Below are 143956 nucleotides of genomic sequence, written 5' to 3' on the forward strand. Positions count from 1 at the left end.
TGCCATCAACCATCCAAATTAACACCTAGGTTATCCATCTGTAGCATAGAGGCAGCCCTCACATCCCGGTTTGTCAAAAGAGAATGCAAACAAGCTTGTGAAGCAAGCAGATTTTCCTTCTTGCCTTGATGGATGCATCATCATATGGCACCAATGCAACGCAATGCACCACCTAATTTTGGGTTGTAGAACAGTAACCATCAAGCCTAAAAATTCAAAAATTTTATAATAGCTTATCTGCAAAGAAATGGATAAAAGGAAATGTTCAAGCTGTAGATTTCAGGTACCTAGGAAACAGTCCATCTCTTAATATCAGAAGCATGCATGACCTTTCCGTTGCCAAGACAAATCATCAGGCACAATATAATCAAAACTACAGAGCATGTGTGGCAGAAAGTTACATAAGCTCATAAGCACTGCATTGGCAGAGGATCTAAAAAGAATGAGAACTATTTTTTTTAGACAAAAAAAAAAGACCCCAGCTTCCTGACATGTGCTTAACAATCTAAAACTAATCATAGAACGGTACCAAATGCTTGTTTATAACGATGGATAATTACAAACGTGATAAAGAACATATGTTCAAGTTCAATTTATTGACTTTCTTAATATGAAGTCAGAGCCACGTTACAAGAAAATATCTCCGCAGAAACTATATCTGGTCTTAATCGAAGAATGAATTACACTACCTCTTGAATTGAGATACTCACATCTGCTGTAACCAACCTACAGTTTTACAATAATATCAACTCAAACATCCTCACAAAATTTTTGGAGAAAAATAAGCACATATTGGTGCTCCTTTCATATCCCACAAATAAAGATGTATAGACTTCATAAGCGTTTTACAAGTGAAACAGCAAAAGTCACATTTGTGCAGCATAGCCAAGAGCAGGTTGTTTGCCATTTCCCGAGGGCTCCTCGCTATCAATAATATTTACCTGGTTACAACCCAGGATGGAATCACGCTCGAAGTTGACAGGCTCTTGTGCTATTTCACCCCCTCAATTATGGTTTGAGCATTTTCATGATCATATCTCATCCTCCTCTCAAAAACAAGAGGAAATCCCATTGAGTTTTACCTTCTCATCATTTCTCACCCACAGAATAAACTAAGATCAATAAATAAGTGAAACTATGACATTATCGCACTAGAGACGGTTCTGAATCAGTGACATTCTTTCCATTCAGAACATTCTCAGGCAATGAATTGCTGATGGGTATTGATGGACGGTCATCTCCACCTGCCTGTCTGGTATCCACAGCATCCCGCAGATGAATATAACTTTGGGAACCAGCAGTTTCAATTCCGGTATCATGTTCATCCAAATCACCATTTGCGTCTGTGGTGTGTGAAGCAGCAGGAGGTGACGGTTCCTTTTTACTGGCCCTGCCAGCAACACCACTGGCAATCTTACAACCATTCACATGTTGATCCAGCTTTTGCTTCTTTGTAAGCTCATGAACCTCCTCTTTTCCGTCAGCTGTAGCAGGTGACTTGCGTTTAGTCTCAGTAAAAGCCATGGGTTCATCACTTTCTGTTGAAGATTCAGACTTCCTTGGTGGTGGATTATAGTCATCATCATCGTCGTCATCTTCATAGTCAACAAGTCCACCAGAACCAGGCCTACAAAATGAAGAAAATGTCATGCATGCATCAAACAGAAGCTGCATTCATCTAAAAGAACAAGAAGGTTCCAGAGGAAACTGTCCACATTCTCCATGAGATCAAATTACTTAAACTGATAGGGTAGATGTCATGACGACCTGTTGGGATAGTTACATGTTAAATGGTAATTGATTACCATGGGTGTATTTTTATTGACCGTCATAACATGTCAAAAATATAAGTCACATGTCAAAAAAGGTCGTGTACCAACTTGAATTGCATACACGCTCAACAAAATGGATTGTTTTATGGCACAAATGCTCGATCTTTTTTTAACAAAAAAAAGCATTGGTAAGTACCCCAAAGATGAGTAGCTGACTTTGGTCCCATTAGGCAGACTTGTTCGTGAATTTTGGCTCCGTATGTTTGGTAACTGGGTGGCAGAGTCTTCTTCATCACTGCATACAAAGCCAAAGAATATTTTAAATTTCAATTTACCAAATAATCATTAAGTAATCACCTCTAAGGTTTTCTAACAAACCTGTCCTCGTTGAAGTATTCTTCTTCTTCTTTTTCAAGAGCCCGTTCATCGATCCTTTTTCTGGGGTCGACCATGGTAGCACCGTTCTTTGTGTCACAGTTCTCCATGGACTGTCAAGTAATCAATTGACAAAACTTCAACAAGTGCTACAATCCAAAATTACATATACAACAAATCCCAAGTACAATGTAAGCTGTAGATTAAAAGGGGTTTTTGCATATATACCCCGGTGAAAATGCCCAATTTGCATATTTACTCCTAGATCAACTTTTTCACATATATCCATCATCGCTCTCCGTTAGACAGCATCATTAAACTGCCACTAAAGTGTTATTTAATTTACAAAATGACATTTTGGACACGCATAAAACCGGCTCTAAAAATTAAAATTAACATATTGTTTAAAATCTGAATCAAATCCTTAAGTCAAACACAAACCTCTTAACCACCTAGAAAACATTTGACAATACATTAACATAATGATGGATTTTACTTATATTGATTGAATGAATTATTTCTACTAGCTGGTAACATTAGAATAGACAATTTTTCCTTTTGATACTTCATTTATTCTTTTGGATATTTTCTAACTTTATTTTTTTAAAAATATGTAAAATATAATAGTTAGTTCGGCTTGTTCTCCATATTTTTGTACATCATATATTAAATTTTCATAATTTTTTTAACAAAATTATATGATTTATCATTATTTTATATTTATTTTACTATTATTAGTCGGTGTAGAATGTAGATCCACGAGACAATTTATATTAATTATTTTATATTTATTTTACTATCATTATTTTATATTTATTGTAAAATATAATAGTTATTTTATAATTAATATGACAATTTATCAGTAGCTATGTATTATTCTTTTTTCTTGAAAACATAAATATACTTCATTTTATTCTTTTGATTATTTCAAAACTTTATTATGTAGGATAATTTAAATTGATATGTTTTAGTTATTTCGTGATAAAATTGATATCTTTAATTTTTGAAACTACTAAAAAATTTTGAAAGTATCTAGAAAACAAACTGGAAAATACTTATCTTTTATTTTTCAGTCAAAGAATATGCATAGCCATTAGACCTGTTCATAGGCCAGGCTGGGTCGGGCTTTACCAAAAGGTCAACATAAGTTACAAAGGCCCGAGCCCCGATCCGAGCCGGCTTTATTGCCAACAACCTACAGCATGTCCATTATCCAATTAAGTTCACATATTACCAATAATTATCAATTAAGTTTATAAATACATTGGACATAAACAAACAACACAAGAAAATAAAAAAATAAAAAAATCGAGCCATAATGGTCTCAAGTCGGGCTTCAATCCCCAAGCCCAAGCCTAGCCCCTTTATTAAATGGGTTTATTTTCAGGCTCGGCCAGGCCGGCGAGGCCTCGAATCTTGGCCCAAACCTGCCCAATAGGCTTCAACCTTGAGCGGGTCGGCCGACCCATGAATAGGTCTAATAGTTACTGATAACTTTTTAGTTTAATTATTACTTTTAGATTAGATGGATCTATTTTCCATACTACTTGTTATAGAAGAATAAATATATAACAATCATAACCATGTAATCTTTTCGAAAAAATTACATGAAAAGTTAATATATGATGAAAATTTAGTATATGATGTAGAAAATATGGAAAACTAATAGAAGTAGTTAATACCATTTACCTGTTTTAAATTGCAAAGTTTTGAAAATATCCAAAAGAATAAAATGAAGTATGTATTTTTATCAATTTTAAAAAAAAATGGACTATTCAAATGTTATAAGCTAGTCCTAATAAATTTAATCAGCATAAGTAAAATGAATCATCATGTTAAACCATAACCAAACTGTTTTACTTGATGGTTAGTGGTTCAATTCAGCACTTAAACAGTGTTTTAATTTAAATTTTTAGAGCAGATTCTAAAGGGTACAAATGTCATTTCACAAATTTAACAATACTTCAGAAGCAGTTAACAATGTTGTCTAATAGAGAGTAATGGCAAGGATAAATGTGCAAAGAGAACTCGACCTAGGGGTAAATATTTAAGTTGAACTTTGCAGGAATAGATATGCAATTGGACATATTTGCAGGGGTACATATGCAAAAACCCTTTTAAAGCTCTAAAATCAAGGGTCATTTTGACTTATACAAATAACGTATATTGTGCTAGTTCAAATCCTCAACAGAAAATAATGTATAAAATTATATAGAAATAAAAATTTTACCTGCTCATATTTTAGTTTAAAGGCCTGAATAGACCCTAAATGCTCAAACATCTGTAGCTGGTTCCAGAAGGAATCAACTATATATATGATTAGACTTTTCAGATTCTCCTGCATAAATTCAGGACAGCTGAGACATCAAATGCGAACAAAATCTTTATATGCAATAGAAGAGAATTGAAAATTGAGTACCTTACGGATGTACTCCAGAAGTTCTAGAACACCTGAATGCAGCATGTTATAGCGATTACCGTTCTCAATAAAAGCATCAATGACTGGTTTCAAAAGATTGTTTTTCACAACATTGCGAAGAAGATGCTCATCCTGGAAATCAGAACCAGTTCCAGTGTTATTTTCCTCCAACAGTAAACAGAGGTAAACACCACCATCCATAGATTACTTTTACAAATAGATTGCATATAAAAATAACAAAATAAGCACCATATAGAACAACGTACATGTACATTGCATTTAATAAATTATCAGTATAAATAACATACAAGCAGAGAATACAAGCTAAAAGCAAATCTATGAAATCAGATAACAGATCACAAGTCCTAAAGTTTGAAACAATGAATGATAGTGATCACTGCAAGAGATTCATCATGTTATTAACTATATATGTAACAAAAGTAACAAAGCTGGACTTGAAGTCGCTGAAAGCTGATTTGCTGTTCATTGCGTGGTAGCCAGAATCTTCTATATTGGGTAATGCACCCGCTTCAGAATCTTCCTGCAATCTTGAACCACACCCACTACCTTAGTGCTCCCTTACCATAACTGTTTCTACAATATCCGCCTCCCCGCAACTTGCACCAGCTCCCTATTCTGTCAACCGAGGTTCATAATCTTTAAAATAATGCCTAAGGCCTACCAGACAAATTATCTACAACCACATAAACAAGATTCACCACCTGCATGGGTTAGCTCAGTAAACCCTTTCTGACCATTCTCTATTATTACCACCTCGAACACTCGATCCTTTCTTTTTTTCAATTGCACTTGCATATCATGCAGAAAATACCTCTTCATTTCTATATATTTAAAATTTCTTCTAAATTTGGTGTTGATAAGAAAGGCAAGAAAGACTCGTGAATAAAATCTACAAAGAAAGTTGAGTACTATAGGTGACATAGATGGCATCTACCATATTGATGAAGGTCAAGCCATGGACTAGCGATATCTCTCCAATCTTATCCAACGATTTGAGAGGTGGCTGCAGCATGTAGGCGATCAAGGAGCAGCATGGTGCATATGCGGTTATCAATTTTTTAACTATTTAAAATAAATATAACATTGAGAACAATATCAATCATAATAGTAGCAACATATTTTTGAATCGGCAATAATAATAATATTAATAACAATAACAACTAACACTTGGTACCAAGGTCCGCCGTACCAGTACTGGTCGGTGTACCGGTGGCCGGCCAGCCGGACCGGCACGGTACCGGTCCGGTCCGTACCGGTGGTTTCAAAAACCACAGCGCGAGGCGCTGTGGTTCTAAAAAAAAATCGTACCGGTGCGAACCGGTACCGGCCGGTTCGGCTAAAAAACCGAAAAATACCGGTTTTTTAGTGGTTCCGGTACCGGTCAAGGACCGGACCGGTACGGACCGGTACGTCATTCCATGCTTGGTACTCATTAATACCCCTATCAGGCCATCCTGAAACATACATCAAACCTAGCCATTAACTCTAACCTGCTTTATTTTCATGGGCCTATAAAAGAGTGGGTTGCAAGGTCCGCAATCTCGGTACCGAGTACCGTATCGGTACCTTATCGGTTCGATACGGTATGATACGAGGTACTCTTGTACAGAAATAGCTTACTAATTATTTTTTTTCAATTTTTATCTCGGTATACCTTGATACAGGTTGGTACGCCTTGTACGGACTGATATGCACCTCGGTGCAGGATGGTATACCTCGACACGAGCGGTACGGAGGTTGTACGGACTCAATGTCAAGTTTGATGCCGGTTTCCTCCCAGTACGATACGCCCCCTACCAAGCAGTCCGAGGCAGTACGGCAAACCATGGTGGGTTGTATATGTGGCTCTAGATTGCACAGCAAGCTCACATATGAAGCCGTACAATACAAAATAAGCCGTATATGTAGCCAAACAAGGCTAGGTGGACCACCTTTTCATTCCATATGCCATATGACAGCCTATAGTAACTGCAATTAGGCAATGTAGTGCGGTCAATGGACTGCATACGCATATGCAGCAGTATGCAGCACATTTTAAAACACTAATGTTATCTGAAGTTCTATCTGAATGTCTTTCAAGAACAAAGATTGAGCATTTATGACGAGACTGAAGGATAATTTATCTTGACATGGGACCAAATCATGGATCACCGTGCCACCTTGTAAGTGAGCTTCCACGTATTACTTATCAGGACATTTAAAAGGGAGACCCCTACTAGAGGTTCCAAGTTGTTAATTCCGTTTTTGGCTTCAGTACCTAAACAAAATTGAAAAATCTGTCCACTTGATAATTAAGACTTATTGGTCAGCTTGTTGGATCAAGGAACGATCCATCAAAGTCTAAATTTTACATGCAGCTTTATTTAGATCTCATGTCAACTGTCTAAATTAAAGTCTAAATATTAGGTCAATTCAACTTAGGCAAGGGGCTTATCGCAATCTCGGAGACTAGTCAGCCAATTTTTGTACCCTTTAAGTGCATGCAACCAAATAGAAACCCTTCAAAGTTCCCATGGATTTGCAAAGCTTCTAGATGATATTGGAAGAAGGCAATGTTTTATATGGAGAACAGCATTTTCTTTTAAGGTGAAAACAATGAACCCAAAAAAATCAAAAGATATGCCAATGAGAAGATAACTAAAGAAATATATCACGTCTAAACTTTTGCTTTACTACAATAGTTATACTCATGTCTGGGACCAGTACGTTAATTATGCCTACGTCTAGAATTTTCTTTTTTTTTGGGTATTGATGAATTGTTTTCATTGTAAAGCTTCTTTATGCTTAAGTGATTTGACAAAAAAAAATCAAAATCAATTAGAAAAAGAATATTTCTGCTATAGTTAGATATTACTAAGAAACACTACTCGTGATGTTAAAGTTCAAGAAATCTCGCTTGGCATGGAACGACACATCAAACCTTGTGCCTCAACACTCAATTTGGGGAAACAAAGAATCATTATTTTATAAAGGTTAAAAAGTCAATTTTTAGAAGGCACATTTCAAATTTACATTGGGAACAGTAATTGCTTGTATGTCATCTGATCAGTAGTATGAATGTGGTAAGTTCCTGTTTTGGGATGTTAAATGGAGCTTCACATTATAAAATTTATGGATGCATATCTTTTCTGCATGTTCCTGGGTCACAGTCACAGCAGTTGACATCCATGGTTTGCGGCTGGTTCAGGAACCACGTAGGCACATGCATTATGTCGGACATATGCAATTGATAATTTTCAAATATTAAAAATTGAAAGACATAAAAATACAATGATAACAATAATGCAGTAGCAAAATTAATAAGAAATAACACTAACAATTAGTACTTAGCATTCAATACCTAATAGCAACAACATTACAACAAGACCTGCATCAACCTTACTGGCAACCTGCATCCAGAAACCAACCGAATAAACCCGCACCACTCACATAAGCTCGTACAAAGGGTGGGCAGCATATGCAGCAGCATAATGCTAAGTGTGTCGCATATACAACAGCATAACATCAAGCAACCCACATATGTCACTGCATACTGCCAAGCAGGCAGCATATTCACCTCGCATGCAGTAAGTGCATATAGGGAATAAGGTGCCATCAAGTGATCCCATCAGCATATGCAGCTTCATAGCACTTTTTAGAAATACTAAATTACTAATCAAGTTATTCAATGTATTCTGGACTACTCAATAACCTAGAAAATGGCATTTATTAATCAATCTAGGTTCAAAAGACATCATAGCTAATTCTGCATTACATACGCTAAATAAGTGGTTACTTTTACAGTAAGTAATTGATGCGATTTCTTACAACCTACTATTTTCGCTTTTTGGTATATGAGGCTTGTACATGACTCCAACCCTATTGGGCTTTAAAGAAGGGTCATCCAACACTGCATCAGCACTAAAGGTCAAGTAGCCAGTATGAGTAGGTCCAACAGGCCATCTGCCCATCCCATGAACTGATAAATTTAACCAACCTAGTAGGTCAATGTAATTGCCCTATCTTGGCAAGTCTACGAGTGACACCAGGGCATTAATATTGCCCCAAGTGCTCCATCCTGAGCTGTATGAGGTCCTGTACCTAAAGACATACATCTTTAAATGCAATCATCCATAAGTTCTGGCGCAGAGAATTTGTACGGGCCATTTTACTGAATCTTATGCTTAAAAAAGAGCCATGAGAGCTCATTTGGATGGTAAACAGATATTCTTTCAAAGTTTGAAAGAATATTACCTTAATATTCTTTCAAACATTAATAGCTGGGTTCCCTGATTACCTTGAACCATTTGTTCGACATAGACTAATTTTCCGACCCCAACTTTCTCATATCACTTGGTCTACAAACCAGAGAACAATCAGCCAAGTGCATGAAAAAGATCTCTTTTGGAGTCAAATCTCTCCACCACCCCCTAGGAGTCTTGAAGATGATGAAATAATAAATTAGCAAGCCAGGAACCACAACTTTGGCTAACAACCCAACAGTATAAAAAGACACATCAAATCCAACAATAAACTGTGAACCAGTACTTAGACTCTGGAAAACTAGGCAAGCAATTGCAACCATTTTTGTTTAACAATCAAGAATCACTCTTTCTTTTACTTCCTACAACTTCACCAAAGCCCAAATATCCACAGACTTTTATATACTTGTTGTAGATAGAAGTTCAACTACATGATGGACAACTTTCAGATTACTAAGATGCTTAGGAACATGGGCTTGCAAGATAATAATCAACATGTCAAATGTGGCTCAAACTTCTGAAGGAACAATTGGCACCCAAAAAAAAACAACTTGAATAAGTTAACCAATATTCAGAGTCTCCTCATTAAACCCTATTGCTGGAGAGAGAAGAGAGATGCAATTTTCCTATGCACACAAGAATTGAGAATTTCCCGAGTAACAATTCTGGAGACACAGAAAATACAGGGTGGGAAAACAGACATCTAAATATTTTCAACATAAAGTTTCAATACACCTCATCATGAGTAATATCCAGGCATTCCTATATTATTTCAGGCCCTACCTCTTTTCTCTTTTGATGTCTCTTCTATTGATCTCAAGCTGTTGAGATCACTATAGACTACAATTATATCTTTCATAACCTTTTCATACCTCATCCACATCTTTCCATCTTTTTCTCACGCTAACATTTACCATTCTTTTAGCATGACTCTATTTCATTTAAATGGATTTTTTCGATATTAAAATTCCACCACCGAGATTACTTCAGTTTGTTCACGTACGAGTTATGTAATGCTAAACAAAAGTAACATATATCATACTAAGATTTTCAGTACATGATCTAAAATTTCTTATAACTTTAGATCCAGAAATTAACATTTGGGATAGTGCAATGGAACATTTGTGAACTAGTAGAATAACAGAAAATTAGGAAGGTTTGTTTTCCCATGCAGCATGCAAATGTGTTGAGGGAAGAAACATATTATCCACATTTATCATTTGAGAGTTGCAGTTCCCCTATTGGCTGACAAATTAAACCACTCACATTACGGGAGATTATAGTGCGCATAAAGCGAACAGCTGCCACCACCAGATACTTTTCTCTTCTGCGTGTCAGAAACAAGACCTTCTCCATGGCATTATTCATAAGAAAGCTGCACCTATGAAGGTAGAAAAGCAAGCACGTTTACACCATTAAAAAAAATAACCAACATATCAATTGAGGATCAGCATCGAACTCACTTTATCCTGTAGAGATCATGAATTACACAGAAGCAAAGCAGCTCACAGATGTTTGATAAGATTTCAGGCTTGATTGCAGCATGTGTCTCAACCCTTGAACCAAAGCCAGATGATTTAATCATTGTTCGAGAACAGCCTTTTGGAGGACAAGAGGATGCTATAACATCTATCAATTGGTTCAGATGTTTTTCATAGAAAATCTCTATAATTGTGTCCCTCTGCAACAAGTAGAATAACCATTTGATAACCAGTAAGGTAAATTTAAAAGAAAAAGGATTAAAAAAATGCAGCATATTAAAAAGAAAAAGACAGAAAAAATCCTTACAAGCCAATTTCACTGGTAAGATTTTTCCAACAATTCAGACCAGAAAAAAATACCAATTACAAATGAACATTTAATGTTGTTACCTGCATCAATAAACCTGAATATGTGGCAGATAATAAATCCAAAGCACGAAATCTCCATATTTTTCAGTTCATGCAAAGCAGTATATACAAGTCATAAAGCACATTATAAAACAGGAAAAAGTAAAAAAGGAGAAGGTAGCTGAATCATGGAATTTTCCTTCTTCCCTAAGCAACTTTGTGTTTGATGACCTGATACCTATGTGACAGGGTAAGGCATTGCATTGGTAAATATTGGCAATGATTTCAATACCAATCTAGTCCAAGTTCTAAAAGGTACTCATTTAACACAACACAGAAATTAATAAAAAGAAGGAAATAGAAAAATAAGATAAACAAGATTGAAAATAAAACCCTCATGTGTTAAAAGGATTAAAAATGTCTGAATGTATAATCATGTATGCAAGCATTGAAATACCCTAGCAAATTGAGACTGTCATGGGCTCACTACAAACTCAGAAAGATGGGGAGTAGGACTCTGATCTGTTTTAGAAGGTCAAAAGCAGGTCTCCTAGCGGTACTATCTCAAACACATTTGGCGCTTGCATGATAGAGACAGTCTCTCTTAAAATCAAGCATATCTCAAACAGGTAACCAACTTTTAACTAGCCAATTCATTTACTTGTCAATCACTCGCAATTGGTGCCTGTTGGATGACAACATTGATTGGTAAAAGAAGATTTAGATGGAACAACAAAAAACCACTGAGCAACCCTCATAATGCAGAAATGGCCATCATAATTCGCTGACACCTAAACAAAAGCATGAAAGGGATCTAACTTTGCTGAATTGGAGCTTGAAGTTTAAGAACCTGACTATTAAAGCAAATTTCTAGTGTTGGAAGGGTACATTATGTAAGTATTAGGTTTTAGTATCTCATAGTTGAGATGTCATAATGGGCCAAGAGGAAGGACAGTGATGATGCTAAAATTAACTTAAAAGCAGCTATCATTCCAGAGCATAGAGACCAGTTCAAGCTATTGGCTTCAAGAATCTAGGAATTAGGATGGTTTCACAAGGGCATAATCAAAAGGAAAGCGCAAAATCTAGGCTTGTTCAATAAGGATGCTAACAACAATATGAAGCAAATAAGTAGATGAAACCATTGTAACTAATGGTGAGCATAAGAGCCTTCACTTGGGATTAAAGAATTCTATGTATTAAAGACACAAAATAGTTATGACGAAAAATAGAAGAAAACTTAAGAGACTTCATAATAAATCCTAACCATGGAGAATATTACAAATTTATAGGCTACAAATGCACCCCTTATGTAACAAAAAGACATAAACCATGACCCCAAGTGTATATTTGGTTTAGTAAAAAATGGATATGCAAGTGTCCTGTAATCCCTGCACAGATAGACATGTAAACAAATTTGAAACTCAGTGCAACTGACGCTAGAGCTTTCTGAACTCCAATTGTAAGGAAGAAAAGATGTCTAGGCACACACTTTCTCCCTAAAAATAGGAGTCCTATTCTCACAAAAAAACTAAAAGGAATTACAAGAAAACCAGTATTAATTGCATGATGAATTATGAAGTCATGCGACTATTTAACATATCCCAGTATTAATTGAAAGTCACGTAATTTGCCTACTCAAAAACTGGCATCCAACATCAATCAGAAATTACAAGAAAACCACCTAACATTTAACTCAGGTGCTCGAAGTGGCAGACAGCACCAATTACCCTCCACAACTGGACAGCCAGAAGACAAACCTTTCCATGATCAGATGGTCGGTACATCAACTCAGCAGCTCCATTAGCCATATAAGGTAAACCCTCAATTTCACAGAGCATCGAGGTCTATACTTGTCCATGGTTCCTTTGACCAGCCAATTCAAGTGATATTGAATCAATAATTAATTGACGAGCCTTCAAGCCAATCTTCTAAGCCTTATCCAATAAGTGATTGCAGCCAAGCGTATGAGCACTAAATAGGTCAGAACCAAAAGAAATTGAATCTTGGCCCAAAACTGGTTTCATTCTAGCACAAATTATCAATTTGGGCAGCAAGGAGGGAATAAATGGGCCTGGCATAGAAAAATAGGATAACTAATCATTGGATTATTAGACGGGGGCCTCACATTTTTTTCTTTTCCGTTCGCTTTCCAATAATAGTTTAACAGTCTCTGTCGAAGTGTGATCACTCAAACTTAGGTGCATTTTTTATATACCTTCATGAGGAAAACAATAGATAGGGAGAGAAAAATCAAATGATCTTTATTACTTCTGATCCTTGACTATGAGTTCAGATGGCACTATGGTTATGCACAGCATACTGCCACTGCACTTTCAATTTAGATATTAAAAACATAAAGAACATGTCAATGAGTTTCCATGTGTTTGTTTGAGTTTGATTATAAGGATCATATTTGAAAACTGTTGCTATACAAGGCTAACATATCACCATCTTGAATGACACGATAACCATAATCAATAAGCTCTTCCACGAATACTCAGACTAAGTCCTGAAAAGCCAGTACCACCATTCATTTTCCTATTCAAAGCAAGGTCCTTCATCACAGATAGCATCTCAATACTCCCAATTCTAATGTGTACAGCAGACACATATGCACTTCTTATCACCCAATGTCCCTATGCTCCAATCAACATCATCTAGTGTTTCAGATATTGTTTATGAGAGCCAAGATACGAAAACAGAAAATTATATATATATATATATATATATAAGCATATTTTCCAAAAAGTCAAAATTAATCAATCTGAATTTCCCATTAAGTGCTGGAGTTGACCAACAAAGATGCAGGTATTTATATTTATAGACATAAATAATAAACAAACAGCTGTCCAAGCATGTTGCGATAAAACAAATCCATGATGGGTATTATATAAGATATAAAATAAAGAAATTTTTATTAAGTTAAGAGTACCTGTGATCCAGACATGGTGTATGAGTCCATCAATATGCGAATGATCTCAAGGAACTGACAATGCATGTCCTCCCCAAAGTCTGTAATCATACCCTTAACCTAAAAAAGGAACGATCCATAAAATACTTTTACAATAGAAGATGCTAAAGAAAGATTAATGGCTCCAGATATAAACACTGAAATTCGCAATAAACTGATTAATTTATTTTAGAGATAAGCATCTATATTACATGGGAGAGACAAGTAGTTGTAAATAGCTAAACTCAATTGTGTTATTAGGTAAAATTGAATCCATCATATCAAGGTTTTAAATCCCATGGGGCAGGGCAATCTCGATTTGCCCATGGAATGGGGCACGCTGCCATCCAGCCGTGTCCCAACACTTGGGACAGAGGATGTCCTAAGACGTGCTAATTGAGATGTTGAGGCAATGGCGGGACGGTCCTGTCCCAACACTCGGGACAGTACGCCATCCCGATGTCCCGAGGAACATCCCACCAAGATTTGAGACCATGATCAAATGTGCACTGCTAGTTCAATGTGTAATAAACTACCAATTTTTTTTTAGACATCATGGTGCACACACTTGCTATGAAGTCCTTGACTATATATAATTTAAAGAATATCAGTTAAAAGTTCAAGAGAAATATTAAAATGCAGCCCATCAGTTTACATCATAACCCGCATATGCTCTACGATTTACCTACGATTATGAATAAGTTATGCAAGGTTGCCGGATCGAAGTAAGAACAATTAACAAAAATCATAGATATACCATTACATATAAGTCAGCCATGGAAACCATTTACTTGGGGAACTGACCAACAAGAAGGTTGCGAGGAAAATTACAAAAGTTTATTAACTTGGTCATATGATTGAGCATTGGATGTATGCTGAAGTTAACGGCACCAGAACAGCTATTTTGAGGGCACCAGATGATGCATAAGAATGAAAAAGAATTACAGGAACCCGTACCAAACCATACTGTGCCATTCCAGTCACCAGCCAAGGCAAAGGGCATGGAGATAGAAGATGTCATGTCACGGGAGATAAAACTAAGAAGGCAATAAATTCATCTGTTCATTCTTTTCAAAACAACTTGGGATGGTCTTATCCTGCTGCATATACAGGGGAACAGCAACTCAAATCCTAAGAAACCAAAACTTCATCCAAAATGTTGATTTAATTAAACCAATCACAACCCTTAAACCAAACTAATAACTATTGATGTCAAATTATAGAATATACATCCTTAATCCTCATATAGCATTTCTGTTATCATAACTTGGTCTATACAAGTCTTGTCAGTGCACTACATTCGAAAGATATTCTTCATGAAGGCAACATGCTATAAAGCTGAAACATGCATTCAGGTCTTAAGTTCTAGCCATAAAACTAGTAAGCTACAGCTAGATCTGATGCTGCTAAAGTATGCCTAAACCTAAGACTCATCTAACCATAAACTAAATAATTATGCATTAAAAACCAAAAACCACTATTAACCCTACCCCATTGTCAGCCATAACCTTAGACTTTTGTCGTGCTAATTCTATATGATCTTTAAATATATGAGAAAAAAGTCCTGCTGAAATAAGCCACAGTAGACCCTTGATTTTAGTAGATCTTTCAACATTACTTCCATTATAACAAAATCAAGCCCAAGATCCGATCTTCCAAATCAGTTACATACAAAGATTCCAACTTTCATAGTGGAACACAAATTTCAAAATTAAATTTTCTAAACCCAACTAACCCTTAAAGATCATTGTCCCAATATCCTCCAGCACCAATTTGTACATCAAGGCATCATATATTTTATAGATACCAGCAGCTCTATAACTTGCACCGCAAAGATATTTGGATGTCCTCAGGAATATTAGACTGCAGCTAACTTATGACTAGGATGTGTCATAACTATGTCATGTTTCATGCATCTTCAAGATCCCACTTTTCAACCTTCGATGCTTCTTATAACATTTAAGAGCACCAAGTCCTTTGGTGTAAAAGATACTGCTAAAGCCTAAGAGCACACAATAAATTACGCATATAAGCTAAAGATCTAATAAGGTATCTGGTGATGTAACAGGAAGAAATCAGCAAATGAACATTTGAATGATGGAACTGGAGCACAAAAACATTTTAAGAAAATGGAGCTTTGGATGCACAAAGAGACACCTCTGAATAATATCAAAATGCCATTGTCTTAGCAGACACGTTTGTGCATTTTAATGACCAGGTCATCTGGTACCAGCATATGAAAGGGTTGGACTGTGCATATAATTTACATGCCACATAAAAAAAAAAGTTGGTAATACAAGGTGAAGATAAGCATATATGAAAAAACATGACATGATTAAAGGCAGCAAGTATACTACAGAGTATGGAGAATATACTAGTTAACAAAGAAGCATTATAGTTTATCCCAGACAAGACAAATTTAAGCTTGATTACCAAAAGCCCAAGAAGGGAATCTCCTCCTTGTTGAATGACATATGACCTGAGAATATTAGGATCTTGGTTTAGGAATAGAATGAGAATATCTGCCCTGCATTAGGAACAAATACTTACATTAGCCAACAAAATGTGTGAAAAAAAAAGAGATATAACTGACGAAAAAGAATTGAAAAACAAAAAACTTTTTGTATGTAATGAACACAACTACACAAGGAATACCAATTACCCGGCAGATACAAGCTTCTTATCCTGGCTCTGCAACACGTCAGTTATGATGTCAAATATGCCTTCACCAGCAAGATCCCTGCAAGTAATAAATATTGTCAAACTGCAAATAGTAATTTAACATACAAAATCATTGCAAACTATTCAGAAGTTCTTCATGATAGATCATCACTTAAATGCACCAGCAGATAAGTAAAAAGATGCAAGTGATATTTCTTAGACTCCATCTGTGAGGACCCGTGCGGGCATGTGTTTAGTCCCACATCGGTTATTCGCTGGGTAGATCTTGGGTACTTATACAGAATCAAGGAACCCAAATAATACCTTCCGGCGAGCCATTTTGGGTGAGATCCTAGGTTGTTACTAATGGTATCAGAGCGGACCCGGCCCATAACCTATGTGGACTAGGAGACACTGCAGCATGGATCCATTGGGGTTAACCACAGGCCGATCGTGGTATTTGTGATTAGATTTGAATAGATTTAAACCCTTAGCCTGACAAGGACATTAGAGCTTAAACGGGGGAAGTATGTGAGGATCCGTGCGGGCGTGTGTTTGGTCCCACATCGGTTATTCGCTGGGTAGATCTTGGGTACTTATACAGAATCAAGGAACCTAAATAATACCTTCCGGCTAGCCATTTTGGGTGTTTTCACGCCCCCGGCCCGAGATCGCAAGCAGCTGAATTATTTTAGTTACATATTTGAGATATTTGGTTAAAATGCCTTGCATGCTCGTGGGGAGAGTTTCCTACAGGTGTGCGGCGGTTGGCGCGGACCTCCGGTTCGCGATCTCGGGCCGGGGGCGTGACACCATCCATGACATATACCACATATTGCATCAATCTGATGCAACCCTAGGGTTAGTTCTGCATGCAAAAGGGCCCAAAGAACTTTACAAAAGAACATTAAAGTTTCCAACAAATTTCTGGGTGCTGTCTAGGAATTTCAGCAAACAACAGAATCTAATAGAAGTGCTAGAACGATGAGATTAAGGTTTCTACGCTACCGTAGCAGAATAGGTAGAAAAATTAGGATTTACTTACTGTCCTGAAATTCCAGCACACGACAAGAGCAGAAAATTGGGCACGAAAACAAAGAAGAAAATCAAGTGCTTAGTTAAGCTGAAACAGCACATATGTAGTTTGATTCCAGCACAAAAAAGAAAATAAAATCAGAAGCAAGATAGTTAGTAAAATAGAGACTATAAAGCGAAGAAAAAAGATGGTGTAATGGGAAAAGAGTGAAGACAACACCAGGAAGCCCAAAGAAGAAGAAACCCTTCTTTATTTCCAATTTGGACAAAGCTCCACTAAAATCTACCACAGGAGACTTAAATAAAAGAACACCCTAAAACTAATTTTGTAATCTCAAATCTTCCCTTATTAATAGCCAGACACACTAGAAAGAATAAGAAAGGGAGGGAGGTGTCCCTCTTTGGATGTGCGGATGCTGGAGTGATAGGAGAGTCCATGTGCCGTTCTCTCTTTTCTTGTTTCTTTCAGTAGTTGGCCCATCATATGTGTTCCATGACTCGAAGAAGAAGGAGGATGGGGCATCTTACATTAAGTTGTGTCAAGTCTAAGCCCATCTAACCACTAGTTAGACATTGAGATCTTTTACTCTGAGATATCAACACTCAAGTTCCACTAAACTGGAACAAAAAACATAAATAAAAAAGAAAATACAGCAGATTAACAGATTAAACTAAATCTAGGCTTGATGTAGGCGACTGGCAGTCCTTAAGTGCATCACAAGCTCACGATAGAACTCCCCATGCCTGCAGAAGAAAAGCAAAGAGGGTGGCACCTCCTATATTTCGGTTCAGAAAGGAAGCAACACAGTTCATGATATCCCCAAAATAATAACAGTAGCAGTAGTGGTAGCTATAATAATTTATGAGTGGAAATATATTTGGTTGGATCCTAGTTACCATAATTTTATGATTCAAGTGAGATTTCCTAGTGATATAGTTAACTAAATTTGTTAAAGAAGCTTCAAAAATAAAAAAATAAAAAAATAAAAAAAACCTTTGAAGTTTTTTTTAGAGCCCATATGAAGTTTTGTTAGAGCCCGAACTTTGTTAGCAATCCTCATTTATCAAACATAACAAGTTTGACACTGCCTCAAGTATCCCAACCTTTGTAAGTCACAGAAAGAGGATGAAGAAAAAGAAAGACTTATCTGGCATCTTTTCCCAGCATCACAATGTGATAAAATGCCTCTAACATAACTGCTTTTGTTTAAGTACAGTCTCAAATAACCTTCTTTTAAAAGTTTAAAGAGCACCAGAATTGTGTCTCATTTTGTAGGAAAAGTGAATTTTTTCCAACTAGTAGGCTTTTTTTCAGACCTGACAGCACTTCTTCTGAAACAGATGGTGAGATCACCGATCTTGCTTGCTAAACTCCAAAACAGACTTTCCAACAGAGACTCCAAAACAGATAGTTGTAACCTTAAATCCCTAAAGCTCACCGGTTCTATATTACATCTCATGGGTTAGGTTATTTTGGTCATAATATCTGATTACATACTAATAAATAGAAAAGTGTTTCCTCTGGTAGTCCCGCTGCGGCCTCTGACAGTCCGTCCCGTCTCATCTTTCTTTGGCTATACTTGTAGCCAGCCATGTTAGCTCCACAAAAATGAAACCTTTTTTCGATTTATGACTAAAAAGGCACTCATCAGTCGCCCCCTTTCCTATTCAGCTTTGCTTGCCGCCTATTAAGAGAATAGGCCCCGGTTCAAGCGGCCCGCCTTTCATCATCTATACCAGCTGCCACGCACGACCCCATAGGAACGATTTCTGCGCCCTAAGAAGCAGAACGCGCCATCACCTACAGCCCTTTCCTCTGCCGGGGACTTCCACGAAATGAAAACGGGCGGCATCGTCGTATGCTCGACATTAGTTGCCCTGGTGTATATCCCGGAGTACTCCTATGGCCGATCTGTCACCCATACATTCTGGGCTTGGCCCCGTCCCGTGTGGAGAATGCGCCTGCATCTCACTTACCTAGTAGCCAACTAATATGAATAGCATTATATCATATTTTTTAATATCATAATATATTAAACCATCCCAAAAGAGCATTGTATGCTAGGCCTGTAACAAGGTCCTCTTTCTGGTATTTGCTAAATAACCAAGTTTTCAGGATATAAAGAAGAAAGGGAATCAAAATTATGACATACCGAAATAGCCGCAATTGCTGTACCATCTGCAAACTCTTACTCAAAGAGCAAAATTCATGCAAAAATAGTACCTGTTGAAGGATCAAGAACGTACATCAGTCAGTCCATATAGAAAGGGGCATAAATAATAATCGAAGCTACAAATTTCAAAATTCAGCAAGGCTACAATGTCCTGAATAATGAATGCACGAAAACCCTTACATGCTAAAAATATAACTTGTGGACCAACTATCATACATACACTACATATTTGTACTTGGAATTTTGCTTGCACACACATTCCTGAGCTTGGCATACAAAAAGAAGTGGATTTCACTGCTTAGGTTACTTCCAGATCTCGAGACAGCATTGAAACTTTTCCCAATTTATTGTGCTATACTTAAAAAGGACTTAAGACATGCACAGAACATACTGCAAAGAACCTGCTGTGCATTTGTTTCACATGTTTTTGTGTGTGTATTGATTGTAAGAGTTATGCTTTACTTCTTGCAGTTATCTGCAGTTCATACTTTGATGTTTGGAACTTTTGGAATCAACTCACAAACACATGAAATTAGTCATTAAAATTATACAGACAAGATCGATGTAAATACAAATTTGTTGTATGGTCTTTCTTAATACAAAATACTGCAATTGGGAGCTGTTGCAATATTAGACTGAAGATTATCATGATATGAATAAATAAAATTAACTTACTCCATCAGCAAGGGGAAAATGTATACATGGTCCTCATGCCACAAAATAAACTCTGTTACTCTATAAACCTTATCGCTATCCAAATATCAACTGTCATAATAGATGAAGGTAAGGTTTTAAATCCCGTGGGACGGGGCCGTCCCGGTTTGCCCACGAAACAGAATGTGCTGCCGTCCCGCCCTGTCCCAACACTTGGGATAGAGGATGTCCCAAGACGTGCCGATCGGGATGCTAGGACAATAGCAGGACGATCCTATTTCAACACTTAGGACGGCTCCCCGTCCCAATGTACCAAGGGACGTCCCACAATTTTGAGACCATGCATCAAGGGCAACAAATCAAAATAAAAGCCCAAAATGAGAAACCATTAGAATTGTGATAGATATGCAGAGCATGGACACAGAATATATTGTTACCAATTCCCTTTTTGATTCTGCAGAAGTTGATGTGGACCTCATCCTTGCAAATAGCTCTTGAATAAAAGAAGCATCATCTTTCAACAAAGATATAACCTACAGCGCAATCATATGTAGTATGTTATAGAATAGGCATGATAGAATCACCAAAATTTAAAACAACTGAAAGGTCAAAGTTGAGATCCTCACAGCAGCATTGTTTGCATGAATGATCGAATTAAAACTTGCTATTGTAGCCTCATCCAATACCCTTGGTAAAATAACATCCTAAAGATGTTCCAGCAGCAATAAGAATCCATACAAGAGCAAATTCAAGTAAATGATGAACACTTGGGCAAATATTTTCAGACCTTCACATAACCAACTCTGTAGGTTTGGTGTATCTTTGACAATACCGTGGAATCTTTAATAGGGATAGCCTGCAAGAAAATTAAAATTTTGAAATTTAGTAAAATAGATGAAATGGTCAGTTGCATCTCCCAGCTGATTTACCTCTTTAAAAACCACATGCTCTTTGAGAAAAGCACGATGCTGCACCACCTGAGGGACATCAGGATCATCTGTACAAAAAGGCAACATAACATTAAGTGGATTTTTTTTAATCATTTAGTTTAGTTAATCAAAAAGAAAAAAGGAAATGCTGAAGATAATGGAATCACGATATAATAATGACATACGATAAGACATGATACTGAAAACACCTATCAGTTGGCAAACTGTTCTAAATAAGAGAAACTACTCCAACCATTACACTGCTTAACATTAACCCCGGGCTCAAGACGACACTCGGCAAAAAAACATATAATCTGCAACCCACGTCTGAGTAATAAATTAAGAAGAGATGAGAGAACAAGACATATATGCCTACTAAAATTGGAGACACGGTTCAAGAAGATTCGGGCCATGTTATAGCCCTATACGTAAAACACAATTATTTGACGAAAATTAAAATCTAACCCCGTCAGTAAATGATCTGACAAACTCTCCAGCTACAGCCACGAAGGATAAGCAGAATAATACATCAAAGCAATGTCGAGAGCAATTACATGTTTGTAAAATTCTACCTAAATAGTGTAACAATTAAGGTATCAATGGATCCAAGAGAACGACTCGTTAAAGCAACTAAAGTATTCCACACCAGACATAGACTAATAAATTATTACATCCAAATCTTTCACATTTGCATAATTCAAATATCTCTCATAAAGTTATCAAAACACCTTTTTAAAAAAAATCATGCAGGATGTATTAGGGTTTCCAATTTCATGTTAGAAAACTAGAATAATATTATGATTATTATTTATTTATTTATTTGATATAAGGTGGCACCTAAAACATTAAAAAATAAACAAATAAGTAAAATATAAATAAAGCAAAGAGTATATCAGACTATTTGGTGATGTTTCTGTTTATTTTAAAAGCTATTCTCAAAAGAAGTTCAATAAGAGTTCCTCGAAAAGAAATACTTCTAGCATGGTTAGCTGAACCGTGTCAAACCAGCTGAGTCGGGGCATACCAAACCGAACCGGTCGACTACCAGCACAGTTCAATATCTTTGGTTAGGTTTTATTAAAGCCTTGCTTTGTCACGTGCATTCGGTATCTTCTTGGCTTCGCCCCTCCCCCACCGTCAAAACCCTAAAGTATCCATCACCGATGACAACGACGATGCCACCGATGAGGTACCCCAGCTTGACAACGACTCTATCGCCTCCCTCTCCCCCCCCCCCAACAACAATGGCGGCCTCCCCACTCTTTCTATCGGTCTCTCTCCTACGCTCCCTCCCTCTCCCTCTCTCTCTCCTTCTCCCTCTCTCCCTCCCTCTCCGACTCTCCCTGTTTCTGTAAGCCCTAGAACGGCATACCACGCTGAACTAGTCACTGACCAATACACCCTTCGATTCCAATTCAGCAAACCTTGACATTTAATTTATTGAGGGCTTTGCTATAACATATAACAAAACTTATTTTTTATTGGGTCCTTTTCCCTATACTTCCACAGGTAACTGCAGCACATAGAATGGCATCACAATGGTCATAGATTTTAGATCATAGATATTTCTAAAATCAACTTCTCACGCAAATTTTGCTTTGGCCAATCATTCCAATTAACTGCCATTGTATGTATGGACTCAGATTCACAACATAACCCCACTAATACATGAGAAAAAGAAAACAGAGAAAGGGGCAATGTAACAAGTGACCAATGCATAGGTTTGTGATCCTTGACTAGATTTAGAAAAGTTGAAACACATGAACAAATTAAGGTTATCAGCATGCATGGATAGGATGATTCAGCCCCAGCTCTATTTCAAAAAAGAAAAAAAAAAAACTGTACCAAAACGAAAATAAAAGATAGACCAAACGTGCAAGAAAGGCTGGCATTTAATGCCAAATCACAAATGACATCAAGTGCTATTAGAGTTAGTTAAAAAGCAGCATGCAAAAAGCATGAAGCATCAAAAAAGCATTACAGCTGCAGACCATCAATAAAATATCTAAGTATCTAATACTGATAAAAGGAAGTAGCAATAACAAGTAACATGACATTAAATGTGCCTACATTCAAGAGAACCAATAATGTCAAAGATAAGTTCATCCCCAAAAATTCTATCAAAGATCTGTGTGTTGTTTAATAGAACTGCAAAAACAAAAAGAAAAAAAAAATCATGTCAGTGACGTTAGCAAGGAATTAGATATTGAACATAAAAAAGCACATGATGACAAGCACTTACTGATCCCTTTGACCAATCTGAAAATCATGTGGAGACCATCCATATTTTCCAAGTCTTCACACATTCTAAAAAGATCCATTAGCTTTGGGAAAAATTCTTGCTGCACCCACACACACACACAAAATGTTAGTAATAGTTGGAGGCACAACGAACTAGTATGATTGTGTGATGCCTTTTTTTTTCTCTTCCTTATTTCCTTTTTTTCTGTGAATGTTGCATTCCCTATGTTTTTGTGAGAGATGAGTGTATCTTATGTTGGTGTTTCCTTGGAAACCATACTCTACTTCAGAATGTAACTGTATCTCATATAAAGTTACTTGACTAGCTCAGAAAAGTTCCTAGTTACAGGAGAGTTTGTTGTAAAGATGTTAGTATCAATTATTTCTTACTATCAACTCTACATACCACTGATTTTTTGACAACTTTTTGGAAGTCCGGTGTTGGTAAACTTTGTTATATTTCCTTTCCTTCTCCGCCACAAAACTGCCACACCAACCCCAAAACCCCTCCATGAAATTTCAGGTAAAACCCCCCTTTGACTCCAGTGTCCAAGGCCACAGAAGCCAGATGGCACTTACCGGCCCTTTCTCTTTTCATTGTCTTCTTTTCTCCCTCCTAATGTTAACCACTTTTCACTTTATTCTGCTGCTTTTTACTTCTGAATGAAACATTATCAACAGTCTGATAAGCTAAATAATGGACACTTACACAATCAACAGTGGTCCACCACCGGCATAGTAAGTCTAAACAGTGTGACCTTTAAGTTTCTCTTATGATAAATTCTTGAGGTTGCCTAGCTTGGGAAACAATATTTAACCAAGATATGTAAGTTACTCAACTTGCATAGGCCCAACATCCTGGAGTGGATAATTTGGATGAGCTATGTGAAGTTCATATACACTACCATGCAAAGGACCAGACCCTAATTGATGGAGCAGGAATCATGATAACATGGTATACCAAAAGACACTATGCAGAAGAAAAGTGGAGGCAACAAGAAGCATTATTTACATTGAGCATCTTTATTGCAGACTCACAACTACATCTGATAATTAATATGCACTGAGAGAATGTGCATGATAAAAAGTATCATGGCCAGAAAAAAATATAAACAGTGTACAACTGCCTAGTTAATGTATGCCTTCAAGTGCTCAACTAGATTAAAATAATTTCCTAAGACAGTTATAAGGGCATGCATGCTCTCTTAAAATTACAATGGAACAATCCTGCTTTGCTCCGTCCATTATGGCGTTGTATCTCCTTTTCAAGCGATAAAAACCTTTCTATGACATATCTTAACTAAAGGAACTAGCTTTGTACATGCAGCAATTGAAATAAAACCATTTATATCTGAAACATATCAGGTGCAAAAGAAGATCCAAGGAAGGAACATATTCCTAATGAACAATAATTAATTTTCCGACTGACAATTGCAGAATTTCTAACTAGGCAACTGAATCAACAAATGTCAACAAGATGCTCACATCTTGCAATATTAATTCTGCTACTCGCATCTGATCCGTCATGCCACATTCCAACACTGTCTGCATGTTAGAAACAACCAACTTAGCACCATTAGGGTTCCAATGATAAACAAGAAAAACCAGGAAAGTTTTCATTCCAAATAATATTAATAACCAATTGGAAAATTTAATGCATTAACTTGAAGAGCTCAACAAAATATATGATCACCAATTTTTGAATTTCCACATTTGCATGAACAGGAAGATACAATAAAAGAAACACCTATAAAGCAACAAGAGAACATATAAGTAATAGGGATATAGAAATAGCAAGCACCCATTTAGTTGTTTCAACTAGCCCCTGTTTGAAGGACTGTAAAAAATACCGGTAACTATAACATGGTCCAATCAATTAGCTAATGAACAGGTTTGTATCCAGAAAATCAAGGCCCAACATTTGGGCTCAGGTTAAGTCCAGCATATCACACTAAATTTTACTTTGTTACCTCTTTGAACTTCAGAAGAACCCAAATGGAAATTCAAAAGACCAAACATATATACGCAACAAAGACAAAGGTGAACAGAAGGTCAAGGATTTTGGTAGAAATGACTGAAGAAAAGATGGAGAAAAGAAGTCAGATGATATGAAGAAGATAGGATCCGAAGAAACTTTCCACTTTTAAGGACTTGACGTTAGTCAATTTTAAAGCTGCAGAGCTAAATACCGATTTAAAAAAACTGATCTTTAATAACAACACATTATGTGCATAATGTTGTCATGGCACTGATTCAAAGTTGCTCGAGGAGAGGTGCTTTTGTCACATTCTTGGACCAAAAGACAATATTGCTTTAAGATAATGTCCTTTAGCCATGTGATCAGAAATGTAGATTAGATTGCATAAGAAAGATGACCTTATAGGCAATTCAGATATGAACCAAAAGGTTCGTGAATTAAGTTTGACATGGGTCAAAACTTCATAGATTTTAAATACTAAAATTACCCACCAAAAAACATAATCCTAAATAGGCTCTTTTTATATCAATATAATTTTTGTTCAATTGACACGTGGAATAACATAGCTCAGTTAGGCTTGTTTATGTTTGATAAATTGATGATTTTGAACCTTGTATCATTGTCTTGTTTACTCTAGAATGTGTGTATGTGCACTAGTAGATACCGTGACTGACTGTTACACAGTAGCATTTGATTATCCAGATGAAAGGCATTACCATAGTTCCATTACACCTTTACCCAAGTATTATATGAATTAAGATACTTAAATTGTGGCTACTATGAATTTTTAAACAAAAAACAACAACAACTTCAAGTCCTGTACAGTACAATGAAGCCATATTTACATAAAACAACCTTTGACCCAAGACTCAAACAAAACAGAAGAAGAAAAATCACAGTGCAATTTTTTTCGAAGGAATTGCATAGGATGCATGGATTTCGTATCTGAATTAATTAAGGAGCAAAACTTAAGCAGTAACAGAATATACCAGCTGACTGAAAAATAATAACGGCGATAGTGCATATATGCCAAACTACAAAAGAATATAGAGCAGAGTATTATGAAGTAGCATAATCGAAAATGAAAATCATTATTTTCATGCATATCATTCTAACCTTTAACATTAAAGGGAGTGTTGATAATTCAACAGACGGGAGCTCTCTTAATTCACTGTTAACAGCACGAAATGTTTCATCTGCAAATATAACCAAAATGATGATCTATAATGCAACTGTACAGTCAATGTCCACTCTATAAATAACTATAAGAGGTGTTTAAACAAGGATAAGGCGGCAAAATCTACTAATCGAAATAAAAAAATTAAACAGAAATCAGATAGAAAGCAAACTATTTAGTGAAATGCTCTAAGCTGCATTGTGCAAGATATAAACAACAGGGGATCACAATATACTAAGTTCTGCTATTGGAAATTTAAGCACGTGGTGATAAACTAGAAATTTAGGCATGAACTCAGGTAATTAACCAGTTTGGAACTACTTGAAGCAGCCAAAATATTACTATCAGAAAGCAGCAATGAGACATCAACCGTCCATACCTCACACCAAGAAAGAACAAAAAAATGTAAAAATCAAGCTATATCCAGCTATATCAGGTTCACATACTTCTTAAAACATGATTTTGATGGATGTCAAACCAAACACAAGCAAGGAAATACTAAATAGGGCTGATGCTAAAAATAATGAACTTAACTTCATTAATCTTAAAACAAGTAAGCATCCGTTCTAGAATAACACAGAAAGCAGCTTTAGATTATTATTTGACATAGTCAAAGACTAGGATGGATTTATTTTTTTTTATTTGAAAATTTTACAAACGAAAGTGTGAATAAGACTTTTAATGATAGTTCATAGATTAAACAACATTACCATATTACTAAAAGTAGAACTCAAATATTCTGAACAATGAAATTTATCAATTTTTCTTAGTTATTAGTCTAGAATTACCTTATTTCCATAACGCAATAGCTATTCATAAATAGAGAACCATGTAAAATGAATTTTATGAAATGGCTGCTTGAAAGTCTAACAGATTCTATACAGTAACTTGCTCAGCTATTGCATAAGCTAAGCAGTATTTGGGCAGCTGCATAACAGCACAACAACCAAAACATATAAACCTCCCTAACACTTTAGAAGCACATAAGGAACTGCTTAATCACAGTAGCAGATACTTGTAGATTAAGCAGCCTGCAGGTCTAGCTTTCCAACTTTATGCTTTTTGGTGATGCTTCAACTGCTTCTGTTTCATGATATAAATATATAAATATATAAATATATATATATATATATATATATATATATATCATGTCATAGCCTTAAGTTGGGCAAAAATCAACCATCAATTTTTCCTCATACGAATAGTCAAGGTCATATCACATGTCATATAGATTGTTCTAGTATGCAGTAATGCAGACTCCAAACATAAAAGCTTAAAATTTTGATTTGGTCTTTGATAGGAACCACTGCTGAGATAGATAACATAATAGCCCCAAATCCATGGAGGATGGCAGGTTCTTTAACCTTAAATTATGCACCGGGGATGATATTCCAGATGATTTCTTTGCACTTTATAGAAATTGAGCTCGGTTATTTTGCAAATTCATTTGTGGCTTTAGGATAACATTGGCTATCTATACATGAAATTACCTTCAAATTTCAATACGAGCATGGATGATCAATATGATGCTCCTAAACCGGATTTCAGAGTATAGGAATATTCCCCCTGAGGGGGACGAGGCCAGAGGCCGAAGGGGGGTAAGAATATCCTATAAAAGATGGGAAGGGGAGGGGGTTCGGGGGAGGGGTCTCTGGAAGGCTTTCTCGGGGAGAAAGCTGGTTGGGGAACTGCTAAACGACCTAAAAGAGGAGATTGACTCTAACCTTTCAAAGTCCTATCTCATCTAGTTGATAGTTGAAGGTACGTGCGATGGTACCATGGACATAAACGAGGTCGAGCATATCTTTAATGATCTCAAACTAAAGCATGGCAAACTTCAGAAAGAGGTCATTACATGGTAGCCTTCATGCAAGATGACCTGGCAGGGGGGGCTTTCTGATAACACCGTGCACCAGACCTAAGCCCGGATTGCACGGCTTGCTTTCGGATGCTTTTTCTGGGCCCGCTCCCTCGACCCGCGCCCGGCTTATCTCATAGAAAGATTGCCCCAAACGACAGTCCCAGATTCGCTAGTAAAATTCCCAACCAGTGTTAGCTCACCTCTTTTCTTATAGCCAGGAAAAGGAATTGCTTACGGCTAGATGTTTCTCTTAATCATAGCAGCTTTGTGTTTTTAGACTGATGTCCAATTAATTGTGTAGTACTGGTTACGGCTAGATGTTTCTCTTAATCATAGCAGCTTTGTGTTTTTAGACTGATGTCCAATTAATTGTGTAGTACTGGTCAGTATGTAAAAATTTCACACTGCGCATTTTGTGCCAGTGCCTCACCAGCATGCAACACTAGCATGGTACTTGCTGTGTGCCAGTGGTTAGTTTGCAACTGTGCTAATGCATGCCAAACACCAGCACAGCATGGCATGGTACATAGAGCAAGGCTCTCGTTCCACTGGCACGACATAATCATGTTATGAATCAAATGCTTCACATCCTTTAAAAAAAATGTTTTACATGTCTCAGGAAAACATGCCATGTAGTCTGTCTAATTCAAGTTCCACATGGTTATCCTCACCTCCTAGCATGGTCTACGGTACCGCCCATATCGTACCGTACCAAAAGAAAACAGATACGAAACTTACATTCAAGTAGGTACAAGCCCCGTATGGCTCGTACCGTGGCATACCGCCCCGTACTGACCTATACCAAGGCATACCAAGATGTGTATCAGTCTGTACCGAGGCGTACCGAGTTAAAAATTGAGAAAAATGTTAGAGAACTATTTCGGTATAGAGGCGTATCGTACCATACCGAACTGATAAGGTAGCGAAACGATACCCGGTACCTAAAGTGCAGACCTTACCTCCTAGAGATTTTATTTGTGCTAGCTTTATCCATCAGTGCAAAACAAAAGTGACAAACTATATGTAATATTACAACTTGACTTCCTCGTGCACCTATCATACTTAAAGGTCATCATCTCTTATTGTCATTGGCAACAAACCTTCATCGTTGTCAACGTACGTACTTATTTTTCCTATTAGAAGTTAGAATAAATCTTCTAACACTTGCTCGAATAGAGAATTAATGCAAGAGCAGTTGCAGGGTTATGTTTAAAGATGCAAAAAAGATTATCAACAATCATCATTGGATTAGCAATCAACTTACCTTTAAAATTGTTATAGAAGCCTAAATGGGCAGCAACTAATGGGATTGAGTTTGAATACAAGAGCAAAGAAGATGACTTCTCCTATAAGACCTAAGTGATGGTGATGCCCAAGGCAAAGAAAATTGTACAGAAAAAATGATATTAAACATGATAAAGCAATGAAAAATCCACTTTGTTATGCAGCGGTCCCTCGTTCTTGAGCAAGTTTGGGAATCTGTCTTAAAGGATGCCCATTTTAAAATTTCTATAAAACTGAAAAAGAATAACACACATGGGTTGAAGGCTGGCAAGATCTAGTTTAGTGACCAAAAAAATGTGGCTGAAGGATTCCTCAGAACCATCATGTTGTACTATGAAATAGATGTAAAAACACAGAAATTTTCCACTACAAACGATCATCTTATTGCTAGAAAGATAAGCACTCACGCACCCCTGGTCAATTGTCAGATTTTGTAATTAATCTGTTTCCATATGCTTATGCTTTTTCCTGTCTTCAATTGATAATCCAATGTCATTTCAAAATTGGCTTCCAAGTGACCTAGAAGATAAAAATATTCCTCTTTCTAATAAAACATCAAAAGACTTGTTACATTTCCAATTGGAGTACACAGTTGACTTTGGTGTTTAGGCAGTTATATGCAGTAGTTTAACACCTGACACAACAAGAGGCTATTCTCAACTTAGCTCCATTCATACCGAGTAACCAATTGTCTTAGTTTATGTTGCCAACAGTCTTATTCCCTCAATGCTACTAGGACAGCTAACTGGCAAATTACTAATGGCAAATATAATTTGGGACGCAAAACTTACTAGTGCAAAAAATTTATCTTCAATGATCAAATTTTTTATATTTCTCGATATACTCTATTTTTGCAAGGATTAAGTTGTTCTCATTTCTAAATGATTTTTCCCATCTGTGATACATATTATGTAGTTCAAACAACAATCGTCTTACAGCACAAAAATACAAGCAATATTGGAAGACCAACTACAGGGGTAAAAGTTACCATTTGATTGCAAAGCACTAGTAGCTTTTAGCGATTCCATTGCTGGACGAGGGCCGATCTCGAGATCTTTAAAAGAAATAAGTCATACAACAAAGAGCATGATAACAGATAAAAGAACTTATGAAACAAATACTTACTTCCTAGACTACTAAAATGCAAGTTTCTTCGTACGCCACATATATGGTCCCTATAACATTCCGCAAAAATATGTGTTAATGAATTTACAGCATATAAAGCAAATGGCAAGCCCAGAACCGACTAACAAAGAAGACACTTGAGAGGGAATTAAACCATATATAGGAGCATCCCATAGCCTCTTGAAAGCTCAGTGCCAATTCGGTGGCTGGTTCTGGTTCCCTCCATGAGATGATTGTGTCTAAAAAAATATGAAATATATGTAAGCCACCAATTACCACATTCTACAAAGTTTATAAAAAAAGAAAAGCTGGTCAGCTTGGAAAATGCAAGGCAAAAGGTTTCTGCACCTTCTTGTCTTCTGTAGATGTCATCTGAGGAGATGCGGTGCACAAGTAACGTCTCATTATCCTCTTCATCAATCACAATCAAACCAAGATCTTCCGACCTCTGCAAATCATACAATCAACATAAAATAAGGAGTTATGGGATAGGTTTTAAAAAAAAAAAAGTAACTTCCATTGGCTAAAACCCTGCAATAAAAATTCCAAAATCATCATGAAAACAAAGCTATATACTATTAGAGTTGGTTTCCTGACGAAGACCTGATCCTATACAAGAGATTCATTTGGTAAGGAGATGTGCTTTTTTCTTCTGTTCTTATAATGTTTATAACATACTAGCATATGGTGATACTTAAAGATCCACAAGAAATTGTAAACCCTCAACTGATTGCTTCAGGCATTAATAAGGGAACCAAGGGTGGGTTTGCTATGTTGTTCCTAAAACTGATGTAGCGAGTAACTGTTTTCACAATTGTTATTGGCATGCGATGCGGAATGCTGGGATCCACTAACTAAATAGAGAAGCCAAGTCAGAAAGAATGCTCCGAGAGCATATCCAGTGCTGGTGATATAACAAAAGAATTTTGATAAAATTATTCTAGCAGCTACTAATATATAAAGTAAAATTATTTCTTGCAAAATGGTTTTTTTTTTAGGAGAGAGAATTCCCTGGAGTCTAATCAATTCCTAGGACATGATGGACACAATAATATAAACAATGTATTTACCACATCCCTTGAGGACCAATATGATATATAGTTACAGTAAAAGGACTAAAATGCCAAAGGTAAAGTAGTCAAATATATCGATTAACCTTAAATACAAAATATTAATCTTAAATAGTTTCAGTATTATTTTCTTAGATCACTTACAATTTAATCAATTTCCTTAATAAGAGTTTACCAGACCTATATCATAGGAATTCCAATACTAGCCTACCTTCACATTTTCATAAACCTACAGAGCACATTAACTTATTTCAAACCTCTGTCACCATGTTGCTGGATAATTTAACCCAAATGAAAGCCACACATTACGTTTCCGGCAACAAGGCAGGCCTGGCAAAGCCTTCAGACCAGCAGGCAGCTAGCTCCAGCTTGGGTTAGCACTAACAAGGTTGCTTTTATGCTTTTGATAAAGAAGGGGGGTTTCTTTACGCTTAGTATGTGCAACCCCACAGCTCTTCCCCCAAGGTTTGCCACTATTAGCAGAGCAGGACATCAGGACATCATCCCCATCGATTCTCTCTCTCTCTCTCTCAAAACCCCACCCTGAATGGTTTTTTTTTTTTTTGTGTGTGTGTGTGTGTGTGTGTGTGTGTGTGTTTGGGGGGATGGGCGAACCTGGCGACGGCTCTCATGCAATCAGAAGTACACAAGCTTAGAATCAGGCATCAAGTATTAGGATGATGGATCGTCTTCCTAGATGTTCAAATTAACATGCAAGGCGAAAACCCTAAACCTAAGTCTTACTTGTCACTACAAAAATTATTTATTCATGCATAACTGATCCACAGAAACATATTTGTTGCATTCCAACAGACTCGATGTTTTCGACAAGGATTAGGCTGCCCTGCCGTACAGCACTTACCTTGCTGACAAGCTAAGGGCAAGTTAGAAGAGTATGTACCCTTTATCATGTGTATTAGACTATCAGTTACACCAACGGACCAACCCATGCCGACACTTGCCACTTTGGCATGCACCTGCACAGACCAATTTGGCCCAACACATTTACATGTTATTATGAGCATAGGCACCTGAATGACATCATAATGTGCCAGCCCCTGACCAGTTAGAGTGCGAAAGACAGTATTTCAACCCTCAGATTTAATTACAACTCCAAAATAGGTTTATACAATAATTAGTCTTCGTATTTGCCAAGAAATTTATAAATAATTCCATTCTCGAAATTAGCAATCAAGATGCCTAAACAAAGAATACATATGCATAAATAGCAATAGAAAATTCATAGTACAATCAAGTAATTCAAGTGAGAACAAAAAGGACAAATATGAAGGGTATTCGTACCGCAGAAAAGCCTAATGCATCAAAAAATACTGCAAAAAAATAGAGAAGAAAAAGAAGTAGGGAAGCATCAGGGAGTTTCAAGTTCTAAGAACCAGCCAAGTCCGACAGATTCCAAATCCACCATAGTCTGCTATCTCATGAAAAACAGTGACCTTGGTCAAAGATAACATAAAGTCGAACCCATTATTTAATTCTTTTCTTTTAGTCATCCTAGCTTGTAAAAAAACTAAGTAATTCCCTGATGTGTGTAATACAAGGGAAGTCCATTTATAGTAACCATGTGGCAGCACTTTTGAGATCTAATCATCCTAAAGACCAAATCATAAACCGATCATTCTCCTTTAGGTCTTGATCAAATACAAAGTACGATATGCACATGATTCGGCCAAAGCATAATAGCCATATAAACAGCTGGATCATACTAGGTCATGTATATTTTTCTCTCGTTTTTGTCCTATTTTATGCTGACAACTCCATGCTTAAAAGAATGGTTCCTTTAACACTAAAAACTAGTATGTATTTGCTGGTGACAAATTTATCAAGTTAAATTCATTGATTAAAACTTCAAACTCCTTACTCCTCTACCTTGAAACATAAAAATCTGAGTCTTCGCTGTTTAACTTCTCAAGCATATACCATAGTTATTCTTTCATTATCTCATCATCAATGGTTCAACTTTTAAATAATTCCAAATTTAAAAAAAAAAAATCCAGCAAAAACAGAGTTTTGTGGTCCTTAAAGGGATACCACAAAGACTAGTTCAAACCTAGGATCCATTTTCTATGACTGTAACCCTACACCTCCAATAAGAGTGACTACTAAAATCTTTCCTAAACTCCAGCTCTCATACAATTCAATGTTGCTTCATCAATCCATGTCAAACCCCCATTCAACATTAGATCTACTTTTTTTTTCAACTACCCAACAAATAGCAAATCAAAATGTCATTGAAAAATAAAGAGTTAATTTTTCATGAACAAACTACAAGAAATAACTAAAATAAAAATCAGAAGATAACTACAAATGAAAAAAATGGAAAAGGCAGGGTGTAGAAGGGTTAAACCTCCAAATAATCAACAGAAACATGCCCAGTTCCCTGGTCATCCCATTTGCCATCATCATTCAAGCGATAAACTTTGACACGCTGAAATATTTTTTCCACTAATCAGTTAATAATGTCAAATATTCCAGAAGTTGCAATGCAGATATGTCACAGCAGTAAAATGAACAAACGGGCCAAAATGTCGTTAAATATGTCAAAAAAAAAAAATCCATGGAACCATACAATTGAATTAATTAAAAAACCACCAACCATTGAATGTAAATGAAGCAAATGACAAAATAAACCATGGAGTATAATGATATATTCATATCGATAACATAAAGTTATTTAGCCGTAAACATTCCAGTTGAAACTATGGAATGTGTATTAGCATTAGACAACGAATTAGTTGTCAAAAACTATAATGCAGATCAGCAGCATGATAATAATAAATGAGGTGTATATGGACAATGAACAAGAACAAAGTCAGTTTAAGAACTTTTTTTACACATGAGGTTGCAAAAGTAAAGAGAGAAAGAAAAAAAGAGCTTCAATATCTGAAAAATGAACATATACATAGAATTACCAACCCACCCCCCAACCCAAAAGAAGAACAAGAGCTAGCAAAGAGATAGAACTAACAAACCTAAATACACATATTAAACCACAATCATAAAATTTTAAGAAGAAGAAAACAAACATGTTAGTTACGAAAACTCTTATTAAGCATTCAAGAGGGGTGATCAAATCAAATTATGAGTCATGAGTCCCGCATACAGGACAACGGAATGAAAGCTCACTGGTTACCAGCTGCATGTATTTCGACGATAACAGTACCAAGGTTTAAGCGATAAATGCAGAAACGAGCTTCCTTTTGCACATAGGAATATGTAAAATTCCACAATGAAGATCCTTACTTGACTTAATGCAAAATGGAGAATAGAACCATCCTGTTCACCCATACTCAGTCTAACCTTCTTTCTCAAGGAACAAGAAGGGCCTCAGCAATGCAGAAGCATTCTACTGTTGACAAGGTTTGAATGTCTTGTTGCCATGGCGATGTAACTTTTCATCCATTACTTGAAGCAAATGAAACAAGGAAAGATTCGTGCTTTTTCTCACCATTTAACAGATGAACAGACATGTTTTGATTGGCTCGCGCCTTCAAAATCAGCTTTACTTATATTAATTAATCCTCTCAAAGGCTATATTCTAGCAAATTCATTCATCAAGGCTCCAAGGTCCGCCGTACCGGTGGCCGTCCGGTCCGGTACGTACCGGCCCGGTCCAGTACGTACCGGCCGATACCGGTGGTTTCAAAAACCACAACGTGAGGCACTGTGGTTCTATAAAAAAAAATCGTACCGATGCGAACCGGGTTCGCACCGGTACGAGGCCGGTACGGGCTCCGTACCGGCCGGTACGGGCTAAAAAACGGGAAAATACCGGTTTTTTAGTGGTTCCAGTACCGGTCTAGGACCGGACCGGTACGTACCGGCCCGTACCGGCCGGTACGGCATTCCATGCATCAAGCATTAAAATTCATGCTTTCCTGTTGCTGGCATAACATCACCAAAATGCTAGCAAAACCACTTTTTTTCCCTCCAAATCCACTATAAAGAGATTCATATCTCAAAAGAGACCATGATCCACGTTCACAATGTGTGCACTTGTATATAATTGAAAAGAAGATAATTCCCCATTGTGGTGTCCACATTCTCCCAAGTTCAAATCCCATAGCTTTTTTGACCTCATGTGCCAATGTAATGCTTATAGCCTAAGCACCACATTTCAAGCCTTCTATAAACTAATTGCATATTCAAATCCGATCCTAAGTAGCTTTGTACAAGTTGTAACAATGTTCAGCCCATTGTAAGTGAATGTACGAACACACCAATCACAAGGAAGGTTCTAGGTCCCACACTATGTAATCATATGAATTTTAGTGTGGATTAAAAACAATCCAACTTTGATGATGTTGACAATGACTTGAAACGACGTTGCTCTGGCAATGAAACAAGACTTAAAAGAGATGTCTATCTTTGCCTTGACAAACATTCCATGTAATTACCAAATGAAAATAGTTCTTTTTTTGTTGGGGAAGGGTGGTTTACATACGAAAACAAATGAAGAATCCTTTTGTTAATTAAAGCATCTTACTGAGCTTCAAATAAACATGAAGAAGATGTGTAAGTAATTAAGCAGTTCCTATGCATTTCGAGCAATATGAAAAACCATTTGATGGTCTTCTATCTCGTGAAAATGACCTTTGATAGAAAGGCACCCTAAAACCCTTGTTTGTTGTCAAAATTTCATAGAGGAGGTTGTCACCCTCTCCATCAATGTATTTGCTGTTTAAAATAACTTTTTTATTGTTCTCCATAGTCAAACATGTTTTATACGCCAAAAAAAGAAAAAGAAAAAAGTCAAGCTACAGACTACAGTCTGGAACATCCAGAAGTTGTCACTGATCAGCCACAAGCTTAAAACATCAGAAAATTAATATTCTTGAATGTGGGATTAAAAAATTAATAGGCCATTCTCGCAAGCTTCTAAAACACCAATTAGATTGAAAGTTCAACCGTTCAGGGATGTGCAAATGTTTCTTTCCTTCTACCCTTGATGCAAAAAAAGGGTTTGATTGGGGATATCTGCCCATAGAATCTTAGAATTGTTCAGCTGTATCATTCACCTGCTCGAACTTCTCTGTTTCCTTTCACACCAAAATAATATGCAATCTAGGTGCTTATAGGTGGCTCCATATAGGCCAGTTTGCTTTAAGAAATGGGACTTTAAGAAACGGGACTTGTGAACCCATGTGCCTAAAATGCTCTAGGCTAACTCATGCCCCTCTTAAATAATTGGGACCCGCACATGGTCAATCACTTCAATTCCTCTTTTAACAAAGATTCTTCTCCTCTTTTAACATTCAAAACTTGTCAACTCAAATAGTTTCTCATGATCCATAAAATGACCAAATCTCATTTACGCGGAATACTAACACTTACCCATTGCAAATAACAACCAAAATAATAGAAAATTCTTCTAACCGACTTTAAGTGTCCCCCTATATCTTGAACTCTTGATGAGAAAAGGCAGAACTCTGGTGTTGCGTTTCACCGCAAGCATAAAAGTGAATCAGTAGTCTTATGCATTATAAACCAGCCAATTAGCTATAAGTCCAACGACGCAAAAATAAGCCAAGCTACTCATCCTTTGTGAATATAAAGCAAAATAAACCCAAACAACTTAAAGTCTTCTCTAGGCAAGCCATACTGATTTTTCACCCTAAGAGAAATGTTGTGTTACTTTGGCACTCGTGTCTGGCTCCAAAAATCAGTGTCAGATACGTATCAGACACTTTGCTCCATATAAAAATCTACAGCTACAACTTTCAAAGATTGGCAGAAAGTTGAATTGTTCCAATAATGAGTTGACCCTACCTTTCATGTTAGAATTAAATATTCATTCATTTTAGTGATTGGCCAAGGATATAGGTATTGAAATAACTTGAAAAATATTATTTTTCTTATATACTTTTACAAGTATAAATAAGAAGCATGTACATTGAAAGACTTTAACAAACAATTTCTCTTTAATGTTCATTTATAATGTTTAAACAAACGATATCAAAGGTATAGATATATATAATCTAGCTAAAACTGTAATTTATCCTACGTATCCCGATATCTCCTTTCCCTCTTACAGAGTCAAACACTTGGATACATGTCCAAATCTGATTCTCGTATTTTTGTCCATGCAAACTAGATCAATGCCCATAACTCCACATTGAGTTCGTGTTTGTGCCTCTTTGGAAGGATGGCATTGTTGCAAGGAAATAACAAAAAAATAGTAATTTTTTGAGACACATAGTTCATGTCCAACTCTTCTTAGATTCTCTCTGTCAGACCACCTTGAGTTTTTACACTCCTTCAAAATTGTTTCCTGCCACTCCCTTCAAGATGGCTATGCAAAAGATTATTATAATACAGTTGTTCCCACATTTGTTTTGAGCTGTAAAAAATAAATAAATAAAAACACTACAGAATCCCCATAATTGTACCGTTAACATTCAACTATAAAAAGAAAGGAATAATAAGAGCAAAGACCAAGAACGCGATAAGACATCAGTATGAATAATGTGCTATGAATTTTTTCCACTTTACAGTTTTTCTAGAGTTTAATTGCATGATAATGAGTAAGGTTGCAACTTGCAATATTAACTATAAATACTATGTTGATATATGGTTACCGTATTTGACCTTGAAAAATAATGATCTCCCACTGCATACTGCAAAGGTGAAGCATCAAAATGTAACTTGTTTTAGTTCAGCATTACCCTGATAACTTGTCTATACGAGGTTTAAGGTGTCAAAAATCTATCACTATCTACAACACCTACTTTCAGCATTCAAAAATTCACGACTATGCAAGAAAAATGCATATTTATCCTTTTCTTCCATTATTTGACTAAATGTACATGTGTTCCAGAAAAGTTATTAAGCAGTCAATGCACCTTTCACAAGACCCTCTGAGTGACACATACACCATACTTAAAGTTAACCTATTAATCGTCACCCATGAGACTTATAAATGTGTTCTAAAATGACTCAACTCTAGGTTGAAAACATTTACATATTCTTCCTGCAGATAATATATTCTTTTCAAGTGTCTGTGTGCTGATAGAAAGACATTCACCTTCCATGCTCTGAAGCAGTTGCAATCTAACTTGTAATCTTAACATAACTGACAATCAAATCATTTTTATATAACTGACTCAAGCTTTCCGTTTCTCCTAATGTTATAGAATAAAGGAGGAGGAGAGAGATGTGAAAAGTATTAATCTACTTCCCTTCACGTCGATGCACACATATTTTTAATCCCAACTTGTTCCCAAGTATTGCTTTGCAAATTAATACAAGGAGGCCTGAATATCATCATTGCCACAATTATATTTTAAATGCTCCATGGGCAACATTATGACTGTGCTTCGTAATGCCTTTACTGTTCAGTTTTTCACTTAGCTCGACCAGTATACTGGACTAATAAACTTACTACAACTCTCTTTCCAAATCCCAATTAAAGGGCACCAATACAATCACGATTTCATCAAGCACAGTCACTTCCAACAACAAAAAATACTGTCAGAAACACAGGCAAGGCCCAAACACAAAAGCACAGTCACTCATGCCATACTGTCAGAAAAAAAGAACCCTAATTGGAACCAAAAATAATAATAAAAATAATACTCATATAGAACTCTCAATGTAGCAACAAAAATACTCACTTTCCACAACAGAATCCAAGCAATTAGTGTGTTCAACTAAAGAAGTTAATATACTCAATTAAGACGCAACAACAACTTCAACTGTTAATTCACACAAAGCTACCCATACAGACTAGCAGTCACAAGTGATTCTCCGAAAAAAATATTCAAAGAACGAGCCAAGAAAACAAATTAAGAGTTCTGGAAATTTTGCTAATATTGGAGAGCTAAGAATAAGCCAAGCTCGTAGCTCGTGAAGAGGACAAAATTAGCACAATAAGCAAAGTAAAGCAAAACGACGGGAGAAAAAAAATAGGGGAGGAGAAAAGAAACCCTTTCCGAAGAATCCTTCCGCGGATTCAATCGAAGAAACCACCAAGTACGAAACTAGGGCACCAAAAGGAGCCGAGAATTCAAGAAGAGGGAACGAAGTACGAAAAACCCCAGGAGCCACTGACCTGCAAGGAGTTCGGCGAATTAGAGACCTTCCCGTGCGCGGCCATCGGCGGACTCCGGCCGACGGAGCTTCCCGGACGGCAATTCGAGAGCGAAATCGACGAATTCGTGGCAAGAGGCGAGGTTTGGGGGGAGGGGGGGAGGATTCTTGGAGCAGAAGGCGCAGAAAAAAGGCGGGGTTTAGGTGGAGAATTAGAAAACCCTGACCGCCATTAACGTCGCAGCGAAGCCCTCCCTTTCCCCTTTCCCTCTTTTTCTCGCTCTCTATTATGTCCACCGCAGGACCGCAGCCCGAACCCCTCCACGACTCCGGTGTAAATATACGACGGGAGGAGGGCAGTTTCGAGTGCCCGGGGACTTTGGGACAATTACGGGATTGACCTTGGCCGTGGGAAGAGTCCATAGCTGGTCTTCTTCTCCAATCTCCACGTGTATGACACGTATAAATTGCAATTGATTGAGTCTATATGTGGCCCCGTGGGAACCACACGTGGGAAGTTAATGGGAGACCAATAATTAAATATATTGATGATTTTTATTTGCTTTCTTACATATATATTAAGATTCTTGTGTTTGGGAAATTAAATTCATTTTCTGAGCATATTTTTCATGGGCTTTTAAGTTTGTATTGTTGCTGTAAAAGATGACACCTTTTTGGAGTTTGAAAATGAGCTTTTTTGTATTGTGTGGCTTGCACTGGATTATAAAATAATAGAAAGCTTGACATTCTAGCAAGTTAATTTTGATGGGCTTGTCATGAACAATGGATAGGAATTAGCATTAGTTGTTTGTAGTGGATATGATTTTATTGTGCTCATGTTTTCTCTTTTGTAATTCATTAGTTGTGGGACAAACTCAATTAGAGAGATTGAGGAATTCCAAAGGGACAGAATGACGAGATAGCAAAATACATCGAGTCTATAGAAAGTTAGAAAGATAAAAGAAAAAAAGCACACGTTTTTTGTTTTTCTTCTATTCTATAAAATAAAAGCAGCACCTAAGTGAAAAAAAAGAAAAATTATAACCAAGTTTGTAAGGCAGACTGCAAGTTGATTTTCTTCTATCTTTATATGAATAGTAACGATGTTATGCACACGTTTGAATTAGCAAACTTTTGTGCAAGAATGAAGACGAGGTTTGGTCTTCATATAGTGTTTTTTTCCAATTTGTTCATACTATCAACTATATATATATATATATATATATATATATATATATATATATATATATATATATATATATATATATATATATATATATATATATATATATATTTATATATATATTGAGATCTTTCATGAAAAATATATGGACTATTTGTCATGCAACCAACACATACATATGTCTTACCATTCCCTAATAATATTAGTTTTTTTCAGAAAATAAAACTACATTAGGCATTCGCTGATGAAAAGTCTATATCTACAACATTTAAAAAAAAAAAAAAGCATGGTTGCATCTTTCTAAAAAGAAACGTGTGCAATATTCATACTCCAAGTACTTACATTACTTCAGACGTATGCTATCTTGGGACACTTATAAATCTATGGAACATAAGAAACTAAGACTAACAACGTGCTTTCCTCTTGATTTTCCATTTCTTCTTGACTTTCTATTTTACAACTTTTCTTTTTTAAACTTTTCTTCTCCACTTCTTTTTGGATGTGGGTTCTTTATTAAACATGATCGAGAAGTGCAATCTTATATTACCTTTGTGTTGGTATTGTATCATGAGGATAGGATTTCTAAGAATCTTTTCGCAGCTATGAGAGAGGAAATCACAATCTCTAAGAAAGCTTTATGGAAATATCTTACTCAACTATATTGGCAGGTGGCTTCTTATATTTGTTTATAAACCATATTTTATACACCATCGGCAGGTGGCATCATCATAAATATATACCCAATATAAAATAAATGCACCTAGGCCCATAGAATAACATGTATAGTTTTCATCGAATATTATAACAAATAGCAGCACGATGAGCTCGTCAAATTCATGATCATACATTCCTCTCGCATTGATGTTTGGAGCTTTTTTTCATGCAGATCTTCTTGAGTGATGTGAACATTAGATCGCTGCCGTCTCAAAGTCAAAGACATGTTTGAGACCAGTTTATAAGAAGGAAAAGGACAACATGCAGCGAGAGGATTGTAAGTGGTTATGAGTGGCAACATAAGGGTGAGAGGATCGCAGATCAATGACCACAGTGTTTTGGAAGGATAGAACTATTCATATTTATAAGAGAATTGGATGGATCAATGGGACGTAAAGGTAAAGTTCCACGAAGGAGTGTTGCTATCTTTCTTCCTCTTCATGTGAAAGGGATAGCGCATCATTCTAGAGAGAGACTCGATCATGATGATAGATTAGATACGAGAGGAGGGGTGGAGGGGGATGCGAGCCCTCTACTTCATGATATCCGGTAGATATTGGGAGTATGCTGCACCTTTCAGATTGTGCATGTCTATCGGGAGGCAAACTAAACTGCTTATCGGATGTCTACCTATGTGGCTCAGCACTTTAGAGAGGTCTTTTGGACTCATCAGAGGGTCCCTTCTGTTAGATTCTTGCTCTTAATTCGGTTGGCTGCATTAACACTAGAGTAGGGTGAGCAACCGTTGTATCAAAAAAAAGGAGAGGGGGGGGATATTGGTATGCCTGCAAAAAAGATTCATAAGATGTATTTCTAAAAAATCTATTGCTTCGACTATTTTTTCGCAATATGATTCAAGAAAATGAGCTAATGAAACATACTACATGCACAACCACCCTACTTTTGATTTTCTTGGAGAGCCTTTTTTTTTTTCCTCCTTTTGAATTATATATTAAAATGTTTACGTAACACGAATGAGTATCTATTGCAGGCCAACTTCTAACCAATGTTGCATTCCTGAAGTTGAACAATTTCCTGGAGTCTAACGTACGGTGATACAAGAGATGACACGACCACTTATAGGAATGGAACATATTCAAATTTTAGTATGGTCGATAGTAATCAAGATGATGACAGCAAAAATAGGAGTTCAAAGGATTGGTTGAGAGTCTGGTTGACCTGGTTTTCTTATAGTTTGACAAAAGCCCATTAATGTTTTGTGAAACGTGTCAAACCTGCTAGCCAAATAAGAAGGTTCTTTTTTGGTCTTTTTTTTCCTATTAAACAACAAAAAATTTGTATGCCTAATCTTTCAAATAGTAGTAAAAATGATATTAGAGTTCATAGTTTCGGTTGGCTGGTGGGGTATGAACTCAAAACATTGGTGCAGCCATCGAACCATGCTTGGAGATTTTAGATTTAAAAGTATATATAATTTTGTTTCCACTATGTACTTGAAGCTTATGATTTTAAAAGTTGAGATTCTTAGGGAATGTTTGGTTATTAACATGATAGTTATTAAAGTGAGAGAGAGTCTAGAGAGAGAAATTTTTGAAGATAAGAGGCTGATAAAAATATGAGTTTGAAAATTCCACTTAAAGAAGAAAGGTTGAAAAATATAACTTCTTGTATTTTGTATGAATTTGCAAATACGCCCTATTTCAATCCTACATTCTTCCTGTTATTGCAGTGTGGCCTACCCTCCTTTCAATTGGAGTCAGAGCTTGCAGGCGGTGTCGACTCGTCCGCTGACATGGACGTAGTTCACAAAAGGTGCCTACTTATCAGCTGACGTGGAGATAATTAAACGATGTAGATCTGTCATCACCATCACAATCATGAACAAATCCTAACCTTAAACCCATCTCCTCCACCAACCATGTCCCATAATACGGTCATATTGTAGCCTTTGAGGAAACAATCATCTCCAACCCTACCTCCAAATTGTAACTTTCATCAACTAGAAGATTCCAAGCCCTTTCTTCATCTCCCCGGCAGAAATAAAGGTTTTAATCAATATTTTGAATGCCTCCATCATAAAAATCCCATTTTTCCCCATCTCCTCCAACAATATCACCATAGTCTCAAACTGCCTCATCTTCCCCAAAATGTTCAACATCTTGTTGTAGGTGCTAGAGTCGTGTGCGAATCCTGACTTCCTGCCAGTCCATCGGAAGAACCCGCTCACCGGCTTGTGGGAGAAAGAAATAGAATGTGATGGCTAAAATCCAACTTGATTAGTTGGTTTTTCTTTAAGTTTGTATTGAATATATATATATATATATATATATATATATATATATATATATATATATAATATACAAGAGTAATTATAGGAGAAAAATTGAGAGAAAATTACAACAACAATTCAAATTCAAGAAAAATAAAAAAAAATAGTGCAAAAATTACAACAATAGTTTGAATTCAAAAATTGAATTTGAATAGAGAGAAATTAAGGTATGTTATTAGTGGGCATGCTAGAACCTCTCAAAAGACATATATCGCAAGAGAAGGGCCGAGATCGACACCACACTTGTCCAACACCGCCTCCATGTTAAAAAAAAGGTCCTCGATCATTTCGCTAACCCTCTCCACCTCCTTCAAATCTACTGGCTTCGTGCCCTTCTTCACAAAATCCAGACCACATGATTTCAAATTCTCACCAGAATCCATGCCAAATTTGGAGGTGGCGGCGAAGGTAGAGAAGGATCTAGGATTTTGGTGTGGCACTATAGAAGTCATGGCTACTAGAAACATAGAAGGGAGAGGCAAAGCTTGATGCCAAGGACGATGGCACCAATGATGATTAGGAGGATGAGGTGGGGGTAGGAGAGGACCACAAGAAAGGCACACCAACTCTCCTCCTCCTCCTCCCATTATGGCTTCTCTCGGGGGCAGCAAAAGAGCAAAAGAGGAGGTGGTGGAAGTAGTGGGGTTGGGGGTTTCTCAGGAATAGAGCTATTTGGTTGCCATTGATAGGAGGAGAAGTGAAGGAGGATAGGGGTAGCGGCAACCGAGAGGAAAGTGGTGGCGGCAACGGTGCCTAGGGGTTTGACAATGAGAGATGTGTGGTCATATTAGGGAGAAGGGTCGGGGGTTAGAGTTAAGGGATGGGATAGGATTAGGGTTAAAGTTTGAGGATAGATTTTGTTTGTAAGGGTTATGGTGATAATAGTCACCTAATTATCTATCCATCACCTAATTACCTCAACATCATCTAATCACTTCCACGTCAGGTGACAAGTAGACATTTTCGACGAATTATATCTACATCAGCTACCGACAAGTAGACACAATTGGAGAGCTTTGACCTTAATTAGGAGGAGAGTGTGCCACACTGCAACAATGTGAGAAACACAAAATTGATATCGATATATACGGAATAGTTGCAAATTCATACAAAATGCATGAGGTTAATTTTTTTAACCAAGAAGAAATTATAAATTGTATTTTTTAAAGAAAATAAAATATTATGATTTCTTAGTGCATCCAAATGCATTTCAAAGGAGATATCACCTCCATTATTTCCAATTTTTTGTCCTGGTAGAAGAGGGAAGAAAGGACTTTCCAAAAAGCATTAGTCCCTCGTTAGATATGAAAGGTCAAAGTCAAATTAGTTAAGCAGCTTCGTTGTGCGAAGGCATAGATGCATAACTTGGGATGAAGATGGCAGGCTGATAAGTGCTTAATAATTTATAATTTAGTTATCTTTCCATAGCACTTATCAATGTTTTTAAACTGATAAATACATATTTTACCATGAAATTGAATAAACATTGAAATAAATTTAAATTATGGTAAGAGGTAAATAATTCTTTTCTTAAACCAGATTCTGAACTTGTCTCTCTCTTGATTGCAATCTTTCATGAAAACTACAGAAAAACATATAAGGAGATTGTGTTGACCCGGCTAAGGTTATAATTAAATGGGCTTTGGTCTTGATTAGATTAAAAGTTATAATTGTATGAAAAAATATTTGATTAACCCTTTTATTAAGTCACGGTCCTGCTTTTAGCCTTGTTGAGTCCGGTCTGAAGCAGTTTAACAAAAATTAAACGACATTGGGCTCGAGAGTAAGTTCAAGCAAATCAACGATCATGACCCACCTCAAACCCAAAGTCAATTTCCAACCAATTCATTATCTGCCTTCATATAAAATTTATAAATTTAAAACAAGAAAAATAATCATGAATATAATAAAATTAATAAAAATCAGTGGATTTACTGTTCATATGAACAGTGTCCCGTGAAAACACTGTTCATATGAACAGTGTTAAAAAAAATTATTATATAAAACTAAGTTCACTGTTTATCTGCTTCCCCCCCTCCCCCGCATGGCATCTCGGCCGTCCACCTTCCTCCCGTCGATTCTACGGCTTCCTCCGCGTCTCAGCCGAGATCCAGCATCACCGCGTCAGCTCCGTGCCAGCCGCAATCACCGCGTGCCATCCGCCGCCCGTTCCACCTCCCAGCAGTCAGAAATCAGCCGAGCTTCACCCGGATTCGTTCCAAGAAGAGATCCCATCGATTCCCAGCTCCGATCCCTGTGATTCAGCCTTCACCGCGATCCCAGCCGACTGCATTCAACGAGCCGGTAACCCAGCTCCTTCCGAATCGGCACCGTTTCGAGCTCCATCCCCATCTTCGCCCGAGATCATTCCCAGCAGCCGGTAACCCAGCGCGGCATTCATCTCTAGCTCCGTCCCCGTCTTCTCCGAGATTCAAACATTCCGCATTAGCCTCCCAGCGATCCTGCGGCGCCCTTCATCCGGAGCCTCCTCCTTCCGTTTCTAGCCATCAACGAACGCGAGATTCAGCCATTCCCACGGATTCACGCCCTTCTCCAGCGATCCCGCATGCAACAATCAAGCCTCCGCGAGATCATTCCCAGCATCACGCCCCCCTCCTCTCTCAGTGGATCCATCAAGGGGGAGAATGGGTATAAAGAGGGTGGCCATCGGCTTTGAGAGGGGAGGTCGGTGGAGAAGAAAACAGGGGAGACCCCCTGTTTCGGTGAAAAGAAGAATCCAGCCGAGAGAGAAGAAGAGAAAAAAAAAGAAATAAAAAAAAGAGAAAGGAGGGGGAGAGAGAGAGTATTTTGGATATTTTGGGAATAGCCTTTCATTTGAAGATGGCAAAGGATTTCTTCAGCCAACCAATGGAGATGACGAGTACCATGAGCAGCTAAGCCTCGGTTTAGGGGTTTGATGAAGCCGTGGATGAGTATTTATGTTGCATTTCTTTGATTTTTAGCATTGTAAGACAGTTGCATATTTAATGAAATTCTGATCTTGAAATGTCTTGTTTAATTTGTGTAAGATGTTTATCTTGTAGAAAGCCTCTGCATGAATTAATATAGTTTATCGAAATCGAATCCAATACCTGTGGTTTGGAGGAGACTGTTATGCAACTACCAGATTTATCTTTGAGAAATTAATCATCAGATGAATCATGCTAAGTAGGACAGACCATGCCTATCCTTAGAGAAGATGGTTTGTACCAGGCCTAGATGACTCATACTGTGGGTTAGATTTCAACTTTTTGTATGATTGTCCTAACTTGTAGTTAAGAGCAATCAGATCATACACACATCTAAATCATTGAAAGCATCATATTTACGAATCTATCGGTGGATTCTAACCCTAAACATCTCTTCCCATAAAATACTCCTACTATTGCATTCATCTTACTTTTAGCTCTTATTAATCGATAACTCAAAAGTCTTTTTACTCTAGCTTATGCCCTTTGAATTAATTTAGTTAAATCAAGTTAGCAAATTCTCCTTCTTAATTTACTTTTAAAAGAAAAATAACTTATTCTTCAATCCCTGTGGATCGACACCCGTAATCACTATCCTACAGGATACGTGCTATTGCGTGGTTTATTTTTGAAATTGAAAGAACCGATCACAGGCTTGTGGACTAATTTTTCCATTATTCAGGAAGAAGGACTAGCTTACTATTTTTTTGCCTACGTGGCCCACAACTGGCCTGTAGTGCACCCATATCGGGAATTCCGTCGAACATGTGCTGGCTGGGTGATATGGCCGAACCTAGGGCTGGACCGCCGGTGTCGCCGGGGCCGGGGAAGGTTGGAGGTCCGAGGAGCAATGGCCCGAGGATTCCGGCTAAGCGCCCGATGTGGGCAGAGGTGGCGAAAGGAGCCCCGAGGCAACCGGCGTGGATCAGCTATCGTATTTCTCCCCAGGAGCTGGAGGTGCTGCGGGAGAGGTTCTTGGAGGTGGTTGAGGTTCCATAGGAGGAGCTGGAGGAGATGCGGTCGGAGTGGCGGAGCTCCACAGTTCTAGTGCAGAGTCTGGGGAGGAGTGTCCCAGTGGATTGGGTGGCAAAGGAGGTCCGACGGGCCGGAAAACTGGACTACAACATTGGAAGCTTCACGTTGGTGGACGGCGTCATCGCCATCAGATTCGCCAACAAATCCGACCGAGAGTCTGCAATGGGGAATGGCCTTTGGATGGTGGCAGGTCAGCTGCTCGCCATGGAGAGGTGGCGCCCCAACTTCATCCCGGGGATCGAGGGTGTCGGGTGGGTGGTAGTCTGGCTTCAGTTACTCGGGTTGCCGCTGGACTATTGGAAGAAGAAGACGATCTTTAGGATCGCGGCGTGGGCCGGCAATCCCCTGGCGCTGAACGAATGCACGGGCGTAGGTATGGTTTTGCGAGGGTGAAGGTGGAGATAAATGCGTCCGCTCCGCTCAAGCCGAAACGATGGTGATGGGGAGACCTACCAGTCCTATGTCCCAAATGTGGGCGGATAGGTCACTCAGCGACAGCATGCGAGTCTTCTTCTCCAGTGGTGGTGGGAGTGGATCCGGTGGTGGAGACGCTTGGATCTGAGGAGGGTGCCAAGGGGAAGTCTGGTGCGGATGTCCCAGAACGAGTGGAGAGGGATGGTATGCGATCCGGGGAGGAAGGCGTCTACGAACCATGGCTAGTGACAAACCGGATCGGGCCATTCTCCATGGCTCCCCAGAAGAAGGAGGTGCCGGGCAGCAGTGCGAGGAAGAAGCCGGCTCCCCTCCGAGTCCCAGTTCGAGTCCGACGGGAGACAAACCAGCAACGTCGGCCTCTCCAGTCAACCTTGAAGGCTGGCAGAAACCATCCAAGGTGGCTCACCGGAGAATGTCGGAGAAGGATGTTGTGGTGGCGAGTGTGGGCATGACGACAGGGGGACCGAGCCAACTCGACTTGGGATCCGAGTTGCGCGCTGAGTCAAGGGTAGGGTCGGACTCGAGTCGGGCTGCGCCCTATCTGGGCCGGAGAGAGGTGAGGCCCAGTTCCAGTGGTGGGCCTCGCCTGGGCGGGCCGGGCCTGAGCCCGTTGAAGCGGTCCAGGAGCCTACCGAGGAATCTGATGGGGGTGGGCTCGCTCGTGGGCCCATCGGTGTCGAACGGGGGGAAGACTCCCTTCTCTGCGAAGGGCGGTTGGCTGGTGGTCCGTCGGAGGAGCAAGAGCTCGCCACCACCCCTCGCGTCGGTGCAAGGACGACCTCCTTGGGCAGAGCAACCGATCTTGCGGGGCGGCGATGCTTCTCGGCACGGGGACGCGGTACCCTACAGACGTCGGCTGACCCGAGCATTCTTGCTGGCGGCAGATCTGTCGGAGCGAGACTCGACGGCGACGCTCGGGCCTTGTCCGGGGGAGGCGGCGGCGCGACAGGCTGATGGGGATGGCGGAATCGATTGTGGCCGGGAGAAGGAGGTAAGTTCTTCATCTGACTATGCCTTCGTGTCTCATCCGTGCCAAATGGCATGGGTGAACATTTCTAGCTCCGATTTTGTGCCAAACTAGGGGAAGGTAAAACAGAGGGAGTTGGTGGATTTGGTGGATGGAAAGAACTCGACTGACAGTGAGAGGAAGCAGGGAGAGTCTGTGGCTTGTGGCACGGGCTCTATGAGCACTATGTGCCATATGGCACAAGGGAATAGTGGAGGGCAGCATCTTCAAATTCTTCTCCAAATGATGGCTTCAGCAAAGGGAGTGAACATGGAACCTCAAGGAGATAAAGAGGGTATGGAAGTGTACACAGGTGGTAACAACAGCTCAAAAGATGCAGGTTGTGCGGCTTCATTGGGTGATTTATGAAGATCATCTTGTGGAATTGCCGTGGTGCGGGGAAACCCTCCTTTGCCTCGGCTTTTCGTAGGTTGGTGCAGCAGCACAACCTGGATATTTATGTACTATTTGAGACCCGGCTTTCTGGAGGTAGTTTACAAAAGGCCAGAAGGGCGATTCCAAGATCATGGGGGTTCTATACTATAAAATCTCAAGGTTTGTCAGGAGGCATTATTGTTATTTGGGGACAGGGTCGGTGTAGATTGGACTGTTTCAATGTTTGCAATCAGAAGGTGATTTTGATGATTTCAGAGGGAGATCGTAGTCCTTGGGTTTTGTTAGCAATGTATGCTAGCACTGATTACAGAGTGAGGAGGACATTGTGGGAGGAGGCTTCTCAGATGATTAGTCAAAGCTATCCTATGTTGGTGGCAGGAGATTTCAATTGCATTGTTGATCCTCAGGAAAAGATGGGGGGGAAACCTTTCTCCTACAAAAGGAAGATTAAGAAGTTTTAGGACTTTCTTACATCCAATGGTCTGATTGATTTGGGCTTCTCGGGCCCTAGGTTTTAATGGTGCAACAATCAGCAGGGGCGGGCATGTGTGTGGGAGAGACTAGACAGAGCATATGCTACAGCTGGGTTGGTCTAGAGCTTTCCTGATCATCATGTCAGACATTTGCCGAGGATTGCATCAGACCATAATCCATTGTTGGTGAGTACTGAGGCACATATCTCAGTTCGATCCCCTTTCAGGTTTGAAAAGTTTTGGTTGTGCTACCCACGGTCCTGGAAAATGGTGCGGGAGGCATGGAGTACCCTGATTTGGGGTGATGCTATGTATCAGGTGTCCCGAAGGTTGGAGTTGACTAGGAGGCGGCTGCGAAGGTGGAATTGTGAGGAGGTGGGAAACATTTTCAGGAGAACAGAGGAGGAGGAGGAGGCCATTAACAGATTACAGTCTCAGGAGGCACAGAGGGGAGGGTTATCGGAAGAGGAGATGGGGGAGCTCAGATCGCACTTGGCCTTACATGATTTCTTCCTTAGGCAGTAGGATACATTATGGAGATAGAAGTCCAGAGTCCAGTGGATCTTGGAGGGAGATCGAAACACTAGATTTTTTCATCAAGCGACGGTGATCAGGAGGCATCAAAACAGGATCAAAGCCATTAGGAGTGAGGATGGGCAGATGTCGGATGATCCTGACATGATTCGGAGGATTGTGGAGAGCTTCTTGAGAGCGAGGTGGACGGAGCAGTTAGGTGAGGGGCATCGAGTAGAGATGTCGATGCCTACTGTGAGGGTGTTAGAGGAGGAGATTAGGGCGACAATGCGGTCCCTTGTGGAGGACAAGGCACCAGGGCTAGATGGTTTTCCACCGTTGTTCTTTCGAAAGTACTAGATGATAGTGGGACAAGATGTGACGGCGGCCATACAGCAGTTCTTTACTACATCTGTGATGTCATCGGACTGACAGAGGACCTTCATTATCCTGATACCGAAGAGGCAGGATGCTACTGAGCCGGGTCACTTCCGACCGATCAGCCTGTGCACCACTTTGTACAAGGCAACGGCGAAGATTCTTGCCATCAGGTTGAGGGATTTACTTCCGAGGTTGATCAGTTCGGAGCTGGGTGCTTTCATAGGTGGTTGGAGCATCTCCGAGAATGTACTGATAGCACAGGAGTTCATGTTCGATATGGGGAGGGCCCCAATGAGGAGGAGCTTGATGGGGGTCGAGCTTGATATGGGAGGGTCTATGACAGGATGCGGTGGAACTTTGTGCATCAATCTCTGCAGGTGTTTGGTTTTCCGGAGACATGAAGGATTATGGGTTGTGTCAGGGCTCCTTCTTTTGCCATCCTCGTGAATGGCACACCTTCCCTTTTTTGTGTCGTCAGGAGGATTGCAGCAAGGATGCCCGCTTTCCCCCCTTTTGTTTATTATCTGTGCGGATGCTTTATCCAGATCCTTGCATCAAGCTGTGCTCACTCAGGAGTTGGAGGCTTACAGGCCAATAGTGGGTTCTCCCTCGATCTCTCATCTGCTTTTTGCGGATGATTGTTTGCTATTAGCCCGGTCGGCTCGGCAGGATGCCCGGGTGCTTGGTAGGGTTCTATGGGACTACTGTGCTATATCGGGTCAACGGGTTAACTTATCGAAATCTGCAGTTTGCTTTAGCCCGTCGACCAGACAGGAGGAGAAGAACTCTATCATGGAGATTTTGGGGGTGGCCGAGTAGAATGGCACGATGAGGTACTTGGGGGTCTCGCTTTCTGGTCGGCGACTGCGCGGCAGAGATTGTACTTTTCTGGAGGCCAGCATCAAGCAGAGGGTGGAGGGTTGGCAGAGGCACTCACAATCTATGATGGGGAGGATCACTTTAGTTTGGTCAGTCCTTTCTTCGATCCCTACCTATCTACTTTCCACTTCCTTCATCCCAGTGGTGGTTCTGAGGACCATTGAGCAGCTTCTCAGAAGTTTCATCTGGGAGAGGCAAGGTGGTAGAGATGGTATTCATCTACTGGCATGGAAATTGGTGTGTCAGCTGACCAGATATAGAAGTTTAGGAGTGCAGTCCTTACTGGAGAGGCGGGAGGCTTTAACGACGCGCCATGTTGCTAGATTTGTTATGAAGTCTGACAGCATGTGGTCATCATTATTGAGGGCTAATTATGGAGTTTGATACCCGGAGCAAGAACAGCCCGCCACCACTCTCCGGTGTAGAGGGAGATATGTGCCAGAGCGGAGGTGGTACTGCCGGAGATCAGATGGGTTGTTGGTGATGGACGCTCGATCGATGTACTAGAGGATTGCTGGGTGACCACGCAGTCGATCAGCCGTCTGTCGACTATGGTGGATTCGGGATGCTTAGCGGGCTGTAGGGTCAGCGACCTGATGATCCCAGATGAGGGTAGGTGGAGGATGGGGTTGATCCGAGAGGTGTTTGGGGAACAGCTGGCAGAGATGCTCCTGACTCTCCCGATGCCCACCAGAGGGAAGTCTGACAGGCTGATCTGGGTGCCATCGGGACGGTCGTAGGTGCGAGCTAGGGATCTCCTGGCTCTTTTCAATGGGGAGCCAGTCAGCTAGATTGAGGGAAGGTGGATTTGGAGGATGCGAATTCATCCGCGGGTGGCACTCTTCATCTGAAAGGTGGCCTGGGGCTGCCTACCTACCAGGAGTGTGCTAGCCAGGCGAGGTGTGCGGATCCCTCAGTATTGCGAGATGTGTTCAGGCACTGTGGATACCATTGAGCATGTCCTGGTGCTGTGTCCCAAGGCTAGGGAGATATGGAGGAGGTCACCTGCCCCCCTTCCTTGTTCAGTGGAGTCGGCACAGGATTTGTTACATCTGCTGAGAGTATCCGTGCGGAGTCCCAGGTTTGCCCAGGCGGGGATACTTAGAGCATATCTGGCCTACCACATTTGGTTGGACCGAAATGCGTGATTGTTTGAGGGCAGGAGGTTCTCGGCGAGGATGGTGGTGGATAGAGCTGTGCTTCAGGTTGGGGAGGTTTTCTTCGGTCTCCACGTGTGTTCTCTTGGGATGGCCAGGGACATATGGGGTACTCGTTGTGCTGTTTCAGCGCTTAGATTTGTCGTTGCTTTTTGGATACCCCCATCCCCTAGTCATCTCAAGGTGAGCTTTGATGGTAGCGTGGTGTTGGATGGGAGGTCTGAAGGGGTTGGATTTGTCATCAGGGATCACCTTGGGCGTCTGATTGCAGCGGGTGGCCGATGTACGCCAGAGCTCACAGTAGTGGGGGCTGAGCTGCGGGCAGCTTGGAAGGGCGTATCCTATGCGAGGCGGATGCTTAGTGCCAAGCGTGTGCACCTCGAGGGGGATTCATCTATAGTTATCGATTGGATTCGGGATGCGGACAGGTATAGTGATGGTCATCCTCTTATTCGTGAGACCCGCAGGCTGGCTTTGGAGATGGACGATTTTGAGGTAGTACATGTTTCTGAGAGGCGAACAGAGCAGCAGACTGGGTCGCTTCTTATGTTGCACGGCATTCAGGGGAGATCTGCTGGACTTCCACTGTAGAGCTCCCGCTTCCGCTGTATTTTTTGCTTTCTTCTGATCTGGCATGATGTACTCACTTTAGAATTATATGAAATTACTATTTTTACCAAAACAATAAATAAATAAAGCCTCAAAGAAGAATACTTATTTCTAGTCGCACACAGGAGAGTGAGAGAGAGATAGAGTCAGAGAGAGTGAGAGAGGAGGGGAAATGGGGAAAAAAGAAAAGAAAGAAAGAATAGGGATAGAGAGAGTGAGAGAGAAGGGGAAATGGGGGAAAAATGAAAAGAAAGAATGCTTTCAGGAAACATAGAAGTTATTCCACTTATATCCTGGCTTTATCCCATGTCAAATGTAATACACCCATTTTGTTTTCGATAGAAGAAATTAAACATGGCTTCTTCTGCATTTTTAACAGCAGGACCAGACCAATTTAATAAGGACAAAAATAGGCTACTTCGTAATTCTAATGCTAGTAAAAAGAAGATCCATATATTTTGTATTTAAGCAACAGTAGGGGAGGCGGCACCAATGTTGGTGGTAGGTTTTGCAGCAGTATGGTGAATGCGTGGTGGTATGATGGAGATGGTGGTGGTGGCAATGGCCGCACACCAATGGTGATAGTGACAAAGACATCAAGAGCATGATAGAGATGATGGTGACAATAGTGCTATGGTAGAGGAAGTGACAATAGAGGCACCAGCAATGAAGTGAAAGTGGTGGCGGTAACAATGATAGTAGAGCTGATAATGAACGAATTTGAGTTTGAAAAATATCAAATTTTAAATAGACCCAATCCAAAATTTGGCTAAAAATGAATATGGTTTAGGCCCAAGGCCTGGCCCACGACTAGCTCTAAGCAATGGTGACAACAGTGGTGGTAATGGTAGAGGCAGTGCTGATGCTGGTGGTAAAAAAAATATGGGTTTTTTATTTTTGAAAAATATTGAAAGCAAAAAATTTTTAGTTATTTTTTTAGAATTAATGAAAGTAATTTTCAAAAACAAAAAATATTTTTATTCTTAAAAATAAAAAAAATAAAAATACAAGTGATACTGAACATGCATGTCAAAATTTCAAAATTTAGAAAAATAATAAAATCCTATTTTTATTTTTAAAATAAAAAAGTGGAAGTGATGCTAAATGATACATAACACCTATGATGGTTTCATCTAAAATTTCATACGAGTCGGCATAGACTAAAACATTTTGGATTGGTTTTAGATTATACGTAACCTTGATGGCCTGACATATCTAATTTATTTTAATCTATTTAACCGAAAATGGCAATCATAAACTAGAACATAGCCGGTAGGCACGGACTTAAGCATTCTCAAAATTTGGCCTAACCATAGTGCATATAAAAAAGAGCATGGACAAATAACAACTTGGAGTAACATTAACATCATAAATTGCAATAAATAATGTGTTCAATATATTAGGTTAGTTAGCAGATCAAGATCCTTCTAGAACTTTAAACGAGGCAAACAATTAAACAAAAACTACTGAGGCTAGAGATCCAATGGATTAAATATAGCGAGTGGGACAAGGTGGGCTCCACATGTGGGAATTGACTCATGTTTTTTAGTAATTAATAATTGATCACCAACATTTGCGATTGTTTTGGCATTGGTGTAAGTTTGGATGGGAAACAAACAAGGCAAGAGACTTATTAATGTGGAATAAATGCTGAATAATGACATCATTTGTATTAAAATATTTCATTTTTGTTTTATTTTAACATAATTTTTTAAAATCATATCAAATAGTAAATTGCTTGTCATAGAAAGTGCTGAACAACATCCTTTGCTCCGAAATATCTGGACAATAGTAAGGCTGGAGGGCCTTCAAGATCAAGCACGTATTCTGTAAAGCTAATGAGGCTGTGGACTGGGTGGCTGCTTATGTAGCCAGTCACTCCGGTAGTACTATGTGGGCTGGAGATGAAAAATTGCCCCTGGTATTCCGAGATATTTTGTTTTTCGATTTTATTGAATGTATCCATACTCGTCAGATATAATCCACCCGTCTTAGCAATATATATATATATATATATTTCTAGTAAATTGAACGTGCAATTCAAGCGCAGTATACACCGTTCATATTTACTTAATATATTTACTGATATTTTTTTCATTAACCAAAATATCTTATCAAATAATTGAATAATATTATGATGTTATTTTAAATATTAATCTTATTAGAAAGTACAAAAAAATGAAGTTTTTGATTTTTTATTTTAAATATTAGAAATTTTCGGTATGCTTTGAGATGATATTTCACCGGTCGCGAGATAAAAGACCCATTTGGTGTTCTCTCTGCCGGCCTGCTTAGCGACAGAGCCACCTTCTTTGCTTTGGGGTCAGTGAGGAGGACAGGACAATCCCCCACTCCGGCGGTTTCTTTCTTTACAACTGGATTATACCCGGCCCGGTCCTATTTCAAAGCAAAGAAGGGAAATCTTCGTAAAGGCAGCTCCCCAGAGTATACCCGACGAGGGTGTTCTTCCAACTTTTTTCGTTCTCCACGAGCACGAAGAGAAGCAAAGTTTACCGTATCAGTTCGGTACTAGTATCCGCTTTAAAAGAAGTACCGGTATTTGATACGTCGAAAAGATTCTGCACGTACCGTGCTGATACAATGCTAGCATAGCGCTGATATAGATTTCAGTACCGAGACAACGAGCTTTTTTAAAAAAATATTTTTAATTATTTTTACTAAAAATCAAATATTCTTCTAGTTTACATGTAGTAGGAGATATTTTAATTGATAAAATGCCTATAATTCACAGCATACAAAAAAATGGATGAGGTATACTCAAACTTGGAAAGGTTTCATATTTTTTCATATATGGTATATTATATTGAATTTATAAATCAGAATTAATTAATAACGGACCTTCAAAACACATGAAAAAATTTATAACTTGATAACGTACTATATATAGAAAACCTATATCAAGTACTCTACAAATCATATAAAGTCTTAATTCCCATATAACCAAGCAAGATATCAATATACATGGTTGTCATTTGGGTTTTTAGCAGTAAATGAGTGAAAACCATGCCACAATTTATGGTTAAAACATTGGATAAATAATTAATTGAGGCTTTCTACCCATGAATTTTTCTTCTTGTTGCATCTTAATTTATTTCATGTCTTAAGCACTCAAAAACTCCGCGATAGAAACATTAGTCATCACTCCTAAAAGATTGTATTTAGCTAAATAAAGGAGAAAAATATTTACATATTAGTCTTATAAGCAAGGTATATCAACCCTTTAGAATGATAAAATTGGTTCCTTTTGCTTTTAAAAGTACCATAGATTGTGCATTTGTTTTCATATTCAATACAAGCTGTTGCAAAATGTCACAATAAATTTTGACTCAAATGGTCAGAGTCAAGAAGTTTATTTATTTATTTTTTTGACTCAAATTCGCAGTCCCAATAGGTCCAACCTAGGCACCCTTCCGGCCTCTCCGGACTCCGGAGCCCAACCGTTAGTGGCACCGTAGTAAATTCAACCAAAGACAGGGTCCAATATGTTCCCCCTCGATCTCCGCTAGAAGGGTGGTTCTATATACACCCCCCCATTGCCAAGGACAACCCCCCCCCCCCCCCCAAAAACCAAAAATAAAATACCCAAACTAACCTTTAGTGTAATTACCATATTGCCCTTGAAATTTTCTCAGTACACCCCTCCTTCCTCCTCCTCCGTTTCGTTTTGAAAAGAAAAAAAAAAAACACCCCTCAAACCCCCCTTAAACCCCTCGATCCATTTACATCGTTTAGGCGATCTTTGAAGGAGATTTAAGCCCCATTCGAAGCATGGACAAGCAACTAGTGATTTGGGACGAAGAATCGGCCGCAAAGGTACGTGTTCCACCTTGTTTCGAATTTTTTTTTTCACGGTTCGTGCTCCGTTCGGCACTGGATCGCCGAACAAAAGGCTTCTGTTCGGCTGAACAGTGCCGAACAGAAGCCTTCTGTTCGGCAACCCTCAACCGAACTCTTCTGTTCGGCTGCACAGTGCCGAACAGAAGGCTTCTGTCCGGCACTGTGCAGCCGAACAGAAGGGTTCTGTCCGGCTCTGTGCAGCCGAACAGAATGCCGGCGACGAGAGGGAGAAGGGGGAACGGGGGGTTTTGGGCGTTGGCGAGGTGCTTTGGGAGACGGAGGGGGTTTGGCCGCCGGCGAGGTGCTTGAGGCGAGGTTTTTTGGGCGGAAGGGAGAAGCCGGCGGGTGTTTTGGAGGGGAAGAGCGGGGTGGGGGGGGTTTGGGGGATGTAGAGAGCAATTTAGGTGAGGGGGTGGGGAGGGTGGGGGGTAATTTAGGAATTTTTAATTTTTTAGGGGTGTCCTTAGCAAATGGGGGGTGTAAAGAGTATTTAATTTTTTTTTAATTTTTGGGGGGTGTCCTGAGCAATAGGGGGGGTGTATATAGAACCACCCCCGCTAGAACTGCTCTAAAAAACCCAAAAAAACGTTGCAAGCATGGAAAGCTTTCCTTTTTTTTTTTTTAAGTCCCTCCTCCGGGCAAGACACGTCATTTGAACCACGTGTCTTCATTCCATTGGATATAAATTACACCGCGGGTATTAATTGGTAAACCGGTTTTAGCTATATCGGCTAACTGCGTCTCCGGTCACCTCAGAGCAAGCAAAGGCGAACCCTCTGTAGGACACCGCTGAGGTCAGTCTTTGATAATTTGATTAAATGCCGGCAAGCATATGGCGGTAAGGTTACTCGTACGTGATCGTATCCAGTTTCTTTGGTTATATATTTTATATTTTCGGGTTCGCTCATCGCAGCAGCGGCGGTATAGGGGCTCTATATTCAGCAATGGCGATTCGACGGACTCCGCCACCGGCCGCCGTGATCGCGGTGGCGCTGCTCGCCCTTGCTTCGATAGCTGCCGCCGAGGTCTACTTCGAGGAGACATTTGAATGTACGGCGCCAGTACCGCTGCAATATCCCTTCCGAACTTCTCTTGCTTGCTTCCTCTGCTTGATCTCGAGTTCATTTCGATCTGTTCGAGGAGTTCTGTTTTCTCGATTCGATCTACTATTTCTCGATCTTATACGCTTGATCTGGAGGGTTTAATTTTCTCTGTCTATATGATCTTTTTAGTTCTGAATCCGGTCTTTGTTTTCGTTAAAGAAATGCGAATGTGGTTAGATTTTGGTGATTTTTGATCCGTCTTACTTCGATCTTTATTCAATATAGTTGGGAATTTATAGCGTTTTTTTGACTATTTTACTTGTGGTCTTGTAAAAATTGATACGGCCTATAGGGTTCAGTTCAAAATTATATTTTGATGCGGTTATTGTCTTATTCATAAATTGGCTTGGGTTAGGGTTTATGGTTTATCCTGCAGTGCACTGGAATGTTGGCCGTTCCAATCTCTGCCTTCTAATCTCTCAGTAGTTAATCGTTTGGAGTTCTGGAACTAGATGCTAATTGCTCACCACATTTTTAATGGTATCATGCATTTCTTTTTTATTTTCTGAATTATCGTTTAATGGTGCTGGAATTTTGCAGATATTATTCGTGCTTGATTATATTTTGTCTTGTAGCGACTTCAGCTCCAATATGATGAAAGCTGACGGGTTTCTTCTTGTTTTTGATCATGGACCCCATTTTGTTGACCGGGTGTATTAGTAACTTTAGAGAGTCAAACCTTGCTATTATCTCCTTTTCCATTTACGGAGTATTAATTCTTGGATTTGACTTGTGATTTGATGGGTCCAGCATGATGTATTTGTATACCATTTCCAGATTGCGACTGAGAATCCGATCTTGTGCTCTTGTAACTGATGTGATATTCTATGTTTTTTCGATGAATTTATCATTTTCTTTTCTTTTTTGATGGCAATTGAAGATGGATGGGAGAACCGGTGGGTTAAATCGGATTGGAAGAAGGATGAGAACATGGCGGGTGACTGGAACTACACCTCTGGGAAGTGGAATGGTGATCCTGATGATAAAGGTAAGACTTTGTTTCATCATGACAAAGTTATTAATTTACTTTCTTACAGAACAAACTTCATAAGAATGCTCTAAAATGTAGTTCCCATAGCCAAGTCATTGTTTTCCTTTTTGTATTATTTCTTTTAGGCATCCAGACTGCTGAAGACTACAAGTTCTATGCTATTTCGGCGGAGTTCCCTGAGTTCAGCAGCAAAAATAAGGCATTGGTTTTGCAATTTTCTGTCAAACATGAGCAAAAAATTGAGTGTGGGGGTGGATATGTGAAGCTACTCAGCGGTCAAGTTGATCAGAAGAATTTCAGCGGGGAGACCCCATACAGGTAATTCATACATGTGTACCTGATGCTATGTTTGACATGGTACTTTCTAATATCTCAACTCTCCTTATTGTGCACTCTAATTTCTCAAAATCTGTGTAAATTTCAGCATCATGTTTGGGCCAGATATCTGTGGGTACACAACCAAAAAGGTTCATGCTATTCTTTCGCGCAATGGGACGAACCACTTAATTAAGAAGGATGTACCATGTGAGACGGATCAGCTAACTCATGTCTACACTCTGATCATCCGTCCGGATGCTACATACACCATCCTTATTGACAACGAGGAGAAGCAATCTGGGAGTATATACAGTGATTGGAATATTCTTCCGCCAAAGAAAATAAGGGATCCTAATGCGACGAAGGTAAACAATTTCCATTTGTTGCTTAAGCTGAGTATCATATGAGCACAATTTTGTTACAAAGAACGTGCTGACAAGAGTGTTTATGCAAATCTGAAGCCAGAAGATTGGGATGACAAGGAGTACATTCCTGACCCTGAGGATAAGAAACCGGAGGTACATTCTGTACCCCCTTATAATCTTTCATCATATAATTCACAATTGGGAAGGTTTTGCACTTTCTGTTGCTGCTCTCTTTTCTCTTGATGTTTTGGGTGGGGTGGGGGGTGGGGGGCTACTACACGAGGTTCCGATGATTGTGGGGTTTGGGGAGAGTCCAATGTACGTAGCCTCACCCTCAAGTGCAAAGAGGCTGCTTCCGTATTTTGAACCCATGACACCGGGTTAAAATGGAGCAATCTTGCCTTGTGCCAAGGCCCACCCCCTCTTTCTTTTGCTGTTGGTTATCAGCTGTAAATCAAATCAATTTTCATAGTTTCCATCCTTTTGGCAATGAATTGTTGTTAAATTACCTGCACCACCCTATTCCCTGTCTTGGATATTAAATAATTATCTGTGAGCAAGTATACTGGCATATTTTAATGCCATTTAGTACTCTTTTCCAATGTTCTTTAACTGTTTATGTCTTTTCCCATCACCCAAATTATTTTAAGATTAAGTAAAGCTCTTATTCCACCCATCCTATTGCATTATTGGTTATGTGGGTACTGAACAGTTAGGATATTTTCCAATGGCAATGTTGAAAAATTGAAATGGCTTTTGGCAGTGCTTATCACCACACTGGCTAAATTTGCTAATCCTTATCAGCATTCCTTGATCATTTTTATCTCAAGAAAATCTTTTTGGTGAAACTAGACTAATTTCTTTCTATGGTTGGTGAAGGGGTATGATGACATTCCCAAGGAAATTCCCGATCCTGATGCAAAAAAGGTAATTGATTTGAACCTTTTAAGTAAAGTTAGAAATCGCATTTTTGATGATGTGAAGGACATATATAAAATAGATTTTTTGTGTTTTCACAGCCAGAAGACTGGAATGATGAAGAAGATGGTGAATGGACCGCCCCAACCATCCCAAATCCTGAATACAAGGGACCCTGGATGCCAAAGGTCGAAAAACATATTCATAACAAGTTCGCTTCCAAGTAGGAGGCAAAATTCTGATTACTTATTCTTGTGCATTGCAGAAAATTAAGAACCCTAATTACAAGGGAAAGTGGAAGGCTCCAATGATTGACAACCCTGGTAGTCTTCATCTTCTATCAGTGTTTCAGAATCTGTTCTTTTTAAGTTTGATCCTTTATCATGCAGATGAATTATAACCTTCCACTTCATTGCAGATTTCAAGGATGATCCGGATATCTATGCTTACTCCAACTTAAGGTACATTGGCATTGAGTTGTGGCAGGTGTGTGTCTACCCTCCCAATCTGTATATATGGATATCGTTTCACTTATTTCAAGAAATTGATATGATATCATTTATTTGCCAGGTGAAAGCGGGGTCTTTGTTTGACAACATTCTGATTTGCGATGACCCTGAGTATGCAAAGAAGTTTGCTGAAGAAACATGGGGCAAGCATAAGGATGTAAGTGTCTTTAATATTATTGTCATTGGCACCTTCAGAAAAAGATAGATTGCTAAATTCATTTTGTGGCATTATATATTGCAGGCTGAGAAAGCCGCATTTGATGAGGCTGAGAAAAAGAGGGAAGAGGAGGTAAGTTTGTAACTAATTCTTGACCTTGACAGTTTCTTTCTTGGCTTGGTATGCATAGTTAGCTCTGCACATCTTGGCATTGAATTGTATGAGTGCAGAAGTAGGATGATTTTTAATGTGGACATTTCTTGTTTTATTAGATTATCTCCATTTAAGTGTTGAGCTAATTTGCCGATGATTGCCATCATAAAATGTTTGGTCACTTTTGGCAGTTTCTATAGTTAATAATTTTGCCATGGTTTCCATATGATAGGTATCGTAGATTTGAAGATCCTTTTTCCTTCCAATATTGAGTCAATTGTGAAGAAGTGTTAATTCTAATTATTTCTTGAATGTTCTTATTGGGGGTTGTGCGGCTGTTTGATGTCATAGGATATTATAGTTAATTCCTCCAAAGAAACTTGCATGGCTATTAATGCCAAGTTCATTGTCTAGCGTGTTATGTTGATGCCTGATTTTCTTATCTGATCTGTCTGATTTGTAATCAAAAATTTGCCATCTTTTTGGATAGAAATTGAACTTTTTCGGACAACAGGTTTTGGTCCACTAGTCGACATGTCTCCCCTCGGCATATGCGCTGTGGAGAGGTTCCAGGTTTGGACCAGGATGATGCTATTTTTACCATATTTATCAAAATAACAACTAAGATATGCCGTTTTTATCTTCCGTGAAGCTTTAAGTTATAGATCATAGCCAGTCCTACCTTCGTTTTTCAATACATTTGACATGAAAATTGACAAGCTCATCAATGAGCTAATACAATCTGTTCGCCTCTATTATTAATGGGGAGAAGTTGGGATACGTGAATTGCATTCCTTTGTAGCCAAAAGGAATAATATTGACTAACTGTTTGCTCTTGCTTCTGTTGACAGGAAAACAAGGATCTTGATTCGGATATAGATGTAAGCTCCTAGCTAATTCTCTGATGTTGTATTGCTTGGTTATTTTCGTGGATTTCTCTAAGATTGCACTCTGACACTTGTGTGATAGGATGATGAGGAAGTGGATGACTCTGAAACTGAGGCAGATGCGGATGCTGACTCAGACAGCGACACGAAGTCTGAATCAGATGTGAAAGAGGATAAAGAACAACCACAGGAGGATAAAGAGAAGCCACATGAGGAGAACGAAAAGCCACATGTACTGTTTCTTTTCTCCCTTTGTTGCTTCCATATTTTATCTGGATTATCGTGAGTCCAGCTGATGAACTCACATCTTATTGCATTTTTGCTTGAATTTCTTTCCTATGTTTTCTAATTCCAGGACGAGCTTTAGAGAGATGGATGACGAGCTGTGCTGTCATTTTTTGTTGCGGTTCGGAATTACAGGCAATTTGGGTGGTTTGGTTAACCGAGTTTAGTTTGTCTTAGGGATCCTCTTCACCTGGAGAATATAACCGTTGGACCATGTAACCTGGAACATAAATGATCTGCTTTCTTGTTGCGCATGAAATTATAAGAAAGGTTTATTTTCTGAAGTGGCGTTCTGTTGGCTGGGTGCAAATTACATGTTTTAATCTTCCTGTCTTCCTCCTCAATCTTAGGTTCAGTTGCATGCTTTCTTTCTTTTCTTCTTTTCCTCAAAAAAGTTCTAAATGTTTTTGTTTGCCTTTGATTTGGTACCTACAATTCGTTCAGTCTCGTTATATGTCTTTTGCTAACGTAAGAAAACTGGGCGAGGTTTTAAATATCTCCAAAGTAGTTGGCATCGTTGCAGTTGTTTACTGCCTGATGCTGGACAAGCATCTCGCGCCAGCTATCCAAGTCTTTAAACTTGGATACATGGATATCCATGTCAATACAAGGCATTAGCATCCATATTTCCACGCAAGGCGCAAGTCAGCTCCAAAAGTCTCTAGATTGGTGTACATTGTTAAAGATGACGCCTAAACCAGAGCCTCGCCTCTATTATTTTGGATGATATGAATCACCTTTATGGAATTCTAGCCCATTAACTTCTCTGGGAGGGTTACACCGTATAGCCAGATCTGGTTGAATTCAGGTCTCGGCTGTATGCATATTGGGTCTAATTGCTGTCACGTATAATTTAAAATCAAAATTCGCCGTCTCAGTACTGGATCTCATACTGACGCCATACTAATTTAATGTCGGTATGGTATGCGCATTCGGTACACCATTTATACCGAATATCGATATTGAATGGGTACAGTATTGATTTGAATTAGTACAGTAAACTATGCTTAAAATTTTAAAATTTGTAAATTCTTCTCCTCATCGTGGTTGACGTATGTCGGTAGGGTCAGTACAGGCTCGGTTAGCTGAACTGAGCCTAACTAAAACCAAACCAAACCCGCCCTCAAAACTAAAACCTAACTAAACCACTGTCTATTCCTCGGCCATGGCATTCTCGATTTTGGTCAGATTGTACAACCTGTGGTAGGTTACCTGCACCTCTCCTTCTGAAAGGTCTCCTTCAAAAACATACTACCAATTGCCGCTCCGCCCAATACCGATCCGGATAATTCCACATGACAAAGCGTTATTGGCTGATTTCCATTTATATCCAACATTTCAAACAAATTCCTCCATGTGCATGGTAGGAACCCTTTCAGCCTCTCCCTCCGCTTGAGTGGCTCCACTTTTTCTTTCCTAAATTTTCATATTAAGATAGATGACCATCCATTTCCATGGGAACTGGAACCTCCACATGGCTCAACGTATGATGGATGACTATCTATTTCTTAGAAATATACTGCAATGCCCAGGTCTGTTAAGCCTAAAACCGAACTGAGCCAGATCTATTTGACCGGCCAGAAGTATGTTTTCGGGTCAACACACAACCGTCGTTGGATTCCTCTTCAATATCCTCTGTAGCCGTCGACTGTGTCAACGTTGTTGCTGTCGTTGGAAGCCAGGTAAGCACCGGCAACTTCTGATTAATGTCCTTTTCCATCTTCTGTGGTCCTCGAAAGTCTTGATTCTGACCAATAATCGCTGGATTTCCGAGAAGAACCGGATGCCCTATTTTTTATGGAAACTGACGCTTCTTCCTTTCTCCGACCGTCGACGTCGCTGCCCCTTGATGCCGGACTCTTGATTGACTCCCCCGGCCTCCCACCAACCTTTTCCGGTCAAGCAATGGCCACCGATGAGCAGCCAACAACCAAATACAATGAAGACTCTAATTCTCCTATTTTTGTTGGTTTTGGCATTGCCGGACGCCAGTCACCGCCGGCCGTCTGTTGGCTGGCCATGGGTCCTTGACCCCAGGCACCACCTGCAGCCATCCCATTTTTTCCCTCTTCTTTGGTTAGAGAGAGAGAAGCTTCTTCTTCTCCCCTCTTCTTTTATCTCTCTTCCCTATACTTTCTCTCTCTTATTTTCTCTCTATAAAGTTTCTCTTTCTTGATTCATAGCCAGACATGTTGATTGATCGACGTTGACTTGTGGGCCCCTGATTGAACCCGAAATGAGATTTTCTTTTTTCTCTATCCTTTCTCTCTCTATAAAGTTTCTCTCTTTACTGGACTTTCTCTCTCTACTCTCTCTAGGATAGTTAGATCCAATAGGAACTCTTCACATTGATTTTGGTGTATGACTTTGATCCATAGTCGTCGGACGACATGTCAGCCCCCACCTCAGTTCTTGCCAACACTGTTAGATTTGATCACTTCCGATCTTTGTTGTATCATATGTACCCTAGTCTGAGCATGATTCGATGAATTTCATTTTGATTGGACCGACCCGGATATTAGGCACTACTGGTTGGTCAATTCTGTGAGGATGTTGGAATTTAGGATTTTTATTTTAATTATGCTAAATGTTGATGAAAAATATAATTTCGGAATATTAGGCCTTGAGCAGAATTTTTGGGATTGATTGGATCTATTAGTTGGATCGCATTTGTAAGGTAGGTAATAATCTGCCTTTTCTAAATTTTTTTATTTATATAATATAATTTTTACATCAAATAAATTGTTAATGGATTTATATGTAATTCATGAATTTTACGAGATGATGATTTGAATGAAAAAATAGATATTTAATTGGAGTAATACTTTTTGGATTATTGTTATATTTATTGTTCTTGCATCGTATAAGCAGATTTTGATGAGATTATGATACATCTATTAATTTACAAAAAGAACGTTGATGTGTATCAGATTTGAAACTCTCAGTCTAACTATATTCTGGACCCTGCCAATTGGGGGTTATGCATTGGCAATTCTGGCCCCACCATAGGATAAAGTGTATTTTGGCCCACTCTGCAGGATATAAGTATAGTATTCTGGCCCACTAAATAGAATATAAGTGCAGTATTCTGGCCCACTCTACAGTTTATAAGTACGGTATTCTAGCCCACTCCGCAAGGTATAAGTGCGGTTCTATTTCTAGCCTAACTACAGAGTATAAGTGTGGTCATAGTTAAAGGTTGTTGAGTTGAATGTAATTTGTTTTAAATTAGATTTATCATTGTGTACGTGGATATTTGAAAGATATGGATTTCAATTAATTTGTATTTTGAAACAGAATTGATTGTCTTTATACTGATTCATTATAATTTGTATTTATATTTTATGTTATTATATTAATTATTTAGTTAAGGTATTCATTACTTACTGGATTGTCTAGCTCATTATTTTTTACTATTTTTGCAGATCCGAAGAATTAGCTTGACTCGGGGTTTTACAATATGGAAGAGTGACTAGAAGAAATATGACGAAGTTATCTTAAATTAAAGTTTATTTAAATTGATATATTATCTTAGATTAATGTTAGAATTGTGAGATATTGTAAATTGAGTTAGTTAATGAAATATAGATTACATATTATTTGTTTAAATTGTTTCGTTGCATATTGATGATATCGCATTGAGATGTCTTGCATGCTCGTGAGAAGAGCTCTCTATGAGTGTGCTGCAGTTGCCGCGATCCATGGTTCGTGATCTCAGATCGGGGGCATGACATATACTCTTCAAATGTCCTTGTAAGAAATTGTTTAATTTCATAAAGATAATTCTCTAAAGTGGTCTACATTATCACATTTTATTTTAGCCATTTAAGAAATTCCTATTAGGCTATTAAAGATTTGGTAAATATTTTTTTATGGAGTTAATATGGATTTAAGTATATATTTAATTCTGTACATAAACATTTCATATTTCTTGATGGATGGAATATGTAAGGATTATTCTAGAAAATGAAGAGTCCCTAGTCTTGCCTATATATACAAGGGCCTGTGTATTTCTATTGTACATCCCAATCCAAAAAAAGGCAAAAGACTAGAATTTCCTCTCTTAGTCAAAAAGCTTTTTTTTTTTAACTACCTTGTCTTCTTGTGGGTAGATTTGAAATCAATCAGACATCATAGTAGGAGGTAAATAAATCGTTTCCGCTATTTCTATGGATTTATATATATATTGTATGGCTATCATTTCTTTCATGTGGTATCAGAGCCTATCCTCTATATGTCTTTGTTTGACGTTAACAAAAGTTATGAAAATTTCAAATATGTTCATAGTTTCTATAGATTTTTCAATTGCTTGTTTGTTTGTGAAAGGTTACATATATTAAAGATCTACGTTGGTAGAATACTCGTTGAATCTGTAGAATACCCATTGTCATCCTTGTTTTGTTTCTTATTAAAACTTCATTGTTGTATTTAAAAAAAAAGAGAGAAGGGGCGTCTACCTGGGACTTGAATCCAGGAATCGGCTTTTAGGTGCACAATAGCTTATGTCTATCGAGATGACCACTTAGCCACATCAATTATTTTTATACTTCATGTCTGTTCATTTTTTTTTTGAACGTTAAAGTTTAGATACCATGAAGTAGTGATTTTTTCAGATTTCTTTTGGATTAACCACAACATCCTAATTAAATTTGAAAATCACATCTAGTTGAACTTCATAAGGATTTGGCATCTATGTTGTAATTGAATCATAAATTTTAATAATTTTACCCCACATTGAAATGGTTAAATTTTGTGAATTAATTAGAATAGAAAAAGAAATTAACAATAAAGTTGTCCTCTTGTCAAGAGGTGTGGATAATTTTTATTTGTTAGTACTTGTCCTATTACTAAAGTAAAGTAAATTCATGCTTGTTACAACCTTTGCCTACAGGTACGTTAAAATTTACTTTGATTTGTATCATAGCACTAAAGTTTTATTTTTGGTTATTACAGTTGGTTCAAATCATTTCTTGAAAGTGCTGAATATATTCCAATGCTTGATGGTCACAATTTTTCTGATTGGAAAGATGCTGTTGAATTTATCTTAAGGTACAAAAACATTAATCTTGCGCTTCGTAAGGACGAACCACCCATTCCCATGGATAAAGATACGCAAGAAGTCATTGAAAAATACCATAAGTAGGAGCGAAGTAATTGCTTGGGACTACTACTAATAAAGTCTTGAGTTAGTAAGAGTATTAGAGGTGCTATCAGTGATTGTACTACACTCAAAGCTTTTATAAAGGCTGTTGAAGAATAATTTATTCGTTCAGATAAAGCTCTAGCTAGTACCCTGATGAAGAAATTCATAGCTAAAGTTTTTGATAGTTCTAAGGGCGTGCATGAGCACATCATGGAAATGAGAGACTTAGCTGCACAACTTAAGTCTTTAAAGATAAAGATATCTGAGCCATTCTTGGTTCACTTCATCTTGAACTCCTTACCATTTGAGTATGGACCGTTCAAGATCTCTTATAACACACATAAGAAAGGCTGGTCTATAAATGAACTATTAGCCATATGTGTTCAGGAAGAGGAAAGGATGTAGCATGATCAATCGAAAAGTGCTCATATGGTTGTTCATGATAAAGAAAAAGCCAAGAAAAGCAGGAATGGCCTGCATACAAAGAGGGAGCATAAAGCACCACCAAAATTTGATGGCAATGAAGTAAGCTGCTTCTTTTGTAAGAAAAGGGGTCATGTGAAGAAAGACTGCCAAAAGTATCTCAAATAGCTCGAAAAGAGAGGTAATCTTATATCTCTTATGTGTCGTGAATCTTTTTTTACTGATGCTCCTAAGAAGTCCTGGTGGGTTGACTCCGGTTCTTCAATCCACATTGTGAATACTATGCAGGGATTTCACAATAGAAGGAAGCCAACAACAAGTGAACAATGGCTCTACTCAAGAAATAAAGTATGTTCACGAGTTGTGGCAGTTAGGACTTTTAGGATAATTCTTCAGTCGGGATATGCTTTAGATTTATTTAATATCTTTTATATTGCAGATTTTAGTAGGAATTTAGTTTCTATTTCTAGATTGGTTGTAAAAGGATATGATTTTCTTTTTGAAAATGAAATGACACTTTTCAAAAATAAAATTCCTATTGGTTCTGGTACTATGGTTGATAATTTATTCAAAATTGATTTAGATCCTGATTTTGAGCAGAATTATTTGTCTATGCATGCAGTTGGTAATAAAAGAAACCTTATAGATGAAAATTCCTCTCAGTTATGGCATAAGAGATTGGGATACATCTCTATGGAGAGGATAAAGAGATTAGTGAAAGAAGGAGTCTTGCAGACACTCGATTTTACTAACTTCGAAGGTTATGTGGATTGCATAAAAGGAAAGCAGACTAACAAATCATCTAAAGGTTCCAGAAGGAGCTCAAAATTTTTGAGATTGTGCAAATAGATATCAGTGGACCTTTTTTTACTTCTTATTTGAATGGTCAGAGGTATTTTATCTCATTCATTAATTACTATTCAAGATACATGTATTTCTATCTTCTGAATGAAAAGGCTGAAGCACTAGATGCTTTCATGACCTATAAGCCAGAAGTAGAGAATCAAAGTGAAAAAAATCAAGATCGTAAGATCTGATAGAGATGGGGAGTACTATGGTAGGTACACAGAAAAGGGACAAATGATGGGTCAATTTGCAAAGTTTCTTGAAGGTGAAGGCATAATTGCCCAATACACTATGCCTGGTACGCCACAACAAAATGGTATTGCAAAAAGAAGGAATCAGATGCTTATGGATATAGTAAGGAGAATAATTAGTAATTCTAGTCTGCCTTTGTCCTTCTGGAGTGATGCTTTGTAAACCGCAGTGTACATGCTAAACAAGGTCCCATTTAAGGCTGTGTCCAAGATACCTTTTGAACTATAAAAGGGATAGAAACCTAGTTTAAGTCATGTACATGCATGGGGTTGTCCAATTGAAGTGAGGATTTACAATCCTCATATAAAGAAATTAGATTCAAGGACAACTAGTGGTTTTTTTATTGGCTATCTAGTAAACTCCAAAGGATACAGATTTTATTGTCCCTCTCATAGCCCTAGAATTGTTGAATCAATGAATGCAAGGTTTCTTGAGGATGTTGAACCTAGTGAGAGTGTTTATCGTCACAGGATTGAATTTGAGGAAACATAAGAACAAGTTGTACTATCTCCTATTGGAGAGCCTTTGGTTGCAATGAGGGAAAATGGATCTAATGATCATGAGGTACAACCCAATTTAGTACAACTTGTTCATTAAGAAGGGGTTCAACCTGATATAAATCAGTCATTACAGTCCGAGCCAACCGAGTCATCTCAAAGTGGTGAAGATGTGGCTTTAGGAAGGTCCTCAAGAATAAAGAAACCTGCTACTCTTGATGATTACATAGTATACCTCATAGATTCTGATTTTGATGTCGAACCTAAAAAAGATCCAATTACGTTTTCACAAGCCATGAATGGAGAACACTCCACTCTCTAGTTAGATGCCATGAAGGATGAGTTATAATCTATGGCTAGTAATAAAGTATGGGATCTTGTCGAATTACCTAAATGGGCAGTGGCAATTGGTTGCAAATAGGTGTATAAAACCAAAAGAGATACTTCAGGTAATGTCGAGCGATTTAAGGCCAGGCTTATGGCTAAGGATTTTACTCAAAAAGAAGGCATCGATTATCACGAAACTTTCTCTCCAGTTTCAAAAAAAAATTCTTCAAGGATAATCATGGCTGTAGTAGCTCATTTCGATCTAGAGCTACATTAAATGGATATGCAAACGACTTTTCTAAATGGGGATCTTGAAGAGGAGGTGTACATGAAGCAACCTGAGGATTTTGATGATGACAGTTGGAAGGTTTGCAAGTTGAAGAAGTCTATATATAGATTAAAACAGACATCCTGGCAATGGTATTTAAAGTTTCATGAGGTTATTTCTTCATATGGTTTTGTTGAGAACCTTGTTGATCAGTGTATATACCTTAAGGACAGTGGGAGTAAATTCATTTTCTTAATTCTATATGTAGATGATATTCTTCTTGCAAGCAATGATTTGGGTCTACTACATGAGACAAAATAGTTTCTTTTCCAAAACTTTGAAATGAAGGATTTGGATGAAGCCTCTTATGTCATTGGCTTAGAGATTCTTAGAGATAGAAAACAAAGAGTTTTGGGACTGTCTTAGAAGGCCTACATTAAAAAGGTTTTGGAGAGATTTGGCATGCAAGTTTGTAAACCTTCTGTAGCACCCATTATTACAAAAGATAAATTTACTAAGGATCAATCTCCTCAAAATGCATTGGAACAGGAATGGATAAAAAATATCCCTTATGCATCCGTGGTTGGCAGTTTAATGCATGCTCAGGTTTGCATTAGACCCGACCTATGTCTGACAGTTGGATTATTGGGGCGCTATCAAAGCAATCCAGATTTCCAACATTAGATAGTTGCAAAAAAATAATGCGGTATTTGCAAGGAACTAAGGACTACAAATCAACATTCAGACATACTCACCAGTTGGAAGTAGTTGGTTATTTGAATTCTGATTTTGCCAGTTGTAGAGATACTTGAAAGTCTATTTTTGGGTATATATTTCTTCTTACTGGAGGAGTTATATCCTGCAAAAGCATTAAGCAAACTATTATTGTTACGTCTATTATAGAGGCAGAATTTATTGCGTGATATGAGACAACCACACGGGCATTATGGTTAAAGAATTTCATAACTGGTCTCAAGGTTGTCGATACTATAGGGAGACCAATAAAGATTCTCTATGATAACATTGCTGCTGTGTTCTTCTCCAAGAATAATAAAACTGGTAGCAAGAGTAAGCATATCGACATCACGTATCTCAATATAAGAGAGAACATCAAGCGATTGGTGATTATTGAGCACACCAATACAAACTTGATGATTGCAGATCCCATGACAAAAGGATTACTGGTAAATCAATTTAAGGGTCATGTGGATAGTATGGGCCTATGTAGTTAATTTTCTCTCTTGCTGTATTTGTATCTTTTGATTTGCAGAGAATGATAATGAATTCAATTTCAGTATTGCACAATAAAGTAGTAAATTCATTTAATCCATTGGGGTGATCAACTAGGACCCAAATGACAATTGTTAGTCATTTATAAAGTTTTACCCGTAAAGAATTTATTTGAGAGATAAAGTGCATAATGACACATGGAAGGGAAGACTCATAATATTAGAGCATTACTGCTATGGTTCATGTATAATATTTCTTAAGTAAGCAGGAGTATCCACAATTTAAAGGAATATAAAATTATTTGGCCATATTCAGGTTGCCATTTCTTTTATAGGTTTTAATGTGCTATGTAGACCAAGTGGGAGAATGTAAGAAATTATTTAATTTTATAAAGATAATTTCTCTAAAGTGGTCTACATTATCACATTTTATTTTAACCATTTAAGAAATTCTTATTAGGCTATTAAAGATTTGGTAAATATTCTTTTATGGAGTTAATGTGGATTTAAGTATATATTTAATTATGTACAGAAATGTTTCATTTTTCTGGATGGATGGAATATGTAAGGATTATTCTAGAAAGTGAAAGGTCCCTAGTCTTGCCTATATATACAAAGGCTTGTGTATTTCTATTATACATCTCAATCCAAAAAAGGCAAAAGACTAGAATTCCCTCTCTTAGTCAAAAAGCTTTTTCTTTCACTATGTTCTTTTCTTGTGGGCATATTTGAAATCACTCAGACATCATAGTAGAAGGTAAATAAATCATTTCGGTTGTTTCTATAGATTTATATATATATTGTATGGCTATCATTTTTTTCAATCCTAACATATGGCGAGCATTCTATTTGAATCTATTTCTCCAGGTTTGTCCTAGCCATATTGATTCCATTTCTCTAACATATAACTCGTTCACTCAAATTGATTTTTTGTCTATTATTTATTTTTCCTTTTAGCCTAGTGAAAATTAACATAAGGACAGGATGGAATTTGGATCACTGCTAGTTGGCACCTTTATCATCTTTTATATTGAAAAATAAATGCTTCTACGGAAATCCAATGCATGCATATATATATATATATATACACACACACACATATATACACACACACATGCACAGATACTTATATATATAACCTTATTAACTCAGCAAGTTGCCACCTTTATCATTTTTCATATTGAAAAATAAAAGCTTTTATAGAAATGCATAAATATGAATATACCTACTCATAAATACTCATATAAATATGTATATACCTACTCATATAAATATGTATATACATATACATATACATATATATATACACCATATATATACCATATATATGTATATATATACGTGCCTATACAAACTCATTGTGTATGGAATACAAGTATGCCATTCTATGTAAAGCTACAGGATATTATCAAGTTTGTAAATTGCTCTTTTCACCTAAACTCCACCTTATAAAAGAGACATTGAAAATGAAATAAATAGCAAAAAAATTGAAACACCAATAAACTTTAGTAAGTTATGATCTTGGACCAAGAATGAAGTTTTTTTTTAAAAAACAATTTGTAGATAATAATATTCTCTCTTTTGTCTTATATGAGAAAGAAAGGGAGTACTTTACCTCTTTCTTTCCCTGAAATAAAAAATCCAAATGCTTTCTCAAAAAGATTGGATGACCTGGTCATGTACGTAGATGAGCAGAATCCAGCGTGTTATGATTGTACTAATGCACCATGCGTAAGGGGTATCTCTCTTCTCCCCCTACAATAAAAGATTCGACTGCTTACTTTCCTCGAAAAGATCAAATTGCTTGGTCACATTCATGGATTAGTAGAATCTAACATGCTAGTATCGGACTTACCCATTTCATGTGAGAAATCCATGTATAGCTACAACGCTCATATTATGCAAGATTTCCTTTGTGTCCATATAACTCGGCAAGTATACCCCCCTCCTTATTTGTATATTCCTCTTGGGACTCGTTTGATCCATAAAAAAAAATATAGTTAACAGAAAAAACAAAAAAATATTTTTTATTTGCTTAGAGTTTTTAAATGAGAAAAATAAAAAATTGCATTTCTATGAAAATAAGATCCTTATATTTTATGAAAAAAAAATCTATGAAGGATACAGAAAAGCTAATTTTCCATAGATTGAAAATTGGAATCTTTTTTTCCTTCAAAAATACCCCTTAAGCCATCAAAATTTATGGGTAAATTTTTTTCTTTGTTAAGAGTATAATAGGCATTCATACAACTTTTCTAAAAAAATAGATGCTCAATTAAATATAAGCTACTCTGCAATATGTCGCTTTTTTATGATCAACCAAATATACCAAAACTATTTTTAGGCATCATATTTTTAGAAATTATCTTTCTAAAAAAACATATTTTAGTAAAAATTTCGCGGATCAAATGGCTCCTTGTTTCTCTATTTTCTATTTAAAATGCAAGAAGTAAACTAACCCTCTTCTCTTGGACCTATTTTTTAAGACACACATCTACTGTGCAGCAAACCAAACTATGTTCTGTGTGACAAATCATGGAGCTACAGGAGATAAATCTGCCTCGAAGACTACTATACATTACGCCAAAAGCTTGTATCTTTTGGATGCTGGTGCTTTTAGCCGTCTTTCATATTAGAATAATGTAAAAAAAAAAAAAAAAAATTGTAAACACAAATATCATCTAGCCTAGCCTCATGGTGTTCGCATACAACCTTCTATACGCATATCCACATATAAAATTTCCAGTTCAAAAAGCACAATAACCAAGGGACCAGTCACGCATTCTCCTCCACTTCGAATCCTCCGCCTCTGCAACGGACTCCTCGAGGCTCCCTTCCAAATCCCTTCCTCAATATTTCTCTCCTCTCTCTCCCTTCCTCCCAAGACCCTAATCCCCACCTCCTCCGCCTCCCCCCCCTTCCCCCCCAAGAAAAAAATCCCTCCCCACAATCTCTAATTTCCTCGATGCAGGCCTCCCTCTCCCTCTCCCTCTCCCTCCCCCCGGCCGCCCCGAGATCTGATCCGGCCCCCACCGTCTTCCGCCCCTCCGCCCTCCGCTTCTGCGGCCTCCGCCGGGAGGCCCTGGGCCTCCGCCCTCTTCGCCCGGCCGGCTCCACCTGGGTCTTTCCATCTCCCGCTCGGACTCCCTCCAGGAAGACGGTGGCCGCAGTGTCGGGGAATGGAAGCCCGTCTAAGGGGTTTGACTACGATCTCGTCATCATTGGGGCTGGGGTTGGTGGTCATGGAGCTGCGCTTCATGCTGTCGAGAAGGTAATTACTTTGTCCCGGATCTTATGTTGTTAAAGTCGCAAGCTTTCGTAGATTTTGTTTTAGTAGTTTAGTTTGATTAGAACTGGAATTGCAGTCCCCGTGTTGCTGATCTTGATGATTTCCGGGGATTTAGAAGCATAAGACCGTTCAGAGATAGGATTTCTCATTTTAGAGTTGATTGGTGTGATAAAGATGAACACTTTTTTGCATTTCTTAAACGAAAGATATCTTTTTGCTGTGAAAGAGCACTTGACTATGCTAATATTTGATTATTTTTTCTTACAAGTGTTTGTTATACCTTTAAGAAATGATATTGCCTGGTGGAACATTCATGCTGAATTAATGTGGTTATAATCGTGACTGTATCTTTATACACTTTTTTAATAGGGTTCTAGTGTATATTTTTAGCACATTTACTATGAATGGAGCAGTGCACTTCCTATGGAATATCTGTTTTTAGTACTTCCACATAGAATTTGGAGCATATGATATTTTGGCACTGAGAGCCTTGATGATGTTGGCTATTCTCTCAAGTTCACAATGTATGGCAGTACACTAATGTTTCTTCAAGGGTCAATTTTGTTATATTTATAGTTTCTCTGCGACCGAAGCTTTATGTGACAGCAATTCCTGTCATTTTTCTTCATTATGAAGGGAAGTCAACCATTATTAACTTATCGGTATCCAGTTCAGCAACTGGCCTGGAGTGCCATTTATAAGGATGCTACAAACCTGGAAGTTAAATCTTTCCATTTATTCTAAAAGTAGTTAGTTGGACACCCAATTGTAGTTATTAAGATCCTCCAAACACCAGCACCTTAGAGCAACATGTCTTTTCTTTCTATAAACAGCCACTCATTTTCGTCACTGATGTGATGTTAAGTCCTCCTGTAGCCAAATTTCTACTATCCCTTTGAAAGCAAATGATGAAACCACAATTTTAGGACCATAACTAAATGCTTGTTGCGAAAAATAAATGAGCAGAGAATGTGACAGCAAGCTGTGTTTTACGAACTGCAAACCTCTCGGAGACATCTTTTTTTTTTCCCCACCTTTCTCGCCTAAGAAAAATTAGAATACAGGACAAGCGTCCATTTTGTTGCCTTGATTGAATTCCATATAGAGCTTCAATATTTTATTGATAATATAAATTGAATGTGCTTCTAATTTTTTTTTTTTTTTTAAATGATCTTCGATAACTGCTAACGGTGTTTAACATCCTCCTGACTTTAACCTATGCTTCTAGACCTGTATTAATGAATTTTCTTTTCAGAATAAAAGCACTTTGAAGAATGTAAAGGCTAGAACTTCCCATGGAAACATTGCATCAGTGATAACTATAAGCCTAGATATATTTGGCATGGGCTTTATTGCATGGCATGGATATGAGAGTTTATGGAAGCATGAAATTTCGAAGAACAGACATGAGCCATGACCACAAAGGGGTTATATACTGATAGCTATACGCAGATATTCTGTTTTAGAAGAAATATTATACGTGAAACATAACTTCATCAAATCATTTCAAGTGAGTGATTGAAAGAAGCAAGCACCTCAGATGGAAGCGCATCCAAGTCAACATTATATCTGTCACCACCCTATAATACTGCTGGCACTGGTCTGTTTGGCAAACTTATATTTTCCCCTCAAGTTTGAAAGAGAACATATGTACACCTTTTTAACTATCAGTATCATATCTCAATCTAATATGGTTATGTTTTCTAGCTTTCTATTTGCACTTCTCATGCAACTAAGTATGTGTTAATTAGCCCAACTAATAAGCATCCCATTGTTACCACCGTAGCTTAAAAGCATCAAACTTGTCGTGGGTGATTATTCATGTTGTTTTAAGTATCATGCTGCATAAATTGTCTTTACATTCTCTTTTTTTTTTTTGTAAAAGTTGACTGCTTCAATTGGTCCTCCACAATTATTCTTCTCAAGGCCAATGCTTGTTATGCAGGGTCTGAAGACTGCCATCATTGAGGGGGATATTGTTGGTGGAACTTGTGTAAATAGAGGTTGTGTTCCATCTAAAGCTCTTCTTGCTGTGAGTGGCCGGATGCGTGAGCTCCAAAATGAGCATCACTTGAAAGCACTGGGTTTACAGGTAGGGGAACTATTTTGCTCATTCCTAGTATTGTGCACCAAACAAGTCACAATTAGATTATGCATAGCATTACTCTTGTCATATTTTTGTTAAAACCAAGGTGATACATAGCTTCAATTTCAAACTCAGTTTGCTCCTGTACTGAATGACTTAGAAGGTTTGTTTTTACAGTATGAACTTCCTGAGTTTGACCGAGCAGTTGTTTTATCAGGGGTCATTCGCTTGATTATTCATATGTCATACATTAACCTACTTGATCCGTTGAACTTTGTATTTGTCGAACCTGCTTTTGGTGAAGAGATATAGAAGACTTGTGAAGTCAAAAACATGCCTATCAAATACATTCATTTGCTATCTTATAATCATGTTTTAGTTACAGATCTGCGCCATGGCTTGCTATGCGAACATTCTAATAAGAAGACATAGTTTGCATCCGGTGTTTTTAACTGCAAGTTAATTGAAAATGGCAAAAGCCATGCAAACCATTTTATCAGTGGTTTTCATCCAAGGGGTGAAGGCCAAATATCTTTGTAGAAAGTGCTTCATAATGTAGCCTGCTTGTTATCATTAGCCCTCCTACATCAGAATGTTTGACCTGGTCACGCTTCTTCAAACCAGCATTGTTACTCTACATGTCTATGATCTTCAGCTGCATGAGATATTTATTTATGCTAATTTTGCTTTGCTTTTTTATCTATCTTATACTCTAACACTAATCCCTTCTTGTTCTGAATGATAGGTATCATCTCCTGGTTACGACAGACAAGGTGTTGCTGACCATGCAAATAATCTTGCTTCCAAAATTCGCAATAATCTGACAAATTCATTGAAGGCTCTGGGCGTAGACATACTAACTGGTGTTGGCACAATTGCGGTATGTCATACATGTTGCCCCAAGCATTGTCTGCTCTAATGTATGAACTATGCTAGAAACGGAAAATTTGTTGCCAAGTCATTTAGGTGTTAGTTGTAAAATGTCTTTGTGGTCATGTAACATCTGCAAACAGGGAAACTGCCTGAGAAACGTATTTTCTTTTAGAATTATTCTTTTGGAAACAGAGAATTGATTTTTCTATGTTCCATTAAATAACAGCAGCAGCCCAATGTATGCATTTAGCATGTGCACTAACATATCAGATTCCAGATAATGCAGGAGTCTCTAATGTATATACACTCACAAAATCCTAAATGCTTTGATCTACACTTACAAAGTATACATAATGACTCTGTGTAGTCCATGTAATATAGTTGTACGGTATATAAAATACTTTTAAAGGAATATTAGCCTTTTTTCATTAAGTTCTCTCATCTTATCAAGGACAACTACAGAAGGTGTTCCTGTACCCAACAACAATATTATAAATATACTACTACTGTAATAGATTTGGTGTTTGCTCTCTCTCTCCTTTTACTCCTAATTTTTGTTCGCTTGCATTTCTGAAGCTTGAGGTTATTCATGTCTCTTTGTTGAGTAGCATATATCCTGTATGGAGCTTATGAATTTTGGTGCTTATGGAGATTGAATATATCGCAGGGTACACAAAAAGTGAAATATGGTAAAGTTGGATTTCCTGACACAGAAATCACAGCCAAGGACATAATAATTGCAACTGGGTCTGTTCCTTTTGTTCCTAATGGCATTGAAGTTGATGGTAATTGCTGTTTACTTGGATCCATTTTATTCATAATTAGTCAATTATATGTGAGCATAGATTTTGGATAGTATCACTGATGATGGAGGATTTTCTTTTGATAGGTGACATTAATCTTTGTATTCCTTATTCTACTATTTGAGAGACCATGTTAGTCTTTTTTGGTTTTGTTTTGTATATTCTGCTGCTTCTAAGATTTTACAGATATGTTCTCATTTTTTTTTTCGAACTTTGACTTCTTGCACTGTTTCCTGCTTTTGTTCCTTGATTTATAACTATGCTTTGCAAGTCAGCTGTATTCAATGTTCCAGATAATGTTCTCATATTGGTTTTTTTTTGAAATTTCCACTTTTTGCTGTCTCTCCTGCTTTTGTTCCTTGATTTATAACTGTGCTTTGCAAGTCAACTGTGTAAAATCTTTCGTGAAAGTTGTCTATGCCTTGGTGCGTGCCGTAAAGTTCAAAGTTGTTCATAACTAGCGACCTCAGAGAAGCACATCCTGACATTTCTGAGGTGCTGTGGAATGTGTGGCACAATTCTCTTGCAAATAGTGGACATGATCATAGGGTTTGGGGAATCAGCTTGCTGCGGCTGGAGCTTGAATCCATGCTTCTATACATGCCTATGCCCATGGTTATTCATATCTCTGATTTGGTGCTGTCTTGAATGCATCTGTTGGGCAATCTCAGACTTTCTCTTCACAGTATACGTTTTTCTTGATTTTCTATGTCAAACATTGTTCTTATTAGCACATTTTGTCAATACACAGGTTTGCTGATGATTACATAGAAAGCTTTCTGCATTGAAATATTATGCGTATGGTTTCTATGTAAATTTAAAAACACTTCTATAAATATAGAACAAGTAGGGAATTAAGGTCCCTAGTTGTTATCTATAACATCCAAGATGCCTAAAAACAAGAGAAAGGAGAAAATTTCATATTTTGGAGGTTTCTTACTTGCTCATTAATTGCTCTTAAGATGGACATATTTGAATTTCAACTTAAATAGTTTCATTTGATTTAGAGTCTAAAGTATCCAAACCTACTGAATTCACTTGTTGGATAGGTATGAATACCCCAAAACATGTGATCTTTAGTTCAGGCATTTTATCTATTGTAAGTCATGATTGACTAACGTGGATTCTCAATTTGGATTATACAAAGTGTGATCCACACTCCTAGGATTGTATCTCATATTTCTATACACGTACACTTGCATCATGCACGTATTTATGCCCTTTGCATTTTATGCAACTTCAAATTTAAATTGTTTGCCATTAGCTTGTGATCGGGATCAGATTGAGATATTCTAGGTCTTCACTATGTAAATCATATCAAACTCTATATCATGGGCCATGGCATATTGTGGTAGATATGTCAATCTAGTTTGGTTGGACATGCTTTAAATACTATAACTGATATTCTCTAGTAGTACTTTTTTCAGACTTAAATATACAGCATTTTTTCCTTTGATGGTGCACTGATCTCATTGGATGATATGCAGGGAAAACTGTGTTTACGAGTGATCATGCTCTCAAGCTGGAGTGGGTTCCAGAGTGGATAGCCATTGTAGGAAGTGGTTATATTGGACTTGAATTTAGTGATGTGTACTCAGCACTAGGAAGCGAAGTACGTAACCGCTCTTTCATTCTGCAGTTCATTAGTTTTCTCTTTTGCTAATTTACATGTAGTAATATCTAGATCAGCTTTCAATTTTGGTTTCATACCAATGTGGTTTTGAAACTTTTTTTTTTCTCCAACAATTGAAAGCCTGCAAACTACCCTAAGGTGAAAATTTGAGCTTGACTAATCTTGACCAGCAAGCCTTATCCAACTTTATGGTTATTAGTTGTCCATTAAAAAATATTTTACAGCTTTTCCAACTTGACGTAGCCCTTAACTTGGTGCCAAGTTTCCAACAAGGAAACCCGAGACAAGAGAGGGGCCTTAAATAAAACCTAGAAGACTGATTAAGGGGCATATCATATTGGTTATGCAGTTTTAGCTCATGACATACAAGAGTAAACAGAAAAAAATGTACTTTATTCAATATAAAATGACAGATTTGTAAATTTAACTATCTTAAATGCTTTCCAGATCACCAATTAAAAATGCATTAAAAAGTAAGAATTAAATCAATCTGGTCAAAGTGGACATGGTGAGCCTGCAACTTTAAGTTTGGTCCACAGCCACATCTATTCCCTCCACCTAACGAGCTTGAGTTATGTAATTTGTTTATTTGTTCTGTTGGGCAGGTTACTTTTGTCGAAGCTCTGGATCAACTAATGCCTGGTTTTGATCCTGAGATAGGGAAGTTGGCCCAGCGAGTTCTCATTAATCCCAGAAAAATTGATTATCATACAGGAGTATTTGCAAAGAAGGTTGTTTTTAATTACAATTGCTTCTTCTGTTAAACATAAATAAGGAGATATCATTAATTTCTTTCTTTTTTTTTTTGTAGATCACACCAGCAAAGGATGGAAAGCCTGTTCTTATTGAGCTTATTGATGCAAAGACAAAGGAACCTAAAGATACTCTGGAGGTGAATTATTTTTAAAACATTTGCCTTTTGTTTGAAAAATTCATCCTTAGCCAGTGTTTGTCTTGTTATTGCCAATTTTCTGAACAGAGGGAGAATGGGGCTTAAGTAATTTGGAATTTAAGGAAGATTTAAAATATTATAATGTTTATGAAATTAGGCTTTGGAGAAGAAAATCTTCTGAATAGATAATTACATTTGATCAAAGCCAAATCGAAGGCATAGTTTAGGGTTGGGTGTATTTTTCATGCTTCTTCTTTTTCTTTATTTTCATTTTTTTTTCTTTTGCTTGGGGAATTGGTGGGGTGGGGTTGGGGGGGGGCTATCCTGTATTTATCCCAAGACTTATAGGTTGTAAATGTTATCAAGCAGCTAAGTTACGGGCCCAAGGTTTACCATGAAAATCAAACTTTTACACCAACAACTAATGGGCTATTTACCACACTAATTTTACAGGAATATTTCCCAACTAATAATAAAGGATTTCTAATATTTTGTACCTAGAGATTGGAAGATGTGCCTATTACATATTTTTTAACTGCACAATTAAAAAGATCTCAACTAAATAACAAGTGTAAGTATACTGTCAGAAGAGATCTCAAATATGATATGTTGCATATCTCTTCATATATCCCTGTTTTATGACTTGCATTGCCGAGTTACTGTAGTATTTTTAGGTAACTATTATCCCTGGTAACAAAGAGGATAAGTATATATTTAGAAACGATGGGAACATGTGCTTGCAGATTAGAGGGCATGGATCATCCAAAAAGATAGTGAAAATATCACAAAACCTTCAAGCACAGAACAAGATCAATATATTTAGTGCGATGAAACCACCATCATTATCTACAGTATAGGACTGTTAAGATAGATTTTCTAATTCCACTAGGAATTCCAAATGTGATTCTCCATGTATTACTGCCCAACACTTTGACATTACTCTTGGTGGCTCTCTAGTTGAGACTCATAGATTGTGATACCAATTCGCATTGTGAGAAACAAAGCATAAACATGGTCAAAGGGATCCTGTTTTCAGATATGAATATTTACTTCAGAAATGCAGAACATGCCTTGCCTATTCATAGGTCTCATTTGCAAACTGTTGCATGTTGATTCTTTGGATAGCCTATTATAAGCATGCCTTGTCTATTCACGGGCGCAGTGTATGGCGTATGTACTTTCCTGATTGATTTTGAATCTCATATGGTCTCTCATAAGGTGACACAAGTTTTGTGAATTCTGCAGGTAGATGCAGCGCTTATAGCAACTGGAAGGGCACCATTCACGAAGGGACTTGGCCTAGAAAACGTAAGTGCTCGAAGCTCTTGTCTACAGGACTAGATAAAATACAAACCAATGGGCTCAAATATTCTCCCGATTTCAGATAAATATAGTTACACAACGTGGCTTTGTTCCGGTCAATGAGCGAATGCAAGTAATTGATGCAAGTGGCAATCTGGTTAGTCATTTACTCTCGATATGAATTGACGATCCCTCATCCATTGGCAAGTTTCAAATTAATTCACAATTTGTTTAATAATAAATTCTTTCAGCTTGGGATTTCTATACCTCCTAAGGGTGCATTTTTATATTAATTTGAACTGTAGATCCCTCATTTATATTGCATTGGAGATGCTAATGGAAAAATGATGCTTGCTCATGCTGCCAGTGCACAAGGAATCTCAGGTATATGCATCTTTAAATTTTCTGTCAAACTATGTATACTCTTGTTGTCTGTGCATAAATGATCGCTCATTAGTGCTTTGCATTGGTCTTGAAAACAGTTGTTGAGCAAATTGGTGGGAGAGATAATGTGCTAAACCATTTAAGCATCCCAGCTGCTTGTTTTACCCACCCTGAGATCAGTATGGTTGGCATGACAGAGGTATGTTCATTTCTCCTAACATGAAGTTGGAAAAAGGAATCTCTCCCTTGATGTTGCATGCATTGCCAGCACTAGAGTATCTAATATGAATTAGAACAAAATCACAAACCTATCTACAAATGGGCATGCATTTTTTGGTGAGTCTTACTTGGTCAACATGCTGCTCATCTCATTTCTGATGGGTTCAGGATTCAGATTGCTTTTTGGTAGTTTGAAAAACTTTGATGTTAATCATTCTGTATTACACAGCATGCTCTGCAATTTCTTGATTCCAGACTTAAGAAGTTATCTTATGATGAATCTTACTATTCTCACGGTGAAACATACTAAGAGGAGTGTCATGAAGTTAGTCTTTCTAGAATGCTACTGAATATAACTATGGTGTAAAATTATTTGGCCTTTCGCTTCAATTTGGCCACAATCAGATAATCCATGCCAATCCACAAGCTGTGTCACTTTGCCTTAAGCATTTCTACTCATGTCGTTGGGCAAGTTGTGATTTAGTTATTCTTTTCTCAATTACTATAGCAGTACAGAGAATAAAGTATAGAACAAAATCTTGCTTCACAAAAGTTTTCTAAATAGAATGACATTCTCTCTCTTTTTTAATCAATTTAATGATATCTAAGCACTTTTCCTTGATAATGTGGCTTTTTACCTGCCAAAAGTATTGCATTGTTTTGAGATATCATATATGAACTTATTTGCAGCCTCAAGCAAGAGAGAAAGCTCAGCAGGAGGGATTTGAAGTAAGTGTTGCTAAGACAAGTTTTAAGGCTAACACAAAAGCTCTAGCAGAAAATGAAGGAGAGGGGCTTGCTAAGGTGAATCTTTCAACTTCTATTAACTTGTTCATTTTTGGTTCATGTGATGCTAGGTTTAGCGCTCGCAATACCTTCTTTACGAGGCTTGAATTAGACAACAAGTAATAGTGTTAAAACCAGATTCATTCAGCTTTATTTGTTCTGTGCAACCATGTGTTGAATTTATCTGTCATCATTACATATACATAGGTATACATGTTCTTGACCAAAATAATTTCTTTTGAGTTCTTCAAGAGTTCAAAATTTCTTGTACCAGCTTAGGGGAAATTTTAACGAATATAAAATATTAGCATATAATTATTTAATAGATTCAAATATTCTCAAACTTATAAGCAAGGTTGCTCATAACTACGATCATTAAGCCTTTTCCGAACTATATGGGGTCAGATTTATGGATCCTCATTCCCCAAGTATTCCTATTTAGAGATTGCTAATAGTGCCAAATCAGTTCTTTGAATCCTTTCCTAATATTTACCTCATACTGGCACTAATGCTGCTGCAAACCTTAAAAACAGAATCTTCACTGTTGCAGCAGCATAACTTCCTGCTTTTGCTTTTAGATCCTCATGTTTGAGCACACCAAGTTCCACATTCATCATGATGATCATTATTATATGACATTATTATCTTTTACTCAAACACCAATTTTTCTACTGCAAGTGCATCTTTAGTTGTATCTTTACCAGTGCCAGGAGTTGCTTTTAGCAACTGTCTCTCCTTAACAAAAAATTTAGACTGCTTCCATAAATTTATTATTGGTGATGGAGGAGGATTACAAATTTAAACCCCAAACTGAAATTAAGTCACTCTTATTGCAGATTGCCTGACCACCCCCCCTCCAAAAAAACAACAACAACAGACTCCAGCAATTACCTTCAACAGTTAAAAATTCATAACAAGGTATATTTTGAGTCCACAACAAAAGTGGCCACTAATATAACAAAAATATTGAGCACATGATTGATATGCCGACCTGATTTTTTCTCTTTAATTCAACCAAAGTACTCCAAAAAGAATTAAAGTTGTAGGTGTAGGAAGAAAAATGAAAAATACGATGAATAAGTTTAATTTGTTCTCTTATTGAATTTCTGACCAGCAAATTGTGATTGAGTTCCATGAATTGCTGAACAAATGGCATCTTAGATTTGTATAACTATTGCAGATTAAAATAATAAAATACAAGCAAGTTTTTAAACTACAACAGGCTTGTGGGACCATCAACTCTTAAACTGATAGTAGGAAACGTCTTTTTGTTGTTCAGTTTCATGTCTTATCTTTGTTTTCATAGTCTTCCTGGAGTGCTAAAATAAGGGAAAACCTCCAAAGAATATCTCCTTGCTCCATCAGATATGCTCTCTCTTTACCTCTTGGGTTTTTTGAAGAGAGAAACTTCGATAGGTGTTTGGTTGCTGTGAATGTCTGAACATGATTAGCTCTCCACCTCCACCGCCTTATGCTCCCTGCTCCACTAAGAATTTCCAAAAGCACCTGGATCCATTGGCTGCGAGCCTTCTCCTCCGTGCTTGCATTGGGGAGAACTGGATCAGTCCCAGATTTGGACTCTGGTGGTGGCATTCCCACTGCAATTCTAAACTGAACCAGTATAAGGGGATCTTGGCTACTCCAAATAAGTTTTGAGGGCTTTGGAGGTACAAAATAAGCTCCCTTCTCCTTTGCAGTCTCATATCAATGACAATTTAATCAAATGTTGGGTTCTTGTAATCTTTATAAGGAATTAAATATGAGGAATTAAGGTTGTGCGTTGTGATATATGGATGCCAGCAACATAAAGGCGCATAGAACTTTCCATGAAAGATCACATGCATGGTGGTAGTTTATTCTCCACCATGGATTTTCTCTTACCTTATGCCTTAAATTTGACATACCAATCTCATGGTAAACAGTATCAATATCATGGCCAATTCCACTTGAATGTTGCATCGGCAGGAAAAATCCAAAGCCACTTTGTCATAGTGCATCCGTAGTACTAACAGTTTTCAGAAACTATGGCACAACTACCAACAACTATCTGTTGTTGAATTTGGGGCTATGTCATTAGGTTCTTGGGCTACAGCTCTGTTTCATGTGCTGGCATACGGTAATCTTATTGTGGATTCCTGGTGTTGGAAGATTACATGAACCCACTTTTAGGCATTTGATTAAACGACACTGACAATCAGAAAACATAGGTCTGCTGCATAGTTGAATTCTTTCTATGAAAATTGTTAACTTCCTTATCTAGTCTATGACTATTCAGTTATCATAGTTATAGTAGCACTTTGTTTCCATTTTCTAGCTATGTACGTTTCATCCTTCTGTTAAGGAGTTCGGTATCTGTGGGGCTTTTCTCTTCTTAGATTTGTTCCAATTTGTTTCTATCCTTTTTGTCTCATCTCATTCATGTATGATTTATCTTCAAAGAACTGATTTTTACCTCTTCGATACATATTCAGATTTCTACTTATTCCCTTTTTCCCTCAGAGTTTGGGTAAAGGTTTCATTTCTTTTTTCATTTTTTTTGTAATACAGTTAATATACAGACCTGACACAGGCGAGATTCTTGGAGTTCACATTTTGGGGATGCATGCTGCAGATCTCATCCATGAGGCATCAAATGCAATAGCCTTGGGAACACGTGTTCAGGTGATTCTATAGATGCTTGTGTTTATTCATTTGAGCAACAAAATTTAAAAAACATAGTGTGCTATAAACATTCTATTTTTTCGCTTTTGAGCAAAACCGTGGATATAAACATGCCAAATTAGTCTCTATAATATCCTTGTAAAAGAACTGTAAACAGGGATAATGTTGTAATGGAATAGTAAGTGTTTCTCATATCGTGCTTTCATATAGCTGTGGTATGTGTTTTTTGTTGCTTGAACTGTTTATGAAAATTAGTGTGATTTCCTCAGATTGTCATGAGGAAAACCTGTTTGCTAATTAGGTAATTAATTAATGAAGTTGTTAGTTACTAAAAAAATTCTATAGTGAAAAGTAACAAGCCCAGAATACTAAAGAGATGAACGTATCATGTATGGTCAATAATCACAGATATCATTTAGGACATATTATAACATTACATATGCATTGCTAAATACAAGATTAGCTACTCATTTGCCTGTGTTGTCCATTGAATAGTTTGTTTAACTGATAATGGGCATAGAACTTTTGAAGGAGCAAGTAGGATTTTATGAGAGCTCTGGTAATAATAAGTTGCCAGGTGATCTATTGGATTTAAACTGTTTACTAGTCATATTCTATGATTCAGACCTCTCTCTCGCTGACTGGAGAACAAACTATCGTATAGAAAAGAAAAAACTTCATTAAAATCATAGGTATACCTGCATGTCAACCATATTACTAACCAGTGCTCTCAATAGTTAATAGTGCCAGAAAAATGTTGCTTTACTAATGTATTTATTAAAAAAATAATCAATTGTATTTATATTGCATGGAGGTGCAAATATATGAAGCATTCACAACTCTGCATTTGCACTGTCTTATCAACTATCTATAGCCAGATGGACTATAGAGATTCATCTATTCAGCTCCCTCTTATTAAATTGAAGTCCTCATCTTTATTGTCAAAGCTTGAGTGGCTAGATAAGTTAAATCTGGAGTTGTTTAAGTCTTCACTGACTGCTGTATGTTGTTTTTTTATTTCTGAAGAAACAGGTCTCGGACTTATTTTTAATCTTTGAAGTTATAACCATCTCCTATCTGTCTCAGATTGGTTGTCTTTGTTTGCAGGACATAAAATTTGCTGTTCATGCACATCCAACTCTATCTGAAGTTCTAGATGAACTCTTCAAATCTGCAAAGGTATGCCTCTAATTTCGTGGTCAGAGTCCTGCACTTCAAAATGTCCACGTTTTGTATAATTTTGTGGACTTTATGTTATATCTGAAGAATTAGAATATGCCACTAAAACACCAATTTATTACTTATTGTTCATGCTAGATGTGCATAATTTTCCATCATTAATAAATTGTTGAAAATTTCTAATATCTTTTTGTTGGCCAAAAGTGAAATGGTCCTTTTCCTTTCCTTATTTTTCCTATTAGGATTAAATTTCAGAAGGGGTAAGAGAGCATTACCCTAATATTTTGTTAACCCAAATGGGATCTGGAACACTATTGCCCCAATAACCTCCATCATTCATTTTGAAGCTTTTGGGCCTATTGAGAGAGGGATATACAAACTCCATGTTACTCACCGGCCATCAAACTGTTCTTTCAGCATGATAATTTTAACCTTAGCTTTATTTATTTTTTAAAATAGACAGCCTTATGTGTGTTGTGACATAATCAAGATTCTATCTTGATCTTGTGTGAATTCCTATCTGTCACGCCTTCATATTTCCACTACTAAATAATGATGCCCTTCTGCAGTATAATCGACAAATCTCTCTCTCTCTCTCTCTCTCTCTCTCTCTCTCTGAGAGAAAGGTCTTTTTAGATTCTACAGCATAATTTGTTCCATATACTTTCAGCAGAGCTTGTGATACCATTTGTCATGAACTTCTCTTTTAGGCACCCCGTTTTCTGGAAATGCTGAATCATTGGTTTATAATGTCTCATATTCAATTGTTTTTCTCATGTTGACTAGTGTATTTTCTATCATGCAATTGGATTATTTTTTATTTTTATTAGATATTTGACTTATTGCCACTGGAGGCAATGTGCTGTTAACAGTCAGCAAGATCTTCTCTCTCCTTTTCGGCAGGTTAATACTGGTGTATCTCCTTCTTCTGTAAATGAACCAGTTACAGTCTAAACAGTACGGCAGACAGCAAAATTATCTGGAAGAGGCGTTCTCCAATATTTTTAGCTACGTTAGGAACCTGTTGCCTTTCATCAAGTGAAAAGATTGGTGCACTGTCGATCATCATGGAGCTGCTCCTGCTGCCTATTTTGGAAAGAAAGCTGCACCATTTGTCTCCTATCATTTCATTTATAAAATGTCATGAATTTTGTATCCTTTATAAATTTTTGACACTGAGTGGGCCAATAAAAGGTGGTGCTCTGTTACATCAGTTAGGGTTTTCTCTTGGTAGCATATTTGGAGATGAATCTTGGGATGCAATAATAGGCTACATATTTATTGTTTTTTTCTGTGCTTGTTTGGTTGTTTGTCTTTGTTATATTGGTCTCGTCTGAGCACACATGGTTTTCTCCACCCTATTCATATGGCTGTCTTATTTTTCTCTACTTACTGCAAAGAAAAACATGTGGAGGGAGCAACCTCCCAGTGTGGCAAATGGGTATGTACCATCACAGGGGAGAAAAAAACGAAAAAAAATAATCCGAGTGAGACATGTCAGCTTGTTTATTCTTTATTAATGTTAGTGCAACTAATCCTGGTAATTTTTAGTGCGATTGATTTGGCCAATATTTTATTTTACTAGCTCTGTCTTCCCTTGACAGATATTTTGGTAGCATTTCTTTTTCTCACCTATATTTGTACTATAACATATTGGTTTATGCAACTGATGAAGTAGTGTTTATTCATGTAAAATTGGATGTTGAGCATGACTGCATATCTTGTTTGCAGGTTTTTGAGTGTATCAGTGGAGTGCATTCTATGAGGAATTGTGCATAAGATAGCATGTTTGGCATCTAACTGGACTTTGTTGAGTTTGACCAAGATATCTCATGCTAAAAAGCAGGATAAAAGCAATTTCCAGGTTAGCAATGTTTGTGACAACTCTTTTTGAGAGAAGGAACATAAGAACTTTGGATGCAAATTGTAATCTTTTAGGTCACCTTCCATACTCTCTTAGTGCTTGGGATTGTTTTGGTAATTGAAGCATCTATTAGTCTTTCTCAGCCTCCCTTTGCCATTACTTTATGCCATGCACGTTGCCACTTGCATGTGAAGCACCCCAAGTATCTTCTTAATTCTTGATTGCTGCTGGTTGTTCTCGAGGATTAACCATTTTCTTGTTATAAGAGATTCTTGAGGATTAAAATTGAGGGCTCCAAGCATTCTGAAGTCTGGTTTCGTTGCTAAATATTTTTCAGGAACCTACCCAATCCTATTTATACGGCTTCAATGGCTACTTTGTAAGCTTTCCTCCACTTCTTCTTTTTTTTTTTTTGGGGGGGGGGGGGGGGTATATCGGCTGCTCACACTGCTCTCGCATGAGCATGGCCAGCTACATCACTAGCAAGAAGACTACACAAAGCAGAATGATCAAAGAAGATTGTTGGGTCTACAGAAATTTTTCAGAATGATGAACAACAAATAAGGCGACCCAATCAGCAGCTTGGATCTCCTCTCGAAGGATATGCCTGGCCTAGGCAGCACGATACTCTTGCAGCATCCATCCATTTTTTTCCTATTCAAGATTATTGTGTCACATGAGGCATGAAGCATGGCTACGAATGCAATTCGTATAAGTTTTATTAGGTTAAATGCCTACCCAATCCTGCAACTCCAACCCCAAAGACCGAGGTAGGAACCAATGAAGTGGTATACACAAATATGTGAACTGGACCTGCATCCATATTTTTCCATATATATATATATATATATGTGTGTGTGTGTGTGTGTGTGTGTCCACAATTTGATCAAGTTTTGCACTAGGTCGAATTGGAAGTCCAGTTTGCTGATACATGGATCTTTTTAGGATTAAAACCTTCAACTGGACCTAATCTAACTCGAAATTGGATCGCTTAATTTAATTTAAGTTTGAACGTTGTTTTTTTTCCAAACAACATTGTGATTGTTTAGTTGGATATAAATACTCAAAAGAATAGATTTTTTTTTTAGTTTTTGAAATGTCTTGGAGTCCTCTCTGAGCTGAACTTTCAATCCTGATTGCTGTGCTTTGGGTTGTACCGAAGGACCGGCTGGATGATGCATCTTTGAATCTTGGTTAGCCCTCCAACCAGACCGTTGGATCCTCGATGGACGCCTCAGATTTATCCGATGACACCTACCTCTCCGAGCGCTTTTTTATTAGCCGTCAGGTGCTGGGCAACCGGAATCTGCCGGTCCACCAACCAAGTCACCTTCCCAACGCCGCGGCGCCCCTCCGAACCACACCCAACCTCACCCATCCCGTCACCGGCCGATCCTGTCACCGGGATCCAGCTCACCTATTTCGCGACCCCCCACCTCCCCCTCCCTCACCACGGTAAATACCCGAGACCCCTCGGACCGGACACGTGATCTCTCCATCCCACCCTCCCTCTCTCTCTCTCTTCCCCCTCGTTTGCTACGTCTCGTTTTCGAGGGGTTTTCTTTCTCTCCTTAGGGTTTCCGGGGTTTGATCCGATTTCCGGCGATCAGATTGGGGGAAGGGCGCTGATCGCCGGATCGGATCTGCTCTGGCCGGATTCCTGCAAGATTCCGGCGAGATTTCGACCGATCCGATCGCATCGGGGGTGAATTCTCTCGAGTAGCTATGTTCCTCGTGGATTGGTTCTACGGCGTGCTCGCCTCTCTGGGGCTCTGGCAGAAGGAGGCCAAGATCTTGTTCCTCGGGCTCGATAATGCCGGCAAGACCACGCTGCTTCATATGCTCAAAGATGAGGTTCCATTTTGGCCTTTGGTTCTCCGATTTTTCGGTTTGTTCAAGAGTTTGATAGGTTGATTTATTTTGCTTTGGATTCTTGCGACTTTATGTAACTCTTTGAGATTTTTTCGACTTTCTGATGATCGGTTTCTTGTGTAATACTGGGTTGGATCTTGTGTGTGAACAGAGATTGGTCCAGCACCAGCCGACGCAGTACCCTACGTCGGAGGAGCTGAGCATCGGGAAGATCAAGTTCAAGGCGTTCGATTTGGGAGGTCATCAGATCGCCCGCCGTGTATGGAAGGACTACTATGCCAAGGTCCCTTTAAATCTTTTAATGCGATTTTTTTTTATTGCTTATTTTCCTGTGAGGGCATCAGATTTTTTCCCTATCTGATTGGTGCTATAATATATATAGAAAGTTTAGCCGTATTCCTCTTCTCTTGCTCTTTTTGTCTTTTCCTAATTTAAATAGATATAGTCTCCTGAACACGAATGGGTGTCCAGTTGAAGAATTGCTTTAGGCTGCCCAATAGATTGATTTGCGTTCTTACTATTGGAAAGAACCCTTTGTTGTTGGCCATTGAATGGTATGGCCCCTGTGTTAATGGGAACGAGTATTAACTTTTTAGCGGTGATAGGGATTTTTCGTGGAGGTTATTGGACTCTAATTTTATTTATCATTTATTTCATGTGGTTTGGATTTGTAAACCCAAAAAATTGCAGTTTGTGATTTTTATACATTGCCATGTGGTGGTTGCATCTGTTCTTGGACAACAAGTGTTCAGGGAATATGCTAGGTCCAAAACTGTACTTGAATGCTTCAGTTTGGTGATAGTTTTTGGAAGAGATGGGATTATTTTGTCATTGGAGGGGGTTTCAGGACCCTAAGAGATGGGGTATTTTGGGAACTGACACTAAAGACTGGAATGCTAAAGACTGCTGTAAGAAATTCTCTGGCATGCAAGTGTAGCCTCCCCATGAAGAGTGACCACTCTAATTCATTTTTAAAGGAGCCCTATATGTATTCTATGGTGTAGCCTGGGAACTTCAGCAGCTTCCTAGTTCCATTATGGGTCAGTCGGGGTCTGGCACTGGCATCAAATAAATTTAGTACACTAGAGAACTCTATGCGACTTTGCAGCTTTCCGTCTTTGATCCTTTTTTTTTATATAAATTTTTGAAATTACAGCAAATTGCTGGCCACCCTGGATTTGTAACAGTGTGAACAAAATGCCTGTTAGATATCTTTAAGCCATCTAACTTTTTCCTTATGGTATGTGTTCATGCAGTGCCTTTCACTAATACATAATATTCTTGTTTTGTTTTAACTTGTGCTACAGCTGAGGAATGAGTATTGCTGGTTTAAATAGTATGCAGCTTAAATTTTCTACTCTTTCAGTATGCGGATATACTTTTACTTCCTACGTGACCCTTCATGTTCATATTCATTTATAACTTGTAAGTGTTGATAAGTTTGTATTCCAGGAATTTGTGCTGGTTAATATTGGCATGCTATTAGTTGGCTGATGGGTGCTTTTATTTGTAATTTCTGTTTCTATTGCTATCTTTTGTCTTATCGCTGGGAAATGGCACACTATTTTCATGAAATATTTGAAATTCATTATTGGCTGCAGTTGTTAGTATTTAGTCTGATAGTTCATTTTCTTCATGAAGGTTCAGAAATGTTTTGAGACCCAGTTTTGGCTTTGGTTGGTTCCAATTTTGGCATCGGAATTTTCCTTATCTTCGCAGTTTTAGTTTGACTTTCAAATCTCTACCTAGAAAAAAAATCAAAATATAAAAATTAAAAACACAACTAAAGCAGCTATATTGGATATCATCTTGCTTCTTTTCCATTTCTATATATAATATAAGCAAGCCAGTAAGTTTTTCTATCATTTGGCTGAAATATTTCTATCTCAATTGAAACATATGAACTTTGTTTGTAGTAAGTTTAATTGCACACTTGGTTTGCAAATTTGTTTATCATTTTAGTGTTTCACTACTGCAGGTTCCAATCTTGCTGTTTCTCCATGTCAAAAACCTTTCAGTCATGAGTGAAAATTTTAGTTTGCCATCAGACTCGTCTTTTAAAGCTGTACTTCTTGATATTTTTGCGTGTCATACTGCAAAGCATTCTAGACCCGATATTTATGCTTTCAACTGAGATCTTCCTCTTCAATTGACTTCTTTGATGAAGAATTTATTGTTGAGTGCAACACTGGTTTTTGCTGCCTCTTTCCTGAAATTCAAACAGCACTTCCGTGGAATAGAATAATGCTGCTTGTCATAGAGCTAGAAAAAAGATTTAGAGTGTTCGCAGGTTTTTGCTGCCACTTTCCTGAAATTCATACAATACTTCTGTGGAACAGAATAATCAATCATCTAATTGCCTCCTGGTGGATCTGCTTTTAAAATCACACTGTTGTGGTAGTGTAGGCAGCCATGCATGCATGGAATATGATTAATAGGGACACAAACTTCAGTTGTACCTAATAATATGTTGCTCGTTTATGCTCAGAGCCGAACAACAATTCTCCTTGACATATGTTTGGCTACAATGGTTGCCAAATTTGCTACCCAGACAGTTTTTTATTGTCATCTTATTACTTTTCTCGCAATATTCCTCTTTGTTTCTGGTTCTGTTATCATCTGCAAAATCTCTTATGAATATTAAGTAATTATTTAATTATAATATTCAAGCTAACCATGCAAACAAAGATTATGCTTACATATCCGTCCTGCCGCTAGTTATATATATCTGCAAAGAGGGGTTATTCTTGCCCTTCTTTTTTTAGGTTTTTATTCATTACCATAGATTGAATAATGATCAAAATAAAGAACAAACTTGCAAAAATTTAGGAAAAGTAACTAGATATTGCCATAATCGAAATACTGCTGGTCAGAGGAGTAAGTATGGAAGATTTTGTCAAATTATATATGTTTGTCTATGTACAAGAGCCTCGTTATATGTTTTTCTTCCAATTGTGCATTTTTGGTTGCCACCTATCCAAAGATTGAATATGGAATATATTCTCAAATTATTTTTTTGATTTGAAACTCTGGTGAATGACATGTTTGTCTATGTATGAGAGCTTTCATATATGTTTTCTCTCTGCAAGTTTTTGCATTAAAAGCTGATTTTCCAACATTAAAGATGAGTATGACACTGTAGTTACCAGGGGCATGACAGGTTATTTTAGATTTGATGATATTGGGCATGCTTATTGAGCTCATTTTAGGCCTTGTTAGTTACATTGTCTGTTGGTTAATATTCTTGTCAGAGTCTGGATGTCATTTGCATTTTATTAATGGGTTCTCCTATAGTGATAAGTCTAATAAGATGCCTATTAAAATAATATTTGACACTCTATAGGGCCAATTTCCAGTTGAAGAACTTCGGTTTCCAGCATGAGTTGGGGATCCTTCACAGATACTTGATCAACCCAAATGCAAGTCAAAACAGTTGCTGTGATTTCTACATACAAACATGCATTTGGGAACTTGTGCCATGCTAGTTTGTGGATTTGTGCTCAGCATTTTGTTGCAGGTTCAATGATGCATCTGTCTGTTTATTAGAGTCACTAATATTTCAAGCTAGACTTATAGTTCTGCTGTAGGTCGACTTGCTAGAACATTACTCACGTCTGCTTTATCGTTGCTTAGATTTTGTTGGATGCTACTGCTATGAATTTTCTGCCTTCTTTGTGTCTTGTATGACTCTGCTTGCATTTGTTGTTTCTGCCTTAAATCTTGTATTGATCACTACCAAAGTTGCCAAAATGTTGGTTTGATAAGGTTTTCGTATATGCTCGAAAGGGGTGTGATGCTAAATTCTTCCATTAACAGGTGGATGCTGTGGTGTACCTAGTGGACGCCTTTGATAAGGAGAGGTTTGCAGAGTCGAAGAAGGAGCTGGATGCACTTCTTTCGGATGATACCCTGTCAAATGTTCCATTCCTTATTCTTGGGAACAAGATTGATATCCCATATGCTGCATCTGAGGAGGAGCTGCGCTACCACCTTGGCCTGAGCAATTTCACAACTGGAAAGGGCAAGGTTAACCTTGGCGACTCCAACGTCCGCCCCCTTGAGGTCTTCATGTGCAGCATCGTGAGGAAGATGGGTTATGGTGAAGGCTTCAAGTGGCTCTCCCAGTACATCAAGTAGTGTTGCAGTGCTTTTGATACCTTTAACTACCAAGGGAAGGGATAGAATTCACAGCTTTTGCCTCGGCTGATCCTTTTTAGAGAATGGCGATTGAAACTTTTTTCTTTTTTCTGTTCCCTCGATTAAATGGTGTCTCGATGCTATATTTTGAATGGATTATGGAAACGGCACAAAGTGGTAATCCAATGTGAAAATCTGGTAGGGTCCAGGTGCAAGTTAGTCTGCACATGCTTTTTGTTTCTCTCCGACCCTAGCATATTTTTTCCCACTTGTTTATCATAGCAAGCAAGATTAGTGGTTCTCTGTCACGTTGCTTTTAGCGTTTTCATGTGAGATTTAGGTATTTTACACATTTTGGAGGGGAGCATTTTGATGAATTGCTGCGGTTGCTTGATAATCTTTTGGAGCTCATTTACTCTTGATGTGTATTTTGGTGTGGACGAACAGGTGTGGACTTCACTTCCAATCCGAGTCTCAGGCTCAATTCTTTGCCAGTTGACCAAAGGCAAGCTCATCGCATTCTTGTGCTTTCGGTGATGGTAAAATCAGGACCCTGGGTCTCTGATATTCTGATGCGTTGATGATATAATCTGGAGCTGGGGGTCTGAGGTTCCTTGAATCTAGGCTCAATGGCAGTTAAACAGTCCGCTTACTTGCATGAAATGAAAAGGTTTGGATCTTGATTACCATGTGTAACCAATATTCGAGGACAAGAAACCATGTAAGATCAGTTCGGACTGTCTGAAACCCAGCTCCGCAGAGAAGTCCGACTGAGAGAAACATGATATAAGTTCAATTAGAATAAACAAATGAAACAACATGGTAGAAACTTTTGAGTTGTTAAGGCTAATGGTAGAAACCCGACCTAATCCAACTGATTTCTCACCAAGTAGAACCCCTTGAACTCTTGACCTGTAGTAGATATCGACTCTGGATCGGGTTTGACCTCAACTGACACAAATGGTTTGCAGCACTTGGTGACTAACCTCTATCTCAGCCGAATTAGGAGCCAATTTTTTTTTTTTTAGTACAACGGCTGCTCACTCTACTTTGGTATACGTACTGGCTATAATCTCACATAACTGTGGAGGAGGAGTCTCGTGGTGTGTCTAGAGGACCTCCACAGAGTGGTGTGCTGCATAGGCAACGACCAGTCGGTGGCCCTGTTCGCCTTCCAATACATATGCACTGCCTGAAAATTATTACGATCTCGTACCATCTGCTGAATGTTGTCGGTAGAGGACGTCCATCCCTCCTCGGCCTCTCCTCACGTATCCAACTAATCACCATGGCCGAATCTTCCTCGAGGATAATACGCTGCGCCCTTAGCCTCCTCCTTGCATAGAAAATACCTTCCTATGCTACCTTGAGTTCCGCCTCTATAGTTGTCGGTCCACAAGTGCGTTGCCCGCTCGCCGCTATAATCTATGAGTCATGACTCCTAATCACAAAACCCACTCCTGCTCTGTCTCCATCACTAGTAACACTTCCGTCAAAGTTCACCTTAGGATGACCGGAGGGTGGGGGCTCCCAGAAAACAATGAATCTGGGCGTTGAATCAGCATAGCGGGAGTTCCAGATCCCTAGCCATCTCAGATGGAACCGTCGTAGTAGCCTTAATAATCTCATTAACTTGACGAAATACTCTATCTACTACGCACCTCGGTGACTCCTGTCTGTTGTCGAACACCCAAGCATTCCTATCCAACCATATATAATATGCCAGGTAGGCACATATGATCCCCCACTCCATCGTCCTCAGCCTCTGCATAACTGCCCGTATCTGGCACAGGAGGTCATCAATTGATCGGGTGGCCTGGGGCCGGGGTAAGGAAGCCTTGCTCCAGATCTGCTCTACCCTCAGGCAACCTAGTAAGACATGGCTAATAGACTCCTCCTCATTCGGACATCAGCCATGGCTCGGAGTGATCCCAACACCCCTCCTCACTAATATGCTTCTGGTCGGAAGACAAGCCCAGACCATTTTCCAAAGAAACAAAGCCACCTGAAAATGAATCCGCATCCTCCAAAGCCATCTACCATCCATCTACCTGGTAGGCATCCCACCCATCATCTCCTGTAGATCAGCTGCACGCACCCTAAGACTGCTTGTGGCCGCCCAAACCAACCTGTCTGTTGACTCCCCTGTAGGTAGCGGGATGGCCAGGACCCTCTCCGCCAACTGCTCTTCGAAGACCTTCCTAATCATCGCCTCTTGCCACTTGCTCTGACTTGGGACGATCAGGTCGCTCACTCTGCATCCCTCCAATCTCGCCGAGTCGACTAGGGTAGGAACCCAATAGAGCGGCTGCTCAAGAACTCAGCTGTCCTCCAAAATTCCAATGGACCGACCGTCACCAACCTCCCATCTGACTGTCGCGAGCACCCTCAGCGCATGACCACAGATTTTCCTCCATATGAAGGAGCACCGACGCCCCGCTTGAAAATCAGTTGCCACCGTGTGGGTGCCATACTTGGCTCTCAGCAAGAAACTCCACAAACTATCAGGACCCCGTATGAATCTGGCTGCATATCGAGCCACTAGTACTTCCCGCCTCACCACCAAGGATTGGATTCCTAGTCCACCCTGTCGAACAGGCTGACATATTACCTCCCATACCATCACATGGATGTCCCTTCTACCCTCCTGTATGCCCCAAATAAAATTTCTGAACTGCTGCTCCAAAGATCTCAATATCGATATCGGCATAATGGTATTCGATAACAAATACACCGGGATCGAGTTAAGAACCGATCACACTAAGGTCACCTTGCCCATCATCGCCAATGCTCCCATTAGCCACCCCTCAATCCTACGTCTGATGCTAAGCTCCATATCAGTGCAATCACCACCCCGAAGGCGCCGACCGGTGATAGGAATACCCAGGTACCTTAGGTGCCCTCATGCTATGCCACTCTCAGTATCTCCTTGATGGATGCCTTCACCTGCGGCTTGGTCTTTGGGTTGAACCTGATCGTTGACTTGATCAGGTTGACCCTCTGACCGGATGCTGCACAACACTCCCCCAGTATCCTTCATATAGCCCGAGCCTCCTGCCTCGTGGCTCGTGCCAGAAGGACAAAATCATCAGCAAACAATAAATGTGGTATCTGGATTGTCGCTTTCCCCGACCTGTATGCCTCCAAGGCCTGGGTATGCACTGCATGCCGAAGCGCCCTGTACAACACATGTGAACACAGGATGAAAAAAATGGTGAGAGTGGGCACCCCTACCTCAGCCCCACTGATGAATGAAAGAACTGTGTAGGCGAGCCATTGATTAACAAGGCAAAGGAGGGAGACCTAACACACCTTATTACTCAGCCTACCAGTCCTCATAAAATCCAAAGTTTCTCGGCGAGTGTTGCAAAAAGTCACAGCAAACCCTGCCATAAGCCTTTTCCATATCCAGCTCGATCCCCATAAGGCTCTTCCAGCTCGGAGCTTTTTTTAAAGTCGTGCATGAACTCGTAGGCAATAAGAATATTGTCAGAGATACTGGTACCCCCAACAAAGGCACCCTACTCCGGGATGATGAGTCTTGGAAGGATGCTTCTCAATCTGGCGACCAAGACCTTAGTCGTAGCCTTGTACAAGGTGGTATACAAATTAATAGGCCGATAGTAATCCGGTTTCGTAGCATCCTGCCTCTTCGAAATCAGAGTGACAAAAGTCTTCTTCCAGTCCTCTGACATCCATGCTGTGCTGAAGAACTGCTGAATAGCGTTAACCACATCTCGTCTGATTAGTGGCCAGTACCTCCTAAAAAAAATGGAAGGAAAGCTATTTGGTCCGGAGCCTTATCCTTGGCTAAAGACCAAAATGCCTTCCGTACCTCCTCCACAGTGATCAGTCTAGTCAACTCTACATTCTCCTCCTCCGAGACCCTAGCCAATGGGGGCTGCACCACCTGCGGACTCTCACTGCTCACCTGATCCGTCCATCTGATACGATAGAACTGCTCAAAAATCCTCCTGATGGCATTTGGGTCCTTTATACTCTGCCCATCTACCCCCTGGCAACTCTGATCCTATTTCTCTGCCTCCAAACAATCGTCGACTGGTGGAAGAACCTAGTATTTCGATCTCCTTCCCTAATCCATTATTTTCTAGATTTTTGCTTCCATAAGATTTCATACTGCCAAAGAAGAGAATCATGCTGTGATAACTTACCCCTAAGCTCTCTCAGTTCCACTTCTGTTAACCCCCCCCCCCCCTACTCCTCCTGGGACTGTAGCTCAGCTATGGTTTCCTCAATCTCCTCTACAATCCCGAATATGTTCTCCACTTCCTTCTGATTCCACCTTCTCAGCTGTCGTTTCATGATCTCCAACTTACGTGATACTCTATATACATAGGCTCCCCCCTCACTAGTATCCTCCAATTCTCCCAAACAATCTTCCATGATCTAGCATATGATAATCAGAATTTCTCGAATCTGAATGGGCAATGATAAGGAGTAGGGGCTGATGTGCTCACTAGTAACAGGCAATGGTCCGATGCAATACGAGGTAGATGGTTTACCTGGTAGTCCGAAAAATTCTGCACCCATCCTGCCATAGCAAACACTCTATCCAGCCTCTCCCAAACTCTAGCATGCCCCTGCTGGTTGTTGCACCATGTGAATCGCGGATCAACGAAGCCCATGTCAATCTATCCCTTCCCGACAATGAAATCTTGAAATTTCCTGACCTCTTTTTTATTGGTGAAGGCCTCCTCTTCCATCTTCTCCTACGGGCCATCTATAACATTAAAATCTCCTGCCACCATCAATGGATGCCTGTGGTATGCCAACCTTGCTACTTCCTCCCACAACACTCTCCTCTCTCTAAAGTCCGTGCTTGCATACACTGCTGCCAGAACCCACGGTACCCCACCACTTTTCGAAATCACCATAACAATCTGTTGCTCGTAGACATTGAAAACGTCCACATTGCATTCTCCTCTCTTCCATGCAGCAATAATCCCTCATGACAAACCTCGAGATTCCACTTCATAGGACCCCTACCCCCTCAGCAAGGACGTCTTGGCCCGTTGCAAACTCCGCCCTGATAACCTAGTTTCAAATAGGACACACATCTCTGGGTCATGTATTTGCACTAGCCTCCTAAAAGCTGGGGCAAATGTTGCCCAAGGTGACAACCCAAGAGGGGGGGTGAATTGGGTTTTCTAAAAATTATGTTCCCTAATTTTTACTTTGAATAGAATGCAGCGGAATAATAAGATGTTATTTACTTAAGCTCTAGGCAATTACAAGTAAAGCAGTGGAAGATTAAGCTAGAGCAATTATACTATGGCTTTAGGGTGCAATTGATCTAACATTAACTTATAGTTGTATGATCAATTTTAATCTATGTGTATGGTAAGAATGGAGTGGAAGCTAAGCAAATCACTTATAACTCTATAGAAACAAATCTAGAGATATTACACAATCAAGCATGAATGGAAGGCATGAAATACAAGAGATAAAGCATCACAAACACAAAGATGTATAGTGGTTCGGTGCACCCCAGCACCTACATCCACTCCCCAAGACCTCTTGGGAATTTCACTATAATCCCTTAGATTACAGTCGGTTGTTTTACAAGCTCACAACCCAACTTGTTGTTTTGCGAGATCACAACGAACTCGGTCGGTTTTCACAGGCTCACCGACTAGAACCAACCGATTGTTTTCACGGGCTCACAATCCAACCCAGTTGGTTTTCCCAAAGGCTCACCAACCACAACCTTACAATGATTGTTTTCCGGGTTCACAATCAACCCGGTTGGTTTTCCCCAAAGGCTCATCAACCACAACCTTACAACGTTGGTTTTTCCCTTTGGCTCACCAACAAACCTTAACCCCTTGATTCAATCCCTTGATTGAATCAAGTTACAAGATATTAGAACAAGAGTTTAAATCAAATACAAGCTTCTCAAATAAGCAAATATAGCAAATGTAAATAAGTAAAGAAAAGAAAAAAAGCCCTCAAACTAATTTGTAGATGGAGGAACTCGGCTTCTTCTTCACTTGCCCCCTCTTCTGATTTTGCACGAAGTAGAGGATCTCCGAGGCAGCACACGGATGGAGAGGAAGCTTTGGGATTCACTTGGATGCTCTTCTTCTCTCTATTTTACTTTGAATGGCCCTTTTGTGCTTATGGAAGATTTTCCTTATAATCTCTTTCAAATCTCTTCCCTAAATGTTTTCTCCCACTTCCATACCTTCTCCCCTAGCTCTTCTCTTGATTTTATAGCTTTAGAGGGAGTCCCAACAAAAATCTAGCCGTTAGAGACAAAAATAGAGCCGTTGGAATCAAGAAAAAACTAGCCGTTATGCCTCCCAGCGTGCTCGAGTCGACTCGGCTGAAGTAGGAGTCGACTCGGCTGAAACAGGAGTTGATCTGTGAATAGTAGTCTGCCGGCACTGTAGCTGGGAGTCGACTCCTGAAGTTGGGAGTCGACTCCTGAAGTTGGGAGTCGACTCGAGATCACTGTAGCGCAGAAAATCAACTCTCTGTCTTTTTGTTTGTTCTCAGTCGGAGTCGACTCGAGCACTGTTCCTTGAAACTCTAGAGTGCCAGAGTCGACTCGAAACTTCCAGGAGTCGACTCGAGGACTATTTTTTTGAATTTTTCTTTGAATTTGCTCCTTCAACTTGAATTCTTTGAACTTGAAGCTTGGGCCAATGAATTGTAGCTTTCTTCCAACTTTTCTTGAGAACTTTGGAGGCCTTCTTGTATTCTTCCAACTTGCTATGTTCCTTGCAAAATAAATATCTTTCTCCTTGCAACACAAACATTAGTATTTATACTTCAAGGTTTTGTGATCATCAAAATCAATCTTTGAATCAATCTTTGGGTCATCAGTCTCCCCCTTTTTGATGATGACAAAACTTGGAGTATATGCAATATAAAAGATATTGTTTTCTAGAAGTAATACATAGCAAAGTTGCATGAAGTAGAAAACATATATATTTAAAAAACATACTTCATGATAATGCTTTAGATTTAATCAACTTAAGATAATCAATATATGTCAATTCCAGCTGATTTGTATTCAATTCAAAACATAAAGCATTTCAAAACATAAAGCATTATGCTCACTTAAGATAATCAATATATGTCAATTCCAGCTGATTTGTATTCAATTCAAAACATAAAGCATTATGAGCATATACTTAGATATTTCTCCCCCTTTTTGACAACATCAAAAAGATAGGGAAACATTAAGCACAAAGATCAGAATACTCATATATTTCTTTTCCTTATTGTACTCTGATTTGAATGTTAAATTATTGCAAGGATATGAATCATATAACTCAAGGCAATAATATTGGAATCAGATTAATGAGCACAGATCAGAGCCAATTAAGATAATTTCAGAACAGAACACATTAAATGTGATTTCAAGAAGTTTTCTAATTTGATACCACAGATAGTTTTCTATTCAAGTGTAGGTGGAATCTTCCTTAGGTTAATCCAAGAAGTACTACAAATGATATTCAAAGAAAACACGAGTGGAAATCTAACCTCTCTTCAATAATAAGTATGAAAGCTTGTTCATTTAAGACCTTTTGCTCAATCTATTAAGTATTTTATCAAACATGAGAGCAATTTTAGTTAATTTTCAGAGTAAAAGATCAAAACTTATATATTTGAGAGACATATCATCATGTTGGATCATTAATTTTTAATGTCTTCAAAGTTCTTTTATTCCTTTAGAAAATAAGCACAATTTGATACATATATAAAAATATGAATTGGCACAGAATTGACGTTCTAAAGAGCAAGCTAATTAGGACTTATTAGTGAATTTCAAAATAAATTTTCTAAGAGATACTCAAGACCATTCAACACGTTATTCTCCCCCTTTGTCATTAAGTTAAAGGCTCTTAAGATCAACTTGCAATTTGGTTCATGATTTATGCATAAGATATACTAACCAAATAACACGCCTCAAGGTGTATCATAAAGGTTTTCAGATTTAAATTTCAGATGATACATATTGGAGAGTATTAGAATCACTTTTCATTTAGTATTCTTTCTCTCTCCTTTATAAATTTATGCAATTAAGTTCCATCAGACCTCTCCTTCTGAAATTTTCTTTCTCCCCCTCAATTGATCATTCCATCTAAGAGTTTTAAAATTTGAAGATAATGTTCAATAAAATCGTCAATCTCAAAAATATATTTTCTATAAGTTTCAGCTTATTTTCACAAGACTCAAGGTTTGAGATAAGACAACCTTTATAGAACTCATCTCAAGGTAATTAAAGCATGTCTTGCAATATAAGGAGGTTCATCAAAATCAATCCATAAAGTGCAAGGTATGCATCAAATTGAAGTGACTTTAGGATAAGATACTGAATATCTAAAGCTCCCCCTTAAAAGATGCATTCTTCTTTAATCTTTCCTTTCTTTTGTCGAATTTCAGATTTTAATGATAAACGTGAATAGAGCTGAAACTTTATGATATCAAGAATGTAGAGTGATCTAAAAATATTCACAATTTATAGTAATCACTCTTTTTAATCTTTTAAGAACAAGTTATGCTTTCTCCTAATCTTAGAGAAAATGTATGAAAATATTAATCAAAAGTAATTCATTTGAAGCTTAGTTTCTTTCAAAAGCATTTACATTTTCTTTCTTTTAGATCATTCACTCTATTGATGAAAGTCTTTAATGATATAGGAGAGAAAAAACATATAGATGATCATGGAAGTATATGTATTTATAGAACTCAATTTCTTAATCACAATTTTTCAGCAATGTATACATGAAACTCAATAAATTTTTAAATATTAAAATAAAGTCATATATTTTAAAAATATTTACTTGCAATCAAGATCATTGAAAGACACATCATTTAGACCAATATTGGTACATTTTAATGATAAGAAAAGATATGTTTCGGATGCGTATCGGAGCAATCAAAATAAATTCTGTTTTTCTTACATTAACATTTTATTTAGTAATCATATGGAGTTTAAGCTTTTATACAAAATCAAATTCTGAATTTCATAAAGATTTTTAATAGAGGCCTTTTAAGTCATAATTTGAGATATGTATCTTTCACATTGTGGCTCATCTTAAATTATTATGATTGAAAAATACATATTTCAATACCATTAAAGCACTTTCAGAATCTTTGTGTTTAATTTTGAGTTTCGATACAAAATAAAGGATATTTTAACAAGTATTAGGACATTATGTATCAAAGTTAGGCGAGTAGAAAGATAGATCAAAATCAATTTATTTTCCCTAAATAGAGATATTCTTCTCTTCTCCTTTCTACAATTTTATTTAGCTTTCAGATTTTAACAATGATTGTGAATGACAAATCTGAAATTTCTTTTCAATAAAACTAAACAAAAGATGTTATGTAGCAATTCATGCATTCAATCAAATTGTCCAAGTATGAAACATTACAAAATATTGAGAACCCATAAATCAAGACATCATACTATATGCAAAATATATTAAGTGTTAAGTCATGCATTAAAATAATAATAACAAGCATGTCAAGGATCAAAGTCAATTCTTTTCAAATACACTCCCCCTATTTAAATATCATCTTGCATTGACTTCATCCTTATGGTGTGTTTCCAAGTGACTAATAATTAGACTTGATTCTTCTTATATATTTTCATTTACTTTGTCTTTCATTTTTCAACTTTCTTATGCTTTATATTCTATTTGCTCCCTATCCGGTGGAGTTGGGAAGGGGCACGAGGTACTACCACTAGCCTCCCTCTTGTGCCGTCCCTAATATGCCCTACACCGAATAGTTGGGTCAAATAGTGCCGGGTACTACCACTAGCCTCCCCATTGGCACCATCCCTATGATGAGCAATATAGAAGGATTAAAATGTTTGCTTCGAATTCTCCCTGTTTAAGTGTAATTAATTATGGATTTTATCCCTTCCAAATGTGCCAAATATATTATGCTTGTTTTACTTTTCCTTAAGATTGGAGTATTTGCCTTTGCTTAGATTCTACACCTCTTGAATAATATTCATTTTCTTTTCTTTATCTCTCTCTTTTTGTTATTCTCAAGTAATTTACATGAAAGAGCAGAATAAAGAATTAATCTTGTGTATCATATATATGTATATCATGCAAACAACATTTTTATTATGCTCATGGATTCATAACTTCTCACAAGTTATTTTACATCAAACTTTTAAGCATATACTTGTGTATTTCATAGTTATGATATAGGCAAAGAAATCATTTAGTTTAGGCAAACCATGAAACAATTTCTAAGAGCATAAGTCAATCAATATGTATAGAGCCATGATATCAAAAGTTAATAATTAAAGAACTTAATCATGCCATAATAAGACTTAAGTTGTTGACTTTGCTCAAGAAGTATCTAGAATTACTAATCCATTCTGCATTCTTCAGTCAAATACCTACTAGATTTCTTATGTATGAACCTTTGGCTGAAGAAGGTCCTCTCTCTTGTTTGCAAGTGAATGTTTATTGTATCTTACATTGAGATATCCTTCAAGTTGAGATCTCTCATTTTCTTGCTCAAGGATCCTGCATTATTAACAAACTCCTTTTCTTTCTTGAAAGAAAGTCATTGGTTTCTTCAAGATACAAAACATTCATCCAACATATTTTTTTTTTAACTAGATGACTCAATATAAGATATGACAATAGTTGAATATTGAGTCACTTTACGCCAGAGATTGCCTAAATATAAGCAAGCACATATCACTTGAACTAAAGAGATAGTTTCATTAACCAAGATGGTTCAAGGACAAGTATGTGAGGCAATAGGAAGTTTTATCAAGGTCAAATCAATTTCTCAAAAACGATTTAGTTTAGATTTTATTTGCTTAAGATAATTATTAATAAGACATGCTAGCTAAGTTTTAATCAACTTATCTTAAACAGTTGTTTCTATCAAAATTCAAATTATGATTTATTTGTTATCAATAATATATGATTTATTAAACTTAGATTGAAGGCTTGCACAAGTGCACATAATGAGCATACAATCTGGTCTACTAGCTGTATGATAAAATAATTATTCTATCATACTTCACTACAGCTTTAAAATAATAGATCTACTTTGCTCATCCTTTTCAAATTCTACAAGATGGGGTTATAGACATACCTTCTTCATGCCAATTTTCTATAAGAGTTTTCTTGTGGACTAACTTTGGTCAATGAAGATCCCCTTTCTTGTTTGTCTTAATTTGGAGTTTGAGAGAAGATGTTAATTCATTCATCATACGTATTTCAAACTCACCTTACATGAGCTCAGTAAAATCTTCATATAACTCTTCATTAGTAGAACCAAAAATGATGTCATCAATGCATATTTTGGGCAAATAAGATATCACAAATTCTTCTTTTTGATGTGTAGATTTATCACTATTACTTTCTATCAAAAAGGTTACTTAAGCTTTTATATTATGCTTTTGATGCTTGTTCCAAATTATATATTGCTTTATCATATTTATAATGAGTGTTTTCAAATATGGTGGTTATTTAACATATATCTTCTTTAATAAAGTAAGCATATAGGAGTCCATTTTACACACTCATTTGATAGAATATAAAGCTCATAAAGCAAGCAAATAATAATGGTGATCTTTACTTCTAATCATGCAAGAATCAAGATCTATTTCATCTTCTAAGCAAACAATTTTTCTTCATTAAATGTATTTCTGAAAAACTCAATTTGGTTATAATTATTAACAAGTTTTTAGATTGTTATATGTAAAAGATTAACCATATACATATATAATTTAATTTTAGTATTTTGATAATAAATCAGTAGTCTCATAAAGAATAAGATACCTTGATATTTTTGCACCTAAAAACTTTTCATTGAATACTCTATATGCATTGCTTGATGAATGATATCCAAGGGTAGACATATCTCTATCAGATTTGGCATTATTTTCATAAGAGCATATTAAGCATAACATGTACGACTGAAAAATGTGAAAGATATGCAATGGTTCATTTTCCATTTTTTCAGAAGATCAAAAGGAGTTTTCATCAAAAAAATAGATCTAATAGAAATCATATGTATGACAAGCAGTGATGATAGCTTTTTTTTAAAAATTATTTAAGTAGATGACTATCATACACAATTGTCTTTTTCATTTCTTCAAGAATTCTATTAACCCTATTTTACTTACGGTGTCCTTGGTGCTGAAATAATTAATTTCTGTATAAACTTTATCAGGATTTTGGTTTTCAACATTGTGCCATGATACTCTTTATCTTCACAGTTTGGAAATCTTTATCATTTGAAACATTTTTACATGATTTAGCAAATACAGAAAATATTTTAATTTTATTTGCCAAGAACAAATCCAATGTAAGCTTTTGAAAACTTAGTGATGGAAACAACAATTTAGAAATTGATTTTTGTTTGTTTCCTTAGTTAGCATGCATAGCAAACTTTGACCTTTCAGAAGATAATCTAAGTAAGCCAATGGCAAGGTCTTTTGAGATTAAGTACCTACTAGCATGAGTTGATTTTATATGCCAAAGATGGTTTCTTTAATCTTGGTATTCATAGTGCATATATTCAAAAGCACACCAAGTACACATTATCATATCTATGATCAATAAACAATAATGCCATGGATAAAAAACTCTCAATCAAGCATATAGAGAATTCATAGAGTTATTTTTAATAAATTGATTAATCATTTAGCAACTTATCCAATAGTGAGTAAAGTATACTATAAAATGAAGTGATTTGATTATATTTCCAAAAGTATTTTCTATATCATAAAATTGATCAATACTTGCAATTCATATTTTAATCAAATACTAAGGCAAAAATAATGATGAGATGCAAGGATTACTGATTTCATTATTATTATTATTATTATTTTTTATTTAAAAATTACTTTTCATAAGTATGTTTTAAGTTTCATTTTTTTTTGACGTGTGTCTAGAACACCCATTTGTATGAAAGTTCTATTTGTTCCATGGGTATCTTGGCACACCTATGTCTACATCCTCATATTTTTATTTTGGGTACCCAAGCTTGCTTGGGTCCTTGAGAGTTAGGACATATGGTTCCTTTTGGAACCCAAATTTGTTTAATTGTAATAACTTTACTACTTGATTTAATTATGTTAGAACGATAGGTAAAGTTGTTATGTCCATTCTTTTCATGTTCGAAATATGTTATCTTATTTAATGGTTTGCTTGATAAATTCAAAACATTTTTCTTTAGGGATTCATTGCTAAGTGAAGGAATCAAGCCAAATTTTGATTTATCAAAATCAGCATGTTGGCTTTCAAACATCATTTTTAATCTTTCTGAACTTACAGTGAACTTGTTAATAAGAGATTTCAGTTGGTTAACTTCTTTACTCAAGTTTTGGTTTGTTTTGATTAAGCTATGATTTTTCTGAATCAATTCTTCTGAATTTAACCTTAAGCTTTTATTTTCAGAATTTAGTTTGTCTTGTATTTCAGCAATAGAATTTCTTTCTTTTGAAATTTGCAAATTTAGCTTTTTAAGATTTTTATTATTCATAGCTAATTTTCTACATTCACCATACAAATCATAGAAAGCATTTAAAAGTTCATCATAAGAAAATTCTTCATGAAATTCACTAGATTCAGATTTTACTTTATTTTCTAGTGCCATAAAACATAAGTTAGTTACCTCTTGTAGTTCATTATTGCTTCTAGCTTTCTTGCCTTTTATCTCTTTCTTCCTTTCTTCTTGCTTCCTCTTCTTCTTTGACTTTAGGAAGCTTTTGAATTTTCTTGCTGTTATTTCTTCCTCGAGTCGACTCGAGTTTACATGGAGTCGACTCGACTGACTTGAGAGTCGACTCGAGATCTTCGGGAGACGTCTCGTTCTCAGAGGCCTAAAGGATGATTCTCTGTCTTTTGAATTGTTCTGCCTCGGAGTCGACTCGGGCCTTGTCGGAGTCGACTCGGCTAACTTGGGAGTCGACTCGGAACTACTTGGAGTCGACTCGTTCACAGGGTCTTCAAGAATGTGTCTATGCCTTTCAGACTGTTCTTCTCTAGGAGTCGACTCGGACAAACTGGGAGTCGACTCGGCTACTGTGGAGGATTCTGCAATCTCATTGTTAGTATGCAATTGAAGCACATGTGAGCTAATCTGAGATTTATCATAAATATTTTCTAAAGTATCCCAGATCTCCTTAGCAGATAAGCATGCAGAAATTTCATTAAACTTCGTTTCATGAATAGCACAATATAATATGTTCATAGCATTAGCATTCAATTGTGCTAAGTCCTTTTCATTAATAGTTTGAGAGAGTGTGTGAAGGTCATTTATTATGATTTTCCATAAATAATAGTTTTGTGATTGAATAAAAATGCGCATGCGTGCTTTCCAATATGTGTAGTCTATGCCATTAAACAGTGGAGGCCTATCAATTAACTGTCCCTCTCCTAGAAAACTATCTATTTGAGTTGTCATGATCTTTGGCTCTTGATCGTGAGATCAACAATTAATCTTGAGCACCTGCTCTGATACCACTTGTTGCCCAAGGTGACAACCCAAGAGGGGGGGTGAATTGGATTTTCTAAAAATTATGTTCCCTAATTTTTACTTTGAATAGAATGCAGCGGAATAATAAGATGTTATTTACTTAAGCTCTAGGCAATTACAAGTAAAGCAGTGGAAGATTAAGCTAGAGCAATTATACTATGGCTTTAGGGTGCAATTGATCTAACATTAACTTATAGTTGTATGATCAATTTTAATCTATGTGTATGGTAAGAATGGAGTGGAAGCTAAGCAAATCACTTATAACTCTATAGAAACAAATCTAGAGATATTACACAATCAAGCATGAATGGAAGGCATGAAATACAAGAGATAAAGCATCACAAACACAAAGATGTATAGTGGTTCGGTGCACCCCAGCACCTACATCCACTCCCCAAGACCTCTTGGGAATTTCACTATAATCCCTTAGATTACAGTCGGTTGTTTTACAAGCTCACAACCCAACTTGTTGTTTTGCGAGATCACAACGAACTCGGTCGGTTTTCACAGGCTCACCGACTAGAACCAACCGATTGTTTTCACGGGCTCACAATCCAACCCAGTTGGTTTTCCCAAAGGCTCACCAACCACAACCTTACAATGATTGTTTTCCGGGTTCACAATCAACCCGGTTGGTTTTTCCCAAAGGCTCACCAACCACAACCTTACAACGTTGGTTTTTCCCTTTGGCTCACCAACAAACCTTAACCCCTTGATTCAATCCCTTGATTGAATCAAGTTACAAGATATTAGAACAAGAGTTTAAATCAAATACAAGCTTCTCAAATAAGCAAATATAGCAAATGTAAATAAGTAAAGAAAAGAGAAGAAGCCCTCAAACTAATTTGTAGATGGAGGAACTCGGCTTCTTCTTTACTTGCCCCCTCTTCTGATTTTGCACGAAGTAGAGGATCTCCGAGGCAGCACACGGATGGAGAGGAAGCTTTGGGATTCACTTGGATGCTCTTCTTCTCTCTATTTTACTTTGAATGGCCCTTTTGTGCTTATGGAAGATTTTCCTTATAATCTCTTTCAAATCTCTTCCCTAAATGTTTTCTCCCACTTCCATACCTTCTCCCCTAGCTCTTCTCTTGATTTTATAGCTTTAGAGGGAGTCCCAACAAAAATCTAGCCGTTAGAGACAAAAATAGAGCCGTTGGAATCAAGAAAAAACTAGCCGTTATGCCTCCCAGCGTGCTCGAGTCGACTCGGCTGAAGTAGGAGTCGACTCGGCTGAAACAGAAGTTGATCTGTGAATAGTAGTCTGCCGGCACTGTAGCTGGGAGTCGACTCCTGAAGTTGGGAGTCGACTCCTGAAGTTGGGAGTCGACTCCTGAAGTTGGGAGTCGACTCGAGATCACTGTAGCGCAGAAAATCAACTCTCTGTCTTTTTGTTTGTTCTCAGTCGGAGTCGACTCGTAGAGTCCCGGAGTCGACTCGAGCACTGTTCCTTGAAACTCTAGAGTGCCAGAGTCGACTCGAAACTTCCAGGAGTCGACTCGAGGACTATTCTTTTGAATTTTTCTTTGAATTTGCTCCTTCAACTTGAATTCTTTGAACTTGAAGCTTGGGCCAATGAATTGTAGCTTTCTTCCAACTTTTCTTGAGAACTTTGGAGGCCTTCTTGTATTCTTCCAACTTGCTATGTTCCTTGCAAAATAAATATCTTTCTCCTTGCAACACAAACATTAGTATTTATACTTCAAGGTTTTGTGATCATCAAAATCAATCTTTGAATCAATCTTTGGGTCATCAGCAAAGGATGGCTTCTCGCCCCCCCCCCCCGCAGTTCCAAAGTAGTATCTTCATAATTCAATCCGGTAGTTCGACTCTCCTCCTCGGGCCCAACCCCCTGCTGTTTGATCACCTCCCTCTCCTCCATAGTGTCCGCCCTTGACTCCGTCAGTACCTTCCTGAGAAGTTGAAAGACTCGGTTGTGCTGTGTTTCAGCCCCCCCTGGCATCCTATCCTCCATCGTATCACCCATCTCACTGCTGAGTGAATTAACCGTGTCCGGCACACCAACTGTGCCACGAGTCCTTTTTATCTCCCCGTCCTGGTGCCCATGCACCCGATTCCCACAAGTCCCCTTGGAGGTCTCCTCAGGGTTCATATTGCTCTTCTTGCCTCCTCGGGTGGCCACGGCTCCTCCCCAGCCGCTGGAACCCGCCTCGCCACCATCGGGGATGAGGTCGTATCCTCCATTGCCACTCGTGACTCTCGAGTCTGGGCTGCGCCGTTCAATCGCAGGTGGGGGGCGGGGGCGTGTTGCGAGGCCTTGCGAGGCCGACCGAACCTGTGGGGACGGGGAAGAGCTTCACACCCCAACCAGTCGCACCTCCTCCCCCTTCCAAGATCAGTCGTCAGCTTCATCATCTCGGTCTCCATGTGTGCTGGGATCGAGCTCGATCCCCTAGATGACTCCCCTGGCTCTGTTTCAATCGTCGAATCCAAAGCGGAGGCCCGACCCACGCTCACCTTCTCCTTCTAGGCTCTCGTTAACGGTCGGCCCCTGCCGTTGCCAGGCCCAGCCTGCGGTTCTGAGCTACACCCGCGCCGGCCCAAGCAGACCTATTTCCCACGGCCCATTGCGCCTAGGCCCGACCTGGTGACTTCTGGCCTAGGGCCGGCCGTCACCAGCACAGTAGTCAGGCCCATCTTCGGCGGGCTTTGGGCTCGCTTCAACGCCCCTGAGCCCGCACGCCCTTTGAGCCCCACCGATATGGCATGTTCACCTTCCACGCCCACTGTCAGGCCTCCGGATTGGTTCTAGCATATGTTCCCACTCGGCCCTGTGTCCACTTGGTCACCTCGCCCGAGTTGCCTGATTGGCTTGTCGCTCCGGCCGCAATTCCCAAACCTTCTTCCTTGGCAACGATCGCCGGCGATTTCCGGCGAGCAACCTTCATCGGCTTCTGTCACCCCTCCGGGTCCGGTGGCGAAGTCGGCGAGGCCGTCTTAGCCTCTTCTAAAGCCTTCCCCTCCTCAGGCTGCTGCACGGTTGGCTTGCCAGCCGATGTCTCCTTCTTGTGTCGGGCTCTGCCCCCCATTGCAGCCGGCTTCTGGACCTTTACCTGCTTGATAGTGAGCCACGGCTCGAATACTCGACGTTGCTTTCCCCGAACAGCCTTCTCGTCGGCTGTCTCCAAGTCTCGTGTTCCTCCTTGACATCCCATGCCTTTGGTCCCCCAGTTTCGGCTCCAGTCTCCCTGCCTGGCATCCAGTTGGCTGCCCCACAGTCCTCCTCACCATGCCCAATGAGGCCGCACCGATAGCACACTACCGGCAGGCTCTCGTACGCAAAATTCTGCCAGACTTTGTTACTCCAACCCCTGAGAAACACGCTCGACCATAATGGCAGACTAGCATCCACCTCTACCTTAACTTGTGCATAACCCATCCTCCTCCGACTCTCGGTGAAACCGTCCATCGCAACCGGTCTTCCGGCCGCCGCTGCCACCTCCATGATGGTGTCCTTCGCCCAAAACTCCAACGGCAATCCTGGTAACTGGACCCAGACCAAGAGTCGATTGATCTTGTTCACTCCAAGGACGAAATTGGCCTGCCAGCATTCCATAACCAATAGCTGACCAGCGACCAGCCATAGCCCGCCCATCATTGCCGCCTCCCGATCTTCCTCCCTCCTAAACCGCATGGCCACATAGTCCTCGGCAAGCTGGAAGGTCTCGGCCTCATAGCCGAACTTCACTTTTGCAGTCAGCTCTCTACCAATCCAGTCTGCCGGGATTCTTCGACCTAGACTGCGGACAAGCACCGTCGAAGAGCTCCAATCACTCTTGGCCTTCTCAAGCTTCTTTGGTGAGACTTCCAACACACCAGGGAAGTGCCTTTGGACAACCTCAAAGTTCCGCTGTCGTGATCCTATGATTGGTCTAGACCACCTGTCGTGACAGTCCTCCTACCCTCTCCGCCCACGACAAAGTGGATCCTGACACCCCCCCCCCCCGGAGGTTTAGCTGCCTCCTCCTCCTTCCCAGCTCTAACATCACCCATCCTCCCGTGCACCAGCCGCTTGAGGAAATGCCGCACAAAATTTGGCGCACCCCTCTCACACCCTGACTTAAGAGTTCTCCTCTTGTATGGGAGTCATTGACCTATATTTAAATGCTTCGAGTGCATTTAATTCCATAAAAAGAGCGGCAGTAAATTGGGGAGAGGCATAAACAAGGCAACATTGGCAATTTGCTAGTTTCTAGGTCTATTGCATCAAACTTCCATAAAATAAATTCAAGAGCCCTCTCTGCCGCCACTCCTCAAAACCCTTGACCTGGCTTTAGACTTAAGGGCTCGTTTGGTTCGCGGGAAGCATTTTTCCTTCTAGAAATATGATTCCTAAAAAGCAGATTCCTGAAAAAAGAATGCCTGAAAAAGTACTTTTGGCATGTTTGATTGACAAAAGAAAAGTGACAGATTTTCAGAGTACTTATATTTGGTTAACCATCCACTTTTCTGAAAAAAATATGTGTAATTCCTATTATACCTTTAATAAGAATTAGATTTTTAATGTCTCTTTAATGCTGAAGGATTTTTTTGAAAAAAAATAAAAATGAAGTAATTTTCGGCCTACGAAAAAATAACTTTCTCATGTTTATCATTGGAAAAACTTTTCTATTATACGTAGAAATCATATTCCCATGGAAATACAACTTTTCCGTCTCTCTCTTTTGAAAACTCCAACCAAACAAGAGGTATCTCATTACTTTCCTGTTGACCACACTTCCCCCCTTCTTTTTCCACGAACCAAATGAGCCCTAAATCCCTAACTAACAACCAAACACCAAGGTAGGTGGTTAATTATTAATATCCGAGAACAATTGTTGTTCTTTCAAACTTCTGAAATGATGATCTATAAAACCAAAAGTTAGCGAGTATTAATTATCCTCCTATTCTTTTCAAGATACTGCACAAGAAAAACAACATTAACCACATGCCAACTCAAAATTCTAACAATAGATTGATAAAGTCAAAAAACATACAAGAAATTTGCAATTCTATACTATCAGATATCTTTATATATATAAAGATATCTTAGTTTCATTTGAATCATCATACTTGATATGAATATAATGTTCCTTCTATCTTACAGCCCTAGTGCCTTTAATTGTAGAACTGTACGTACAGCTGGAACTTCCAACTTAGCTAGCCTTGGCTGTTTGGAATTATGCATTTTTCACACCATAATAGAAATCTTCCACACCAAGCCTGTGGGAGGGTTTTGTTGACTATTTCTAGTAAAAATAAATATAGGCTCAAGTTTCTTAAAACCACACACACCAACACTGATTTGTGCTCATGAAGCTCAACCATCTTGATGGTCTAAGCCTTCATCTTTGTCATTTATTATTGTTGTCATATATTTTAGAAGCTGAGAACTCAAACAAAGATACAGGGTTCTGCAACACATGATATCAAAATCTCACATGTATCATTTCTTTTGTTTCAGACATCGACACGACGACACCAAATTGAATGATGTATCTTGGAAAATAAGAAAGATCTCCCTTCAAGCTATGTGCATGGTTTTAATCCAATATGGCTTTTCCAATGATAGCAACTATAGATGTGTCGACAAGATTGGATATGAACTTTTTAAAAATTATAAATTAAGTAGTTTCTTCCTATCACCTTCAAAGAAATAAATTGGAAACAACTGTATTCTCTCTGTGTTGGAAAGTGTTTATGTTTCATTATCTCAATCCAATTGAAGGAGCCTGATTATCTCCTAAAACTATTTGTCTCAAAGTGGTTCCAAAGAAAATAATACAAGATATAAATATGACCATCTTTGTAAGATTAGAAACAAACTCATATAGTGATAATACAAGAAATCAAATGCCGCTGCACCGGCCTTCGTCTCAAAATAACGTGAAAAAAAAAACAAATGCTGCTGTCCATAGCTGTTCCAAGAAATCGACTATCCCCACATACCTTCAGGTTGATCAGTCTGGTTTCTTCAAGTTCAAACAATTGTGTGCTGCCTGATTAAACAGCTCTTGAACCTGCTTCAATTCCCGTTCTGTAACACCAGTGGGGACAAAAAAGTCAATTGCAAGGAATTCTTCTTTGATCATGCCCACTATAACTTATTGGTTCTCCTTTTCTTGTTTCTAATCTTCATAGGAAAAATGATGTTCACCAAGATTCAACCAAGCGTTTACCTTTAAGTGAAGTGATATTAGATTTTGGAACATGGTTGCTTCCTGTATATTCCAGTAAACGAAGTTTGGAATATGCATATATTTTTTATATCTTTTCGATTTAGTAATGATCTCAGGCTTGAGAATGCTTACAGCTGCATGAAAGATGATGACAATGAAACAAGAGAAAGTTTGCACATTTTATTGGTTTATGATGTTCAGAAACTCCAAGATCAATGCAAGGATCATAAGTAGAAATTAACAATTTCTCAGGAGCTTCTGCAGTGTTTTCATCAACATTTGACTCCATAACGCGTAGTCTGATATGCTTGTCTAAGAGATGTCTGTGATTTGTGTCTGTGTCCATGTGTTCTCTCATGTACTTACATATATGCCCTGTCTGCTGCTGTTTTTCTATATTGGAAATTTTGCTGTGTTAGACATGAAAATTTGTATAAGTTTTCTTTCTGTCAACCATATTATAAGATTTTTGAACCCTTTAATTGGCTCAAAGAAGGAAATGAGGTACTGGTTTTTTCTTTTGTCTTTCCATTTTCTTTCTCTGCTAAATTTCTGTTTTGCATTGCGCAACTTTATTTATGTGAATTTTTGTTATTTCCTAAAGATTAGTATCTCAACGTTTGTTTTAAGTTCAGCTGCCTGTTATGAGATGACAATCAAGAGAAAGCAAATCATCACTTAGTGGATGTAGGGAAGCATTCAAGCAACCAACCAATGATTATACAAGCAGGAGAACATACAATGTTTGATGGCAGGATTATGTAAAAGCATCAAAATTGAATCTTCTCAGAAAAGGAAAGTTTCATGGAAAATTACCTGCACCCTGGAGTTGTTTTTCAAGTTCCAGACCTACGGCTTCGTTCTCTGCCTGGAATTAAGTGTGGAATGGAATGTGAAAATTATTGGTGCCAACCAATTAACAAAGAAAAAACTGATTACATGATAACCCAGATGGCAACAGTTTTGCCGCCCATTGTAAGTTAGGTTGTCCTACTTCGACAGATAAGGTGATAGATTGGGTAAAGAATAGTTATTTTACCTGGAGTTCCGCAATTCTTTTCAATTGTTCATCTTCTCCTGATAATGGCAAGGCAGCAACAAGTGCATCAAACTGCACAAGAAGAAAGTTATTTCTAACATGGCTAAGGCTCATGTTTCCTGAGAGAATATGTGAATATAAAAAAAAGCTTAGAATGGATGAGGCACTTTAGGCCATGACTCTAATTGTATATGAAAACCACAAAAGTATGCAGTCATGGTTCTAAAACAGTAAAAGATTTTAGGCCATGACTCATTTTCATAAATCACTTTAGGCCATGCTTTTATAAATGATGCATTCATGTTTTCTAACACACTAAAAGATTTTTCTCACTGTTTTTGCAGCTTGAACCAAAGTTGCACTCGTTGTCTTGGTATGCTCTGTAATGTTTATTGTCTCCTCTGAGGGGTTAGTAGTCGGTTCAGGATAATTTGATGAAAGTCGGACTGGTGGGGCATCTCTTTGCAGTGCTCCAAAAGTATTCAAAGCAAGAAGTGCGATTGTATTGACTTGTTCTTGTAGCTGAGAGATTATGTCCATTGCATATACTTAAAATCTCCCACAGAATTACTCCTGAAGAAAAAGGAAGAAAAACAAAACAAAATCAATGATTAGCTAGAAAAGGTCTTCATAGATTGTCTTCATCAATTTGTAACTTCGTGAAAACTGCCACTTTTAAACATTAGCTCCAAAACAGAACTCACATGTGCTAGCAAATAATAAAAAATAAAAATCCTCAAGCAATCAGAAAATTAAATAACACTACTGGATTTATAGGTTCACATTTTCAACATCATTGTTCCGAGGGGCATTATCAGACCTTAGTCGATGAACTTTCTTCATCAATAGATGAACATTTCTGTTTGCTGCTACAGCCTCATGAAGAAAGACAAGTACTACAGTCACCAGGAACAAAGAAAATATACAATTCAGAATGCTATATTGAGAGACTGTAGGTGCATGGTGCATCATTCACTCATGCTCAACGAAAAGAATATCTCAATAAATTAAAATACAGGGACATGGATCTGTAAAAGATAATGCTGATCACTAACTTGCATCCACATGCACACAGCATTAAAACTACCTCACTGACATACAGAATAAAATTGTGGAGCATCTATCTCTAAAACTTGGTTCTGCTTGTATAAGTTGTTGGGAGGTGAACATGTTGGACTGATACTTTCAATACACAAGTGTAACTGTACAGATTAATGTATGACTAATGTACATTATATATAAAAAGGTACATTATTGAACTTTTGGACCAAATGCCCTCCACATTTGATTGTATGTGTAAAAAGAACATGTAAACAATACAAATATAATATCAAATTAATATGTTCATCATGTTGCATTGACTCCAATTCTTCTATTAAAAATTCGTACATTTTCACTTTGCAAATTTATCGTAAGAGGAATTATGAATGATATTATTAACCATGTCATTTTTTTTAACATCATAACATTTTCAATATGTCGGTACAAAAGTAAGATCAAAGCAGATCAACAGCTATTACAGGCACATATGGAATTAGAGTGATGTCTGTTTTTAACTAGTTGCCAATAATATGTAGTAGATAAGCCATAAAAAGGAACATCGATATCATCAAAAGCCATAAGCAGTAGTTCCAACTAGTCTTAGCCTGAAAGAAGAACAAAAATAAATAAGTAAATAAATGAATGATTACTTGTTAGTGTAAAGCCAATGACAATTTTTTAAGTCATATATAACCTAGAAATCGGCCAAATTATTGGAGCAACAGTTACTCTCTTCCCTTAATTCAAATATAGATAAAAAACCTAACGCCTAGAGAGAGAAAAAAAAAACAGAGGGAAAAAAAAAGAACACACAGATACAAGGCATCATCAGGTGGCATCTAATTACTTCTGTTTTCTACCAAAATGGACAAATACCAAAATTATTTGAACCACATTCTCTTTTCTATCTCACTAGCTCTCCACGGTACCATCAATCACAGACTATCCCATAGCTGTCCAAAAGCATAATTCGTGAGTGCTCACCGGATCCGGAGGGCAAGAAAATCGCGTCTTTCCGCTGCTCGATCAACAGAGCGTTCCACGAACCAAGTCCCCGATCGAATTAGGGTTTCCACGGCAGAACTATCAGAGCATACTAGAAACGGAGATTGGGGTATCGAGACGGATTAGGGTTTCTGATACAACGGTTTTCAGGCGGAGAGTGGGATTTCGTAGGAGCTATGGTTTTGATTTGGGGAAAACGGCGGTCGCCAAAGAAGACGGGGGAGAAAGGAACGTTACGAGTGAGAGGGGACGGGGTACGCGTTGAGGCACTGTGCCGCATTTGCAGTTTTAGATGAAATATATATTAAAAAAATAAATATAATTTCGTAACAATAAACGCATATGGCATAAAATTAAGAAGTAAATTGATCGGCTGACCTAACCCAATATATGTGTATACATTCATTTGCATATTTATTATCTAATGACAATAAAAAATTATTTGAATCTCTATAAGAATACAAGAATTTTTTTTCATCATAAGCTACATAACAATGTCGGGAAAAGTGGTGTCGTGCACCGTACCGATTGCCTCGCAGAATGATAAATTACGGGCTTGCGCTGGGCCTGTACCGTATTGTGTCGGGCAAGGATACGTCGGTGCCACCGGAGATGAGGGAGTTAAGTTCCATGAGCACCCGCTTCTGGTGCTCTTGTTCCTCCGTCGAGGCGGCAGGCGCCACCGCCCAGGGGAAGCCCTGGAGGTCGGTGGTGGTGACCATGAAGGCCTCCATCATAGAGGCGTTGTCGTCAGTCCACAGGTTCATCTAGGGTGCAACAGTGCTCGGACTCCGTCACATCAACGGGATTTGGCTGACGGGGTAACCATGGCGTCCTCAACTCCAGGACGGGACCAGAGCTACCCCCGGCTCCTTCATCATCCAGTTCGAAGTCTCTTACTCTTCTTCCATGATGCTTTCGTCTACAAGCATTGTCGAGCTTCGGTTGTCTTTTCTCTAAGATTTGTCCTCACTGCAACTTTCATCTTCTTTGTGTCTTGTCGCTGCCATATCATCAGGTAAGCCAATCGGCCACATCGACAGACATGTCAGTCAGACAAATTAGTCTGTCGTATCGGTTTTTGAGTTGTTATGCCAACTCCTAATTTGCTACATCAACTTTTGAGCTACTACTTTAGCACTTCATCTAGTATTTCAATTTTTTGGTACATTCATGATGCAGTTTCCAAACTCAAGCTGGCATGTATAGTACCATCTTGAGTTTGAAGGGGCATGTTAGAATAATTTTAGGGATCACGTAACAACTTGCATCACTCATAATATTTTTCTTTATTACCGTAATTTTATGTCAATTTATATAATTTTTTTGTTAGCATTATCTTATTAGAGTAATTTTAGGAATCATATGACAACCTGTATCACCTATAATATTTTTTATTGTGAGTGAGATCCTACCAGCCTATATTATTTTCATGTATGGAGTCTGTACACAAGTATATATAACCCCTGAGATGTATCGAATATGAAGCAACAGAGAAGTAAAATCACTTTTCTCTTTCTCTTTTTCTTTTGTTTTCCTCTTCTTCTCCAAATATTTCAACATAAAAGAATACATGATGATAGATGCATTGGAAGTGGTTTTCATATTCTACCTATGAAATTTTTGGTGAACTTTCAAATTTTCTATTATCTTTAATATGTGCTAATACTACAATGATCTAAGCTCCTTGGATGTTTATGAGTCAAGTGCCTCTACAAATTCATACTTGATGATCAATTGTTTGTTTCATGAATCTCGAGACAGGCGTATTCTCAACATGCATCTTAAGAATTTGAACAAAGAAAAGGAAGTTTAGTTTGAAGCACTATATACTAACAAGACTTGTTTATGAACTACCATTTGTTGCGGTAGAAAATAATTCAACATCGACAACCAAGATATCATAAGGTAATTGAACTTGAAAATCTCCTAAAAAATCATTTACTTGAAGTAACTGATCATTGAACTCTTGCATGAAATCTAGCAGAATGAACATCTACTTCTCCATCATGGTAAATGTTTCTTGCACATGCCTCCATTGCAATTAGTTTTGCAAACCCTACCTAAGAATATGTATAGGGTATGATCTTTAAAATATTACAATTTTAGAGGTGACCATTCTCCAATCAAAGTTAACACCTGTTCAACAAAAGTTTTACAACTTTTTGAAATCTAACATAAAAACAAGTTAATCATGACAATTTTGAGAGTTAGCGGTCCACTTCAATCTTTTTGTCATGATAGGGGAACTCCATCTAGAGGTGCATTTATAGAAAAGTTTCAAATCAAGCATGAAAATTCTTAATGCATGAGCAACCATTTACATAAGCTTAGGATTTTGATTTCATCTAATATTTCATTTTTTTTTCATATTACTATGAAACACGAATATAAAAGAGACCTTTATATTTATTGCATCTAGCATTGCTTATGAGATAAGATCTTCAACAAGGATTTATGGAGAGAAATATTACAAATTTTATACATTTTAAATAGGAAACATGCAAAAGAGCAATAGTCATGCTAAAGGAATGGGATATATTAGTGAAGTACATTACTCTTGCATTGGTAATTTAGAATTAACCAGAGAAATGATAACCTAACCATCACTCTCCCCTAACTTAACCATCCCTCTCCAAATAGGGGAGGTGTAGGGTTTGAATCTATGGCAGCATTCCCACCATACTGTTACTACTATATAAATGTCTTAATATTATTCTTTCATGCGAAAACTTTCCACTCTGTAGAATACCCCTATGTTAAGTTTATTCTCAAAATACAATTCTAATGTTTCATTTTATAATACCTAAATTATAAGTTTAGATTCCTAGCAGAACCACCAATTGCTAACTCAATTTAAATTTATTTTTCCTTCTAAAATACAATCATAAATGCTCGAAATAGACTAATGAGTTAAGTAAGAAATTAGCACAACCTTACAAAACTATTATTTATCATGGATTATCAACTGAATCATGCAGGATTCAAAATAGTCGACCATAGTTTGTGATAAGTTTCTTAGCTACCTTTAGAAGAATTATTGTTTATACCACTCTAGCAACCGCTACATATATAAGGCATGCTTATCAAAGATCATCACTTAAAAGAAAATAAAAAACTTGCTTTAATCTCTATAATGGTATCTTCTGATTTAATTGTTTGTATTGTTAAATGAAAGAGTTTATTAGACTCATATTTCATTATTATATGTATAGTTTTAAGAGAACCCATATTACTTCATCAGTTACTACAATTTGTTTAACCAAATTTACTATAATTTTGTTTAAAACTATCGGGTTTGAGCTTCCCTAGCTATATACTTTTCATTTAGGATTTAGTTAAGTATTGTAGAAAACTATTTAATTTTCAAGCTACACATATTTCCTCATGTATGTGCACATTTGATTAAAAAAAGATTATATAGCAAAACATATAAATATATATAGTGAATAACACACACACACACACACATACAAGTTTATGGTATTTAAATTATTTTTATTTATTAGATATGTTTAAGCACATGAACAATAACTGGTTTGGCCAAGCTAGGGTGCCCAAAATTTCAACATATCTTGATTTACAATCTTTTTGGAACAATGTAAAACTCACTTATGGCCCAGACTAGCACTATACCGTGTTTTGTATATCAATTTGATAATGCTACTGTTGGGGGAAAAACCCCAAGTCATCGCCACGGAGGCGCTCGGCTAGGGAGCGCCGACCGGAAAGGCGCTCGGCCAAAGAGCGCCGACCAGAGAAAGCGCCAAGAGGCGCCCAACCGAAATAACCAAGTAGGGATGCTCGGCTAGAAAGAGCCGACCAGCGGGCGCCGACCAAAGAAGCGCTCAAGTAGAAAGCGCTGACCAGAGACAGCGCCAAGTAGAGGCGCTCGGCTAAGAGGTGCTCGCCTAGAAGGCGCCGACCAGGAGCACTCAAGCAACCCCGCCACAGGGTGCCCCATTGGGCGACCAGCTCGGCTCGGCACCCTTGCCGAGCCGATGCCTTTACCAAATAATTCAACTCTCGCTTGACCCTCTAAGGGACCTGACAACTCCACTATAACCTGCCGCTATCTTCAAGCCATCAAGGCATAAGATCTCCGCAGGTATTCAGCACGACCTGCCATTAATGCACGAGGCTCCCTCAAGTCTCCGATGCACTCAGTCATTTAATGAACACGGCCCAAGACGATCTCCGGATCACTGAACCATCAGAGCGTATGGCTCTCCCTGACCGCCGGTTCATTCGGTAATAAATGCACTTACCATCCACGGACCCCAGGCCCACCACGGCCGGCGGTTCAACCACTTCAACAGGTCCGATCGACCGTGACAACTCCCTGATTCCGGTCTGATCCGGTCCCGTTCTCCATCACGCCATTAATGGGCCAAATCGTGCCCAATTATTACAGAACGGGACAAACCTACTGTCACCTCCCAGATGACCAAATCCTCCTATAAAAGGAAACCTGGGGGGAATGGGAGGGGACTCGGACTGGACTCGGACTGGACTCTGAGGACTCTCAGGACCCTCGGGACTGAACCCTCTTGGACAGCACAGATACAATGGATGACATCATCTTCTTCATTCTCTGGATCTAATCTAAATATTCTGGCTGTCTTCTCCACATACGGGCTTCCCTGCTCTCTCCACATATTCGCCCCCTTTGACTTAGGCATCGGAGGGCCGGCGCCGGGGAGCCCGGCCACCGGTTCTTCCTGCAGGACTCGCACCCCACAGTGGAGGACGCCACCAGCCGGCGCACCGTCGACCACCCTTCCAGCGGCGGAGCTCTGCCCCTCCAGGAGGACGCCACCAGCCGGCGCACCGTCGACCACCCTTCCAGTGGCGGAGCTCTGCCCATCCAGGAGGACGCCACCAGTCGGCACGCCGTCGATCGCCGCCCCTGCGGCGGAAGCCCCTCCTTCCCCGGCTTCGCGGCGGCCCCCGGGTCCAATTTCCAGCAACAGTTGGCGCTAGAGGAAGGGCCCGAGTTCGCTGCCATGAAGCTAAGAAGCAAAGGGGCTTCCAATGCCTCTCGACGTCCTCCACCTAGCCCGGAGCGTTCCGTCCGAAACCCATCACCTCTGACCGAGTCAGTTCATCAAGTTCGGCCGGAGCAGTTCGATGCCCTGGTACAACAGGTGCAGGCCCTGGCTACCGCTGTCAAAAGCCTGCAGCCCAGGGGCATCCCAAAGGCACCGCCTCCTCCGGCTCCAGTTCAACCGGAGCCTCCCACAAGCGGACTTCACCTTCGAGGTCAGGACTCCCAAGTCCAGGCCTCCCTTTGGAGAGAGCACCCAGCCAGCGGCCACGGAGGCTGGCCACAGCCTTCAGAAGCTGAATCGGTTCCAGGGCAACCTGCGCTCGAACGAACCGCTGCAGCGATCCTCTAGAACGATGAACTCGACCGGAAGGTCGAGAGGCTGGAACGTCAAATCCAGGCACTCCACGGGAGGAAGTCAGGACATAACGGCGACTTCGAGTTCAATACGAAGTCGCCCTTCTCCCAGGAAATTGAAGATGAACCGGTCCCGTTACGGTTCAAGATGCCCCAGGTGGAGCCCTACAACGGCAAGGCTGATCCCCTGGACCACCTGGAAAGCTACCGGGTCTTAATGGCCCTACAAGGAGCCTCGGAGGCCATGATGTGCAAAGCTTTCCCGGCGACACTCCGAGGACCAGCCCGGCTGCGATTTACCGGGCTAAAGCCGAGTACTGTCTCCTCCTTTGAGCAGCTCGGCAGACAGTTTGCTGGCAATTTCGCCGCCAGCCAGCCCCAGCGGCGGACATCCGACTCCCTCCTTGATATCAAACAAAAGGAGGGAGAATCCTTCAAGGAGTATTTGGACCGGTTCACCGCCGCAACATGGGAGGTCCGGGAGCTTGACCAGTCAATCGCCATGTCGGCGCTGAAGACTGGAGCCCGGTCCTACAGATTTCTCTTCTCAATTGAGAAGAATTTTCCCGCGGACCTCACCGAGATGTTCGCTCGGGCGCGGAAGTACGCCAAGGCCGAAGAAGCCGTGGCCGTCAGGCGGGGCGGGACCGAGCAGAACCTCAAGAAAAGACGCCGCGAGGAGCGTGGCCAGCCTAGAGGCCCGTCTTCGCGACGAGCTAAGAATCCGCCCCGCCCGAAGAGTCCACCCCGGCTGAGGGGACCGCCACAGCAGAGGTCACCACTCCGTCCGAGGTTCCCACTGCAAGCCCCTGCACCCGAAGGGAGGTATGAAAGATATACTCCCTTCAACGCTCCTCGGGCTGAAATCCTCATGGAGATCGAGAGTCGGGATCGCATCCGGCTCCCACCTCCGAAGCCAGACACCCGAACCCGGCGTGACAACCGGAAGTATTGTCGTTTCCATCGGGATAAAGGCCATGATACCGAGGAGTGTTACCAGCTCCGAAATGAGATCGAAGCACTCATCCGCCGAGGGGTGCTCGATCGGTTTGTGCAAGGCCAGCGTGAAGAAAAGCAGCCGGCCGAAAGAGCCGCGCAGCCTGAAGGTTCAAATCCCAACAGGCCCATCGCTAGCATCATCAACATCATCCGAGGCGGAGCCTCGGCAGGAGGAGCTTCAGGGGAAGAAACCTCCCCAAAACGCCTGCGCGCCTCTGAGCTATCTCCTTTTCAGACGATGATCTAGAGGGGGTCGAAACTCCCCATGATGATGCCGTGGTCATCTCCATGATCATAAATAGATTTGATGTAAAACGCATCTTAGTTGATAATGGAAGCTCGGCGAATGTTTTGTACTTTGGTGCATATTGTAAAATGGGGATGACCAAAGAACAGCTGCGGAGGATGAATGCTCCGTTGGTTGGGTTCACTGGGGATTCAGTCCCAGTAGAGGGCGAGATCGACCTTTTGGTCACAGCCGGGCTCGCCCCCCGTGAAAGTACCGTGGGGATGAACTTCCTCGTGATACGCCTTCCCTCGGTCTATAATGCCATCCTCGAAAGGCCAGGCCTCAACGCCCTCCGAGCGGTGGTCTCCACTCATCACCTGCTCATGCGATTCCCCACCAGCCAGGGGGTCGGCGAAGTCCGAGGGGACCAAATGGTGGCAAGGAGATGCTACCTGGTGACCCACGAGGCAAAGCGACCCGCCGAGGTGCCTGCCCCAGCGACTGACCAGCCCTCAACTGAGGTCATGGAGGCACGGGTCGACCCTCAGAAAGAGCGGGTACAGCCTGGTGAGTTACTAATCCAAGTTCCCTTACGAGAGAGCTTTCCTGAGCTAACCGTGCAGGTCGGCTCTGGCCTCGATGAGTACGAGAGGAGTCGTCTCGTCAATTTCCTGCGAGACAACATGGATGTCTTCGCAAGGTCGCCTGCAGACATGCCGGGGATAGATCCAGAGGTCATGGTCCACCGGCTCCAAGTAAAGCCAACCAGCAAGCCTGTGCGGCAGAAGAAGCGAGGCGCCGCCCCTGAGCGCCAGCGAGCAGCAGCCAAGGAGGTCAGTAAGCTCCTTGGAGCTGGCTTCATCCGGGAGATAGCCTACCCGGAGTGGCTCGCCAATGTGGTCCTCGTCAAGAAGGCCAACGGGAAGTGGCGTATGTGTGTGGACTACACCGACCTGAATAAAGCCTGCCCAAAGGACAGCTTCCCACTCCCCAGCATCGATCAGCTCGTAGACTCCACCTCGGGTCACGAGCTGCTGGCATTCATGGACGCCTTCTCCGGATACAACCAGATCCGCATGGCACCGGAAGACGAGAAAAAGACCGCCTTCATCACCGACGGAGGAACTTACTGCTACAAGGTGATGCCATTCGGCTTGAAAAATGCCGGGGCAACTTATCAAAGGCTGGTCAGCCGGATCTTCAAAGACCAGATAGGCCGGAATATGGAGGTCTATGTGGACGATATGCTGGTAAAAAGCAAGGTGGCACAAGATCATGTAGCCGACCTCAATGAAGCATTCTCCACGCTCCGAAAATACCAGATGAAGCTCAATCCAGCCAAATGTGCATTCGGGGTCACCTCCGGCAAATTCCTCGGTTTCATCATTACACAACGAGGAATTGAGGCCAATCCAGAGAAGATCCGAGCTCTCCAAGAGATGACGCCTCCTAGGACGGTCAAGGAGGTACAACGGCTCACAGGCCGAGTTGCAGCTCTCGGGAGATTCATCTCCCGCTCGGCTGAGCGATGCCTTCCATTCTTCGCAGCCCTCAAGAAGCCGAAGAATTTTTTGTGGTCGGACAAGTGCCAGCAATCTTTTGAAGAGCTCAAGCACCTCCTGGCTTCCCCTCTCCTGCTCACAAAGCCTCACCAGGGCGAGCTTCTCTACTTGTATCTGGGCGTCTCCCCTGTGGCAGTAAGCTCGGTCCTGGTCCGAGAGGAGGGCAAACTTCAGAAGCCAGTATATTACACCAGCCGGGTCTTGAGGGACGCCGAGACCCGATACACCAAGCTTGAGAAGACTGCCTATGCCCTAGTCATCTCAGCTCGGAGGCTCCGACCCTACTTCCAAGCCCACACAGTGGCTGTGCTGACCGACCAGCCGGTCAAGCAGATCCTGCAGAAATCAGATCGCGCGGGACGGATCGCCAAATGGGCCATCGAGCTCGGGGAATTCGACATCGAGTACCGACCCAGACCGGCGATCAAAGCACAAGCGCTCGCAAACTTTATTGTCGAGTGCACTATACTGGATGAGATCGAGCCCGAACCTGAACCACCAGTGGAGCAGACCCCGAGTTTGACATGGACTCTGCATGTCGATGGCTCTTCAAACTCGGGGGGTAGCGGAGCAGGGCTCATCCTCACCAGCCCAGAAGGGGTGGTCGCCGAGCAAGCCTTGCGCCTCGAGTTCCCTGCTTCCAATAATATGGCGGAGTACGAAGCGCTCGTCGCCGGGCTCAAGCTAGCCAAAGAGCTAGGAGTGAAGGACTTGAAGGCCTTCAGTGATTCTCAGCTCGTCGTCAACCAAATTGCGGGCGACTTCGAAGCCAGAGACCCGACCATGCAGAAGTATCTTCGGAAGGTACGAGATCTCGCCTCGACCCTGGACTCTTTTCACATTCAACATGTTGCCAGGTCGGAGAACCTCGGGGCCGACCAGCTATCAAAGCTGGCGTCCTCTCGCATGAGCGAGCTTCCCAAGGAGGCAGTACTGGAGTATCTCCAAAAGCCCAGTACAGATGAGCCCGAGCAGACCCTCTGCACTGAGTTCGAGCCAAGCTGGATGGACGAACTCATCGGCTACCTGCAAGACGAAGTCCTCCCCACCGACGAACAAGAGGCTCGCCGGATCAAACGCCTCGCTACCCGGTACATATTGTACGAGGGAAAGCTCTATCGGAGATCCTTCACCTCTTCCCTCCTCAGATGCCTCCGCCCAACGGAGGCTGATTATGCCCTACGCGAAGTCCACGAAGGGATTTGCGGAAACCATTTGGGAGGGCGAGCATTGGCCCATAAAATTTTGCGCCAAGGATATTATTGGCCAACACTCCAGAAGGATGCTATGGACTTCGTCCAAAGATGTGACCGGTGCCAAAGGAACGCCAATGTTCAGCGCCGGCCTTCGGCCCCTTTGACTTCTATCAGCTCCCCTTGGCCCTTTGCCCAGTGGGGAATTGACATCCTAGGGCCATTTCCACTGGCCACCGGGCAAAGAAAATTTCTGGTCGTCTCCATCGACTACTTCACCAAGTGGGTGGAAGCCGAGCCCCTTGCCCGGATCACCGAGCAGAAGTTGCGGGATTTTGTCTGGAAGTCCATTATCTGCAGATTCGGGCTTCCCCGCATCCTCATCTCTGACAACGGTCGCCAATTCGACAACATTCACTTCAGAGAGTTCTGCTCCGAGCTTGGCATTGACCACCGCTTCACCTCGGTCGCGCATCCTCAGACGAACGGAGAAACCGAGGTAACAAATCGTACTATTTTGTAGGGTCTCAAAGCCAGGCTCGACAAATCCAAAGGACAATGGGTCGAAGACCTATATAATGTCCTGTGGGCTTACCGGACCACGTTCCGTGTCCCCACCGGCGAGACTCCCTTCAACCTAACATATGGAACGGAGGCCGTCATCCCGCTGGAAGTTGGGCTTCCCTCTCCAAGAGTCGAGCATCATGATGCCAGCTCCAACTCTTCGCAGCTCAGAAGCAACCTCGACTTGATCGAGGAAACAAGGGAGGCCGCCCGAGTTCGTATGGCGAGGTACCAGCAAAAGACAGCTCAGTACTACAACGCCAGGGTCAAAATCAAATCTTTCAGACCAGGGGACCTTGTCCTCAGGAGAGCTGAAGTCTCCCGACCAACCGAGCAAGGAAAGCTGGCCCCAAACTGGGAAGGACCATACCGAGTCACGCGCATCCGCCGACCCGGGACTTATCAGCTAGAGTCTCTAGATGGGACTCTCATTCTGCGGAGCTGGAGCTCTAAAAATCTCCGCGTGTACCATCAGTAGAACCCTAAGGGGTTCCCCATTATTCAATTATTGAATTTCATTTTATGAATTCCATTTCATAACAAACTTATGGTCCGCATACTCATTTTGAGCTCACCAATTCTCCTGATTATCTCATGGTGTCAGGTTTATTTCTCCTACCCTGACTACGATCAGGATGCCCTGCCACAACGGGATGCCCCGATCTGTCGGAATGGCCCGAGACGTCGGGATATGAGTTAGCGGTCCTCTCTGACCGGACGAGCTCGGCTCGTGCTCCATCGGCTATGAGTTAGCGGTCCTCTCTGACCGGACGAGCTCGGCTCGTGCTCCTACCCTGAGACGTCAGGATGCCCCAATATATTGGGATGCCCTGCCACAACGGGATGCCCCGATCTGTCGGGATGGCCCGAGACGTCGGGATATGAGTTAGCGGTCCTCTCTGACCGGACGAGCTCGGCTCGTGCTCCATCGGCTATGAGTTAGCGGTCCTCTCTAACCGGACGAGCTCGGCTCGTGCTCCATCGGCTATGAGTTAGCGGTCCTCTCTGACCGGACGAGCTCGGCTCGTGCTCCTACCCTGACCACGGTCAGGATACCCCGAGATGTCGGGATGCCCCGATCCGTCGGGATGCCCCGAGACGTCGGGATGCCCCAGCTATAGGGACGCCCGAGACGTCGGGATATGAGTTAGCGGTCCTCTCTGATCGGACGAGCTCGGCTCGTGCTCCATCGGCTATGAGTTAGCGGTCCTCTCTGACCGGACGAGCTCGGCTCGTGCTCCATCGGCTATGAGTTAGCGGTCCTCTCTGACCGGACGAGCTCGGCTCGTGCTCCTACCCTGACCACGGTCAGGATGCCCCGAGACGTCGGGATGCCCCGGCTATAGGGATGCTCGAGACATCGAGATGAGTAGCGGTCCTCTCTGACCGGACGAGCTCGGCTCGTGCTCCATCGGCTTCCGCCAACGAGCTCAGCCCGCTCTTCTATTTTTGGATTTCTCTGCCGACGTCCCCAAAGAACGGAGTCCGAGCAGAGAAGCGTCTTCAGTCGCCTCGGCGCAAGGACGCACACGGTACAAGGTACCCATTTACTTAATGTTTCTACATTAACCTCTATATTGTCTATTCTATTTTTGGATTTCTCTACCGACGTCCCCAAAGAACGGAGTCCGAGCAGAGAAGCGTCTTCAGTCGCCTCGGCGCAAGGACGCACACGGTACAAGGTACCCATTTACTTAATGTTTCTACATTAACCTCTATATTGTCTATTCTATTTTTGGATTTCTCTGCCGACGTCCCTAAAGAACGGAGTCCGAGCAGAGAAGCGTCTTCAGTCGCCTCGGCGCAAGGACGCACACGGTACAAGGTACCCATTTACTTAATGTTTCTACATTAACCTCTATATTGTCTATTCTATTTTTGGATTTCTCTGCCGACGTCCCCAAAGAACGGAGTCTGAGCAGAGAAGCGTCTTCAGTCGCCTCGGCGCAAGGACGCACACGGTACAAGGTACCCATTTACTTAATGTTTCTACATTAATCTCCATATTGTCTATTCTATTTTTGGATTTCTCTGCCGACGTCCCCAAAGAACGGAGTCCGAGCAGAGAAGCGTCTTCAGTCGCCTCGGCGCAAGGACGCACACGGTACAAGGTACCCATTACTTAATGTTTCTACATTAATCTCTACATTGTCTATTCTATTTTTGGATTTCTCTGCCGACGTCCCCAAAGAACGGAGTCCGAGCAGAGAAGCGTCTTCAGTCGCCTCGGCGCAAGGACGCACACGGTACAAGGTACCCATTTACTTAATGTTTCTACATTAATCTCTATATTGTCTATTCTATTTTTGGATTTCTCTGCCGACGTCCCCAAAGAACGGAGTCCGAGCAGAGAAGCGTCTTCAGTCGCCTCGGCGCAAGGACGCACACGGTACAAGGTACCCATTTATTTAATGTTTCTACATTATCTATTCTGTTCTCGGATTTCTCCCTGCCGATGTCCTCCAAGATTGGACACCGAGCAGAAAAGCGTCTTCGATCGCCTCGGCGAAGAAGTGCTCATGACACCAGCACAATATTATGCTAAGTCCGGCGAATCCCCGTCACGAGCTGACGGGCATTCGACCCATTCGTTGGAAACGAATCTGGTCCGCCCCGGCAACGCGAGGATCGAAACTCGCTAACTTCGCTGAAGTTCAAGTCCTGGTGACCGCCTTAGGGCTCGGTCGAGTCCTGGACTAGGCTCGGAAAAACTCTCCGAGCCCAAATCCTTGGTATAAGCACAAGCGTTGCTATACCACTGATTGAAGGACCAAGCAATGGAGCTCGGCAAGCTAAACTTAAACTCAAAACCTGTGGCGGGAAAAGCTGAGGCCCTAGAGCCCATATCCTCGGAACCTAAAGCGGATCCGAGTAGGAAAACTAGGACTACGACAGACGAGTTTCCAAAAAAGAAATGTATATTCATTTTAAAAAGGCCCGTAGGCTAAGTACAAAATTCGGGTTTGGCCCTTACAAGTACGGGAGGCCATCCCGACTTTACAAAACGAAACAAAAATTACACTAAGGCCCGCTCCCGACCACTTCGGCTTCGGCAGTGTCGGGAGCGGCGGGCTCAGTAGTCGGGACCTCCTCGGCCTCGGCAGCAATGGGAGTAGCCTCGGGGGCGGCTTCGGTCGCCTCGGCCTCCGGAGTCTCTGCCTCCGCATCCGGCCTTTCGACCCCTGCTCCCGGTTGGAGCAGGTTCACATCAAAATCCGGGAGAAGCCGCCGCAACTGGTTACGGAAGTCCCGGAAGCCTTGGATTAACCCGTTCACGCCCTCCTCTTCTAGGAGGTCGCGGAACTCCGCCGATTCGCGAAAGAGCGCCACCACGCTCTGAGCTTGCTCCCGAGCCTCGAGCTCCCGAGCCTCGTGGTAGGTGGCCTTCTTCTCGAGGGTTTTTATTTTCCGCTCAAGCTCCGAATGTCGGAGGCGGGCATTCTCCACCTCCTGCTCACGGGAGGCCAGCGCTTGCTCGACTTCGGCCGATCGAGCCTCAGCAGCGCGCAGCTCGGACCTCGCCAACGCATGCGCGCCCTTTTCCTCATCGAGCTCGGCGGTAAGAGCTCGAATCCTTCCCTCAGATGCTCCGACCTTTTCTTGGAGCACCTGTCGTTCGGCCTCAGAGGCCTGGTACTTCGCTTCGGAGGCCTGGTACTTCGCCTCGGCGGCCGTGTACCTCGTCTGGGCCTCGTCGTACCCGCGCTGGCACCTCCGGGCCTTCTCCCGGTATTCTTGAACAAGGTGCATCAGCATCTCCGTCTCGTGCAAATGCTGTAAAAGAGATGAAAAGGAAAACATAAGATGCCACAAATAAAAAATCTATACAGATTACACAGGTGGGAAATTTTACTTACCCGGACGGCGTTGCAGCGGGTATAGTCCATGAAAACATTATAGCACATGGACCGTATCATTGCCCGGTCGGCTGGGAGCAGTGCGACCCAGAATATCTCCAGCGCTACTCAAGGGTCTTCGAGGGCTGAATCACCCTCGAACACCGACCAGGTGGGTGCAGGGGGCACCCGTCCTTCCGAGCCCGATGGGCCCGGAAGGCCAGCATCGGCTGGCCTAGGTAGAGCCGACCCCGAGGCTCCCTGACTGCTCCCCGGTTCGGAGCTAGGGGGCTGGGGTCGGACGAGCGGCCGGTCTGACCGCCGCACAACTATAGCGGGGCGTGCAAGCACGGGACCCGCTGAACTCCTCCCCTGGTCGGCAACTGGAGCGTCCTGCCGACCAGGAATCTGCGCCAAGGGCGCCGGACATAGGGGCGCCATCGAGGCTCCTCTGGATCCCGAGCCCCCGGAATCCGCGCCCTCCCTCCGACCAGCTTCGGGGCGCGCGGGCTGAGAAGGACCCGCCTCAGAGCGAGCGGGGCGAGAAGGACCCGCCTTGGAGTGAGCGGGCCGGGAAGGACCCTCCTCGGTCACTGCTGTCGCTGGGGCCTTGGAGGTCGCCGAGACCTTTTGCTTTTTTCTCAGCTCGGTCGGCTCGCCCGAGAGCTCGGCTGCCCTCTTTTGGAAGCGGGCATAGAGGACTTCACTTTTCGTCACCATCTTTGCGATATCTGCAAAGGCAAAAAGGATTAGAACATTAGAACAGTAAGGAAATAAATACACCTTGAAATTACCCTTACCATGGGGACGCGCCGAGCTCAAGCCCACGTTTACCAAAGCGTCCTCACATATGAGGCCGTTCAGTAAGATGCCGTTCCCGAGGCTGCGGATGGCGTCGAAGATCCCCTGCTCACGCTGAGAAAGTCTGGGGGGTTTGTTGATGGCCTTGAGCTGAGCCGGTCCCCACCTGGGGTCAAACCCCCAGGACTATGCAGAACCAAGGAAGAAGAATTTCTCCTTCCAGCCATGAATGGATGAGGGGGCGCCATGAAAAAGTGGCCGACCCACCCGAAGGGCGATGTACAGCCACTCTCCGTCTCCCGAATTCGACTTAAAGATAAAAAGTCGCCGGAAGACGCTGACAGAGGTCGGAATCCCCTGCAGTAAACACAGGGACAGAAAACCGACCACCGTCCTCCAGGCGTTCGGAGTAAGCTGCGCCGGGACCAACTGGCACGTCATTAGCAGCTCATTCACAAAGCCGTGAAAAGGAAATCGGAGGCCGGCCCAGAGCGACTCCAGATGCACTCCGATCCGGCCTACCGGAGGATCGGTTATCCGATCCCTCCGCCTGGCGGGCTCCAAACGGAACCCGTGAAGAGGGAAGAACCACTCTTCGGTCATCTCGACCTCCAGGACACTCATGGTGGACTCAACTTCGCTAGGGATAGAACCCATTGCAAGAGAAAAAGAAATCAAAAGAGGAGGGGAACCTGGGGAAGATGCCGGAGAAAAGGGACTTCGGTCTGAGGAAGACTGGAAGAATAAAAAGCTGGAAGCAGAAGGCAATAGAAAGAGGATAGAGGGCCAGGGGAGAGTTTAAATAGACCTCCCCAACGGCCCGGATCAGCGAGAAAAATGCTGCATCCGGTTTAGATGGCGACGTGTGTCGGTCCAAAAGACAAAGCGACGCATCTAATTAGGGCTAGCGCTTCGGACGCCGAAACGCCCCATCGGATCGTGCGGCCCCATCATGAGCCCACGACGCGAGGACGCTTCGCAAGAAGTGTCCCAATAATAAGACTCCTCGGGTAAGGAGAGACGCCGCCTATTAAAGGCATCTCGAAGCACTCGATAATTCAAAACGCGCGACAAATTAAAATTTTCGGAATCCGTAATGCCCCAACTAAAGCTACTTCCCGCGCTCCAGCTGGTAGCCAACTGGAACTCGGAAGTCGGGGGGTAGTGTTGGGGAAAAAACCCCAAGTCATCGCCACGGAGGCGCTCGGCTAGGGAGCGCCGACCGGAAAGGCGCTCGGCCAAAGAGCGCCGACCAGAGAAAGCGCCAAGAGGCGCCCAACCGAAATAACCAAGTAGGGATGCTCGGCTAGAAAGAGCCGACCAGCGGGCGCCGACCAAAGAAGCGCTCAAGTAGAAAGCGCTGACCAGAGACAGCGCCAAGTAGAGGCGCTCGGCTAAGAGGTGCTCGCCCAGAAGGCGCCGACCAGGAGCACTCAAGCAACCCCACCACAGGGTGCCCCATTGGGCGACCAGCTCGGCTCGGCACCCTTGCCGAGCCGATGCCTTTACCAAATAATTCAACTCTCGCTTGACCCTCTAAGGGACCTGACAACTCCACTATAACCTGCCGCTATCTTCAAGCCATCAAGGCATAAGATCTCCGCAGGTATTCAGCACGACCTGCCATTAATGCACGAGGCTCCCTCAAGTCTCCGATGCACTCAGTCATTTAATGAACACGGCCCAAGACGATCTCCGGATCACTGAACCATCAGAGCGTATGGCTCTCCCTGACCGCCGGTTCATTCGGTAATAAATGCACTTACCATCCACGGACCCCAGGCCCACCACGGCCGGCGGTTCAACCACTTCAACAGGTCCGATCGACCGTGACAACTCCCTGATTCCGGTCTGATCCGGTCCCGTTCTCCATCACGCCATTAATGGGCCAAATCGTGCCCAATTATTACAGAACGGGACAAACCTACTGTCACCTCCCAGATAACCAAATCCTCCTATAAAAGGAAACCTGGGGGGAATGGGAGGGGACTCGGACTGGACTCGGACTGGACTCTGAGGACTCTCAGGACCCTCGGGACTGAACCCTCTTGGACAGCACAGATACAATGGATGACATCATCTTCTTCATTCTCTGGATCTAATCTAAATATTCTGGCTGTCTTCTCCACATACGGGCTTCCCTGCTCTCTCCACATATTCGCCCCCTCTGACTTAGGCATCGGAGGGCCGGCGCCGGGGAGCCCGGCCACCGGTTCTTCCTGCAGGACTCGCACCCCACAGTGGAGGACGCCACCAGCCGGCGCACCGTCGACCACCCTTCCAGCGGCGGAGCTCTGCCCCTCCAGGAGGACGCCACCAGCCGGCGCACCGTCGACCACCCTTCCAGCGGCGGAGCTCTGCCCCTCCAGGAGGACGCCACCAGTTGGCACGCCGTCGATCGCCGCCCCTGCGGCGGAAGCCCCTCCTTCCCCGGCTTCGCGGCGGCCCCCGGGTCCAATTTCCAGCAACAGCTACTATTAGAATTTTTTATCTCAAATGGAGGAACATCTTTCAAGGTTCAAACTCAAGTTACAATTTGAGCTGGGCTCTACTTCGAACGTGCCAACCCAACCACTCTTGGAGATATATAGGAATGAACTTGATTTATAATTTAGATAGGCTTGGGCCCAAATATCCAACCTAATCTCGAGTTAGGTCAGGGTTGAGTTTAAACTTTAAACCCAACCTAAAGCTTACTCTAGCCCATCCAAACTTGACCTGATGTAATATATAAATAAATAAATAAATCAAATTTATATTTCCCATTCATATTTATGTTTGGTATATATATATATATATATATATATATATAATTTTGATCATATTAGATTATGCGTATGTAATCAATGAATGGTTCAAGCCTCCACTCAATAAATATTAATCCAATAAAATTGCCTCAAACTTTTCTCTTATTTTAAAATTTGTATTAACCCGGTTTGATCCAATTTGTAAGACCCGACCTTACTTGACCCAACTAATTAATCCAACCCAACACGAATTTAGGTTATAATAGGATTGGATTGGGTTAGATTAGTTAGCTTAGAGAAATTCTAACTTTTCTAACCTGAGACTAGGTTGAGTCAGGTTAGGGTTGAGAGATATAGAGGTAGGATTGGGTTAGGTTTTCCTTCAACGGACCAAATCTGCAGCCCTGTCCTCCCAAGGAAAGAGTGATCCAATCACTATAGTCTTGTTTGCTTTTAAATACCTACATATATATCTAGGTCAAAAAAAAAAGCAAAATGGAGGAGGAAATGAACTGTCATTAATACAACAACACAGTTAAACTATAGACTCGTAGCATTGCATTATAAAAATGTATGGGCATGCATATCATGCTAAAAATAAAGCATTCAAATTTACAACTTATAGCGAACGTAGCAAATCTGAGAATGGTCTTCTTAAGTGTTGTGGTGAACTTGAACAACATGATATCATGCTGGAAGCACAAGTTCCATCACTACAGGAAAAAAGAGTTTTACCGACGCTTTTTTGCCGATGCTTTTTATAAGCGTCGGCAATTTTCTGTATAGCGCCAAAAATAGCCGACGCTTTTTAAAAGCGTCAGCAATATATGACGCTTATTAGCGTCATCGTAGATTCAGCCTAAGATGACGCTTATTCGCGTCGTTGAAAACCAAATTTCCATCAAAACCCACGGCTGCCCCCTCCTCATCCATCCTTGATTGATCAAGCCCTAATAGCCGACCCTTGCCCCCTCCTCCTCCCTCCTCTCCGGCGCCGACCCTTGTCCCGTCCTTCTCCCTCCTCTCTGGCGCCAAGCGACCTCCTCTCCTCCTCTGCAGCGCAACCTCCTCTCCTACTCTCTCCTTTGCGGCGCCGAACGGGAGAGCCTTGGAGGTATTATTGTTCTTCCCCTTTTTCGATTTTCTTGTTTTCGTTCGGTTTGATCAGATTCTTGGTATGTTTAATTGAATCTCTCTTGTGTTTGATCATTTAGGAAGAAACTTTTTGTTGGATTTTTGTTTTTGCGGATCTGTAGAAGGTATTGAATTAGGGTTTTTACCTTTTTTTTATAGATAAGAGCATATATGCTCCACCATTAGAATCAATTACCAAGACAATGCCCGCTTCCTTGCAAGCTGTGAATGATTATATATAAAGTATTATAACCAAATCACGGGTATAATCTCTGAGGATCTCATCCGTGACTGCCAACGATCCTAGATCTTGACCCTCCTCCCAAACATGTAGATTGGTGATAATTTTTTTAAAAAAATATCACCAAAAAAATAGTAGTAGTTGGGCTGCCTTAGCCTCTCAGAGTCTTGAAGAAGCATTGCATATTTATTAAGAAAAGATTCACTCTAGTGCGATGTGGATGAGTAGTTCCGAGATGCAAAGTGCCTGAATACCACCTACCGAGTTATGTATAGAAGTATTCAGATGAGAGAGTAATATTATGGGAATGCATTCCTGGCTTGAGATGGACATATTGAGAGTCAACTTTCTGCATGTAGTCCACGGATTCGAACCAATAGATGCTTCCATTGTAGGCCATGGTTTTCGTCTGCAAGCATCTCTTTAATAATAATCCTTAGTTGATGCTAATAGAAGTGAAACCTTTACAGAAGCAAAAATAACTAAAAAAGGAGTAAATTCAGCACACTGTATGGTTAGCTTGAACTGTTGATTAATGTCATTCTCATGAATTTTCATAATAGACTTCATGTTGTATTTGCAGTGGAACTATATCCAATTAACCCAATTTTTTAGTTCAATTTTTCAAGGTGAAAGAATACTGTGAATCTTTCCTGGACAAACTAAAGCTTAATCTTAGGTTTTAGGCTTGAAATGAGCCGAGCCTCAACGACTGGCTTGTTAGTACTCTCCATCTTATTTATGCCTCAGATGGCAGCTCCAATGCAAAATCAAACATATTGTCTCGCTTTTGAGCCAGTATAGTTGCTTTTATACCATAAGTATGTATTTGTGATTCGTACCCTAATTTTGTTTATTATTTTTTTATATTAGTTGCAGTTCAATCGGTATTGTAATAGAATGGACAAAAATTGGATAAATAAGTCGAGATCCAGTGTCGAATATTTGAATGGAGTTCAGAATTTCGTTAAATTTGCTTCTGAAAAATCTGAAATGAATAAAAATATTTTTTGTCCATGTCAAAAATGTGTAAATTATTTTGCTATCGCTCCAAAAATTGTTGAAGAACATTTAGTATGGAATGTTTTTCTGAAGGGTTATACAGAATGGATATTTCATAGAGAGTCTAAATTGTCATCTTCATCTAACCAACCCTTAATTATGGAACACACTGCTAGTATTGGATCTAGTAACACGGATAGAAATTATGTTATAGAAGATGATATGAGGGGCTTACTCAGAAATGCTCTTCAACATAATATTAGAAATTTAACAGATTTCAGTGGTGAGCAAGAAGGAGCTCCAATAGGTGATGAGCATATCGTTACTGAATCTATACATATTGAGGAACCTATAGACTCTGAGGATAACACAACTCGGTATCATAACTTGCTGAAAGATTGTGATAAAGAATTATATCCGGGTTGTAAGAATTTTACGAAGATTTCTTTTCTGGTGCATTTATTTCATTTGAAATATTTGAATGGATAGTCTAGTAAGTCTTTTACTATACTTCTTCAATTATTAAAGGATGCATTTTCAGAATGTGTTACTTTACCATCATCTTTTTATAAAGCCAAAAAACTAGTAAAAGAATTGAATCTTGAATATGAGAAGATACACAGTTGTCCAAATGACTGTATTTTATAAAGGATGCACTGCTCCTCCACTGAAGCCTCATCCTCCACTACCTAAAATACATAATAGATGCAGTGGGCTTAGTAATCCAAATGCCGACAGAATTCACCGCAGGAGTGTTTCACGATTCCATTATCTAACATCCTCTTTGATTATATCTTTCTCAGTTTTTTTTTTTTTGAACTCTTTAGATGGAGCTTTAAATAAAGCTTTTTGAACACTTTTTCGGCTTCTTTTTTGAACTTTTCAGCCTTCCCGGGACACTGACATGTAGCATCCAAGTATAATTGAGAAGCATTCTCTCTCCCTCCCTCCCTCCCTCCGATTAGCCAAAATGGTCACTGAACCACTAACCGCACTATTCAGCCCATAACTCAGGCTTATCTCTATGCATCAACTGGCTAAGATCTATCGGAAATCAGGAAGGCCAATCCGACCCCATACCAAGTGACACTACATCAGTATGGTACTGGTACAGAGTTTATCATCGACATTAAGAACCTTGACTGAAAGTAATCGCAATTTTAAAATATTATAGTTTATTTCAATTTGCTTCTCTTCTTCTCTCTATATATATAAAAAAAAAGGTTTGCATCCACTCTTTTTCAATTTGTATCAATATCCCAATTTAGGATAAGTACAAAGATATAGATTGCCAGTTGCATCCCTAGGTTTACCAGTTTGATTAAATTCTCCGCAGCAATATATTGGAAACACCATATTTCAACTCCTAGATGATTGGAAGGAGAAGTGGATAAGAACTTAAAATGCTTGAATTGCTGAAGATTGCGTGGCTGAACCGTGTCCCAATGCGTAAAACAAGAAGCTTATGGCTTAGGCTTTACGTTGGAGTGATTGAGACGCAAGAATATAGCATGTAGGGTCTCATACCCATGCAACGTAGGATGCTCCACCATTTAATGGCTCATCCTCGGCTGTGCCAATGGATAAGATGGGAGACCAGAATTGTTAGGATCCAATGTAATTCGGATAGGGACATGTACGTCCATACCTGTCTTAATCCACCCAAACTGATGCACGATAAATTCGATAATATGTGACTACGTAGGTATAGATCAATCCATGTCACACCCCCTGTGACGTAGATTTCTCGTATCAATCTTCAATTTTTGAATTTATTTTATAATTAAGGTGATGTGTATCAGATCTCCATTGACAGATGGTATGCCTTTATCAAGCCATCAAGCTGGGTCAGATACTTCCAACTCCTATAATAACGTAACTCAATGAGACATTGAATCCCAATGCTGCCAATTAAGTGATAGCAGATTTGATTCATGCTAGCTACAACACAAGATATATCAACATGATTACTATTTCAAGTGCATTTCAAATTTGAACTTAATGTACGCAATCATGAGATATATGCCAATTTGACTCGCGTTTCTGGTGCATGTCAAATTTGAAATGCACCAAAAATAGTAATCGTATTGGTATATTTTGTGATTGTAGCTGGCATGAATCAAATCTGTTATCATTAAGTTCATGTTTGAAAGGCGATAGTTTAGTTCCTCTTCTCTTACATTGGCTGAATCACACCTAAGCTACATTTCATGGAGTTTAACTCACATATCTTTTTTCCTAAAAAAAAAAAGGAAAAAAACAACACAACTTTCACTTGTTTCTCATTAATTTGCATCCATGATAGAGTAAATAGAACATCGACATCTCGAGGCCAACGCATGAACAACTTGCATGTGGTCCACAAGCTTTGGTGCACATGGTTTGGTGAGGTACGTACCAATATGTTTTGCTCATAACTATGTGAGAAAGATTTTTTTGTCAGGTTCAGATCTATTAATCTATATGAACTATAATCTCGACAAATAATTACGTCAATATCAACCCTAGATCTAACTAAAACCTAAATCGAATAGTTAATAACCTCAAAAAACCATCAACCCAATTTACAAGGGGAAAAGGAAGTGCAAGACATAATTAATTGATGTTGGTAGTATGTCCATTCATCAATAAGCTAGTTGGGAATCTTGATTAGAATGGACAGCTGCTTGTGTCCCACCCAAATCAAGTGATGAAAGGTTTGGACTCAACTTACGGTACCTAAATTGGACCCTCTTTGATGTAAATATGTAATCTATCTAAATAGACCTCTAACCAAAGAGGAAAACGAAGATATGGGCACCAGAAGGGGGCCGAAGGGATCAGAATAAACTATTTCATAGCTTATAGATGTGAAACTAGGTTATGCCTACCTTTGTTGGGTGGTTAGAGTGGGACCAAATTGCTCCCAATCTAATTCCCCACTAATATAGGATAATATGGTTCCTCTCTTCTCTTTACACTTCCTTTCTCCCACTTATTAAATTACTGGAATTCCCATGCTTACTCTTTATTTTAAGTGAGGGCAGCCAAGAAGAACCCCAACACCTAAAAGCTTATGCCATAGCTTACAAGAGTTAAAGAACTTTATAAAGATGGGAGTGGGAGGTGAAGGGTTCCTTTCAAGCAATCCTTTGAATAGTTCCTCTTGGACGGTGCCCATTATTTGCCTCCTAAAGATTGCCTTCTATTGGCACATAGATTACCATTGAGGTTAGTTTCATACTAGTTCAAAGAGGTGGCTAAGTGGGTGAAATAGTTGAAAAATGTACCTCAAGGTCTTCTGTCTCCATATAAATAATTAGATCGTAAGGTTGGCGATCTTTTGATTCAGCTGACTGAAGCACAGTATAAGGCCATCTGGCCAAGACCCTATGGTTCACCTATGTGGACCCACTTCATAATGCTCAGACTTCTTCAATGCTTTACAGCAAAGGTAACTTGTGATTCCATTCGTAAGCATGGGGATTTATCCATGCCGACTGCTTGGAATCTGGGCAAAACAGAAAGGGATGCATGAGACTGTTCGACATAGAGAAATTGATGCTGTCCTTTTTCTTTAAGAATAATAACGTTGTAGATTTGTGAGATCCCATGCGGGCGTGTGTTTAATTCCACATTGGTTATTCATCGAGGAAAACTTAGATACTTATACAGGACTAATAAATCTAAATAATAACTTTCGGCTAGCCATTTTGGGTGAGGTCATGGATTGTTACAAATGGTATTAGAGCAAATTCAGCCTATAGCCTATGTGGACTAAGGGACACTGCAGCATGGGTTAATGGAAACTAACCACGGGCCTATCGTGGTGCATGTGATTAAATTTGAATGGATTTGAACCCTTAGCCTGACAAGAATATCAGGGCTTAAACGGAAGGAGTATGTGATGTCCCGTACGGGCGTGTGTTTAATCCCACGTCAGTTATTCATTGAGGAGATCTTGGGTACTTATACAAGACTAAGAAACCTAAATAATAACTTTCGGCTAGCCATTTTGGGTGAGGTCCTGTATTGTCACAAGGTATTCTCCTTTTGCTTTAATAACTATAAAATTATACTAAGAAAAGAGAAGGAAAATCAAGAA

At 39.8% G+C, this 143956-nt stretch overlaps 7 protein-coding genes across 13 annotated transcripts; 4 read left to right on the forward strand and 3 right to left on the reverse strand.

Moving 5' to 3' along the window:
- Window positions 1-565: 565 nt before the first annotated feature.
- On the reverse strand, window positions 566-40151 carry LOC103720633 (serine/threonine-protein phosphatase 4 regulatory subunit 3B-like). Of its 5 annotated transcripts, none has more exons than XM_026809825.2 (26): window positions 39868-40151; window positions 34165-34245; window positions 31078-31177; window positions 30884-30968; window positions 30730-30779; window positions 30593-30658; window positions 26399-26478; window positions 26272-26316; window positions 24790-24849; window positions 23306-23405; window positions 23134-23211; window positions 21064-21131; window positions 20922-20990; window positions 20761-20838; window positions 20572-20667; window positions 19460-19530; window positions 16273-16350; window positions 16044-16137; window positions 13593-13691; window positions 10292-10509; window positions 10095-10203; window positions 4567-4698; window positions 4378-4485; window positions 2151-2260; window positions 1969-2067; window positions 566-1627 (listed from the first exon to the last, which is right to left on the reverse strand). In XM_026809825.2, the coding sequence occupies exons 1-26, from the start codon at window positions 39910-39912 to the stop codon at window positions 1144-1146; spliced, it is 2703 nt and encodes a 900-aa protein (XP_026665626.2). In that variant the 5' UTR covers window positions 39913-40151; the 3' UTR covers window positions 566-1143. The 5 variants fall into 5 exon arrangements, 3 of the variants coding, with proteins under 3 accessions (XP_026665626.2, XP_026665625.2, XP_008808656.2); XM_026809824.2 differs by having other exon boundaries at window positions 10095-10209; XM_008810434.3 differs by lacking the exon at window positions 26272-26316 and having other exon boundaries at window positions 10095-10209.
- A 10855-nt stretch (window positions 40152-51006) lies between these two features.
- LOC120104225 lies at window positions 51007-51687 on the forward strand. Its single transcript, XM_039115019.1, has 2 exons — window positions 51007-51171; window positions 51295-51687. The coding sequence occupies exons 1-2, from the start codon at window positions 51007-51009 to the stop codon at window positions 51685-51687; spliced, it is 558 nt and encodes a 185-aa protein (XP_038970947.1).
- A 6969-nt stretch (window positions 51688-58656) lies between these two features.
- Window positions 58657-63713, forward strand: LOC103720634 (calreticulin-like). The gene is made up of 14 exons (XM_026809826.2): window positions 58657-58793; window positions 59727-59834; window positions 59963-60155; window positions 60262-60520; window positions 60617-60673; window positions 61400-61447; window positions 61540-61626; window positions 61704-61761; window positions 61857-61924; window positions 62009-62104; window positions 62189-62236; window positions 63109-63138; window positions 63227-63376; window positions 63500-63713. The coding sequence occupies exons 1-14, from the start codon at window positions 58688-58690 to the stop codon at window positions 63509-63511; spliced, it is 1320 nt and encodes a 439-aa protein (XP_026665627.2). The 5' UTR covers window positions 58657-58687; the 3' UTR covers window positions 63512-63713.
- Window positions 63714-75194: 11481 nt separating this feature from the next.
- Window positions 75195-90417, forward strand: LOC103720644 (dihydrolipoyl dehydrogenase 2, chloroplastic-like). 2 transcript variants are annotated; one of them, XM_039124381.1, is made up of 15 exons: window positions 75195-75685; window positions 77649-77795; window positions 78535-78669; window positions 79330-79447; window positions 80953-81077; window positions 81704-81829; window positions 81910-81990; window positions 83236-83298; window positions 83375-83449; window positions 83598-83676; window positions 83775-83875; window positions 84586-84699; window positions 87229-87342; window positions 88450-88521; window positions 90253-90417. In XM_039124381.1, exons 1-15 carry the CDS (start codon window positions 75380-75382, stop codon window positions 90298-90300), a joined length of 1704 nt encoding a protein of 567 aa, XP_038980309.1. In that variant the 5' UTR covers window positions 75195-75379; the 3' UTR covers window positions 90301-90417. The 2 variants fall into 2 exon arrangements, with proteins under 2 accessions (XP_038980309.1, XP_038980306.1); XM_039124378.1 differs by lacking the exon at window positions 90253-90417 and adding an exon at window positions 89425-89819.
- Window positions 90418-91861: 1444 nt separating this feature from the next.
- On the forward strand, window positions 91862-96742 carry LOC103720635 (GTP-binding protein SAR1A-like). Its single transcript, XM_008810438.3, has 3 exons — window positions 91862-92239; window positions 92409-92540; window positions 96074-96742. The coding sequence occupies exons 1-3, from the start codon at window positions 92111-92113 to the stop codon at window positions 96392-96394; spliced, it is 582 nt and encodes a 193-aa protein (XP_008808660.1). The 5' UTR covers window positions 91862-92110; the 3' UTR covers window positions 96395-96742.
- Window positions 96743-113966: 17224 nt separating this feature from the next.
- On the reverse strand, window positions 113967-114910 carry LOC120104226. Its single transcript, XM_039115025.1, has 2 exons — window positions 114907-114910; window positions 113967-114721 (listed from the first exon to the last, which is right to left on the reverse strand). Exons 1-2 carry the CDS (start codon window positions 114908-114910, stop codon window positions 113967-113969), a joined length of 759 nt encoding a protein of 252 aa, XP_038970953.1.
- A 1639-nt stretch (window positions 114911-116549) lies between these two features.
- Window positions 116550-120432, reverse strand: LOC103720636 (mediator of RNA polymerase II transcription subunit 21-like). 2 transcript variants are annotated; one of them, XM_039124390.1, is made up of 5 exons: window positions 120140-120432; window positions 118448-118687; window positions 118115-118186; window positions 117892-117943; window positions 116550-116933 (listed from the first exon to the last, which is right to left on the reverse strand). In XM_039124390.1, exons 2-5 carry the CDS (start codon window positions 118652-118654, stop codon window positions 116857-116859), a joined length of 408 nt encoding a protein of 135 aa, XP_038980318.1. In that variant the 5' UTR covers window positions 118655-118687; window positions 120140-120432; the 3' UTR covers window positions 116550-116856. The 2 variants fall into 2 exon arrangements, with proteins under 2 accessions (XP_038980318.1, XP_038980323.1); XM_039124395.1 differs by lacking the exon at window positions 120140-120432 and adding an exon at window positions 118935-119039.
- Between the last annotated feature and the right edge of the window lie 23524 nt (window positions 120433-143956).

This window comes from Phoenix dactylifera, chromosome 1 (genome assembly GCF_009389715.1).
Source record: "Phoenix dactylifera cultivar Barhee BC4 chromosome 1, palm_55x_up_171113_PBpolish2nd_filt_p, whole genome shotgun sequence".
Classification (NCBI taxonomy): Eukaryota; Viridiplantae; Streptophyta; class Magnoliopsida; order Arecales; family Arecaceae; genus Phoenix; species Phoenix dactylifera.

Bases quoted from the DNA above. Each gene is read 5' to 3' on its own strand.
- LOC103720644 (XM_039124378.1), top strand. From the start codon at position 75,380: ATGCAGGCCTCCCTCTCCCTCTCCCTCTCCCTCCCCCCGGCCGCCCCG. The intron at 78,670-79,329 runs GTATGTCATACA...AATATATCGCAG, and splicing joins CTGGTGTTGGCACAATTGCG to GGTACACAAAAAGTGAAATA. The intron at 81,078-81,703 runs GTACGTAACCGC...TCTGTTGGGCAG, and splicing joins ACTCAGCACTAGGAAGCGAA to GTTACTTTTGTCGAAGCTCT.
- LOC103720633 (XM_026809824.2), bottom strand. From the start codon at position 39,912: ATGGCCGCGCACGGGAAGGTCTCTAATTCGCCGAACTCCTTGCAG. The intron at 2,068-2,150 runs GTTTGTTAGAAA...CTTTGTATGCAG, and splicing joins GAATACTTCAACGAGGACAG to TGATGAAGAAGACTCTGCCA. The intron at 1,628-1,968 runs GTACTTACCAAT...TTCATTTTGTAG, and splicing joins GTCAGCTACTCATCTTTGGG to GCCTGGTTCTGGTGGACTTG.
- LOC103720635 (XM_008810438.3), top strand. From the start codon at position 92,111: ATGTTCCTCGTGGATTGGTTCTACGGCGTGCTCGCCTCTCTGGGGCTC. The intron at 92,240-92,408 runs GTTCCATTTTGG...GTGTGTGAACAG, and splicing joins TTCATATGCTCAAAGATGAG to AGATTGGTCCAGCACCAGCC. The intron at 92,541-96,073 runs GTCCCTTTAAAT...TTCCATTAACAG, and splicing joins GGAAGGACTACTATGCCAAG to GTGGATGCTGTGGTGTACCT.
- LOC120104225 (XM_039115019.1), top strand. From the start codon at position 51,007: ATGTCGGATGATCCTGACATGATTCGGAGGATTGTGGAGAGCTTCTTG. The intron at 51,172-51,294 runs GCACCAGGGCTA...TCGGACTGACAG, and splicing joins GGTCCCTTGTGGAGGACAAG to AGGACCTTCATTATCCTGAT.
- LOC103720634 (XM_026809826.2), top strand. From the start codon at position 58,688: ATGGCGATTCGACGGACTCCGCCACCGGCCGCCGTGATCGCGGTGGCG. The intron at 60,521-60,616 runs GTAAACAATTTC...GCAAATCTGAAG, and splicing joins GGGATCCTAATGCGACGAAG to CCAGAAGATTGGGATGACAA. The intron at 63,139-63,226 runs GTAAGCTCCTAG...CTTGTGTGATAG, and splicing joins ATCTTGATTCGGATATAGAT to GATGATGAGGAAGTGGATGA.
- LOC103720636 (XM_039124390.1), bottom strand. From the start codon at position 118,654: ATGGACATAATCTCTCAGCTACAAGAACAAGTCAATACAATCGCACTT. The intron at 117,944-118,114 runs GTAAAATAACTA...ACTTAATTCCAG, and splicing joins AAAGAATTGCGGAACTCCAG to GCAGAGAACGAAGCCGTAGG. The intron at 116,934-117,891 runs GTAATTTTCCAT...CTGGTGTTACAG, and splicing joins AAAACAACTCCAGGGTGCAG to AACGGGAATTGAAGCAGGTT.